At 53.2% G+C, this 140,738-nt stretch overlaps 2 protein-coding genes and 2 pseudogenes across 7 annotated transcripts in view; 1 reads left to right on the top strand and 3 right to left on the bottom strand.

The window, feature by feature from the left end:
• The window catches only part of MDFI (MyoD family inhibitor), a 14,476-nt gene extending 6,176 nt beyond the window's left edge, over nucleotides 1-8,300 (bottom strand). The window contains exons 1-4 of one of the 3 annotated variants that reach the window (XM_065912893.1): nucleotides 8,118-8,300; nucleotides 7,854-7,983; nucleotides 6,698-6,775; nucleotides 646-831 (exon numbers count right to left, since the gene is read on the bottom strand). In XM_065912893.1, coding sequence (XP_065768965.1) covers nucleotides 646-831; nucleotides 6,698-6,775; nucleotides 7,854-7,926 — 337 coding nt within the window. In that variant the 5' untranslated portion in view covers nucleotides 7,927-7,983; nucleotides 8,118-8,300. The remainder of the gene's footprint in view (nucleotides 1-645; nucleotides 832-6,697; nucleotides 6,776-7,853; nucleotides 7,984-8,117) is intronic. The other 2 variants (XM_065912892.1, XM_065912894.1) reach the window with 2 other exon arrangements.
• A 24,035-nt stretch (nucleotides 8,301-32,335) lies between these two features.
• LOC136151168 (large ribosomal subunit protein uL16-like) lies at nucleotides 32,336-34,389 on the bottom strand (annotated as a pseudogene).
• Nucleotides 34,390-43,658: 9,269 nt separating this feature from the next.
• Nucleotides 43,659-94,574, bottom strand: FOXP4 (forkhead box P4). Of its 4 annotated transcripts, none has more exons than XM_065912708.1 (17): nucleotides 94,103-94,574; nucleotides 76,819-77,053; nucleotides 64,653-64,748; nucleotides 58,024-58,146; nucleotides 57,418-57,504; nucleotides 55,743-55,890; nucleotides 55,397-55,607; nucleotides 55,041-55,145; nucleotides 54,222-54,309; nucleotides 53,026-53,109; nucleotides 52,712-52,919; nucleotides 52,546-52,622; nucleotides 51,712-51,813; nucleotides 47,976-48,097; nucleotides 46,509-46,575; nucleotides 45,952-46,121; nucleotides 43,659-45,533 (listed from the first exon to the last, which is right to left on the bottom strand). In XM_065912708.1, the coding sequence occupies exons 2-17, from the start codon at nucleotides 77,035-77,037 to the stop codon at nucleotides 45,386-45,388; spliced, it is 2,055 nt and encodes a 684-aa protein (XP_065768780.1). In that variant the 5' UTR covers nucleotides 77,038-77,053; nucleotides 94,103-94,574; the 3' UTR covers nucleotides 43,659-45,385. The 4 variants fall into 4 exon arrangements, with proteins under 4 accessions (XP_065768780.1, XP_065768779.1, XP_065768782.1 ...); XM_065912707.1 differs by having other exon boundaries at nucleotides 55,397-55,610; nucleotides 94,103-94,573; XM_065912710.1 differs by having other exon boundaries at nucleotides 52,712-52,883; nucleotides 94,103-94,573.
• Nucleotides 94,575-99,307: 4,733 nt separating this feature from the next.
• On the top strand, nucleotides 99,308-100,342 carry LOC136151167 (large ribosomal subunit protein eL21-like; annotated as a pseudogene).
• Nucleotides 100,343-140,738: the final 40,396 nt, after the last annotated feature.

Genomic DNA, 140,738 nt, shown 5'->3' with positions numbered 1-140,738 from the left:
CTGTAAAATGGGCTTGGCAAGAGCTATCCGGCTACCTCACTACAGGCTGATTTGGAGAGCCCGAGAGCTCATACAGGGATAGAAAGTTTAAAAGTACCAATGTGTCCCATAGATTTTGCCGATCTTACTGGCAATTACAAAATGATTTTGGAAGCCCCTTCCCCTGCTTCTGAGGGTGATGGTGGCGAATTCTCCCCCTCCAGGACCTCCTCGGAGACACAGAGCCAAACCCAGGAACACAGCTGAGTTTTGCTCCTTTCTACCCAGAGCAACTGGAAGAGTCTCTCCTGCCATTTTGCTCTTGACACCCTGAAAGCTGGGCTGCCTCTGGCTCCGGTTCCCTGCCCCCAAGCCCCAGCCCTCTTCTGTAGGCTGTACGCGCTCTCATCCTGAACCACACTGCCTGCCTGTCCACACTCATTCTGAACTAATTTTATCTGAATCATTTTGTGGATAGAAATGATGTGGATGTCCTCCTCCTAGACAGCAGGGACAGTGACGATGTCTTACACCTTTCCATCGCCCACACCTCAAGGTCCGGGCCCACTGCTAGGCTCCCATGGGCACCCAAAGCCCATCTGTATTGGATTCCCTAGAGTGACCCCCGCCCACTGCCACCCCAAAGCCCGGACCCCTAGGACTCACGTGTCACAGCTTCTATGGGGACGTCGAGGTCAGTGCTGTCCAGGGCCTGGGGGGCCCCAGGGTCATTGCCTTGGGTCATGGAGGGTGCCGCGGCTTCCTCCAGGGAGCCCTCCTCAAGCGCTGCCTCCGCGGGGTGAGCAGATCCGGTCACTACCTCCAGCCCAGGAAGGAGTGATGGGGTCTGGGCTAGAAAAAAGCAGGCGACTGAGGGACATCTTCCTGGTGCCCTCCGGCTGGCCCAGCCCTGGTCCCCTCCCCGCAGCCCAGAATGCCCTAAGCCCTCATTCTTGGTCTCTGTACCAGCTACCCAGCCCTTACCCTATCTGGTAACGGTGCCAGCCTCTAAAATAAGAAAGTTCTCAAACCACAGCCTGTGAGCGAGCAAGGGTGTGTGCACGTGTGTGTGTGTGTGTGTGTGTGTGTGTGTGTGTGGTCAGGGAGGGGGCCAGAGATGCACGGTACAAAGGAAAGTGGGGGAAGGAGGCAGAGACACAGCGCAGGAGAGAACAGACGGTCAGCGACGGGGAGATAGGAACAGGCATCCAGAGTGACGTGGACAGAGAAAGAATCAGGAGGATGTGAAAGGTAGAAGCGAAGAGAGACAGTGCATCAGAACTCGAGAGACCAGGCACGTAGACGCCCAGTGACAGACAGCCCAGGACAGGCAGCAACTGAGAGCAAGTCAGCGATGGAGAGAAAGATAAAGATGGGGCCAGAGGCAGAGGCGATGGAGAGGGAGCAAGATACAGATGGAGAAATGGTGAGAAACCAGGGCAGAGAGAGAGGACGAGAGCACGAGAAAGAGTTGGAGAAGCCTGGGGTGAGGCGGAGGGGCTCCAGGCAGGAAGAGAGACAGGGAGACGGCCCAAGAGGGCTGGAAGAGGTGGCCGGCAGCCACATGTAATTACAGTAAGTGGCTTGGTCCCTCTGTCCAGGGTGGGCGGAAGGCAGACATGGAGACACCTTCAAACCCACAGTTCCTAAGGCAGCAGGATCAGGGCCGGCTGGGTCCAGGGGAGAAAAGTTCTGGGGGCTGGGAGGTGGCGCAGGGAGGCAGAAAGGTGACCAGGCATGGGAAAGCCTGAGGGTGGACAGGAGAAGGTGAGGCCTGGGGTCACCGGGCCAGGGGCAGAGGAGGGGCAATGACGGGGTGCAGCCTGGGCCTCCCATCAGCCCTCAGGTTGTTCAGTGGGAATGACAGGGGCACCCCAAGAGGGTGCCCCTTCCCCCAAGCCTTGATGGGAGCAGGGGAGATGGAAACGGAAACCGAAGGGCTCAGAGAGAGGAGAGCCACACAGGGAGCCACAGAGAAAGACGACGAGAAAGGCTGATGAAATCCAGACAGTGAGAGGTCAGCGCCCACCCGTCCACACCACGTAGAGATCACGAGACACATCCGCAGGGACAGAGACACAGGCCAGTCTCAGAGACAGCAGTGGAGCCGACCGCAGAGCACAGATGGCCTTAGGGACAGGGTCTTTCTCTGAGTTGTCTCCAAATGAGGGCAGGGGAAGATGGGGCGGGAAGATATAAGAGGGAGCAATTCAGGTTGGGCACGAGGGTCTAGCGGGTGGGAGCATCTGGAGGGGAGGGGACGATCCAGGGGCTCAGAGACCCCTGGATGATCCTTGTTCCAAAGACTCTGGCCCCCCACGGCCAGGGTGTGGAGGCTCCAGGGGCCCCATGGAGGTTGCAGAGAGCAGCAGGCGTGCTGCTCCAACCTGCCCAGGGAAATCACTGGCCCTGCCTGGAGCTGGGAGCTGGGACAGGCAGGAGGGAGCACTGGGGCTCCAGCCACCCCTGAAGGGTGGCAGTCATGTGCTGGGAACCCCTCCTGGTGCCCAGGGAGGCAGGGGGTGCGTTCCTCCAGCCCCATCCATTCCTTAAGCTCCTCTCACTGGCTAATAGGAGGACAAGTGGCTTTTGGAAGATCGCAAGGCTGGGACTAGGGGGAGCAGGGGAGCAGAGACGACCCCCAAGGAGAAGTCAGGCTGCCCGCCTCGAGGTAGAGCCTGATCTACAGTGGTGCAGAGGGGACGCTGGAGGCCAAGACCAAGCTGAGAGGGAGGCTCACAACTTGAGTTCTAATTCCCAGGAAGGGAGGGGGCTGCCCAGCTCCAGCCTCTGGCCCCAGAGGCGTCCTGCCAGAGCCCGGAAGTGGGAGTGCTGACCCTCCCAGGCACTGGAATGACAGAGCCCCAAGCCAGGAGCTGGAACACCCAAGCCCTGGTTTTTACCGGATACCAGCTTGGGCAAGTTACTAGGACTTAGGTCACCTTGAATGAAAAGGGGACAAACATGCTTGTCCCTTGGGGTTTCAAAGAGTAAATGGAGCCCCCAGCAGTACCTGGCACGCAGGGGGCCGCTCCCAGACGCTTCCACCGCCCATCCCCTGCCCGACCTCTCTCCTCTTCCTTCCTTCCTTTCCTCCTTCCTTCCTGTGCTGTTTGGTGTGACAGTGACGACGCACCTCCCAATACGTCAAGCACTGGGTGGACCACAGTGAGAAAGACCAGGTCACTGACCCAGGAGTTCTCTGCTGGGGTGGGGGTGGGTGACAGTCACACACACTGAAGGGCAAGGGTCACAGCAGGGTCACACAAGGGTCATAGCACACACTTGTGTGCAAGTCTAGGAAGCTTCTTGGAGAAGGCAATGCCCATATCAGGTCTTGAATAATCAATCAGTCAGCAAAGAAGAGGGAAAGGACATTTTGAGACCAGCAGCAGACCCCAGCATGAACAGCTGCAGTGTGAACGAGGGAAGATAGAGTAATTGCGTGGCGGGCCTTGTGGTCACATCCCAGGCTTTCTCCTGAGGTCATCAGGGCACACACAGGTGACACTGTTACTCTTGGAGTGGAAGGAGTCGAGCCTGCAGCTCTCTTGGGCCCCCAGGGTTGGAGAGGGAGGAAATTGAGAAAGCAGGATTAGGAGACCGGTCTCCACCCCAGCCCTCCTCCCCGACATGTCGATTGCCACTCTCTGGGCTCCTCACAGTCACCTACAGGGCTGGTGACCTTGAATCTAGTGGGAACAGGAAACTACAGAGAGCCCAGACGAGGTCCCGAGGAGGCCCCTCCTGCAGGAAGCCTGCCATTCTGGGGTGAGCATCAGACCTTGGAAGGAAACCAGGGAGGAAAGTAAATCCAGTCCAGTTATCTTGACCTGGAAACACAGACAGACAGACTTCTTGGAGCCAAAGGGCAGCGGAGGGGACCCAGCAGACACTGGAGGAGAAACACTGAGGGCAGAAGAGGAAACTGTGCAGAGGGCGCAGAGATGGGGAGCAGGCTGAGGAGGAACAAGAAGTGGCAGGGAGACTTTGTCTGCTGGTGACAGATGGCCTGGGGGCTGCGATGCCAAGATGCTGGACCAAGAAACAGCTCTTGCTGCGAGCACACGGAGCAGCAAAGCCAGATAAGAGGTGGGGCCCCTGGGGCCAACCATCAAGAGGCCGAAAGAGCCTAATTATCCTTCTTGGGACCAGGAGATCCCTGCTCGGCCCCAGAGGGGAGAACATCTCTGAGGAGAAACTTCTGGAGGGTGGGGAGGCCAGCAAAGGCCACTGGGTGGACAAACAACTTAAGTTGGGCATGAAGCTGCCCAGGGTGGGGGTGGTGTGAGAATCCCTGGTTGGGGTTCCACCCTCCCTAGAGGTGCCATCTACTCACCCAGTGGTTCATCTGCCCCATCTGATCAAACAGCCACTTTTTTCTAATGTGCACAGGGGGTAATTCCCAGGAAATGGCAACCCACTCCAGTATTCTTGCCTGGAGAATTCCATGGCCAGAGGAGCCTGGCAGGCTGTACTCCATGGGGTTGCAAAGACTCAGACACAACTGAGTGACTATCACTCACTCACTCCAGTGATTAGGACTCTGTACCTCCCACATGCCTCGAGATGCAGCCAAAATAATAATAATAATAGATTAAAAATAAGATAATTGTATACTAGGAGCCAGCCATGCTGTAGGCATCTCTGAGCAGAAGCCCCAGTCCTACACCTCTCTCAAGAGTCTCCATCTCCAAGGGGAAAATGCAGAAAGGCAAGGGCCCCTATGCCTCGACATACTCTCATCCTTGGCACAGAAATGCCCTGAGTCCTGGAAAGACAGCCCAGGAAGAGGGTGGAAAGGTCACGTTTAAATCCATAAGCCCGAGAGGGAAGTGGAAAGACTCGAGCTTCAGCCGGACACTGTGTGCTCCCTTTGCTTGCCATTCCTGGACCAAGAAGGAGTTGGGGGGACCTCTTCCATGTGAGATGGGTTCAGCCCAGGCCTGGAAAGTGCCCACAAGACCCACGTCCTCGAGCTCCCATGCTGCCTCCAGCCAAGCCCGCTCCCCCGGGAACTCTCCCTCTGGAGCTCCAACTGTCCCTGCAGAGACAGCTGGGATCTGATCTGCTCAGAGAACAGTGACTAGAGACCTTCATCCCAGTCCCTCCTTGACCTGGTATTCAAGGTCTCAGTCTACATCTTCAACCTAATCAATGGACAGGATCCTGTGTTCCAGGTCGACTGACCTCTCCGTGGTCTCAGGCCACCACTGGGCCTTCTGCCCAATCCATCCAGGCTTCTATTGTCCCTCTGGATCAGAAGGTGCTACCCTTCCCCTCTCCCCAAATCCAATCACCCTTCCCGACCCAGCCGGAGGTTCACCTCTTCCTCTAGAAAGACTTCCCTGACCCTCGAGCCAACAGTCCCTCCTCGGAGTGGCCACTTCCTGAGGATTCAGCACCCAGAGCTCCCTGCTGTAAACTGTAACTGGGAGTGAAGCGTGGGTCCTCAACCGGACTGCAGCCTTCCCCAGCTCACTCCCCTGGGGCGACGTCAGTGTCATTTTCGCACCCCCAGTGGCACTTAGCAAATGTCTGATGGTGAGGACTGAGTTCTGGAGTCTAGAATGCCCCAGGTTGGGAGGAGGCGAGAGAACCAGAAGGTGAGAATTAGGGTTGGCGCCTGGCACCCAGACAGTAAGAAGGTGGATTTGCTTGATACACACGTGGGACACAGGCCCAGGCCGCCAGGCGAAGGACTGGAGACGGCCTGAGCTGACTGGTTAGGCTGGGTCCGGTTGGCTTTATTTTAGGTCTAAAAGCTCCAATTCCCCAGGAAATTCACTTCAGAACCAAGAGCAGGAATGTGACGCCCCAGTGCTGGACAGAAATTTGATGTGGGTTAGGGAGCCAGGCTCCTGGGGCTCTCAGGGCTGGAGGGGGAGGAGGCCACTGGGGGAGCCAAGGGAGTAGGGGCTTGGCCACCCGCCCCTGACCAGAGCTGCCCTGGGTCCCCTTGCACCCCAGTTTGCATCCTGGGCAGCTGAGGGAAGGGCTGACTTGAGAGCCTGCAGGGCCCCCAGGGGTAGCCTGGCTATTCTGTCAGCGCTCAGCAGGGAGCGTGGGGGATTCTGGTCTCGGATTCAGGCGTCTGTGGGGTTTTGGCTGGGTCTCCTGCGGTTTGGGCTTCCTGGGCAGCAGGCTCAATCTCCCAAGGCGGCAGAGCCAGGCCTTCTCGTGTTATGAAAGCCACATTGTCTGGCCCTGCCCAGGCTGGGGAGGGGGCTTGCTGGGGCTCGGGCCTCAAGTTACAGCCCAGGACTTAGCCCTCCCAGTGGCCCACCCTGGCCCTTGTCCCGGCTCCAGGCTCCAACACATTCAGCCCCTCCTCCCCTCTGCTGGGGCGGGGATGGGTCACACAGGAGAGGGGGTCTTGGAAGGAGGGAGTGGAGGAGGGAACAGAGAAGATGGATAAGCCGGGGTAGAAGGCAGGGGAGACGGGAGAGACATGGAGAAGCAGGAGGCCAAGAGAGGAGCAAGAGATAGAAAGAGCCTTCCCAGACCCCTGCCCTGAGCTCTCCCCCCAGGCTCCAGGAGCCCTGTTCCTGAAGGAGTTTATACCCCAGAAGTCCCTACTCCAGGGCCCCCACATTTAGGGGGGCAGTCTGAGGGCTGGCGGGATGCGGAGCAGACACATTGGTTTCATGTATGTAGGCCCCTGGTCAGCCGTCTGCCACTTTCCCTCCCACCACTTTAGACGCCCCCGCTCCCCCACCTCCACAGCCCTGGGTCTCCAAAGGGCCAGCGTCCACACCAGGTAGCCTTGGGCCTTTCCAAATGGGTAGACCAGTTCCTGTGGGTGGATGTGAAGACTGAGGTCAGAAAGAGGAAGAAACTTGTCCAAGGCCACGCAGGGAGTTCATGTCAGAGGTCCAGGATGAGACCTCCATTATTTGGAGACTCAAAGAGGGGAGAAAGGGCAAATGGGGCTGGGTGAGAGGAAGGCAGATGATCAGACTAACCTAGAACTGGGATTAAAGGCATGACATCCGGGCCTGTCCTCCTGCCCACCACCCTTCCGCCTTCCCCAACAAACCCCAGATGTCCCTGACTTCTCCCCGTCCCTGCTATCCACTGGGAGCCTCAGCGGACATGTGTATGGTGAGAAGGTGGACACAGAGCCACATCACCAAGACTCCCCACGGCCCCTGCCCCCTTTCCAGGCCCCCTTAGGGAGTCACAAACCCTGGGAGGGGGGAGGATCCTGCAGGCATAATCATAGGGAGGTTACAGGTCCTGTGTCTGCGGGAAGGGACAGTTCACTTGAGTGGTGGGCACTTGGTTGGGGTGAGTGCCTGAGAGAGAGAAGGAGAGGGGTGAGGGAGAGAGAAACTCTGCGTGTGTGTGCATGCCTGTGTGTGTCTGTGTGTGCAAGCAGGGTAGGAGTGGCAGGGGCTGGCCAGGCCCGGGTGGGGAGGAGGAAGGCGAGCGAGTCGAGATGGCAAGCAGGGGAGGGGCGATCCTGCAGCCGCTTGCTGTGGACAAAAGTTTTCGGGAAGCGCTAGGCTCCGGCTAGGATGGGGGAAGGGAAGGAGAGAAAGACTCAGACACCCCCCACCTCCGCCTGAGGCCCCCATAAATATTTACACACTGGGCAGAAACGGTTAGGACACAAACCCCAGACGGACAGACAGACACTGCGGTGTGTGTGTGTCTGGTGTTGGGAGTGGGGAAAGTTGGAGCCAACTTGGCGCGGCCGCCGCCTCCGTTCGGGCCCTGCCCCCATCGTCCCAGCCCTCCACTCTCCTTGGACCGGGTCCCCGCTTCCCAGATTTCTCGCCCCCACCTCCACTCAAGCTCCCCCGAACCGTCTCCCCACTTCTCAAAGAGGAGGGGGGAGAATTACCAGCCACCCTCCCCCAGCCGCCTACCCCTCGCTCCCGTCCGGTCTTGTTCTGCATCCCTGGTTCCTACCTGGGCCCGGGGCTGCGCTGGGGGCTCCATGGGGCGCGTCGCAGTGAGGCGGGGGCTGGCCACTCACCTGGGACATCGGCCCGGGACCTGCGAGAAACGGGGCTCAGCGGATGGGGCGGAAGGTCCGCGCGCGCGCGCCGGGAAAAGGGGCCGGGGCAGGGGGCGATCCCCCGGCAGCCGCGCACCCACCCCCCTCCCGGCTCGGTCCGGGACTGACTTACTCTAGGGAGCTGCGCGCCGCTCTCTCGCCTCGCGGGGGTCACCGCGCGGGGCCTGCCATGCACACCGGCCGCGGGCGCCCCAGCCCAGGGGCCACTCGGCTTCTCCGCGCCCCTCCCCTCTCACTCGGTCCTTTCTCGCATTTCGGCGCCAGCGCGCTCCTCTCGCCTCCTCTCCCTGCAGCCCCCTCGCTCCTCCCCGGCTCGCCTCGCCTGTTCCCTCCCCTCCTCTCCCGCCCACCCTCTCCCCGCCCCCTCCTCGCCTTCCCAGGCACCCCCCCCCCCCCCACGTCCCTTCCCCCGCGCCCGGCTAGGCGCTGCCTGGGCCGGACACGTCTGTCCGCGGGGCGCCGCGGCCGGAGCCCCCACAGGAAGCCGGCTCCACGCGTTTCCTCCGCGCTCTCGGAGCTGGGCCCCAGTCTCCCCAAATCTCCGCCCCCCTCCCAGGCCCAGCTCCCCGGGAGGCTTGCAAAGGGGGCCGCGAGTTCCCCTTCGCCTACGCTAAACTCTGCAGAAGTTTTGGAAAAAGCAAGAGAACCAGAGAGAGAGAAAAACCACGGTGATCACAACTACCTCGTGCCAATTGTCTGAATATTTGTGGCCCCCAAATCTCGTTGTCCCAAAAGTGGGAGTGATCGAGTTTCTCAGGCACGCTTCGCTCACTCCCTCGGTCCTCGCCCGCGGTCCTAAGCTGTGGCACAGACCGGGTGCCCACTCCGCCAGAAGCTATCGCTTCGGGAAATCCGGTTGGTGACATTCGAGCCTCTCGCGTCCCAAGAGCAGCCCTCAGCATCACTGATTCCCCCACCCCCACCAGCCGCACGTGGGAATTTGGGTCAGAAACCCGGCTTTGGAGGCAGAGAGGTTTCTGGAGTTCAGCCCTTCATTTGGCTCCACACTGAAATCCGAGGCCTTCCAAATTGCGGGGTGCTTGGGAAAGAGGAGAGAGTGAGCCCCTCGGGGGGTGGGGGGGGAGGGGCAGCCGGGCGACCCGTCTGGAATGGAGCTGGATCCCTCTTCAGGGCTGGGGTAGGAAGGAGCTGCGACCCGACAGTCGTGATGGGGGTGGGGGTGGGGGGTAGTTCGGGGACCCTAGCTTGGCACCGGGTCCCCGAGGAAGGGGGAGGCGTGGAGCCTGCGGCCCACCGGGTGAGGGTTGGGCGGGCCCGGAGACCATCAGGTGGGGCCGCCCGCTGGGTTGATGGCGTCTGGGCCACGCTAGACCGAGGACGCCCGGGAGCCGCGTCTGGGCTCCCCACCACGAGGGCCGGTGAGCAATTAGGGAGGCGGCGGCGGCGGCGCCAGGCCAGTTCTCCCGGTTCCGCCTTCCAAGCCCGGGCTTGAAGCCGGGGCTGGGACGCGGGGCCGAGCTAGGGACCCAGAGCCTCTTCTCGAAGTTCCCCAGCCCCCGCGCAGTAGCTACTTAACGATGCTCAAAGGTCCTCGTGGCGCCGTCGCAGCCAGGACCACTGTGGCCCCCACGTCTCTCGCCGCCAAGAGGCAGCGTCCCCGCGATGAGCCCAGGTGGCTCCGGCCGGAAGTGGGGGTCCCCCGGGTGGGGAGGAAGGGGTCCCACTCCCGGGGCCGGGCTGCCTGCTGCGGAGCCCGGCCTGGAGCCCCGGGAGCCAGCCCGGATCAGGCTGCTGTCTGGAAGTTCTGGGGAGCGGGGCGGATTCCCCTTTCCTGGCAAAGGCTGAGTCACCTGGACGCACCCGCGGGGCTTGGCGACTGCAGCATTCTTACCGGTTTACCTGGGCCCCGGAGCTTGGCCTCATCCGCCTCCAAGACTGGAAGTGGAAGGACAGAAGCGGGGGGTGGACATTGTCTCCAGGACAGCCTCCACTGTCTCTCTCCTCTTCTGCATGTGCGGCCCCTCCCTAACCGCAGACCCCAGCCCTGAAACATTAGCCCCCCCGCCACCCCCACCCTGCTCCTCAGTCTCTATCCCCAGCCCCTAAACTCTGGATCCTCCCAGGCTCCCAGTCTCTGAAATCACCTGCTTGAGATCAGGAATCCTCTGACTCTGGCCCAGCACCAAGTAATGTGTCTGGTTTGTTGGAAATGTAAAAACAGGCTTTAAATTTAATCCCACATACTGATTATACAGGTGTGCTCAGTGTGTGAAAATTCAGCAAGCTGAACATTTATAGTGCAGGCACTTTTTAAAATATATATGAGTATTATACTTGAATAAAAAGTTGGGAAAATGAAAACAAAAACACCAGCTAATTAAAATCGGCCTTCCAGGACAGGACACAGTATGGCGTGATGACAAGGTGGTGGGCCTTGGCATGGGACTCCAGCTCCAGACCTCAATTCCACCATCTACCTGTTTTCCTGGGAAGTCTGTTTACCTCTCTGAGCCTCAGGAGGAATGCATTGGGACCCTCCATGTGGACCTTAATAGTTTCAGTGCTATCCAGGGTCAGGACTAGGATGAGGTAACTGGGAGAGTCTGCTGGGGTGCGAAATTTAGGAAGATGCCAATATAAAAAGCATTGTAATTCAATATTAAAAAGCAAATCAGCAAATTACAGCCCTGCCAGCTAGCTGCCTATTTTTATAAATAGTTTTATTGGAACCAGTGCTGAGATTAAAGTGGAACGAGTGAGATGGGATCATGAAAGTTCAGGTTTAGGTCCTGTCTTCATTTAAAATGTTGGCATTTTGTTCATTATAGATTTTTTGCATTAATTTCAATTTTTAGATATATTGTCAGAAAATATTGTTTTATGTTAATTACCGAGGGTTTTTTTTTTTTTTTTTTTTGCTGCTGCTCCCTTAATGTTTCACACCTGAGCCTCACTCACTCTAGGCCTTGCACACCTCACCCTTGTCCTTGGCCTATTATTTTCTCCTCCCGAAGGACCTGACTGGGGCCCCAGAGTAAATGAGTAGAGGCTGAAGATGGTTCCACCACCTCCAGCCGCAACTTCACAACACCAATGGGCTCTTCAGACAAGCCCAGGCCTAGCTTTCCTGGGGCTCCAGTTCAGAGTCAAATGCAAAGTGCTCACAATGGCCTTCAGGCTCCCAGAGCTGGGCTCCACCTGCCTTCACTTTCGTCTCCCCCTCACTCGTTTCTTTCCAGCCTTGCTGCTTCCTGAGGTTGTTTTCTCAGCTTGTGTCCTGTGCTTGCCTCAGGGCCTTTGCACTTGCTCCCCCTTCTGCCCAGAGTGTGCTTCCTCTAGCTATTCACCTGGCCCCCTTCCTCGTCTCCTCTACTTAGGTCATCTTTGCAGAGAGGCCATCCCAGACCCCTTGCTCTCTGTCCCCTCCCACCACTTTATTATCCTTTATAAACCTTTCACCTATTTTCCTATTGATGCACTTGCTTGTTGACTAGTAGAATGAAAGCTCCAGGGGAGAGGGAACTTTGCTTTGTCTCCTAGGGTACTCCCTAGAACTGGGTCTGACACAGGCAGCTCCATGTGTATTTCCAGTTTCGCAGATGGGAAAACAAGGGGCCAGAGAGAGGGGAAGGGGCTAATGCAAGTCACACAGTGAGTTGGTGGTGAATGCTTACCAAGTGCCAGTTTTCCTGACTCCCAACTCAGTGCTCTTTCCTGCCTCCCGGGGCTCTTCCTCACCCCCTTACCCCCACAGCCCTCCAGACAGTGAATGGTGACAGTCACGCTGCACAGCTCTCCTGTCGGCTCCTTTCCACACAATCTGATCACAGAGCCTGGCCTGGCTCCAGCCCCCGGCGTCCACCCCTCCCCAGCGTCCCGCAGGCATGTACGGCTCTTCCCGGCTTCCTGTCGCTGGCACGGGACCAGTCGGTGGCTGGGCTGGGTTCCGCAGCTGGACCACAGCTGTGGTCTCCGTGCCCTGGAGAGTGGGGGGTGAGCCACTGTGGCGCAACCTCCCTGCAGAGGGCTTGCGTCCAAGGGGGAGTGCTGGTGTGTCATGGGGGGAGGGCTGGATAGGAACTGAGTGCCCTGACGGGTCGCTGTCCTTGATGAGCACCGTGGAGGATGGGGCTCTCACCTCCCGCTCCTTCCTGGAGGACATGGCATGTGAAAGTGGGAGGGGAGCTCTGGGTCCCAGGCCTGCTTCTGTTCCTCTCTTTATTCTTGGTGATCAGGAGACAGTGGTTCAGTACACACGAGTTGGATATATTCTGTATGCCAGCCCCTTGCTGGACGGTTCTAGATTTGTTGCTTCCTTTAATACCCACACAGTCTAGATAGCTATTATCCCTATTTTACAGATGAGGAAACCAAGGCACAGTGAGGTGAAATGACTTGCCCCTGGCCACACAACTAGTATGGAGTGGAACTGGGACTTGTACCACATTTCTTTTTTTATTTTTTAGCCATGCCACGTGGTATGCAGGATCTTAGTTGCCCAACCAGGGATTGAACTGCCCCCTGCATTGGAAGTGTGGAGTCTTAACTACTGGACCACCAGGGAAGTTCCTTGAACCACATTTCTGAAGCCCAGTGCAGTGATCGTTCTGATCCCTGACAGGGCCTTTACCACAGAGGGAGAACTGTGATTTTCTTTGAAGGTGTCCCCCACCTCCAAGCTGGCTACCAGAGATGGAGGCGTGGTCCTGCTCCTCTCCTCTGAAGCATTGGTAATTGATAGCCTCGAAAGAGTGGGGCTTGGTTTGGTGTCATGGAGACCCAATCTGCATCTTGGCTCAGCCCCTTCTACCTAGTTCTGTGATTTGGGACAAGTCATTTGAATTATTTGAGCTTCCAGTTCTGTTGTGTGAACCCAAGAGTACTGTTGCCATCCCACAACTGGGGAGAAATTAAATGACCACCTGGTACAACATCACAGCCTTCAGTAAATGGTAGGTCCTGTGCCCGGCACTGCGCTCCTGGACATTCATCCCCAAAACGAGGGGAGCCTCACAGGGCACGTACGTGTCCATTGTTCTGAGTTTTGTTTCATGAGTCTTGTTTCTGAGTCTTGTTTCAAATCCTTATATGGTGCTTACTATGCGACAGGCACAGATCACAGCACTTTGCATGAATTAACCAGTTTAATAGTCATGACATTAAATATCAATTTATATTAAATACCAGTATTTTGCTCATATCACAGGTGAAGAGACAGAAGCACAGGAGGTTAAGTAACTTGCTTGAGCCCCACAGCCTCCCCTTCAGCTCCATCTTTCCTGGGGGAGTGGGAGGGGCCTCAAGTCATCACCGATCCTCTTGTTGTTCAGTGGCCAAGTCATGTCTGACTCTTTGTGACACCATGGACTCCAGCATGCCAGGCTTTCCTGTCCACTATCTCCTGGTGTTTGCTCAGATTCATGTGCACTGAGCTGGTGATGCTATCTAACCATTTCATCCTCTGCCACTCCCTTCTCCTTTTGCTTTCAATCTTTTCCAGCCTCAAGATCTTTTCTAATTGAGTCAGCTCTTTGCATCAGGTGGCCACTGGAGCTTCAACTTCAACATTAGTCCTTCCAGTGAATATTCAGGGTTGATTTCCTTTAGGATTGACTCTCCTTGCAGTCCAAGAGTCTTCTCTAGCACCAGGAGGACTTAGGTTATCACTGATCCTCTACTCCTGGATAAATCTTCTTCATCCCCCAGTAAGTTAAGTAACTCTGAGCTGCATTCAGTTCAATTCAGTCGCTCATTCATGTCCAGCTCTTCGTGACCCCATGGACTGCAGCATGCCAAGCCTCCCTGTTCATCACCAACTCCTGGAGTAAGCTGCTGTTAATCATGTATAAACATCTTCATGCACAGGCCTCCAAACTACTTTTTGCTTAGTAATTCAAGTTTATAACAATTATAAGTAAATCTGTTAAAATTTTCTGGACAGTGCCAGCATTTGGATTAAAATAAAAAAGACTATTTTTTAGAGCAGATTTAGGTTTGCAGCAAAATTGAGTGGAAGTATAGTGAGTTCCTGTATATCTGACTAGGCTGTATATTGTCCCCCTATTTATTTAACTTCTATGCAGTGTACATCGTGTGAAATGCCTGGCTGGATGAATCACAAGATGGAATCAAGATTGCTGAGAGAAATATCAACAACCTCAGATATGCAAATGGTACCACTCTAATGGAAGAAAGTGAAGAGGAACTAAAGAACCTCTTGATGAGGGTAAGGAGAAGAGTGAAAAAACTGGCTTAAAAGTTAACATTCAAAAAACTAAGATCATGGCATCTGGTCCCACCACTTCATGGCAAATAGAAGGGAGAAGAGTGGAAGCAGTGACAAATTTTATTTTCTTGGGCTCTAAAATCACTGTGGACAATGACTGCAGCCATGATGTTAAAAGATGCTTGCTCCTTGGAAGGAAAGCTGTGACAAACCTAGACAGTGTGTTAAAAAGCAGAGATATCAAAAGGTCCATAGAGTCAAAGCAATGGTTTTTCCAGTAGTCATGTATGAATGTGAAAATTGGACCATAAAAAGGCTGATTGCCGAAGAACTGATGCTTTCAAATTGTGGTCCTTGAGAGTCCCTTGGATAGCAAGGAGTTCAAACCAGTCAATCCTAAAGGAAATCAACCCTGAATGTTCACTGGAAGTACTGATGCTGAACTTGAATCTCCAATACTTTGGCCACCCGATGTGAAGAGCCGACTCACTGCAAAAGACCCTGATGCTGGGAAAGATTGAAGGCAACAGGAGAAGGGGGCGGGCAGCAGAGGATGAGATAGCTAGACAGCATCACCGACTCAATGGACACGAGTTTGAGCAAACTCCAGGAGACAGCGAAGGACAGGGAAGCCTGGAGTGCTGCAGTCCATGGGGTCACAGAGTCAGACATGGCTGAGCAACAACATATATCCTCTGTCCCCACCACACGCACAGTCTCCCCCACTGTCCACAACCCACCCCAGATGCTACATTTTTTATCAGCCAATGAATCTACATCGTCACATCATTGTCACTCAGAGCTCGTAGTTAACACCAGGGTTCATCCTTGGCAGTGTACACTGTGTAAGTTTTAACAAACATAACGATATGTATCTACCACTGTAATATCATACGGAGTATTTTCACTTCCCTTAAAATCCTCTGAGCTCCACTTATTCATGCTTCCCTCCCCTAACCCCTGACAACCACTCATCATTTAACTGTCTCCATAATTTTACCTTTTCCAGAATGTCGTGTAGTTGGAATCATACATTATGTAGCCTTTCGGATTGGCTTCTTTCATTTAATAATATATACTTAATGTTCCTCCAGGTCTTTTCTTGGCTTGATAGCCCATTTCTTTTTATCACTGAATAATATTCCATTGTCTGAATATAGCACAGTCTCTTTATCCATTTTTTTTTAAACTGAAGGGCATCTTGTTTCCTTAGAAGTTTTGGAAATTATGAATAAAGCTGCTCTAAACATCTGTGTGCAGGTTTCTTTGTGGACATAAGTTTCCAACTCGTTTGGGTAAATTCCTAGCAGCATGATTACTGGGTCATTTGGTAAGTGTTTAATTTTCTAAGAAACCTCCAAACTCTCTTTCACGGTGGCTGTACCACTTTGCATTTCTATTGGCAGTGAGTTCCTGCGCTCTACATCTTTAGCAGTATGTGGAGATGTCAGTGTTTTGCAGTCTCGTTATTCTGATAGGTATGTAGTGGGACCCCATTGTTGCTTTAAATTGCATTTCCCTAATGACATATGAAGTTGAGCATCTTTTCATATGATTGTTTGTGTATATATGTCATCTTCAGTGTCTGTTCAGATCTTTTGTTCATTTTTAAATGAGGTGGTACATTTTTTTAATTGTTGAATTCTTTAGAGTTCTTTGTGTATTTTGGGTGAGTCCTTTATCAGATATGTGTCTTGCAAATATTTTCTCCCAGTTGATGGCTTGTCTATTCTTTCTCTTGAAAGTATTTTTCACAGAGCAGAAGTTTTAAATTTTAAGTCCAGTTTATCAATTATTTCTTTCACCTATTGTGTCTTTTGTATTATATCTAAAGAGTCATGGCCAGTCTTGAGGTCATCTAATTTTCCCTTAAATAATCTTTTGGGAGTTAATAGTTTTGTGTTTACATTTAGGCCTGTGATCCATTCTGAGTTAGTTGTTGTGAGGACTGCAAGGTCTGTGTCTAGATTCTTTTTATTTTATCTTTTGTATGTGGATGTCCAATTGTTCCAACACCGTTTGTAGAAAAGAGTGTCTTTGCTCTGTTGTGTTGCTCTTTTGTCAAAGATCAGTTGTCTGTATTTATATGAGTATATTTCTGCGATTTCAACTTTGTTCCAATAATCTATTTGTCTATTCTTTTGCCAATACCACACTGTTTTGATTACTGTAGCATTATAGTGAGTCTTAATATTGGATAATGCCAGTTCTCCAACTTTGTTTTTCTTCAATAATGTGTTTGTTACTCAGAGTCTTTTGCCCCTCCCTACACAAACCATTTTCTAATGACTTTATGAAGATACAATTCACAAACCATACAATTTACCCATTTAAATTGTACAATTTAATGTGTTTGGGTATATTACATTTTTCATTATTTTAAATTGTGGTAAGACGTTTATAATACACTTTTTCCCACTTTAAAAATTTTCAGTGTACTATTCAGTGGCATGAATTACATTCAAAATGTTGTGTAACCATCACCACCATCTAATTCCAAATCTTTTTCATTATTCCAAGTAGCATTTTGGAATTACTAAGCAGTAACTCCTTAGTTTGTTCAGGTGTCCCTGACAAAGTACCAAAAACCAGATGGCTTAGGACAATAGCAATTTATTATATGATAAATTGTATATTGTTTTCAAGATTCACCCATGTTGCAAAATGTATCAGAACTTAATTTCTTTTTATGGTTGAATAATGTTCCGTTACATGGATATGTCACATATTTTACCCATTCATGTTTTGTTGGAAACTTGAGTTGTTTCCATCTTTTGGCTGCTATGAATTATGCTGCAGTGAACATTGGTGTTCAAGCCTTGCTTCTTTTAAAGTGTTTGGACAGCACGCCAATATCAAGTTTTTAAAATTGCCCATCAAGCAAGTTTTTAAAATTGCCTCATATGTGTCATTTACTTGTAAATTATATGCCTGGGCTATTTTGTTAATACATAATGTACATAATAAATATGCTTCAAAGTGAAAAAGTGAGACAAAGAGTAAATATGAATAAATCCAATATAAATAGAAGTAAAAATAAGTAAGTTTTTCTTCCTGAATTCTATCTTGGAGACAGGGAGGTCCCACTCTACCTGAAGGAATATACATGATGGACAGATGGCCTTGCCTTCACTTTCTGATTATTTTTAGGATCCCATATTTCTTTGGCAATCTGATGAAAGTTATGAGCAGTCTACCAAAAACTTCCTTCAAATACTCATAGCATTTCCAATGCAAGTTTGGGAGATTCATGGACTGAGGCTGCAGAAGTGCCCACTCCAAGTGCCACTCTGCTGCTGCCACTCGAGAAGTCACCTGCGGAAGCAGAAAATGCTGCTTCTCCCTTCCTTGTGCCTCCCCACCTCTCACCGGTTCCTCCCATTCACAGAACCTAACTGGAGCTTGGGAAATGTAGTTACAGGCTTCTAGCACCTGCAGAAGGAAGGGCATGAAGCTGGGAGCCGATGGGCAGAGCACCAACCAGTCACAGTAGCCACGCAAACCCCATTGGAAATAGATCCACGTGGACTACTGCATTTTCTGTCTCCCCTCTCCTGGGACACCCTCCTTGAAGACAAGTGCTATTTGTCCACCACACTTTCTCCAGCACCTGGAATCACATAACTGAGTCAGTGCTCAATAAAGTTGTTCTCCTGGACTAATAGAGACACTGAGTGTTCTCTGCTTTCAACATACAAAGGAACCAAGGTCCAGAAAGTCATGACTTGCCAAAGGGCCCCAGCAGCCATGACAAGCCTGTCTGGCAAGTCTCGGGAAGGTTTTGGAAGAGGACGGGGCTGACTTGGCAGCTGCCCGCGCCCCACTCCCCGCCACGCCTCTTGGGCTGGCTGCCTGCAGCAAGCTGTGAGCCGAGATGTGGATGTAGCTCTTTCATGTCTGCATGTGCTCTAGGAGCTGAAGCCAAGAAGGGCTGACTCAGCCGTGACCTCCTCAGGGCTGAGAACTTCCTCCTGCCCCAGGAAACAGGGCATCCTGGTGCCTCTGCCCAAAGGGCCAGGCTGGAGGTTGGAGAGTCTAGTCAATGGAGGCAGGGGCTAGAAGAGGCAGGCGGGGACCCTGCACCGGCCCCTCGCTCCTCTGCCCCCCAGGGTGCAGCGCTTCATCACACAGACCCTGATACACTGACATATTTTACTAATGTGCTAAAAATGGTGACCATATTTCCCAAACCAAAATCGTGGTACACATGATTAGACGCATGTGAATTTCCTTATGAGGACCAAGGGAGGCAGTATCGAAATAGGGTCTATCTCAGGGTCTTGGCAGGGTCTATTCTTGGTCTTGGCACTTGTGACAAAAATTTTGGGACTGAGTGATTCCTTTGTTCCAGGGGGCTGTCCTGGGCATTGTATGATGTTTCCCAGCATCCCTGACCTCTACCCACTAGATGCCAGGATCCCCAAGTTGTGACAACTGAAAATGTCTCCAGATATTGCCAAGTGTCCCTGGGTCAAGGTAGGGGGGAAGCACTCCAGTTAATAGCACTGGTATATCCCTGTAACTCAGGATGTACCTCTACACTAAATATGCCTAGTGGGCAGGAGATGGGGCCCAGTCTGGTGGAAATAGAGTCCTGCCCCTCAAGGAGAGACGAGCAATCCTAGCTCTAGTCTGAGGGAAGAGACAGATCGTGACCTTGGGGAATTTCTGGAATAAAGGAGAAGATTGGACAGCCCCTGGATAAACTGGAAAACATGGTGGCAAGAGCATTGAACTTTGGGGACTTTCCTGGTGGTGCAGTGGTTAAGACTTCACCTTCCAACGCAGGAGGCATGGATTTGGCCCCTAGTTGGGGAGTTAAGGGATTTTTTTTATGCCTCACAGCCAAAAAACCAAAGCATGAATAGGAAGCGATATTATAACAAATTCAGTAAAGACTTTTAAAATGGTTCACATCAAAAATCTTTAAAAAACAAAAAAGAGCATTGAAATGTGGAGCCAGAATACAGAATTAAAATCCTGGCTTCACCATTTATACAACAAGTTACCTCTTTGTGTCTTACTTACCTTATCTGTCAGATGGAGATAATGTTGGTACTACATATCTTGTAGAGTTCTATTAAGTTAATTATGATGACAGATTTTATTTTTTGAAAGTTTTAGATTTCTGGAAAAGTTGAGAAGCTAGTGTACAGTTCCCAGTTTTCTCTGTTATTAACATTTATTATAAGTAATGACCCAATACTGATACTTAGTTTTAGTTATTATTAACTAAACCCCACGGCTTATTCAGACTTCCTTAGCTTTTCCCTAAGGTCTTTTTTCTGTTCCAGGATCCCATTTAGGACTCCTCATCACATTTACTTGTCATGGCTCCTTAGGCTCCTCTTGGCTGTGACAGCTTTTCAGACTTTTCTGTCTTTGATGACCTTGAGAGTTTTGAGGAGTATTAGTCAGATACTGGCTTCCCAGGTGTTGCTAGTGGTAGAAAACCCACCTAGCAACGCAGGAGACATAAGAGATGCGGGATTGATCCCTGAGTCAGGAGGATCCCCTGGAGGAGGGCATGGCAGCCCACTCCAATAATTCTTGCTTGGAGAATCCCATGGACAGAGGAGCCTGGTGGGCTACAACCTGTAAGTTCGCAAAGAGTTGGACACCCCTGAAACGACTTAGCACGCATGCACAGTCAAGTACTAGTCCTGCAAGGTGTCCCTTTGTTGGAATTTTTATATAATTTTTTAAAAATTTATTTATTTATTTATTTTTGGCTGTGCACCGGGTTTTCTCTAGTTGTGAAGAGCGGGGGCTACTCTCTAGCTGTGTTCTGTGGGTTTCCCATTGTGATGGCTTCTCTTGCTGTTGAGCACCAGCTGTAGGGTGTGCAGGTTTCAGCTCGGTGGCTCCCGGGCTCCAGAGCACAGGCTCAAGAGTTGCAGTGCACAGGCTTAGTTGCTCTGAGGCATGTGGAATCTTCCTGGATCAGGGATCAGATCCATGTCCCCTGCATTGGCAGGCGGATTCTCTGTCACTGGACCACCAGGGAAGTCCCCCTTTATTGAAATTTGTCTTATTTTTTCTCATAATTGGACTGGGATTATAGATTCGGGGAGGGGAGAAGTCACAGGGGTAAAGCAGGCTTTTCACTATATTGTCTCAATAGTATATCCTATCAGCGTGACTTCCAACTGTGGATGTTGACCTTGATCACCTGGTTGAGATGGTATTTGTCAGGTTTCTCTGCTGTGAACCGATCCCCCCACCTCTCTTGGCTATGCTCTTGGGAAGAAAGTGGTTGTGCACAGACCAGTGCTTCATGAGTGGGGGAACCTCATAATGAATTTGTGAAGATTGAATAAATGCAGAAATGTAGTGTTGGCCGGAAAGTTCATTTGGGTTTTTTGGCATAATCTTATGGAAAAACTCTAATGAACCTTTTGACCAAGCCAATATATTATCCTTAGAGCAGTGCCTGGCATGTGGTAACTCTTCCGAATGATTTGCTATTATGATGACAATGGAGAGATCCTCTGAAGAAGAGATTGGACATTCCCTACACAGAAAACATAACCAGACAGCTTGTAAGACAGTATGCTGTGTTAGGCAGAATAAAGACATCCCCCACTCTACCAAAGATGTTGCAGGGATTTATGAATATGTTGCCTTATGTGGCAGAAAGGACTTTGCAGATGTGATAAAGGGTGTGGACCTTGAAATGAGGAGATTACCCTAGAATTATCCAGGGGTGCCAATCGCCAGGCTCCTCTGTCTGCCAGGCAAGAATACTGGCATGGGTAGCCATTCCCTTCTCCAGGGGATCTTCCTGGCCCAGGGATCAAACCCAGGTCTCCAGCATTGCAGGCAGATTCTTTACTGTCGGAGTCACCAGAGAAACCCTAATGTAATCACACAGATTCTTAAAACTGGAGACGCTTTCCTGGCTGAAGCTATGGAGAGAAGGCACACAATGTCAGTGACTTTCGACACCCATGGCAAAAGGTCAGAGAGATGGCAGCTCTAGCACTTGACACACATAAGCCAGTTTTGAAGCCGGAGGAAGGGCCTCCGGGCCCCAGGAAGACACACATCTCTGCCAATGGCTGGAGTTTAGCCCCACGAGACCTGTGTTGGATCTCTTATCTACAGAACCATGAGGTGATACATCTGCAGTGTTAAAAGCCTCTGGCGTTGGTTAAGGCAGCAGTGGGAAACTAATACGTGTGCTGACAAGCATGGAGCTGGAAGTGGAAATGCAGTCCTGAAGCAGAAATTGCTACGTATTAACTGCAGATGAATCAGCTGGCCAACCCTCTTGCCCTGCAAACTCAATTCTTCCCAACAATAACAACAATCAAAAAAAGATTGGTGCTGATGCTGTCATTCTTGGGGGACAACTTTGCCCCAGGCACTCAGCTGAGGCTTTCAGAACACTGTGTAGTTTAATCTTCACACCACACCACACTCTCTCCGATTTTACAAAACAGATAGAGGGGAGGATCTTCTGCCCTTCTTCCCTCCTGGGTCAGCTCCCTGCTGGTAATTAACTCTGCAAGTTGGAAGTTGCTCTTCAGAATGCCAAAGTTCCTTTAAATCCAAGGAGCCAGAAACTTGCCTGGTAGTCCAAAGGCTGACTCCACGCTGTCAATTTTGGGGACCTGGTTTCCATCCCTGGTCAGGGAACTAGATCCCACATGCCGCAACTAACACCCAGCACAGCCTAATAAATATATATAAACAAAACAGAGGGTCAGTTTGAGGAGGTTTTGGCTATCTTACAGGCCTTAGTTCAAGGCATCCTAAAAAATAGTCCTTGTAGATTTATCAGAACTTGTCAGAGCATTTGGAATACCCTGCAAATATTCATTCATTCATTCATTAATCATCTATTAAGTACCAACTATTGATCCCTGTTCTCAAGAAGCTCCAGCCCTATCAGGGAAGAGTAGGGCTTGGACAGGCATAACTATAACCTGTTGGAGCAGGACTGTGAGCTTCAGGAAGCATGTCATGAGTGATTAACTGGGGACGAGGCACCAGGATGTGGGAATCCAGGAAGACTGCAAGGAGGTGGCACATTTAAGTTGGGTCTTGAACGAGTGAACTTCATGTTTCCATTCCCTTTGTCGTTAAACGAACATGGACGGAGCGCCCATTGGGCGCCAGCCCCGTGTTCCTGAAACCAAGGGGACTCTAGGAACTCCATATAGAGGAGGTGGCAGAGCTGTAGATGCTGAATTCCCTCACTGCGCCGTGAGCGCCCCCTAGAGGCAGGAAGAGGAGGGAGTGTGTGGAGGCCAAAGGCTGGTTCCTGGGAGGCCTTTTCCAGGAGAGTGGGTCTAGACAGAGCAAAGTCAGCGAAGGAGACCAGGCAAAGAGGTCAGAGAGTTAGCAGGAGAAGAAAGGGGGCAAAATCAAGCCCATCCCTGACATTTGCAAGGCCTGAGAAATGCAATGGCTCCCAGCTCCTAGCCCGCCCCTCCCCTTTTCTTTTCACATTTTCAGCTTGTCCTGCAGAGTAAGAGTCTCCTTTTTAAAAAAAATACTTATTTTTGTTTATCTCTTTGCCCCTGCTGGGCCTTAGTTGCAGCTTGCAGGATCTTCCATCTGAAGACGGGCTCTCCTAGCTGGGGTGTGCTGGATGCTCGGTTGCCGCATGTGGGATCTAGTCCCCTGACCAGGGATGGAACCAGGGCCCCTGCACCGGGAGTGCAGAGTCTTAGCCACTGGACCACCAGGTCTCCTATTAATGGAATGCATGCACATTCCAACGATACACCCCAGCTCTGTCCGTGCCCCCCACCTTCAAACAACTGCCTCCTGATTGCCCCTCAGACCTAGGGCAAACACACCAGTCATGCTTCACCCTTAAGAGGACAAACCAAGGGTGGAAGCCCTTGTAGGCTCTGGAAAGGGGCCTAGGACTGCTTGGGCAAAGATGCTCAAATATTGGGTACTTGGAGTGTGGCCTAGAAAACAGGTCACATGCTGGGGTGGGGGGCATGTTCTTTGGCCTTGTGAACTCCTGATTCTGTCTTGGACTCTGATTGCTGGGTATGAAGGTCATTTTGGGGATAATTATGGAAGCAGGAGGAGAAGTGGGCAACAGAGGATGAGTTGGTTGAATGGCATCATCTACTCAATCGGCACAAGGTTGAGCAAACTCTGGGAGATGGTGAAGGATGGGTAAGCCTGGTGTGCTACAGTCCATGGGGTCGCAAAGAGTCCGACACGACTTAGCGACTGAACAGCAGTGGAAACCTAAGAGCAGGTTTCATCCGATGTCACCTTCTCCAGGGAGACTGAGGGAAACAGGATTAAGCAGAGGCCACTGCCCAAGAAAGTGCTTGGTGAGAGCAGAGTCTTCACAGCGCAGGGTGTACAGAGATTCGGGGTGAGCCTGAGGTGAGGGATGGGAGGCAGAGAGCACAGAGCCTTCTTTCAAGAAATTTGGCAGAGAAAGGAAATAAAGCCCAAGGAAGGGAGTGTGAGGGGGAGGGAGGCGAGAGGGAATGTTTGTGTTTGTGTTTAGAAGGCAGCAGACAGGAGTATGTTCTGGTCTGAGGGAAAGGAGTCTGTGGAAAGAGAGAGAGGCTGAGAAATCAGGGGGGAAAAAAGGAATGACGAGAAAACATGTCCAGAAAGGATCTTTTAAATCCATCAACCAGGGATATGATGGCTTTAAAAGAAAAAAAAAAAAAAGAAAAAGGATTCCTCTTTCTATAAGTCAAGAAGGTGGGAGGAGATTGAGGGATTGCAGGAGCCCTAGTTGGGTGGTCTGGATTGTCCCTGAAATAATCCATATTTATTGAACACTCATTCACTATGTGTCAGGCACAGTTTAGACAATAAGCACATACAATCTTACCTGTGTCTCACAACAGCCCGTAGGGTCACTACTATTATTATCCCTTCCATCTGAAAGAAATGAAAATGGAGGCACCAGGAACGTCCCTGGGGTACAGTGGTTAAGACTTCGCCTTCCAGTACAGGGGGTGCAGGTTCAGTCTCTGGTTGGGGAACTAAGATGCCACACGCCTCACGCCAAAAAACGTCAAACAGAAGCAAGATTGCAACAAATGCAATGAAGACTTTAAAAATGGTCCATATTGCACACACCAAAAAAAAAAAAAAAAAAATTAAAAAGGAAAAAAGGAAATGGAGGCACCAGAAGGAATAGTAACTGGCATGTCTAGTAAGTGACCTGTCTCTTAGACTAGGCAAAGGGGCCTCTGACCAGGTATCCACTGTTTAGAAGCCTTGGCGTGTCACAGCCACATGCGAAAAGAAATTTACTCACAGGATGAGACTTCAGCTTCTAGCCATAATGAAGTGACAGGGGCTAGGTTTACTCTCCTGCCTTAAAAAAACCAGGACTCCAGACAAAACAGCTGAAACCATGATTTTCAGACTGTGGACAAAGGCAATCTGGGACCGATCGCTGGGAAGGTGAGCCCTGTAATTACCCCAGCTCCCCACCCCAGGCTGTTTCCAGACTTCAGTGTCGGGAGGAGGGAATCCAAACAGAGCTTGAATGTCTTGCTGATTGAGAAGACAGATTTAGAAAGGTGCTAGAAATTCACAGGCCAGAGTCCCAGCGAGGGGAAGCTGAACACACATCCAAGATCCGCAGAGGTGTCTCCTTGAATCTGGCTGAGCGCTGATTTGCATGTACAAGAAAGAAAAGGTTGGGGAAAGAGACACTGAAGGCAGAGCAATGCCTGGAGCTCACATGGGGCGGGAATTAGTTTGTGTTCCCATCAGGCAGAGTAGAAAGACTTCATAATACACGGGGTATTGAGTACAGTCCTCAGAAGGTTAAGGCCTTAGCAGAGGTCTACATTAATCTTGGACTAACAGCTACTCTGTATGTGTCCTAAAAATCTTAAAAGCAAGCCTCAGAAGTATACATCTTACTCCAAGTATGTTAGCTATGTGCCAGAACAAAGTCCAACACTACTTAAAGGAATGCAACAAACTCCTCCACCAAACAATGGAAAATGCACAATGTCTAGCTTCTAATCAAACTACAGACCGATGTCCCTCCTGAACACAGTGGCAAAAATTTTAAGCAAAGTTGTAGCAAATCAAATTCAACAATATATAAAAGGGATAATATATTATGATCAAGTGGGATTTATCTCAGAAATGCAAAGTTGGTTTAATGTTTGGAAACCAATTAATTGAATTCACCATATTAACATACAAAAAAAAGGAAACCATAGGATCATTTTAATAGATGTAGAAAAAGTCTTTGACAAAATCCAACATCCATTCCTGATTAAAAAAAATTTTTCATAAAATTAGGAATAGAAGGAAAGTTCCTCTGTCTGATGAAGAATGTCTAGGAACAGGGAATTCCTTGGTGGTCTAATGTTTAGGACTCACTGCTTTCACTGCCCTGGGCCTGTGTTCAATCCCTTGTTGGAGAATTAAGATCCTGTAAGCCTGAGCAGTATGGCCAAAAAAAATCTAGGAACAAAGAAACAACAACAAAAGGGCATGCAAAGTAGAAAAATATGACCCACAATCAGGAGAAAAATCAGTTAATAGAAAGACTCAGAAATGAAGAGATGAAATAATTAGCAGAGGAAGACACTGAAGAGATAATATAAATGTGCCTCACTCATATGCCTCATATATTCAAGAAGGTAGAGAAACAGACAAACACGAACAAGAGAGAAACAGAGATTATTAAAAAATCCAACTGTCATGTCCAAAAATGAGAAACCAGTTCAGTTCAGTTCAGTCACTCAGTTGTGTTTGACTCTTTGAGACCCCATGGACTGTAGCACGCCAGGCTTCCCTGTCCATTACCAGCTCCCAGAGCTTGCTCAAATTCACATCCATCGAGTCGATGAGGTCATCCGACGTGGGATAGTGATGGGACCAGATGCCATGATCTTAGTTTTCTGAATGTTGAGTTTTAAGCCAACTTTTTCACTCTCCTCTTTCACTTTCATCAAGAGGCTCTTTAGTTCTTCAGTTTCTGCCGTAATGGTGGTGTCATCTGTGTATCTGAGGTTATTGATATTTCTCCTGGCAATCTTGATTCCAGCTTGTGCTTCATCATTTTAAATGAAAAATATAATATCTTAAATTAAAAATACACTGAATGTGACTAAGAACAGTTTAGACATTGTAGAAGAAGTTACCAGTGAATATGCAGATGTACCAGTGTAAAAAAATCCAAACTGAAGCTCAGACAAAAAATAAGAGATGAAAAAACATAAATAGACCATCAGCGACATTTGAATACTGTGACGTCATCTAACATGTGAGAAATTGAAGACTCAGATTGGGACAGGGAAATAAAAATATATATATTTGGAGAAATAATTAAACTTTCTTTTCAAATTTGATGAAAACTAGAAACAACAGACAAGTAAATAAATAAATATTTTTTTAAAAAACATTATAAAATGACACAAAATTCAGTGATTTTTATATTTTTTGTCATCATAGAAAAAGCATAGCTCAGCATACACACACAGACATGTTTTTGGCTTTAAGGAAGATATATTTTGTCAGCCAAGGAAGCTGGAACTTATTTTACATAATGGATTGTTAGCTTTATTTGCAGCTTTTAACTATCAGGATATGGAAATGGGAGGGGGTCTCCTTTGCACTCTTGCCCCGGCTGCAAGCATGAAGGGCAGGGCTGTGTCTGGTACATGATAGACCCCAGACCTCACCAAAGTGGTCTGGCCCCAGAACTCAAGTGCTCCCCACTGCCCCACACTGCTTGCTTGCAGAGAATGGGGAGGGTATTGGGGAAGAGTAAAGCCTAACTACATAGAACGTGGAACTCTACTCCTTACTCCATAATCACCTATGTGGGAGAAGAATCTGAAAAAAGAGTGGATATTTGTATATGTATAGCTGGGTCACTCTGCTGTAGAGCAGAAATCAACACAACATTGTAAAGCAACTAAGTTCCAGTAAAAACTAATTTAAAAAATAAACAAAATACTTTATTAAAAAAAAAATAAAGTGACTCCTACCATATTTCAATAGGGAAAAAAGAATAAAGCACAGAGAAGTTTCTGGAAGAGGCCAGTTAAGATGAAAAGGAATGTCTGTGGGAGTGTAATTTAATGTTAAGGAGGAAAGCTTGAGGGGTGAAGGAGGTAAGAGTGATGAGGGTGCTGGGGGCTTTTCTTTTGGGGGGGGGTGGACAACAGACTCACTAGTAGTCGGGTTATCAGGTGAGAAACTGTAGCCTGAGCTGGGAGGCCCTTGGGCTCTGATCTCTCCGTTGAGAAGACTCTCTTTACTTCAGCCAACGCCCTATTACCCTCAGGAATGGAAAGCCAGCCCACTTGGCAATTGTAAAAATAAATGCAGGGGGAAACAAAGCCACATACTACGTTCTGTCGAGATATTGTGCCTGCCAGATACCTCTAATGCCGGGCCAGAGATAGCTAGCCTGATAGAAACGTTATTAGACACAGGCTAGCACTAAGCTGACATCTTTCTCTTTGATGGTATCAAAAGGATTAAAAAGGACTCAAAATGCAATTACTTTTTGCCATCAAGTCATCTCTGGGACACTGGTGATACAGCCCCCATTGTCTGCGAAGCATTGCTCTGGGCCAGACTCCAGACAGTGCTAATCCGAGTGGTCAAACCGAAGTTCCCCCACCTGCCACTGACCTACTGTTACATGCTGGTAGCCTGTCTCCAAAGACAGCCCCTGACAATCTCCCCATCCCTGTGCCACATCCCTCCTCCTACCAGGAGACGCAGGCCATCTCCCCTCCCTGTGGGTCTGGGCTGGCCTTGGGAACTCGCCTTGACCAGTAGCATGCACCAGAAGGGAAGGTGTGCCTAAGTGTTAACTGATCGTGTCTGCCTGGACTCCTTGGAGCTCTGGACTGCCAGGCGAGACATCCACCCAGCTGGAGAAGGAGGTCCAGCCGCCCCAGCGAAACTGCCAGCTAAATGCAGCCAAGTGAGTGAGCCCACCACCACCATGAGGCGCACAGGTCCCCCCAGCTGAGCCCCCAGCATCGTGAGAGAGAGCAAATAGCTGCTGTTTTAAGTCACCACGTTTTGGAGCAGTTTTTACACAGCAACAGGCGCCTGATTGTATGCCAAGCACCACCAACAGCCTTACACGTGTTATGTTTAATCCTCACAACATTCCTGGGAGAATGGTACCTTTCACTCCATTTAACAGATGGGAAAACGCAGGCTCAGAAAGGTGACATCACCAAGCCCATGGTTTCATAGCTATTAATAGAAAAGTGCTGGAGTGTAGACTGGACCTTGTGTGTCTGACTCCAAGATGGGTGAGGCAAGAGGATGATGGGGAGACCAGGAGGGATCCTGTATTCCCATGCCAGAGGGGAGAGAGAGATGCTGTCCAATTTGCCCCGGTCCAGGACCCTCCTGGTACCCCAGCCAGAGTGCTGTGTGCTCACGAGGGCAGTGCAAGATGGAACAGGAGGCCAGGTTCTGCAATGAGGGCTAATGCTGGGAGAAAGGGGCTTCACGGCCACCAACTTTTAACAAAAAAAATTTTTTTTTATTAATTTGGCTGAGCCAGGTCTTATATATATATAATCGTATGTATGTATGTATGTATGTATTTTGGCTGTGCTGGGTCTTTGCTGCTGCCCAGGCTTTTTCTAGTTGTGGACAGCGGGGGCTACTCTTCGTTGCAGCACGCAGGCTCCTCGTAGTGGTGGCTTCTCTTGTCGTGGAACGTGGATTCTAGGGCCCGTGGGCTCAGTAGTTATGCTTCCCGGGCTCTTAGAGCACAGGCTCAATAGTTATGGTGCTCGGGCTTAGCCGCTCCGAGGCATGTGGGATCTTCCCAGATCAGGGATCAGACCCATGTCCCCTGCATGGGCAGGCAGATTCTTTTACCACTGAGCCACAAGGGAAGCCCTGCATCAGGTGTTAGTTGTGGCATACCAACTCCTAGTTGTGGCATGTGGGATTTATTTCCTTGACCAGGGATGGAACCGGGCCTCCTGAATTGAGAGTTTGGGGTCTTAGCCATTGGACCACCAGAGAAGTCCTGAGCCACCAGCTGTTTGACCCAGACAGATTCCCAGCCCCCTACACTGCCTGGGCTGCCACTAGACTTCACATGATTCCAACTGGATCTTATCTCTGAAAAAGATCACCTGGCTTGTCCAGCTCGCTAACCTGGGGACCGATGTAGCCAGCCTCCTGACACCCAGGGCCTGCTCTGTGATGGATACGGGGCTGCCCACGGTGGGCATTTCCCTGGCACAGGACTCCCTCCTGCCTGCCTGCCAGCCTCCTGCTGAATAGTCTTCCCGAGCCACAAGCTGAAATGAAATTTCCCTCCCCTCTTGATTCTCGATGTCTAGATGGATGAGAGGGTACATTGACAAGACTAGTATCTCCTCAAGCCTGTAGAACCCGCATCGGGATTCAGAGCTGGGTAGCCAAGAGTCCCTCCAGGCATCAGTTTGTGTGAATTTCCTAACAGACAGGCATTCACTGGCACCCTGGGAAGAGGACATTTCTATGCAGTAGCCTGGGACAGAGGGAGAGGTGAGAGGGATGACGTGAAATCACCAGAGGGCACCGCGGAGTGTCACTCTCAACTTCCGGTCCACCCTTCTCTGGAGAAGTCACGGAGCTGAAAGCCAGACGCCTGAGACCTTGCTGACAACAGGGGTCTGGGTGAAAGCTGATTTCCACCTAACATGGATGTGCGTGCATGCCAAGTCTCTTCTGTCGTGTCTGACTCTGTGCGACCCTATGGACTGCAGCTCGCCAGGCTCCTCTGTCCATGGGATTCTCTAGGCTAGAACACTGGAGTGGGTTGCTGTGACCTTCTCTAAGGGATCTTCCCCATCACGGGATTGAACCTGTGTCTCTTACTTCTACCTGCACTGGCAGGTGGGTTATCTACCACTACAGCCAGCTGGGAATCCCAACGTGGATGTACTGGGTGGTATTTGGAAGCCCCTTTGGGGCTGCTTTTGCTCCTGGAAAACACGGAAATGTGCCCTTTTTCTGCTGCAGCATCCCAGGGGCCATTCTGTAACTTGGCAGCAGCAGTAGCATCATGCTGGTCCCTGGATGGCAAGCCACGGTATGATCTGGAGCTCTGAGCATCAGTGGGGTCTCAGAGGGAGAAGCCCCTGGTGGGTCCCAGGTGGTCACCTCCCCTTCTGGGAGACGCTGCCGTTCTCCTGGCTTGGCCAGGCCTCGGCATTCCAGTAGGAACCACTTCTACCTCTGCCTGGGCGCTTGTCTTCCCTCTTCCTGTTGCCTCTCCTCCCTCTTTAAATCCTCTCCCCACCAGAGCTGCTCAGTTTTCAAACTGTCACTGATTCTGCAGATTCGAAGGCAGCCCCTGGGCTTGCGGGAGGATGGACAGAGAATCCAGAGATTGACAGTGTAGCCTGGGAGCTGTCACTCACCACCTGAGCCCTAGGGAACATCCCCTTTCTTTTTCGGGCTTCAGTTTTCTAACCTGTAAAACGATCAGGTTGAAATGAAAGTTTCCTCCCAGCTTGAACCTACGATGATTCAGTCCACAAGCATGTGGTCTGCTGTCTGACATGTACTGGGCTGGGTGCTGGTTTTTGTAAAGCTCGCCTTCTGGGAGACAGGCAGGTGAATAAGCATGAAATTAGACCAGAGAGGATTACGTGCTGCGCCATGGTAGAAAAGATGGAGCTCTATCAGCCTTGTAAAGAAAGCAGCAGTGACCTGGTTCTCTGGCCCCCACTGCCACCCCCTCAGCCCACCCCCAACTCCCCAGGCACAGGCACTGTCAATTCTTTTAGATGATTCCTTTGAGTTTTACCATTGCACATTTCTGTAGAAGAGACTTGCATCACTAGTTTTTGACTTTTCAGTATTAGATGCCAGTTAAGTTCTTATTTAATTTTTTTTTAAGTTTTTTTTTTTTTTTTTACAGTGTGGATCTTTCAGTTTTTATTGAATTTGTTGCAATCTTGCTTCTGTTTTATGTTTTAGCTTTTTGGCTGGGAGGCATGAGAGATCTTAGCTCCCTGAACAAGGATCGAACCCGCACCCCTTGCATTGGAAGGTGAAGTCCTAACCACTGGACTGCAGGGAAGTCCCTAAGTTCTCACTTTATAAGATGTAGATTAAATTTTCTTTTATCCACCCTCCCCATTAGAACCTTCGCCTAGAACCCCTGCCTGTCTCCCCCATTCTCCCAATATGGTTATATCATCCTCTTGGTTGGATGGAAACTCAATGTCTTCACTTTTTTAAATTAAATTTAATTTTTTTGGCCACACCTCACAGCCTGTGGGATCTTAACTCCCCAGTCGGGAGAATTGAACCTGGGCCCCCTGCAGCGGAAGCTCAGAGTCTTAACCACTGGGCCACCAGGGAAGTCCCATCAACGTCCTCATCTTTATGACTAATTGTTATTTATAGCTAAGCCACGTAGTATATTATTAATATCATTTCAACATTTGTTCTCTATGGAGTGAGCTTCTCTTTTTAAAATTTGCTTTGTTTTCCTTATCCATGTTAGTGATTCAGTCCCCAAATCTTGCCCGTTAGTATAGATCTCATCTCAATAAGTCCAAGTTTTAGGCATTCTGTGCATTTCATCTTCTTGAAGAAATTGCTCCCAGAGCCCTTTCACTTCTGCAGGAGGACCTACTGGCTCTCTATTGCAGGCACTGATCCTAATCTCTCTCTTCTGTTGGTTTTCTGATGTCTTTGTCTTGTGTTTGCAGAGGGAACACACTCTCCATCCTCACTGTGAGACACGGTCAATGGAAGTTGTAATTTGGGGAGAATTTTCATGTCTTGGCAGGTTTGTGTTTTACGCTTAATAGTTAAGCAGGGTATGGAATTTTAGGTTGGAAAAAATCTTCCCTTAGAACTTTGAAGGCAAAACTCCCTCATGTTCTATGACAGTTCTCTTAAACAACCAATGCTGTTTTGAGTCCTGATCCTTTCACGTGATTCAGTTTTCTTTCTAGAAGTTTGCAATATCTTCTGTTTGTCAGCAGTGTTCTCAAATTCCATGATGTTGTGCTTTGGTCAGGGGACATTTTTATATGCTCTTTGGCCTATTCAGTTTGGAAACTCATGTCCATCAATTCTGGGAAATGCTCTTGAAGTAATTTTTTTTTTTTTTTTTTTTTTTTGATTGGAAAGTAGGATTTATTGGTGGGTGTAAGCAGGGGAGAGTGCCATGACTCTCATGAACACAAAGGCCACCATTTGTTCTGAGGGCCACGATTGGGGATATATTTGACCCCACACCCATCTGGGATGAACTGCTTTTCTGCCAGTGTGTTTTCAAATTCATCTGCTTTAAACTTAGTAAATCCCCGATTCTTGGAGATATGGATTTTCAGGTGTCCAGGAAACTTTCCCTTGGCTCTGCAGAGGACCTCAGTCACAGGCTTCCTGTTCTGCAGCTTGGTGAGGATGGACATCGTGACTTGGCCAGTGTGAACCCTGGACACCGTGCCCTGGGGCTCTCCAAAGGCATCTTGCATGCCTGTCTGGAGTCTATCACTCTAGCACAGGACATCTTGTTGATGCAGGTGACATAGAAGGGGTGGAGCTGCACTCGGATGTGAAAACAATCTTTGCCACAGCTTTTCACCATGTACTTGTTGGCACAAATATGGGCAGCCTCCCAGGCTTTAGAGGAGAACTGCTGATAAGCATCTGATACCATGTGGCCACAGAGTAGGAACTCATCCACTTTTGCCTTCTTCTGCCCCAGGTCAGTGATACTAATCTTAGCATCAGGGACACTTTGGCAGAAGCAGAAGGGAGATTTTGGGTATGATTTGTTCTTACAATATCTGTAACACCAGGCAGGGTGGATTGTCTGTGGCCTGCTGAAGGGAAAGAACTCTTGAAATAATTTTTAAGGGATTTTTCTCTTCTCTGTTTTTTGTTTTTTTCCCTGTTTTCTTTCTTTGATTTTCTTTCTTTCTTTGCTGCAGTTTGGAGGATTCTACAGTTGGAGGATATCTTTAACTTCCAGTCTTCCTGTTTAATTTTCATTCCTGTTATATTTTAAATCTCTGAGACCTTATTTTGTTCCCTGAATGTTCATTTTTATAGCATCTTATTCTGATCTCACAGTTGCAATATCATATTTCTCTGAGAATAAATAATTTTTAAAAAAGTTTCCTTCTGTCTGCACAACAGTATCCTCCAAATTGTTTTCATCTGTTTGTTTTGATCTCTGTTTTTCATATTAGATGCTTTCCTCATGTGTCTGTGAATCTTTGGGTTCCTGCTGAAGAATGGAACTCTAAAAGCTTTGCGACTGTGGGCGGGCCTTTGCTGCCTCTGCCCTTGAGAAACCCTTGAGGACTTCCTTGGTGGTACAGTGGTTAAGCACCACCTGCAAATGCAAGGGACATGGGTTTAACCCTGGTCTGGGAGGATGCCACATGCTGTGGGGCAACAAAGTCCATGTGCCACAGCTACTAAAGCCCATGGGCCTAGAGCCTGGGCTCCACAACAAGAGAGGCCCGTGCACTACAACGAAGAGTAGCCCCTGCTCGCTGCAGCTGGAGAAGAGTCCTCGAGTAGCAACGAAGACCCAGGGCAACCAGAACTAAATAGATAAATAAATACATTTTAAAAAACACTAAAAAAATGTCCCTCTTGATGTCAGACTCTCTCACGAACTCCCCCTGTCGTGACCCTGCCTCTCCTACATCTGCGTTCCCCAGCCTAAAGACTCCGTCTTACTCACTCTAGAATATGCATCTACCATCACCTGCGATGATACCAGGAGGGAAAGGGACTGGCCTGCACAGAGTAAGGGAGGGGTTTGGAGGACTAACTGCTCCTTAAGTTGACTTTTAGCTTATTTGCTTTTTTAAACAGACTTTATTTTTTAAAGATTTTTTTGATGGGGACCATTTTCAAAGTCTTCATTGAATTTGTTACACTATTGCTTCTGTTTTATGGTTTTTGGCCTTTGGGCCAGGAAGCATGTGGAATCTTAGTTCCCAGACCAGGGACTGAACCCACACTCCCTGCACTGGAAGGCCAAGTCTTAAACCACTGGACCGCCAGGGAAGTCCATTGACTTCATTTCTTTTTAGAGAAGTTTTAGGTTCACAGAAAAGTTGAGCGGAAAGTCTAGCGAGTTCCCGTACACTCCCTGCTCTCCTGCCCACACATGCACAGCCTCCCTTACCATCAACATTCTCACCCCAAGGGACATTTGTTAGAGTGGATGAACCTACATGAACACACCATTGTCTCCAAAGTCCATAGTTTACATGAGTGTTCACCTTGGGTGTTGAACATTCCATGGGTTTGGACAAATGTGTAAAGGCACGTACTCGCTATGTAGTTTCACATTATTTTCACTGCCCTAAAAATCCTGTGCTCCATCTATTCATCCTTCCTTCCTCCCAACCCCTGACAACCACTTCCGTTTTACTTTTGAAAATTCACCCTTATCCCTGCTTCTAGAAGTAATCCATACCAATCTAGCCCAGACTGAGTTGGGGAGTGGGGTTGCTTCTCAGTTGCCCTCATCTCTGGCTGAGGACTCAGCTTTCTCTGCCCATCCTCTCTCCAGCTTCCAAAACTTGTTGCTGTTGTCTCCTCCCTTGTTCTACTGGTTTCTGTGAATCTACACCTAAAGAACAAGTCCCTCTGTGTAGTTTAGCAGGGCTTCAGAAGGAAAATGCATGAGCTCAACTTGCCACCTCTAATTAGAGGTGCTCCAGTTGAAATCTCTGTGGTCACCTCAAGTTCAACTTGACCCAGACCACTCCCCCATCCTCTTCTGCAAAATAAAGTTCTGATTCTCTGTAGGTCCTGGTTTCTGGCAGTGTCTCCGGCTGCTCTGTTACCTACGCTTTAACACCACAGGGTCCTCTCTGCCCCTTTGTCCCCTTTGCCTCCTGTTTGTGGGCACTCTCCCCTTCTCTCTTCCTCTGCGGTCCCTCCCGATTCCCCTCCTCTGTTTGAAGCAGCCACCGAGATCCGGCCTCTCATACCCAGGCCTGAATGAACAGCCTGTTAGTGATCTTCAAGTATTTTCCCTTCACATCTAATCTACGAAATGTCTTCAAACAAATAAACTTGCCATAGTCTTGTCACTCATGGCCCCCAAATATTTTGTCTAGAGCAAAAAGTCCCAGTTTCCGAGTAGGCAGGCGAGTTTCCACAATATGACTACTATATCTGCCTCTCCTAGCCTGCTTCTCCTGCTAAGACCACTGGGCCTGGTTACAGCCACTCTGAACACACCGGTCCCTTCCCGACCCTGATCCCTCTGCATGCACACCTCCCAAGACTCATTGTAAATGCTGCCTCTGAGACTGAGCTCCCTGAGTTACCCCAGAAATTGCCCACACCCTCTTCTAGGTTTCCAACCTTGAATCAAAAAGTCATATTGCCATTTTTGGCTGACATCTGTCCTTCTTTGGGGTTGTTTGAGGGGAGGGACTGTGTCTTCTCCATCCTGTACATTCAGGGCTTAGTTCTGTATCTCGAATGCATTAAGTTCTCAATAAATGTTGAATGTGTGAGTGATTGACTTTATAGTTACATTTCATTATTTGTCTGTGTCTATTCTTTTCTATGCTGCTGCCTTCACTGTCACCATATTAATAACACTTTGATAGGAAGATTGTTTAAATAATTAAACTCCTTGAAATTGTCATTAGAAGGACCTTCTTTGTACCAAAGAGTGCTCACAGCAAAACAGAAAAGAGCATGTTCTTTTGCACGCTGCCTTAACTTGATTTATTATTTCACTCCTTTACGTATCTGTCTTTCTTCCCTAACTGTTCTGTCTGCCCCGCAAGGGCAGGGTCTGTGCTTAGCTAATCCTTCCAGCATTCCTCATGGCACTCGACACCAGCCTGGGTAGAGAGCAGGGCTTCCGTAAAGATTTGTAGATGGACTCACGTGTGCTCCAAGGTGCGGGGAGGATGAGAGGGCTGGTCTGGGGTGACTGACTTTCTGGTGTGGAAGCAAAACCAGATAGCCAAGCTGAGCTTGGGTCAGGCCTGGGGGTAGGGTGATGGTGAGGACCAGCATGAACTGTGGGAGAAGGTGTCTGAGAACAGCCCATCATGGCCAAGTGTTCTTTGGGAAGCAGGGAGAAGAGCAGAATGAGGAAGAGGGGAGATGGAGGAGAGGAATGTGTGTGGACAGAGGGGTGGGTGGGTGAGGGTGGCCAGCACAGAGGGGCAGGGGCGAAGGGGGTGGGCAGGCCTTTAGGGTCAAGGCCTCAGGGCGATGTCTTGGCTCCAGGCACTGACCAGCCCCCTGCCCCACCTCCACTTCCCTACATCTCTTTCACCTCCACGTCGGGTGTCAGAGCCAACTTCACCTTCACCTTCACTAGGCTGGGTCTCCCCTCCTTTGGATCAGCATCACCAGGTCCAGGCCAGGGCCTCTGCTCCCTCCCTCCCCCGGGCCATTTTCAAGTCCCATGACTGTGTCCAGACTCCCCCTCCCGGAGCGGACCCCAGCCCTCTTCCTGAGCAGCTGAGCCCGAGCCCTGGGGGAGATAACAAGGACGGGGTATGAGAGGCGCCTAGTCTGATGGACAAGGGCGGGTCCTCATGGGAGTGTCACGCTGAACCTCTGCTGCCCTCTCCTACCCCCACTTAAATATGCATCAAAACCCACAACATCAATACAGTCAAGAAAACAGATAATAAAACCTTTTCTTGACATGCCAAGTCTATCCCTTCCCCGCTGGGGTCCTCACTTCCCTCTCCCTCTGCTGCTAAACTCGGTGAGAGTGTGCACCCCTGCCTCCCTTTCCGCTCCATACATGGCCTCCTTAACACAACTCCCTTCTCTCAGAGTAGATGCTCTCCTAGGGCGCCAGGGGCTTCCTGTTGCCCAGGTCGTGGTGGCGATGGTAGTGGTTGAGCAGGGGGGTTCTTCCAGGCTTTGCCCTCGCTGAGCACCTCAGCCCCGCCCTGCAGAGCCCCTGCCTGGGCCTCAGGCTGCCCTCTCACCTGGCTCGCCTCCCTGATTGCCTCCTCCATCTCTGCCTTCCTTCCCAGCCACGTTTCTTGGCCCACCACCGATGTGGGCCCAGATGGGTCAGTACTTCAGCAAGTTTCATCTCTCCAGCCCCTCTGCGCGGGTCCAGCTTGTTTGTCCTGCCCCTCCCTGCAGGCCCAGCTGAATGACAGACCTCTTCCTTGGCCCTATCTTGAGCCCAGAGGGGCTGAAGGAGTGAGAGTTCTTCCTTTGGCCCAGGACCCAAACCTTGGAATCGTTCTTTTGTTTTTAAATGAAATAATCCAGTCACACAAAAGTATCGGGAATGACGGGATGAACCCGTGTTCCTACCAGACGGCTCAAGAATAAATATTATCGATATACACGAAGCCCCTTGAGTACCCTTTCTCATGGCATCTTCCCTTTCCCAGAGAGGCAACCGCCATCCTGAATTTGTTATTTATCATTCCTACAAATTCTTTAAATGTTCATGACATGTATATGTGGCTTACACATGCATGACTTCAAAGCACCGTGTAACCAGCAGGGCTCTGTGTATCTTTCTTCCATTTTCCCACTTAAATGTACCCTGCTTATGACAAGTTGCGCTGTGGACTCCTTTTCTCCACAGTCTAATATTCCACTGTGAAAATGTGCCACACTTGACCTCCTCCCTCTCCCATAAATAGACATTTCACATACACCAGCTGAGGTCATTTTGGACCTTTCTTCTCTCATGCAGCTACCTGGTCCCAGCTTCTATTCTGTTCAAAAAGCTTCCTGATATCATTTCCCAAGGCAACCTCCCTTTTTAGGACTCCATTACCTGTCACCTGGACAGCCCCAGTAGCCACCTAACCAGCCCCCACAGTCCCAGCTTAGCCCACTCACCCCACAGCTACTTTTTCCCCACAGCTGATATCGGTTGTGTCGCCTCTGCCCTCAACCCTCTCCTGGGTGCTGCCCCCCGCCCCTAGCCAGGACCCCCAGCTGGCCTTGGACTCTCCACAGCCTGACTCCCTCATTTCCCATATCAGCCCCCACTACTGCAGCCGGAGCTCTAAACGTTCTAACCTGCCTTCTCTCAGCTGTTGCCCCACTTGCCAAGCTCTCCTGCTGAGTCTTAGCTTCCCCTCGTGGCTCCTCCAGTACCAAATCTTCTCGGAGAATCCTGCTCTGAACACCTCTGGAGGCCACAGCCCAGGGTGTTGGAACCAGATTTAGCCCCGGAGAAGGCAATGGCAACCCACTCCAGTACTCTTGCCTGGGAAATCCCATGGACAGAGGAGCCTGGTAGGCTACAGTCCACGGGGTCACGAAGAGTCAGACACAACTGAGCGACTTCACTTTCACTTCACTTTCATGCACTGGAGAAGGAAATGGCAACCCACTCCAGTATTCTCGCCTGGAGAATCCCAGGGACGGGAGCCTGGTGGGCTGATGTCTATGGGGTCGCAGAGTCGGACACGACTGACATGACTTAGCAGTAGCAGCAAGCTCACTTGAGGCTACAGTCCATGGGGTCACAGAGAGTCGGACACGACTTGGTGACTGAACGACAATCACGATAAAGCTCACCTGAAGAATCAGACTGTCTCCCTCTGATGCCAACTCAGTGACACAGGCCACAACTCTGAATCTCATCAGCAGTACCAGCAGCATTGCTGCCGATGGGGTATCAGCCCGTGTGGGCCCCGTGTGCAGGCTTCATGAGTCCATTTAATTCTCCCCTCCATCTGAGGAGTCAGGGATTCTTTTTTCTCTTTCAAGATTTGGAGTGGAGGGGGGGGAATGTGGACCATTTTTTAAAGTCTTCATTGAATTTGTTAGAATATTGCTTCTGTTTTTGGTTTTTTGGCCATGAGGCATGTGGGATTTTAGCTTCCTGACTAGGGATCGAAACTATACCCCTGGATTAGAAGGTGAAGTCTTAACCACTGGACCACCAGGAAGTCCCGGAGTCAGGAATTCTCATCATCACTTTATAGAGAAGGAGACTGCTCCGAAAGTCACTTGCCTGAGGCCCAGCCTGTGCCAGAGGATGTAAATTGTCGTTGGACAATGACAGTGGTGAGTCAGGCTTGTCAGCCCACGGCCTTCCCCGCACCTGCCTCCCCACACAGCTCCTTGTTTCTGCCCTGTGAATCTTCCTGAAGCTCCATCTAGGCGCCTCTACAAGTCTAGAATGTCTTTTTCTCTCCCTGTTCCCTACCAGTCAGCTTCCCCTTCCCAGCTGTGGCCTCTCTTCCAGGAAGTCCTCCAGGAGCACAGGGGGCCCCGAGCCCCATGGTAATTGGCAGCCAAGATTACATTTAATTAACAGCTATTATGTGCCGTGGACCTAGTGAGCACCTAATATGCATGACAGGTTTTTATATGTGTGTCATTATTAATCTTTTCAACAAACCAGTGATGATCACCCCATCCCAATTTACAGATGAGGAAACCAAAGCCCAGAGAGATCAAGAAGCTTTCCCAAGGCCACAGAGCTAGCAAGAGGCAGAGGCAGGATCTGAAGCCCTGCAGGGCTTGAGTTTTCTCCCCTGCAGTCCTTGGCACTGATACCCATCAGTTTCCCGGCCAGAGAGCTGAGAGCTGAGTCCGGGGCTTCTCTGCTGTCCACCCACCCGTGACCGCGCTTGGCCTGCTCTTGACCCCAGGGAGCGGCTGATGGAGACAGTCTGAGTTCCAGTCTGAGAGCAGGAGGGGCCCTGACCCTTAGCGAGGATAAAAGGCTTCTATACAGGACCAAGAACTCCAGCATGCCCACCCCACCCTGTACCACTCCTGTTAATTCAACCCATCTTTCAAAAGTGGCCAATGCCCCCTCCCCAGCTCCTCTTAGGTAGGACAGAGGGCCTTTCAGCCTTGGCTGCCACCATAGCCACTTTCTTGGGAGGGGTTGTTTTTTTAAACTTTTGAACCTGAGGTGGAGACAGACTGCAGGTGTGCAGGCAACCTGGGCCTGTGTGACGGGATGTCACGGTCACTACCATGTGGTTTGTGTCCCTGCCCGGCGTGGCCACAGGATAATTGCAGGCTTTCAAGATGGAAGGGACCTCTTGGTGTAAATGTAGCTGATTAGTATCACGTGTGTGTGCCCATGTGTCTGTGCACACGCTCAGGTTCGTGCCTGTGTGTGTGTGTGTGGTCCTTGTGAGTCCTCCCTACCCCTCTCCCCTGCCCAGGGGCCTCTCTGCCCTCACCGCTCAGACTCTATTCCAGCAGAAGGCCCCCCACTACCTCCTCCTCCCTGTGTGATTATTTTTACAGGGCGTTTCAGCCTTCTTTCTCTGACTCCCTCTGTCCCTCAGGTGGTATTTCAAGCCTCAACTTACCTGGTTCTGCCTAGAGAACTCTGAAGCCAGGGCCTGATTCCTAGCTCTGAGGCACTCTGTGCCTCAGTTTCCCCTTTTGGAGTCTCCAAGAAGAGGGGAGGAAGCCACAGCGTACAGTGTCACAAGAAAGCTGAGACTGAGCCAGCAAGTTGCTCTCTTCTCTTCCCCCAGACTGCAACCAGATTCCTCATTCTTTTAATGCTTCGTCTGTTAGTCTCTGATTTCCTGAGTCTCAGTTTCCTCATCTGTGAAATGGGGATAATAATAGTATCTAACTCAGAGTTAGGTGGCATTAGCTAATCAAAGGACGTGAGTTCAAGCAACCTCTGGGAGATGGTGGAGGATAGGGTAGCCTGCGTCCATGGGGTCTCAAAGAATCAGACACGATTTAGCGACTGAACAACCACCAACAACAGAGTTGCAAAGATGAGACAAAATATAAGGCTTCTCTAATACGATGTGCTATGTGATAAGAGCTCATTAAATGTTAGTAATTACTGTTACCATTAAAAATCTTTACTGAGCCCTTTACGGTGCCCAGTGTACCAGGCTCCAGAGGTGTCTTCTCTCCGGATCGCTCTCATCTCTCTTACTTCTTCGTTTCTGTGCAAGGTGCTTCATAGGTCAAAGTTGCATGGGTCTGGAAGCCCCCAAACAGCAGGAGGAATCCTTTTCTGCCCTGGGCTAGAGGCTGCTCTCTGGGACGTGGGGTCAGAGGGCTGTAGTTGTCACAGGAAGTTGAGCACTCCCTCCCACACTCCACCTCCCGTCCTTCCCAGGAGGGCAAGTTTGCCCAAAGAGGAGGTGCAGCTCAGCTTTGTCTAAAGCGCCCTCTGCTGGTCACTGGCAAAGGCCGTGGCCGAGGGTGGCTAGCAGGGGAAGAGGAGGCTCCTGAGTGTGAGGGGAAGGGAACGTCTGCCCGGTGCAGAGTCCACAGAGTCACAGGTGTGTGTGCTCAGTCGTGTCCAACTCTGCGATCCCACAGACTGCCGCCCACCAGGCTCCTCTGCTCATGGAACTTTCCAGGCAAGAATACTGGAGCGAGTTGCCATTTCCTACTCCAGGGGATCTCCCCAACCCAGGGACCAAACCAGTGTCTCCTGCATCTCCTGCATTGGCAGGCGGGTTCTCTACCCCTGCACCACCTGGGAAGCCACCATTACCTTCTCACCCTCAGAATGTCTGGCTTGGAGTATCCCCTCCCCTTTTTTTGTTGTTAGCCTGAGAACAGCTTCCAAAGACAGCTTTGCTCTAACCCAGTAAACGCAGAAATATTCAGACCTGGGCAAGCAACCAGCCAAAGCTAATAACCTGCTCCTGGTAACAGCAGAAAAGCTAGACAACATGCAGAACTCCCTGACAGCAAAACAAGACTGGGGGCGAGGTGGGGGAGGTGGTTCTTATTTAGGACATAACGAAATCCCATGGACAGAGGAGCCAGCGCAGTGGTCTACAGTCCATGGGGTGGCAAAAGTCGGACACAACAGCATCTGAACAGCAAATGATGGGGGGTGGGGGTGGGGCTGCCCCACGTGGGACCTGTCAGAACAGTGAGGACCTTAATGTTGAGTCTGTAACTCAGAAGATGGAGGTCCACAGCAGCCTCCTGTTTCTTACATTTTAAGACCTTCTCTGCCAACACCTGGGACAGGTCTCACCTCATGTCCAAATTTACTGATCAGACTTTTGCCATATCCCTGGGGGAAGGAATAAAAAAGACACTAGTTTGAAGCAGGAGAAACTGAAGTTGGACCACTTGGAAGGGCTGTCCTGATACTGAGGCTAGGTGTCATCTTGTCCCTTTAGTCTCCCATGTGGGAAGAATACTCCTAGGGCCAATCAGGGAACAAACCTTCTCCTGTGGGTGGAGTAGGGAGCTGGCAGGTGGCAGCTAACACCTCTGGATTCCCTAGAAGGCTGGTGGGTTCCACAGGAAAGCAGGGGGAAAGGGAAGCAGCTGCAGTGAAACTGAGGGTAACTGCTTTGCAGCATTGTCAAGAATGCCCGAGAATGCCTGTTGTCCACACAAATTACATGCAGCTAGTCCTGCTGTTGAGAACCCCGGCGGCCTCCACGGAGGGTGACGGGGCAGTGATTCAAGCAGTGCTCCTTCTTCGTAGTGCCCGGTGGGCAGGTCTCCCCTGGCCTGATCCCTTCTGAGATGCCCTCTCTAGGCAGGAACAGGGGATTCACACCAGGCTCTGCACCAGTGTCCAGAGGATTAGGGCAGGGGGAGCAGGTGGGGTAGACGGGGCTTGACAGAAGATGGGGGACCACAGATGATGGTTGAAAGGAGTAGGAAAGGCCTGAGACAGGAAGTCAGCAGACTCAACCTCCAGATCCTGCCGGCTCCTTCCCCCACTACTTCCCTCCAGCTTGGCTTTTGGAAAGTTCCAGCATTTTGATGCTTTGTGGGATTACTGATGCTGGGTCTGCTTTCTCAACACCTTCCCTCTTCTCTCCACACTTCCAAGTGCACATACTCCTTCCCGGGCCCCGCTGTGGAGACGTGCCCACGGTGCTGGAAGGGAGCTGGGAGACAGCCCGGTGGTGGGCGCTGGGGTCTGAGAGGGTGGGGGACTCCCCTATCGGGGTTGCGTAGTGGGTTGGGGGTCAGGATTTGGTGTGGGCTAGTGCAGTGGTGCCCCCTACCCTGCTCTGCCCTTAAGAGCCTGAACCTCTTCCTTCCCTCCCCCAACTGTCTGGGGTCCCCTTTGCATGGGCTGCAATAACCCCTTTTCTGACCCGAGTCCACCACTGTTTACACTGCATAGCGGCAGACAAGCATCTCAATGCCACTCCTTCCCCCCACACACCTATCCAGGTAGCCTCCACCCATGGGTGATGGGCCCAGAGGGCTTCCTGGGCATGTGCTTCTGCAGCAAGAACCCTCTGGATCCCAAGAGGAAATCTACTCCCCAATGAAAACGTCCAGGCAGGAAAACTTGGATTGCAAACCCATGAAGGAACTGGGCCCAGGAGTTGTGACTTTGGGAGAAAATAGGAGAACGACGGAGACCTGGTTTGAGAGAAACTTCCCCGGGTGACGAGTGGAAAAGGAAGCCAGGTGGGGTGGAGAGGAGCCGGAACAAAGCTGTGAACGAATGTGGAGGTGCAGGTGCTGGTGCTAGGGCTCGGTCCACTTCTGCACTTGCAGCAAGAGCCCCTACAGGAGCCCCCGCTGCCCAAAGCGTCCTCCCCTCCCTTGCTGACACACGCAGGGCCCGGTGAAGAGAGGACGTTTAATATTTCTGTGCTGGTCAAACAGAACACAGGTGGGGAGTACATAGGGGAGGGGGCGGAGGGCCCCCTGCCTCTTGGGAGGGGTGGCTTGTGAAGGGGTGTATGTGGGGGTTTCTTGGGAAATAGTCCAAGGAGTCTTCTCAGCAAAGGGGCCTGGCCTGGGGTGTAAGTATCAAACACACCCAGTCCTTGGCCTTAAGTTGGGGTCCCCCATAGGGGGTCTGTGGAGAGAGAGTCTCACTTTTTTTTCCAGCTCCTTCGCTGGAATCCACACTCCCAGTGTGATCGGGAACTTGGTCCTGGAGAAGGGGGTCTGGAGAGCCCCCAGGAAGCAGCCCATGGTTGGGAGGAGGGCTCCCCATGCCCCCGGCCCAAGGGGACGAGAACCCGGGGGGTGGGGGAAGCTGAGGGCAGTAGTCTCCTCCCCTCTGCCCGTGTTCCTTCCCCCAGGCCAGGCTGGAGCAGAGGGGAGGTGCGCAGGGCCCCCAGCTTCTACTGAGTCCCAGGGTCCTCGGGGTGGGGGTGGAGAGAGGGGGTCTTGGCCACCAACAGACACTGTAAACTTTGGTTTAAAACAATAACTTAAGTCAGGGAGGGCTTCCAGCCTGGGGCTGGGGTGGGCAAGAGGAGCAGGGGATGTGGGAGGCGACAAAGGAAAAAGCCAACGAAAAGTTTTGGTTTTTGCTTCCGGCATAAGAAAGGTCTTTGGTCATCCGTGTAACTGAGGGGTGCGGGGTGGGGGGCGGGTGAGGGAAGACTGCAAAGGGGGACCTGAAGGCTGGGGTGGGAGTGACCAGTTGGGTCACAGCAGCCACCGTATTCATCCCACCCGCCCCCGCCCGCCCGGTTTCAGCCGGGCCTTTCCCCGGGACAGAGGCAGATGCTTTCCTGCAGCCCTGGCACCACCCGGCCCGACTCCAGCTTCAAGGGTGGTTCGGCTCCACCTCCACGAGTCCACCGGGCACAGGCCTCTTCCTGTGCTTCCTGGCATGGGGGGCAGCGGCCAGCAAACAGGGATGCAGGCCTGGTTCAGCCTGGAGCCGGCCGCCCTGCTTCCACGGGCCTGCCCCCAATCCAGGTTCTCCCACCACTAGCTGTGGCTTCTGAACAGGCAGAGCTGAGGGGGCTGGTTTCTCCTGGGGCTGCGCTGAGATTTAGCTGCCCTGACCCAGGCCAGAGCAGGGGAAGGAGTCGGGCTGGAGTTATTTCTTCACAGTACGGACAAGATGGTGGAAGGGAGCACAGATGGAGGAAGTGGGGGCCTCTGGCCAGACCATGCGGCCAGAGCCAGGGGTGTGGTGCCCTGGGTTTGAGAGGGTGGCTTAGCCCCGCCTGCGGGTCTCCAAGGCGCTGAGGGGCCCTGTAGGGGCCAGCTGGTGGGGGAGGAGGGCCCTGCTGCTGCTGGTGGTTGGGGGTGGGGGGCGTGGAATTCAGATGTTGGGGGGGGTCTGAGGAGGGGTCTGGGCCCTCCGTGTCCTCTGCCGGTCCCAGACCAGGGATTCTGTGTCCCCTCGGGGTGGGGGGAGGACCGTCCCTGCCCCCGAGTGTCGTAGGTCAGTCAGGTCACCTTGGGAGTTGCTGGCCCAGCCCCCCCATCTGAGTCCTGGAAGTGCCTTGAGGTTGGGCGGGGCGTGGAGTGGGGGTAAGTGGGGCCTAGGTTCCCAGAGGGAGGGGTCTCACCCCTGCCCCGCCTGCCCCTGGAGGCCCTTAGGACAGTTCTTCTCCCGGCAGCTCCTCCTCCAGGTCCCTGTCTTCCGGAGGCCCCGCGGCGCTGGGGTTGGAGGGCCCCAGGGGGGGTCCGGGCCGCCTGTCTTCCTCGGCCTCAGCCGGCTCCTCTTTCACCTGTACCTGGTGGCTGTGACAGAAGGGGTGATGCGGACACTCGGGGGGCCTTCCCCTGCCCACTCCCACCCCAAAACGCATCCAGAATCTGGGGGAACGGGGGGTGTCTCCCCAGGAGCCCCTAATTTCTGAGGGAACTGAGGGCTCGCATCAGTCTGGTCTCCCCCGGGCCTGTCTTCAAAGGAAAGGAGGTGTTGGGATAGGCAGAGACGGTCCTTGGTTGGGAAGGAGAGAGGAAGGGAGGTGAGAGAGGATGGAGGAGGGAAGGAAATAAAAAAAGAGGATGGGGGTGGGGAGCCATGAGGAGAGGGGGGGCCATGGGTCCCGGGAAGAGAACTGGACCGGAGGCGACAAGATGGGGATCCCAGCTGCAGGGGGACAAGATCCCGCCTTCCCAGGGTTTGGGGCTGGGGTCCGCGCCACAGCCTCACCTGTACTGGGGTGGGGAGAGGCGAGGCGGGCTGCTGCTGCCGTTGCTGGGCAGCGGCTCCACGGGTGCACCCGCGTCGTCGTGGCCGAGGGGCAGGAGGCTGCTAGCGGAGCCAGGGTTCAGCATGCCGGGGCTGTTGAGGAGGGGGAAGCTGCTCTCGGCCAGGGCAGCCTGGAGGGCACAGAGCGGAGGCCCGTCAGCGGGCTCCACCTGGGTGGGTGATGCCCCTTCCCCAGCCCTCGGGAGCCTCCTGTGGCGCGTGTCTGCACCCTGGCAGATCTCCAGCACTCCTGCCTCTGATTCTGACCTGCCTCCCAGCTTTGCTGAGAACCTGGGCGTGACTTATTTCTTCCAGGGCAACAGAGGACGCCCCCCTCCCCGGCCCCCCCCCACACAGACAAGCCAGGGTGGGGGACACCATTACCTATCTGTGCCAACCTCCCTGCCCCGTGCCCCGTGTCTCTGCCGGAGACAGTGGAGGAGGCTCTCTTCTGAGGCCGGCGAGCGGGTGGGAAGGTGAGGGGGCGGGAGGGCGCTGGTCGGGGACCAGTCCACTACCTGGTAGCTGGCGTTAAGTGCTCCGTAACTGAGGCCCGAGATCATGTTCTTCACCAAGGTGGGGCTCCTGGAGGAGAGAGAAGGCAAGTCTGCTTCATGCATCGGCTTACTCCTCACTCAGGCCTTGACCCTAACTGAGGGCCTGTTCTGTGCCAGGGGAGGGCCCGTTCACTGTCCTGGAGGTCATAGTCGGCCGTGCCCATCTTGTTCAGCCCTCCTGCTGACCTGAAGCAGCAGGAACCAAGAGCCCCCTTCACAGGAGAGCTGCCCGGGCTCCTAGGGACCCTGGAATACGCCCAGTCTCAGAGCTGATGAGTGAGACAGAGATTCTTCCCTGTGTTTTTCTCCCAGTAGTTTTTCTCTTCAGTTTAGACTTGTCTGACAAGGTCTGAGTGATAGCCTCCACAGTCCCCTTTCTGTAAAACCCACTTTCCTGCCATCCTGAATTTTGGGACATCTAGTATGCCATGTGCTCAGCCTGTCCCCACACGCTCTACACCACAGGCTTTTCTATACAAAAAGTACTCCAGGAGTTGGGTCAGAAAAGCAATGGCTCAAGGCCATCCTTCTACAGTGACTACCCTCTAGTTTAGAGAGTGTCTCAGAAAGGTTAAGAAACTGGCCCAAGGTCACACAGCTGGGGAGAAGTAGAGGTATAATTAGAGCCCAGGTCTTCTGATTCCAGGGTGAAAACAGGACATGAAGATTTTAAGTGTTGGGACTGGCATATGAGGGCACTCAGAAGGGGTGTGGTTCCTTTTTGGGTCCCAATCCTGCCCCAGCCCCCACTGCTGCCTGAAGGTAAAGAGGCTCTTGTCTGGGGAGAAGGAATCTTTGAGGGGTATAGGCATCCACAGATATACATCTAACTTGCTTCACACCCTTCTCTGCCTCCTCACAGGCCTCTGGCCCAAGAAGCACAGGCAGGCCCACGTGAGATGTCTGGGGTGGAAGGTGGCGGTGCTGGGAGGGAAGCTGAAAGAGGAGGCTCTGACCCTCTCCCAGGTTCCTCAGTCTCCACTCAAAGCGTTACATGGGAGAGGTCAGAGACCCAGCTCTGCCAGGGATCTGCTGGGTGACCGCCTTCCAGCCCCTTGCCCTCTCTGGGCCTCCTCTCCCTGTAAAAAATGAAGTGGGGCCCAGGGATCTCACAGGTTTGGCTCATCCTGTGACAAGATGGGGGAGAGCAGCCCTGGGGATGGTAGCCCCTTCATCAATGGCCACGCTGGCTACCACCTGCTCACGCCCTGGCTCCGGCTGGGGGCTCCGTCCTGATGCCGGGTTCCTCTCAGCTCCTCCCTTGGTCAGAAGAAGACTGAAATGTCCTCTCCCCGAATCACCTGTCACTTCTAGACTCTGGGCCCTCCTGGGCCCCTGTGGCCTTATTTCTGTCCGCCCACCCCCCACGGTGAGAAGGCTCTGGTGCACGGAGGCGCCCTGGGGAGGTACGGGGGGTGGCCCACACACCCCGTCATCTTTGGCGGTCTTCGTTTCTGGTACTCCCGCTCGTCCACAGTCCACACGGCGCCCTTGACGTTCTCCACGCGCACGAAGCACTTGTGCAGGCTGAGGTTGTGTCGCACCGCATTCTGGGGGAACGGGCACAGGAAGCAGATGCTCAGAGGGGACCCCTCCTCCACGTGGGGGAGCACAGACAGGAGGGTTCTCAGGTCCCACCTGGTCCCACCTTCCCCGGGCCCAGTGACAAGTGGCAAGGGGTGGGCAGGAGGAGATGACGCAGCCAGAGCGGAGGGAAGGCCCCTCTCTGCCCTTGGAGCCGGGGGTCCCCGGTACCCCTCGCCGCCGCCGGCCCGCTGTATTATCTGCTCCCCGCCACATTTTAGAAAACTCTGTCTACCAGGTGACTGACACCTCATTAGCAATAACCCATTTTCCCACCATCATCAGACAGACACACGCAGCCGCTGGGGCTTCTGAAGAACACGAGATCCCATTCAGGCCCTGGCCCCTCAGTGAGCCTGGGACGTCGTAGCTCAGGCACACACAGAGTCTCCATTAAGCCTCAAAAGTCTTGGGAATAACTCAGGAAGCCTCGCTGCAACTTCCTCTGTCCCGTTGGAGCATAGGAGCCTAGTTTCTGGGCTGTGGCTTAGACTGTTATTGTTTAGCCGCTCAGTCGTGTGACCCCATGGACAGCGGCCTGCCAGGCTCCTCTGTTCATGGGATTTTCCAGGCAAGAATATTGGAGTGGATTGCCATTTCCTTCTCCAGGGGATCTTCCCCACCCAGAGATCGAACAGGTCTTCTCCTGCATTGGCAGGTGGATTCTTTACCGCTGGGGCACCAGGGAAGCCCTTTGGCTCAGAACACAGAGCACGAGGTATACAGTAGGGGCCTACTGCATGTTTGTTAACATAAGGAAGCTGGGAGAAAAGAGAGTGTGAGTTTAGTGGCTGTATAGCAGGAAGAGGAGGCAAAAGAAGAAAAGTCACCTTGGCGGTCCCACCTCCTCCCAGCAGGATAACTTCAGGAATTGAGGTCATCTGGTTTGTAGGACACTTGGGTGGGGGCAGGGTGCTTGGCCCAAATCACCCCTTGGGATCCTGGGCTAGGGCCCTAATCCATCCCCCACCGCTCGCCACATCCCTCACTCCTGTCCCCCCATTCTCCTCTTTCAGCTTCACACCCCCAGCCATTCCTGCCCCTGTTACCTGTCCCCCCCAGCCTCCCCCCACCTCATCTCCATCCTTGTCTCCTCTTTACATTTCTAAACGGGGAAGAAAGCAGGCTGGGCGGGCAGCCTGTGCCCCTGGAGATCCCCTCTCCCTCTCTCCCTTCCAACTCTTGCCACTTGCAACTGGCCCGATTTCATTACCAATTTTAATTTGCCTCTAATTAAATCCTGTGTATTTTTCCGACTCGCTTGCTAATCCACGAGGGAGGCGGGCGGCTGGAGTGGAATCTCTTGGAGCGATAATTACAAAGGGCCTAATCACGCCGGGGCTCCTGCCTCGGAATAAATTTGCCCGCATTACGGGGCTCCGATCCTCCGCTTTGCAAATGAGAATGACCCCAATTTCCGAGGATGGCCTCACCGGGGCTTTTTTCCCTCATTTCGAAGCCTGATTCGTGATGAGAGACTAATTCGTTACGCTGAAACATTAACGGCAATTTAAGGGGTCTGGCGGGGGCTGCGTAAACAAAAGGACCGGCCCACAACACGGGCCCTGGGAGGGGACGGACACAGGGGGAGGGCCGGCAAGGACCGTCAGCTTGGCAGATGGCCGCTCTGTCCCCGGATGAACGGCAGCTGGCCTGGCCCACACTGGCTCCCGACCCTTCTGCCCTGGTCTGAAGCGGACAGCATCCCGGGCTGCGGGGCCTGAGGAAGGAAAGGAGGAGGGAGGAGAGGAAGCTGAAGTAGTTGAGGAGAAGAGGAGGGACCTCAAGGAGCAGATGAATGGGTGGAAAGGAAACAGATGAGTCGGGTGTGTACGCAGGGTGTATTTCCCAAGTGACGTGAGTGGAAGCTTGGCGGCAAAGACCCTGGAAGTCAGTGGACCGAAAGCTGAGATGGTTTCTGTTCTGCCACCGGGAGGGCACAGGTGGCGCCCTACACGTGGCAGAAGCAGCCGCACAGCACAGCTCGATGGGACGGTCACTCACTGAGTGGGCTTCTTGCTGGGACCTAAATGAGGCAAGGGGAGGTGGGGGTGAAGACCTCCACCGAGGGACACACACTGCTGAGCCGATCAAGGCTGGCCCACCAGTCAAAGGAGGTTGGTATGAAGGCCCAGGGGCTTGGGCTGTGGGAGGGGTGGCTTCCTAATGGTCATCGAGGGGTTTAAGGAAGTCACCTAAACCAGCTCCTCCTGACCTCAAGAGGGATTGTAGAGGTGATATAGTTAAGAGACGACAGGAAAGGAGGGTAGGTGGGTGAGAGGAACTCAGCCCCCAAGGAGGAGGCTGTCTGTAGCAGTGAGGCTCCACACTGATTCCCCTAAAGGTAGAGGATTAATATAGTAAAGCAAATGTTACATAACAACTGTAATGATCCCGACATTTGTATAGGACTCTGTCCTTTATGAAACCTGGTATCCAAACCGGCTTGCAGGTTGGAGACTGAACCAGGTGGCCCCCAGAAGGCCCTGCTGGCTCAGACAGAGGGCAGGACTGTGGTTGGCAGGAAATGACATCACTCACAGCCAATCAGAGCAGCTGTCCCAGCCTTGCAGCATCTTTGGCAAGCATTGGGAATTGGGCATGGGGATACAGAAGGTCACGAAGCAGTCTCTCCTGCTGAACTTAGCGCTCTCAAGAAAGAGAAGGCTGGGCTCTGTACAGACCCCACCTGTCCTGATCACAGGTGGGGAGGGGTCCCCTGTGACACTTGTGGAAACCTGGTGGGCCAGGGGAGGGAGGCTGCTAACTGCAGCTTCTGCTCTGGCCAGCAGAGGGACTCAAGAGCCAGGGATCCGATTCAGGTCCTGCGACACCAGGCCCTGGTATCCATCCTTTCCCACAGGGAGCCGACACTTCTTTCCCCTCAGCCGCTCCCACCCTGCTGCAGAAAATTGAATACTTTCACCCATCAGACAGACAGACACACAGACAGACAGACAGACAGACGCACACCCCCCATGCTGGCTCTAGAAAAATAAACAGCTTAGTGTCCCAGCTTACATCTCTGTGCCCCATTTTTCTAGGATCTGTCCCTTGCCTGTTTCTGGTCCAGCAGGAAAACTCTACAGTTGAAGGTGTTAAAATGACTAACTGGATGAAGACAACTATCTTCCTGCCACTGATGGTGGAGCTGGGGAGAGTATGAGTGTCTATATTTGTACCCCATAGTACAGTCCAGGATTTTGGTCTACACACATGTCCAGGCCTGCAATCACCCATCCCCACAACACCCATTCTAGGCTTCAGAGTGTGCATTTTGACAAGGAATCTGGACCTTCAAGGTCTCCTGTGAATGGGACCCAGGCCTCCCCACCAGGTTCGGGGACTACTGACTCCTGGAGGCCCTAATTGAGGGGGCTGGGGTCTTTGGGGCCAAGGGGGGGCCCCCAGAGAAGTGGAGGTAGGGGCTCAGGGGCCCAGCGCCCAGCCTGGGGCCCGCTGAGTTATTTGTACAGAACTGCCTCTCCAAGGGGCCTGTTAGGCAGCTTTGGTTTCAAAGAGATGTGGAGATGTCCAAGGCTGCCCAGGGCCCTGGTGAGGAGGAAGCGGCATGCCTTACCTTCCAGGTGGCCGTGTTTCTTCGGAAATAGGCGAACATCCTGGTGAACCAGTTATAGATCTCATTCAGGGTCAGCTGCCTGTCGGGGGTTTCCAGGATGGCCTGTGGACAGGGAAGAAGTGCAGGGACCCTCAGTCTGGGCCTCCAAGGCTCACAGGCCTGTGTGCTCTCCCTAGCTCTCCTCTAGGGCCCTTAACGCATCTGAGGGCAGAAGAGACCCACGGAGGAAGCACGTGGACAAGACTGGGGGTGCTCTCTGGTGCCTGAGAGGGGCAGGCTGGTTGCAGCCCATCCAGAGGCTAAAGGGAACACAAGTCTCAAGGGCCATGCACTTGTTGGAGGAATGCATGAATTTCCGCTGGAGGGAACATGGCTCAAAGGACTCCTGCCCTCGACTGGAAGAAAGCAGCATTCTTGAAAGTAGTGCAGGTCATTTGGAATTTATCCTGGTTTTGGCAAAGGGCACCCCAAGAATGAGATGGAGTGTGTGTGTGTATGAGAGAGAGAGACAGAGAAAAGAAGACACGCTATGAGTGACCGTAAGTCTATTAGAAAACAGTCTCACGGGAGTAACATGTATGTGGAAAACAGAGAATGGATGACACGGTGGGTATTAGCAGCAAAAAACAGCGAGTGTGCTCTCAGAGACAGGTCCACCTGAGCAGCAGGCTGGGATCAGCCGAGGTCCCATGCGAGAGGCCATTGGTCGAGGAGGAAAGCGCGGGAGCGAGCAGGACAAGACTCCCGTGATGCTCTCTGCTCCCAGGATCCCCTGGGGGCTGGGGCCCTGAGCGAGGTGCGTGGGCAGTGTGCTGCCCCCCACGGCTGGCTCACCTGGCGAATCAGGGAGGCGTAGGTGAAGGGCGGCCGGACGTCGGCATTCTTGTAGAACTCATGGTTCTGGGCCAGCTCTGGGGGGAGACAGGGAGAGCATGAGGAGGTAACCGGAAGCGGGGGTCCGGCTGTGGCGGAAGACGCCCCTCCCTGCGGCGGCCCTTACCTGAGGAGATGGGGGAGCAGAACTTGTCGCTGCTCCTCCGCCGGGCAGGGCCCCCGCTGTGCAGCGAGGCTGAGCCCAGGCCGGGGGGCCTCAGCGGGGTGACGGGGGCGGCGGCCGAGGTGGGGGGGTGCGCGAGGCCGTCTGGGAACGAGTCGGCTGCGGAGACGGTCACCTTGGAGAATGAGGAGGAGCCGGGGACTGGGTTCAGCTGTGAGCAACGGGGCAGGGTGCTGAGCCGGGGGGCGGGGGGTCCCCAGTGAGGGGCAGGGGACGCGCGGTTCTGAGAGCGCCGCAGGGAAGGGAGAGTCACTCACTGGCTGGCTGAAGGGCTTGGGTTCCGAGGGCCGCATGTGCAGATGGGTCATCATGGCCTGCAGCCGCTCGCTCTCCTTGGCGAGCTGTGGAGAGGCGGGCGGTGAGCCGGGGACCTGTGCTAGAGGCAGTCAGGCCCTCTTCCCCTTCCACATCCCAAACCCCCATCCCCAAGACCTCTCATCCCTGCCCCCTGGCATCTCCCTCCATCTCCTGCTCCAGGAAACCCTCCCTGCTTATCCGGACTCTGTGTCGCCGGCCTGGAGCCCAGCACAGCCGCTGCCCGTCGTTGCCCACTTCTCCCCAACGGCACACGCCTTTTCTCCCCCTCAAGGGCAGAGACTGTGGCTGAAGTTGAGCGGCACTTGTGTGTGTGAGAGTGCCCTCACACACTGAATGGGGATACAGGAATGGATGGATGATTCATTCATCCCTATTCATAAATTCAATGGATCTTTCACAAGCATCCTCTCACGCCAAGGTGCTCTGCTGGGTACTGGAAGGCAGTGGGTAAACACTGGTTGGCTGCCTCAGGGACTGTCCCGAGTAGCCTCCGAAGTATTCCAGGCTGTAGAGTGTGGAACCTGGAGCCAGACTGCTCTGGTTCTAATCCCAGCTCTGCTACCCACTGGCTGAGTGACCAGAGGCAAGTTACTGCACCTCTCTGTGCCTCTGTTTTTTATATCTGTAAAGTGGGCATAGCATCTTCCCAGGTGGCGCACTGGTAAAGAATCTGCCTGCCAACACAGCAAACGCAAAGGGGCACAGTTTTGGTCCTTGAGTCGGGAAGATGCCCTGGGGTAGGAAATGGCTACCCACTCCAGTATTCTTGCCTGGAAAATTCCATGGACTGAGGACCCTGGTAGCCTACAGTCAGTCCATGGAGTTACAGAGAGTCGGCCACGACTGCGCACACATGAAGCGGGCATAATAATAGTACCCACCATATAAGGTCATTCAGAGGATTCCTTGAGTCACCTAGGTGTTCAGCATAGCACAAACAGGTGCTCAGTATGTTAGCTATTCCTGTTTATTTTTGTTGTTTTTATTAGTATGTGTCTCTTTGGGACCTCCCAGCAGAGTGGCCCCCAACCCTGGTTTTCCCCCTCAGAATCCAGCTGTGTCCACAGACCTCGAGAGCATAAGATGACCCTTCCAGGAGCCCCCCACGCCCTGCCCCCACAGCCTGGGGTCACACCTGGATCTCCAGCTGCTGCACCACCTGCATCTGCACACGGCACTGGGCCGTGCTCCGGTCGTCCAGGGCGTGCTCCGTGTTGAGGTGTCTTCCGGGGGGAGGAGGGGGCGGACAGGAGAAAGTTGGCCCTGGTCGTCCTGCTGTCACCACCCTCCCCTCCCCTCCTCTAATCCCACCCATGGCCTGGAGAGCAGACAGACCATGACATACAAAGAAGGGAACCAGACAAAAAAAACGGGCAAAAAAAAAACAACAACAAAAAACAGGGCCATGGAGGAAGCCGCCTTCTCGTCAGCCTCCTTTGATGTCTTTGCTAAAATCCCAGCTACAGAGAGATCTAATTGCAAATGAACTAATTAAGTAAACCTCTGACGAAGCGTGAAAACAATTTGTTTGACCCTGATGCTGCAAGGGTCTGGGAGACAGCGGAGTTAATCAGTCAGTGACAGAGCCTGGCACGGCTGTGGCAGCTGGCTGCCTGCTGCCAGCCGCCTGTCCGCCAGGCCTGGAAGCCGTCTCTAGGCCGTCACTCGCCGGGCTGGGCCTGGGGGAAGCTAGGGAGGGCGGTGGAAGAAGATCTCTCCTCCTCCTCACACCCCCACCCTGCTGGGCTTCAGCTGCCTGGGGACTGGGGACAGGGGACAGGGCGGGGAGGCTGCTACACTAGGAACACAGATTGTGGGGGGGGGGCAGGTAGGAGCGATGAGGAAATTGATGGTGCAGAGACGGAACGAGTGCCCCCCTGGGGTGAGGACGCAGGACACTTGGGCAAGTTGGGTGGCAGGCTGGGGGACAAAGGAGAGGGGTGGTGACACCTACTTGATAAACTGGCCCAGGTCTTCACACAGGGTCTCACAGCCTGGCCACTTGCACTCTCCATGTCCATACAGGGGGTGGGAGCCAGGCGTCTCCTCGTGGGAGGAGCTGTGAGGACAGAAGGGAGACGGGGGGGGGGGGGCAGCGACCCTGAACACCCCAGCAGCCTGGGTTCTGCGCAGCCCCAGCTCCCCTACAGATGAGGTTTCAGTCCCTAATACAGGTTCCCCAGAGGCCGAGCACAGTTTTGTGTGCCCCGGGGAGAAGTAAACCCCCCAGCCCCCACTATGCTGGCCCTCAGGGTCAAGGCCAGCCCCCGGGCAGGTGTGCAGTGCCCCCTCCTGGCCCGAGCTCCATACCTGTCTCTCCGAGGTGTGAGCACAGTGGGCTGTCCGTTGGGCAGGGTGTGGTGGGAGAGGGGAGGTGAGACTTTGGGGGGGGCGGCGAACGAGGTAGCGGTGGTGGCCGTGCCGGTGAGGTCCAGCCCCTCCTGCTTGACGCTGTCCTCGGCGGGCTGCCCGGGGGCACCCTCGCCCTTCCACAGCTGGGGCAGGTCCGTGGGGCACACAGCTGCTGCGGGGCGGAGAGGGGAGGCTGGTGGGGTCCCAGGAACACAGGCGGCCCCCTGCTGCAGCTCGCTCCTGGGAGCCCTTGGGAGCAAGTGAGGGCGGTGGGGCTGGGGCTGGGTGGGGGCTGGGCACTCACCTTGTGGGAGGGTCTGCAGGGGCCCCGAGGCTTGGCTGGGCTGCAGGCTGACCAGCCCCTGTCTCTGCAGGTTTAGCAGGTGCTGCTGCTGCAACTGTTGCATCTGCAGGAGCTGCTGCTGGAAGGCCAGCTGCTTGTTCCCCAGGGCCTGGTGGGGGGCCCGCGGGGGCGGGCAGAGAGGGGTCCCCTCAGCCTCCGGTGTGCCATCTGGCCCCCACCCCGCAGCCACCCCCTCCCAGGGCCTGTCGGCCCCTGGAGCTGTCGTGGTGGCGTCCGCCGCTGCAGCCTCCCTGCTCCCAGCCCAGCTTCCATAGGGCTGCATGCTGCCTCGCGGTAAACACGCCTGCACGCACGCACGCAGGCGCGCAAACACACACACACACACACACACACAGCCAGACCCAGACACGCAGCACGACGCCCTCCCTGCTCCCGCCTCCCTCCTTCCGCGGCTTCAGCTCCCGCACCACAGCTGTGCTCGCCTTGGGGGGGCGGGGGGCTCTCATCACAATGATGGATGAGCCTGTCAGACTCGGGGGGCCAATCCCGCTTGGCGGGCACCCTTCCCACATGCCCGGGGTGCCCCCCTTCTGCTCTGAGGAGGGGGCCTTCTCCCCTCCAGCTCCTCTCCTCTCTTGCTTCTTAGATACAGAGAATCCAGGAGTCTGATGGGACTTGAACAGATCAGCATCGACAGGTCACCAGACGGGGGAACAGACACATCGCTGCTGCCCAGGTGCCCGCTGCCTGCCGGCACTTGCTCATTCTGCTCTTACCGGCTCTCTCTCCCCTGCCCTGGCCCTTGATCTCCCTACCCGCCCCCTACCCCCACCTCCCTAGATTCGGTACTTCACACAAGCACTGGCGAGTCAGTCAGTCAGTAAGTCTTTTCTAAAGCCTCAGGAGCCAAGCAAGTCCTGGGTGCTTAGGAGGCAGGGATGGCTTGGCCCATCCCCCTGGAGGTGGGAGATTGAGGAGGGTGGCTTCTCAGTAAACCCACCCTAGAGACAATGCAGAAAATGTAACAAACAACACCTCCGCCAGGGAGGCTGAGGCTGGGAGGGAATGACTGGGTGATAGCAAGGCAGCTTCTGGGAAGAGGCAACTCAGAACATGGCTGTGTATGGGTGGCAGGAGGGGGGCGCGGGGCAGGGTCAGGGGGTGGGGGGGGTGGTACAGGGCCTGGTGTGGAAGCTTAGGAGGCACTGTGGCCCAGGGAGGGAGAGTGATGGGGGCTGTGGGGTCCCCTGGAGAGGCAGCGCAGGATGCTATAGAACGTGACATGAATTGGAACAGAGGTGAAGGGACTTGAAAGATTTTCAGGACCAGGCCTGGAGGGCTGAGGTGCTGGGTCACTGAGATGAGGAGGCAGGAAGAGGGCAGGACCACTAGGCAGCCTGTCCTGAATGAGGACACTCACACATCGACACGCGAGTGCCCAGATAACCCGGGGCTCGGCGCTTCTGCTCTCCTCATCCCACGACACGAGGCGAGGAGGTGAGGACTGAACGGGGTTGAGGGGAGATGGAGGAATGTGCCTCCACCCCCCACCCCCTCCCCAACCTCTCCTGATTTTTCTGCTGTTCCCGCAAATCAATTCTCTCCCGACCACTCCGGCCAGGACGGGGTTGAAGTGGCGAGTGAAGGGCACGTCCCACCTGCCCAAGCCCCTCACCTCTTTGGGTTGCTGCTTCCCGGCCTGCTGTTGGGTGAGGAGTTGTAGGTGGAGCTGCTCTTGCTGCTTCTTGTAATATTCCTGCAGCTGGGGGCGGACAGCAGGGTGAGAGGGGGTTAGCGCTGGCCGGACTGCTGACCCCAAGGCAGCACCAGCCTTCTTGTGACTGGGCTGCTGAGGGACAGATGGCCCAGCAGGGAGGGCTGCTCTGTCCTTCCCCAGTCTGCGTGGAGAGATTCCCTGAGAGCCAGGACCGAGAGGGGCGAGGGGGGCTTCCCCCACATTCTGTGCCCTCCCTCTCCCTTAGTAGGTCAGGAAAAGGTGGGGATGTTCTCTGTCCCTCCCTTGGGGTTTGGAGATACAGGTGGGGCCAGCAGCCTGTGAGGTTATAGGGGGTGAGGGGTCTGCTGTGGGAGAGGCCTGACCTCTGACCTCTCCCCAGCTGTCCTGGAGGAAGGCAGGTCAGTCTGGCCTGAGCAGTCTCTCTGGTTTCCGCCACTGCTGTGGCCCTTGGTGATGTTGGTAGTAAACAGGGTGGGAGTGGGGAGGCCAGAACACCCCGCCCTCCCCTCCCTGCCCTTCCCTCGACCCCGGGAGCAGACTCACCTGTTGGATCATGAGCGCTTGCTGCTGCTGCAGCAAGGCCTGCAGCTGGGGGGGCGACAGGATCTGCTGCATCTGCTGGGGGGTGAGCATCTGGGGCGACATCATGGCCACCGACACGGGCACCTGCGGGATGGGCTGGGTCAGATCACTCACCTCCACCCCGGCCCCACGGAGGCCCCCACCCAGGGCCCCGCCCCCAGCAGGGCAGCGTGGCTGCGGAGTGAGCAGCCCTGGGTTCACATTCTGGCTCTGCCACCTGCTAGCCGTGCATCTCCAGATGAGTGACTCACCTCCTTCATGCTTGGTTTTCTTTCTTCTTAAAATAAAACAAACATTTTTTGGCCATAGAACCTGTGGGATCTTAGTTCCCCAACCAAGGATAGAACACGTGCCCCCTGCAGTGAAACTGCGGAGTCTTGTTCACTGAACCACCAGGGAAGTCCCTGTTCTTGGTTTTCTTGTCTCTGAAATGGAAGTAGCAACAGTGCCTGCCTCTTAAGGTCATCACGGGGGCTAAGGACCTAATACTTAGAACCTTAGAGCCTCCAGATGTGCTGTGCTTAGTCATTTAGTCGTGTCCGACTCTTTGCGACCTCATGGACTGTAACCTGCCAGGCTCCTCTGTCCATGGAGATTCTCCAGGCAAGAATACTGGAGTGGGTTGCCATGCCCCTCCTCCAGGGGATCTTCCCAACCCAGGGATCGAACCCAGGTCTCCCGCATTGCAGGTGAATTCTTTACCACCTGAGCCACCACCAGGGAAGCTCTTATATGCAGTTCTTGGTGTGGGAAGATTAGTACCTCGTGACACTGGCCAGTAGAGCCCATGCTTCGCAGGATTCCCACCACCACCACCGAGTGACGGGGAGGGGCAGGATATAGCCATGGCCAGCTCCTACTCAGTGTGTTCTGACAAGAGACCCACAAGGGAGGCCTGGCCTGGAGGGCAGCCTGCAGCCACAGGAAGGCTTCAAAATGCCCACATGGTGCCAGGATCTGGACTTTGGCCCAGCTCACAGCCATGTCATGTACTCCAGCCCACCTGCCTAGACGGCACATGCAGTGGCCTGGAGCTGATGCCCAGGGAGCACGGTAGTGCCATCCCAGGTGAGTGCATAGGTGGAAGCACCTAACGAGGTCCAAGTGGGGTGGAAATACCAGGCAGGGGCACGGGGAGGCAGGCCACTGCTCCTTGCTCTCACTGAACTTGCCATGTGACCTCTTGGCAAGTCACTGGCCATCTCCAGAATCTACCATAAAACAGGGATCGGACTGTGAGAGATGCCTCCATCCTGCTGGAACATGCAGGGTTCTCAAAACAGGGCAGCTTTCTGTCCCCCGCCCTGGGTGAGGCCTCTCTAGGAAGCCCAGAGAATCCAGCTCTGGGCAGAAGGTTCAGGGAAAAGCAGTACCATTATTCTTTCTCCTAGTTCCCACCTCCCCCGAAATCCCCAAGCTGGGCGTTCATAGCCAGGGTAGTCCAAGCGGCAGCACTGTCTTGTCGCCCTGCTTTAGCAAGAGAGGTGTCCTGACCAGCCCATCGGTCACCCCTCATCAGTCTTCAAGGCCTACGTGGTCAAGACTCTGACCTCCCGCCTCACTCCCTAGCCCCAGCACAGCCCCAGCAGAGCTGGCACACCACAGGCACTCCTGTAAGTTCATGCTTCCCGAGCTGAGTTATCTTCCCCTGCAGATCAACTTTGGGGTGGGGAGGGAGGGGTGCCGGCAGCCCAGTCCAGGAGGAGCGTCCTGCAGAGACTTGTCCTGGTCAGGACAGGACAGGTTATGTCCCCAGGGGACTCCTGGGCCCTTTCACCTTTCCCCAGCCTCATGGGTACGGCATAAGAGGAGGTGGTTCCACTCAGGATCCCTGGCAGGGGCCGGGCCCGGCCTGAAGCCACTGGTGAGGGTATCCCCAGGCAGAGGGGGGACGTGCAGGGCACTGAGGGATGCCAGCAAGTCTCACGGCCCCCACCCCATAGGCAGTGGCCGAGCCGCAGCCCCGGGCTCCCCTCCTCTACCCCAGCCATCTCCATGCAAACATCCCTGGGAGGGGCACCTTGCTTTTTAGCCACAGTCACACGGGGTGAATGAAGGCGCCCCAAGCGCAGGGTCGGAATTCATGCTCAGGTCTGTGCGCTCCACAGTTCCTGCTGTGCCCAGGTCCCGCACTGCCTGCCCCACCCAAGCAGCTCTTGAGAAGGGCTGGGAGAGTGAGCGGAAATGGAACCATCCATGGAGCTGAAGGGGTCAGAGGTTGGAGATTCCAAAGCCCAATGTCCCTCTTTTTAGCTGTCACTGGGTAAGATGGGGAAAAGTCAGACTGCAGGGCTGCTCTGGTCCCCACCCCTGGAGGGGCCTGCTGTGGCGGGCAGGCCACGGCACACACCCACCCTGCCTTGCAGAGCCAGCCTGTATCCTTCGCTGGGTGCCCCCAACAAGGTAGTGATGAGCTCAGAGTCATGGATTTCTGAGTCAGGTGACTCAGGTTCTTGTCCCTGACACCGACTGTCCTTTGAAATCCCTTAGGCTTCCCTTTCTGTATCCGCTAACTGGAAGGCCTGCCGTCCCTGCTTCACAGGACTTCTCAAGAGGAAGTTGTTGGCAACTGATAATGTACCAGGCTAAGCCCTGTATGTGCATCATCTCCCTGAATTTCCACAGCCACCCTGGGAAGACGGCACCATCACGGTCATCATTTTATAAAATCTATAGATTTTATAGAACAGGCCTAGAGGGACAATGGGAAAAGGGGTAAGTGGAAGTTATTTGTGTGTCACGAAACTACACAAACGTAAACACAATTACTTTTGAAAAACCCTCTGGATTTTCCATTTTCCCTCTGTCCCCCCATTCCTCCACGAGTGTGCCCCAGCACTTGGGCCCCAGGGGCATTACATGGTAAGGGTGACTTGAGACCAAAGTTCTGGCCCTCCCATGCTCGTGGCTGTGGGGACTGACCTAGAGCAGATGGCCAGGGCTCCGGCCAGGAACACTGAGCCCAGACACCCTGGAGGTCTTTCCAGGCACCAGGGCTGTGAGTCACTGCAAGTGGCCTGCAGGAAAGGATGCGGCATTTCCTTCCTTGGGGCTTTCCTACTTGGAGGCAGGGGAATGGAAGAGATGACCTTGGAAGGCCTCCCCAGCCTCTGCTGTTCCTGCCAACTGGCCGAGCAGCTGGCCGGAGAGGTGGCTGCAGCAATCTGGACGGATTACCTTGTGTGTACTCATCTCCAAGGTGGCCCAGCAGGGTCAAGAAAGGTCAGTGAAGTGGCTGCTGCCTGCCGATCTCCCAGACGGCCTGAACCCATCCCTCCCCTTCCCGCCCCCTGGGGGTTCTGAGAACTGAGCTGGAGCCCCCTTGGTGTCCCCAGTGACTCCCCTCACCAGGCTGGGATGTGTCAGGATGGGCACCGTCAGCGAGTCAGCTCGGCGAGGCCCATGAGTCACCATCTGGAGGGCGGCCACGGCAGCTAAATGCTTACAAAAGCCCTGGCAGTGTGAGCCCCGGGCAAAATGCCGCCAGCTGCCTCCAGCCCCTCCTTCAGCGACCCTGCTTAGGCTCGGAGTCCTCCAACCACCATGCATATAGTATGCTGGGCTGGGAGGAGCAGAGATGGCACCTGGCATAGAAGCAGCTCCTTTGGAGGCTGAAATGGACACAAGTTGGTGCAAGAACCAAGGACCCAAACTCAACCTCTTTTAAATGGGTGAGTGGGGAGACTAGGCCAAGGTTGCAAAAAACCCTTGAGAATAACCAGAAAGTAGTGCTCAGTCCTGGCTGGCGCTGCAGCAAGAAAGATCATGGTGAGACACCAAGAAGAACTTCAAGGAATGGCAAGGGGGCTGAGAAGATGAGACAGAGGCTGGCTTAACTAAGGGGCTGCCCCAACCACCCTCTGAACAAACTCCTAGCTACCTGTACTGCCTTTTGTGAGTGATTCTCCCTGCCTGGGGCCCAGGCCCAAACCAGACAATCTCCAGGCTGGAGCTGGAGACCTAACCCGGCTTTAGAAACTCTTGTCAAGCTGGCTTTCAGAGAGAGGGGCAGTGAACACAGCTGGGAGGTGAGCAGGCAGGCAATCCTGCCTTGAGTTTGGGACTACTGGGAAAGCGGCTGCCACTGAGCTGCCTGACCCACCTCATTCAAACTCCAGATTGACACAATGCACTCTCCCGGGTCCTCCCACCAGCTGTGAGATCACAGAAAAGCTGTTTCCAGGCCCTGGACCTCACTTGGGGTCAGAAGCACCACTTCCTTGAAACCTGAACCTGAGTGTGGGGAGGAGAGGCAAGGAGAGTGTACAGGGTTGGAGGAGGAGGATCATCGGCTGGGACTCCAGGCTCCTGGAGAAGTTCAGACATGGCCTTAAGAACCCCCATCTCCCAGAGCCCAGAGAACCATCAGGCCAGGCCTCTGTACCAGGGACTGTGGTTCACTACTGTGCTAAGCACGTGAGAACATCACAATGTAGGCAGGAAAGTATGTGTTCTGGAGCTAGTTGTTTGGGTTCAAATCCTGGCTTGGCCCCTTGTTAGCTGTGTGTCTTTGATCATGTTTCTTAACCTCTCTGGGCCTGAGTGGTTTCATCTGCAAAACGGAGCTAATAACAGCATCTATCTCCTAGGATAGTGAAGATAAAATGGGATGATGTTTGCAAACCACCTAGTGTCTGCCCCATGGTAAGCACTATGCAAATGTTGTCAGTTTAGGAAGTACTGAGTAAGTGTTTGTTGAGTGACCTCTCTCATTGTTGGCAGTGGGGGTGGTTTCCTGAGGAGGATACCACAGCGTCCCTTCTTTTCTGAAGTATTTCAGATCCTACCCCTCACACCCAGGCACAAAATCCTTCTTGATGCCTGACCTCGGTCCTTCCAACTACCATACAGCTCCTTCCCCTTACTGGGTCAACAGACCTCTCCGGATTGGGGAACATTCCAACGGTTCCCCAGCTGACTCCTCCCTGATTTTAGAAGGTGGTATTGGCTGGACCAGGGGCTTCCCAGGTGGCACAGTGGTCAAGACTCCACTTGCCAATGCAGGGGCCACTGGAGACCTGGGTTCAGATCTCTGAGTTGGGAAGATCCCCTGGAGGAGGAAATGGCAATCCACTCCAGTATTCTTGCTTGAAAAATCCCTTGGACAGAGGAGCCTGGCGGGCTACAGTCCATGGGGTAGCAAAGAGTCGGACATGACTGAGCATGCAAGCTATTCTAAAAGCAGTAGGCTGGGCCTAGGGTAGAAAACTCAGAACAGAGTCAGCACAGTAGCCTAAGGGCCACTTCAGACCCAAGGAGTATATGGGGGGCTGGGGAGTGAAAGTGTTAGTCACTTAGTTGTGTCCAACTCTTGGCAATCCCATGTATTACAGCCCATGAGGCTCCTCTGTCCATGGGATTCTCCAGGCAAGAATACTGGAGTGGGTAGCCATTCCCTTCTCCAGGGGATCTTCCTGACCCAGGGCTTGAACCCAGGTCTCTTGCATTGCAGGCAGATGTGGGGGTTGCGTTCCCTAATTCAACCAGACCCAGTCTTGACACGACAGGAGACATGAGAACCTTATGCCTCATTCCCATTAGCTCTCCGGATTCTGTCCTCCCCTCCCTCACCCAGGTCACTACCCCTCTGTGCCCGGCTCCTCCCCGAGAGCTGTCTCACTGGATTGGAGGCTTTTAGAAGAGGGCCACTGTCTGGCACCTTTAACTTCTTGACCACACTTACATAAAACACAGATCTGCGTTCAGAGCCCTAGGACAAAACCCAGGCCTGAGTCCTTGTCCAGGCACCCAGTACCCCATCCCGGCCCTGCCATTCTTGTCCCCCTTTCCTTCCCTCAGCCCCCCACCCCCCAAGGCTCCAGCTTTGCTCACCCTTCCTCCCTTAGATAAACTTCCTTTCAAAGCCCTGCTTAATCCTCTCCCCAATTCGGAGCACTTCCCCCCCTGCAAAGAGGGGTGGGGAGAGCGAGGAAGCTTGGCGGCTAGGCCGGGCGATGGGGAGGGGAGCGGGCTGCCCGCGGAGCTGTGACCCACCCCGACTCAGACTGCAATTCTCCCAAGTTCTTTGTGACACAAAAGGTAAACAGAAGGCCTGGCTTACCCCCGCCCCCCACCCCATCTCCCCTCCCCCAGCCAGCCCATCTGGCCGGCACACTGGGGGGAAGGGAGAGGGGGAAAAAAGGGCAGATTGTGCAAAGGAAAACAAAAGAGACAGAGACATCAAGAGACAGGAAACGTGGGGAGACAGAGGGCTGGTGGGTGAGAGATGAGGTAGGGGGAGGACCGGGTGCGGTGGCCTCAGCAAGTGAGAGAGCTGGGGAGAGGGACAGGCTGAGTGACCCAGAAGTGCCGGGGAGAGACCAGAGGCGGTGGGCAGAGAGGTGCAGACGAGAAGGGCTGAGTCAGACTCAGACTCTGAGCGGACTGGGCTTGCAGGGGAAGGCCTGCCGGTCAGGTGCAGATGGGAGGGCGGCGTTTCTCCACCCACCCGGCAGTGACTGTGACTCCCGCTGGGAAGCTGCCCGCTCTCTGGCACTGGGGATGAGCCAGAGCACTTCTCCAGCGGGTCCTCCCCTCCCTCGGTGCCCGGTCCACTCCGACCAGCCCAGTCCAGCCGGTGTCCTCCTCACCTGCACAGCAGAGGCCGACTGCTTGCTGTCGTTGTTCCCTGGGGAGCTGAGGCCCGAGGCCTGCTGCAGCAGGAACTGCCGGGCCACCTGGAGAGCCTGCAAGACAGGGGCGCATCAGTGCTCCAGCGGCTGTAAGGGACATTTGGAGAGAATGAAGGGGAGGAGGTCAGGTTCATGTGGAAGGTCGTGGGAATGAGAGGGTCAGCAGGCTCCACCTGGGCTTGTGGATAAAGGTATGAGTCACTGAGAGAAGCTACCAGGCTTCAGGGATCAGAGCCTGTAGGGACTCAATGGGGGCAGTGGTAAAGAATCCGCCTGAGTAGGAAATGGTAACCCACTCCAGTATTTTTCAGTATTGCCTGGAAAATTCCATGGACAGAAGGGCCTGGAGGGCAGTCCATGGGGTCCCAAAGAGTTGGACATGACTGAGCACATAGCACACATGTGTCAATGGGGGAGCAATCGGAAGGGTGGGTGGTCAAACAATGACCCAGGAGAAAGTATTAACATTAACAACAGAAATTATTTGTCGAGCATCTACTACGTACGTGTCAGGCACTTTACAGGGATGATCTCATTTGATCCTCTCCTGGGAAGGTGTGAGGCAGGGATTATCAGACCCATTTTGCAGATAAGAAAACTGACTCTCCAGTAAGTTAAGTAATATGCCCAAGATCACATAACTCAGAAGCATCGGAGTTAGGATTTGAGGCCAAGAAGCCCGGCTCCCAGGCCATCTGTCTCACTAGATGGTCAGTCTGAGGGCTCATGGGAATAGCATTCACTTGAAGTCATAGCACACAGTTGGGTGAATGAGGGTAGGCTCTCAGGGTCTGAGCACTGCATGGTTTTACGAGTCCACGGGGGTCTGGGCCTGGGACATCATGGCACTTGGGGAATTGAACTAAATCCTGAAGGGAGTGTGAACTGTCAGTGAGGCCAAGGTGGCTCAGACTGGACTCTGAGGTGGTGGGATCATGACCATGATCATGGGATCATGGGAATGGGAAGTGCATCGAGTTTGCAGGAGGAGCATCTCTGGCCAGTCAGTGGGTAGGGGAGGTGGGCAGATGGGCAGTGGGAGGTTGGGTAGGAGAGGTCTGGTAGGAAGGGAAGGCCCAGGAAGTTCTCTGTAAGGTCTACCAAGCCCTCCATCCCTGCCCCTCATGCACACCCCCTCCCACTCCAGGTCAGTAGGGGGTGCAGAGGCAGGGGGTACAGGACTAGTTTTGAATCTACATTTCAGAAGCAAAAAATCTGTCTGTCCCAGGTTCCTCGAAGGCCTCCTCGGGGCCAGAGTGGTCATGTCCAGGTCATGGACAGCAGGCTCTGGCATCAGGCAGACCTGAGTGTGAAGTCCAATTGTGCCAACACCCACCCCCACCGCCATGGTGTGACCGTGGGCAAGTTATCCCCTCTCCTTGCATCTGGACCTCCTGCTCTGCAAACCTGGGCCACCACCCATCTCCAAAACACGCGGGGGAAGGGGGTGTTAAAGGACCAGTGCTTGGCACACAGCTGGCGTTCTCAGGGTCCGCTCCTTTCCCTTCTGAATTCCTCTGCCTTTCTTTATCACCTCCTCCAGCCTCTCCCCAGCACACCTAATAAATGAATCCACCTGTGGCCCCCTCACACATCTGCCCACACAAGCCCTTGTCTAGCCTCACGTGGACTTCCACTCCCATGCCCACCACAAGCTGAGCACCACCAAGGTGGCTCTGGAAGAGGGGGCATGGATGCACCCCCCACCTGCTGCAAACACTCAGGGAGCCCACGGTGTACCAAGGGTAAAGGCACCCCCTTCGCAGCCCTTTCACTGAACAGCTGAGCCTCCCGGAGGCTTAAATCTAGTTCACCTTAGGATAGTATCTAAACACACCCTGGTGTTATCTATGGAAACGTGTCCCTGGGAAGAACTGGGGTCCAGATTAGTGTGGCCCTCACCACCAGTGCTTCAGATCTGAGACCTCTCCCATGCCCTTCTTTCTGCAGACCTCAACCTGGAGAAGCGGCCCAGGGTTGCTTCTCTTTAAGACACACATCAGAAAGTAGAAACCTGACCTGAGACAAGGGCTCCGAGAGGCTGTGGGAGGAGATGTGGGGTGGGGAGAGGAAGGGAGGTGGCTGGGTTGTCATCAGGAAGGGGCTCTGCTTCTGTGTGCCTCATTTTTAGGGACCCCCCCAGGTCTAGTGACACAAGCTAGACCGATGCTCTATGTCCTGCAAAAGTAGAGATGCGGCAGAAAGGTCAGGGGTCAGGAGCTGGCAGCCCAGGCGGCCCAGAGGGGACGCTGGTCAGGGTGGGGGGAGGGTGCACCCCAGATCTCTAGTAGGAACAGAGGAGCCACATGGGAAGGATTTCCAGGGGAAGTTGGCGGGGGGGGGGCGCTGAGCAGTCTCCTGGCGGGGGGAGTGGCCTGGGGGGCTGAATTCACTCCCCATTCTCCTACTTTGTGGGCCCTTGGAGCATGAAATTACAAGACTTACAGGGAAAAAATGACAGGGCCTTACAATCTCATTCCTGTGAGACCTCCCTGTGGCAGGCCTTCATCACCGCACCCCCCCGGCCCCACTCCCACCACTCTGAGCTTCCCTCCCGTCGGACCAGGTGAGACTCTGGGCCTGGCCAGCGTGTCGCCTCCTCTGACCTCCCAGCCTTCCCCACACGCTCCTTCCGGTTTCCGGTGTGCCTGGGACTGTGCTAGGTGCTGGGGAAACAAGAGAAACAGAACATGGCCCTGTCCCTGTGACGAGACAGTGGCGACTGAAGCGGCGGTGGGCGCTGGAGCCCAGAGGTGGTGGCAGCGCTGACTGGAGTCTGGATGGACAGGCTCACCAGGACTGCACCAGGAGGGTGAAGGGAGAAGGGCCAAGGGGTTCCCGCATGGCGACCCCCACCCCACAGATGACAGAAATGGCCAGCGAGTCTGGGGACCTTGAAACCGCTTCCGGGGACAGAAAATCAAGTTGTGTTGGGGGTAAGTAGGCAGAGAGGCTGGGGAGGCTACGGGGGTCTGTTCCTCCAGGCACTTCATTCATTCATCCTTCACTCACTCATTCACTTTCATGGCCACTTGCCTCGTTACCGGCTTGGAGAAGATTGGGGGGTGACAGAGAAGATGGGGAGGCCACAGTGGGCAGCACATGCTCATTTCATGGACTTTGTTTACAGCCCAGCCCCAACACCCGACCCAATGAGGGACTTGGTTCCACCTACAGCTGCCCAGGGGTGGGTGATGAGTGGACAGGGGTTTGGGGTCCAAGCTGCCGACCCCAGATGTCCTGGTCATATATGCTTAGTGCACTCTGATGCTGCTTCATCCTCACCCCCATCCGGACCCCCAGCCAGGGGTGGTGTTCCAAAAGGAGGAAGGACGGGCCAGGAGAGGCCCTTTGGCCCAGGAAGTCCTCCCCCAGGGTGGTCACCCGTGGGATCAGGTAGGTCTGAGACTTCCTAGAGCCCCATCCGACTCACAGTCACCACCCTGGCACTATAGGCATAAGTCTACCCTGCCTGCCTCAGCTAGGGCCTGATACATCACTGTAGACTGCCCACCTCTGAGACACGTGGGAAATGACACCTCCCCCCAAACTTTGACAGATGCAGCCCCACTTTCTCCGCTGATGACGACCAGGTCCTGGCCTCCTTGAAAACAGAGAAATTGTTAAATGGATCTGTGGGTTCCTGCCCCAGCCACCAGCACCCGGCAGACACCCTTGTGAAATGCACTTGAATCTAGGTTGAACAGGGAAGGCAGGCCCAGGCTGACACAGAGTTTAGGAGTCAGCATGCGAACAGTGCCCGGCAGCTTTCAAAGCACTTCTCCATTTAGGTGAAGCTTCCCAACCTCGAGCTAGACAGGGCAGGTATCACTGACTTCAACTGACAGACAAGGAAATTGGGGCCCAAGGTCCCATAGCTAGGAAGTGGAGTTCAGACACCGTCAACTGCCCAGCCCCCCTTGACCCCACGGAGGGACCATCGTGATCTCATGCACACAGTCTGGTGAGGCCTAAAAATGTGCCTTCCCCCAAGTCTTGGGAGCTTGCAGCTGTGTAGGTGTGAAGGGGAGGTACAGCTGGATGAAATGGGGGGAAAGACCAAAAAAAGAATCTCCCCGGGAGGAAAGTAGGCTCAGTTTCCCCTCCCTGCAGGCCAGAGATACCCAGATACAGCTTTTGGTGGAAAGAGGCATTTAGGATCCCATCAGGGTCAGAAATTCCCTGGAAGTCCAATGGTTAAGACTCTGTGTTTCCACTGCAGGGGGCAAGGGTCTGATTCCTGGACTGGGAACTAAGATCTCACAAGCCACATGGCACAGCCAAAAAAAAAAAAAAAAAAAAAATCCCAGCAGGGAGAAAGCATGGAGGGCTCGGGGAGCAATAGGAAATTCGGAACCACTTGGCCTTTTCAAGCTTATTTTCCCTCTGCCTCCTCCCCTCCGACTGAAAACCAAATGCCCAGCTCTGTGGTTGGGGAAGTGAGGTCTAGTTTTCCTCTCAAGGAGGCAGCACTGGTCCTTTCAGTGCCTGAACCCTGGTCAAAGGGATCTGGATCTAAATCCTGGATCCACCATCTACTGAGTGACCTTGGCTAAGTCCTGCTCTGAGCCTCAGTTTCTTCCTCCGTGAAACAGGAATAGCCCTGTAGTCAGCTCAGAGGTGTGCTGTGAAGAATACACGGGACAGTGCACGTGGCACCCAGCAGGTCCTGGACGGACGTTAACTGTGATGGTGATTATTAATCTTTCACCTTCCCAGGCAGCTCCTGATCATTTGCCCACTGCCACCAGGACTGTGAACCAACCCCTCTTCCATCTACACCCACCCCCTCTCCCCCTCAAGCCTAAGAACTCAGTCTCGCTAATGAAGCCGAACTCTCCTCCCCCCACTGCCCATTCAGAAGTCATTAGCAGGATCTCCACAATTAGGAACAAATGGTTTATAACGGATGGCACCCAGGGAGGGCAGCGCGGATGGAGGGGAATGAAGCTAGTGCTTGGAGGGCAACAGAGAGCTGCTGGGAAAAGAAAAACAACTCTTGGGGCAGAAGGATCTCTCATCTATGGGGTGAGACCACACCCTCATTTCTGTCTGGGAGAATTCAGAGAAGGACCAGTGACCTCTGTGCGGAGGTCAGGTGCAGAGTTGTTTACCAGTTTTTTCTCCAAGCTGGAGGACTCCAGGTCTGAGTTGGGGTCCCAGCCTTGCTGTGTGCATGTGCGTGTGCATGTGTCTGTGAGGACGTGGTGCTCATGAAGACAAGCTTGAAGGACTGAACTCTGAGAACAGAGGAGCAGAATCACAGACCACAGACCTGGTGAGCTGGAGGGTTAGAGTTATCTAGTCCGGTGTTTTCCAAAATGCTGGCCTGGTCATGATCTAATGGTGGGTCATAGAGTATCAATTGAGAAGGCCAAAAAAAGGGAAAAAATACACACATGAAAATATCAGAGTTAATACATAAGCATAAGCATTGTTTCACGAAACTGTGCTGCTGCTCCAAACAAAAGGTATTTCTTACGACAGATTCCAGCAAAAATATCTGCAAAACACTCCTGTAGTTCACTTTATCAACAAGGAAATGGAAATTCAGAGACAGGCAGTGAAGTGCCCAGAGCCACACAGTGGCTGAAGCAGAACCTGAATCCCCTGGGCCTGACACGGTCTCTGAACAGGGAAGAGAGGCCAGGAGGTGGGCAGGCAGGATGGAGGACCCCCAGGAATTAAAACTCTGGTTTAATTCCAATGGTGGTGAAGGGCAGCCAAAATAAACAAAACTGAAACTTTTGTTTGCATCTAGCTAATTTTGGCAAAATTGGGATCTCAACTGTCTGGATAGTTTCAACTGACAGCTGGCTAGATTTAGAGGAGGGGGCCCTAGAAGGGTGTTTAGGGGGCCAGCCCACCCCAAACCTGAAAAGCCCTCTCCGGAAGGCCCATCACCTGATCACCTGTCCCCTTGGAATACGTCTTTTGATTCCTTTATCCATAATTCAGGGAGTATTTATGAAGTCCCGCAGGGCACTCACACTGTTCTAGACACTGGGGACACGGTGTGTTTGCTTTAACCGGGCTCACATCCTAATAGAATGAGACAGACGCTACAACACAGTGAAGTGAGCTGTGAGATGGTGGCCATGTCGTGCAGGATGGCGGGATGGTTACTTAGGTAGTACGGCCTCTGAGGACACATTGAGGATGAGGGGCCTACTCTTTCAGGCGAGGGATATACGACTAGAAGGAGCTGGTACAAGAGCCCAGAAGCAGGCATAAGGCTGGAGCGTTATGAACCAAAAAGGCCAGTGTGGCCAGGCTTCTGAGGAAGTCTCAGGAATGAGCGGCAGCCAGATCACAGGGATGCTGGTTTTTTATTGCATTCTATATTCGAGGAAAAATTGCTGGAGAATTTTAAGCAAGAACAGATACAATCTCTGAGAGCAGATACCTAACCCACTGCTAGTAAACAGTAGGTATCTAATAAGTACTTGTTGACTGGTATAGGAAACCTCTGTCTACCCCTTGAAATACAAGTCCTCTGGGACCAGAGTGTGGAGGGAAGGGGGACAGGGAGAAGGGTCAGAAGTCAGGGGTCCCAACCACCAAGGGTGCTGACCTGGGGAGATCCAGGCTCTCCACCAGCCAGGCTTTGTCCTCCAGCAAAGAGACATAAAAATGAAATTACACAGAGAAGGGGGGGCATGGAGGATGGGGGAGAGGAGACCATAAAACCCCCGAAGTGATTCTACACCTTTTTCCCTTGGAAAAAAAAAAAAAAAAGCTTTTTGGGGAAGGCTGTAAATTTTTTTTACACCAACCTCGTAAAAATGACATCGGCACATTCTCAAATTAGAACCATTAAAATGAAAACCAGCAATGCACAGATACAGATGCCCACGTGGGTGGGAGACACACAGCCCAGTTTCAGGACCCCTTCCCTGACAAGTGTGTTGAGAATGCGACCCCTCCAAGGAAGACGATTAACAAAGGACCCCACCAGGGCCCAGAAGGGCAAGGCCCTCCCTAGAGGCTGGCCTTCCCCTCCATTCTTGCCCCAGCGGCATGGGTGCAGCCCCTCGGGGACAAACCTAGCTTCCCTGGAAGGTCCAATAGTGGCATCTGGAAGGAACTGAAGCACTGTGGGCTGGGGGTTGTGGGGTGATGGCGCTTCCCCTCCCAGACATGTCCCAGTAACTGGAGTTCTCTGGAAGCGGGTCTGCTCCCAGGTCTGGGTTCAGGGCCGCTGGTGAACCCAGCCACTGCCCTTAGGCTAGCCACCCCTCAGGGGCTCTAAGAGTGGGGTTTAGAGCAGGGGCTGTGTTGGGCATGCAGTTCCCTCCCCACTGACTCTCACTGGGGCTCCTGCAGGAGAACACCTAGCTGACCCATGGAGAGGGGGTCCTGGGATGTGCCCGCCTGGCTTCAGTCCTTCACCCTTAGAAGAGGAAACATCCACCTTCTTCCCCCTCAGTTCTCCCCACTGTCCCCAAACTCCTTATCAGTAAGGACAAGAACTCTGGCATAAAAGGGAGATGAAAGAGGTGGGGGGGGCGGTGGTGGTGGGAAGAGGGGGTCTCAGAATTCCCCAGCAGAAGGGAAGCCTGGGGGTACAGTGGGCAGGCTCCTTCCTAGTCCCAAGGAAGCAGGGGCCTGCGGACACCCGTCCTCTACCTTTCTCTCCCCTCTTAGGGAAATTTCCTTTCCTGTTGGACTAGGAGGCACAGGCCAAACAGGGGGGCCTTTGGCTTAGGCACCCAGGAGGAGTATGAGAAGGGGAGTTCAGCCCTCTCAGGACCCTGCCCGTTACCTTACTACCTGGCTCCATCTCCCACTTGCCCCCTGTTCCCAGGCAGGAGGGACGGAGGGAGTTTCTAACACTCCCTGCAGCTGTCAGCAAGTCTGGGACCTCCCCCGCGTGAACTTTCTAAGTCTCCCCTCCAAGGAGTGTGGGCCCTGGCTCTCCCTTCGGGGCCCCCCCGGCACCTCCTGGGAAAGGACTCATTCTACAGAAAGAGAAGGGGAGTCTGGAGGGTGTGGGACCAGAGATGAAAGAACAGGATCTGGAGCGGGAGCGAAGACTTGAAGAAATGAGCTTCAGACCTGCAGACGAAACGCAACTGCTGACAGCACGTGTGAGGTGTCTGTGCTAATTCACCTCCGAAGACCCCCCTTTTCCACCCCATCCCCCCGAGGAGCTGGGGCCACAAGAGCCAGATGGGGGAGGGAAAGGAAAATCTCTTCCATTCTTCCTTCCCCCAACTCCCTGACACTGCCCACCCCCGTCTCTATGGAGGGGGCTGAAGTAAAAGCCCATTAATGTGCAGAGCCCCCCAACCATTCTGAATCTCCTCACAGGATGTGAACAGGGTGGGATTTGGCCCCGGTTGCCACAGCAACTGCAGTGGGAGTTCCCAGACGCTAGGCAACCCTCCCGTGACCCTTGCTGACCTGTCACCCCCGCAACCAGAGGACAATAGGAGTGGCGGCTCTGGAGGCCCCGGACGCCTTTCAGTCCAGCCGCTCTGCCCGCTGCCGGGCCCCCCTGCCCGCCGCCTGCCTGGCCCAGTCCTCCTGGCCCCAAGTCCAGCGAGTATTCCAGTCTGGCCCCTGAAACCTCCTCAGGCCCTCCACCTCACTTCCCTAGAGCTGCCACACACTCCCAGCCCTGGCTGCGCCCCCATCAGAAAGCCCAAAGGATATTTATGGAGACCGCAGGGAAAACCCTACACACCGGGAACGTTTTCAAACAGGTGAAGTCAGATTAGGAGAAAGTGCAAGGGCAACCTTCAAAGAAAAAATGCCATCCTAGAGGGGAAATGTGGGCCAAAGGAGCCTCTGGCTTGGTGAAGGAAGGCAGGGGTTGATGCGCAGCTGGCATGCCTGTTGGATTCAAGGCATCTCTAACAGGATCACCAACCCCAGTGGGCCAGCAGGGTGCTGGGTGAAAATGAGCTTCCATGCATGTTTGCTGAGTGAATGCACGCTCCAGGGCCCACGGTTCTCCCCCTGCCTCCTTCTCAGGGGAGATTCTCCAGGACTGGAGACAGCTAGGTAAAAGCCCCAAGGACAGAGTGGAGGCGATGTGGCTCCGTCACTCACCGCAAAGGGGGCTGGGAGGAGGGGGCAGGAAGCTGAGGCCTTGGCTGCGGGACCGAGGCAGGGCAGCCAGACCAGACGGGGACCCTCTCTCCAGTCAGACAGGGCCGGGCAGCCCAGCCCTGCCCCCCCCCCCCCCCCCCCCCCCGGCTGCCTCTGTTTAAACAAGCTCTCGGCCTGCTGTTGCATGGAAACCGGCGCCTGCTCTTGTTCCAGAGTGACGTGGCTGCCCTCTTCAGCACTGTTTGTTTCAGCCTAAAGTCCTGTCACCAGCCTGACTTCTGACTCGCCCTGTTTATCTCTCTCTCTCCTTTGTCAACTCATTACTCCCAAAGGCCAAGACTGCATTTCCAGGGCTTGTTTATCCAGAGCAGAGGGGCAGGGACCAACCGACAGATGGACAGACGGACAAGGGGAAGAGGAGCCACGGGGGCACGAGGAGGAGGGACCAGGGCGCCGTCCGCAGACCCGCTCACAAGCCCTGGAGTGGCCACTTAGAGCCGGCGGCCAGTGCAGCTCTTTGTTGGTTTGTTTTAAGAGCACTTTTAGCCTGAGAGTGGAGAGCTCTCATTCACTCACAGACAGTGGTTTATTTAGCACCTAGTAGGCGCCAGGCCTTGCTGCCTCGGGGATTGTGAAGTGTGGTAGGAGCCGAGCCCTGCACTAGGAAACACTAGGAGCCAGGAGAACTACCATCCCTGGCACCTGGACAAGTCAGGCTGCCTCTGACTGCCCCCTTATCTGTGATGTGGGAATGACAACAACACAAACTTCCCCAAGAAGGTGAGGGGATTAAAGACCCAAAGCATCAAACACTCCTTGTTTGTCCTCCAAGGACTTCCTGATTGGGGTTGAGAGGGAGCAGGCACTTGCGGGGCCCAGCACTTTTCCTCCATTCACTCCCCACAAAGAGTCAGAGACATTTGTTGGGGGGGAGGAGGTAACCAGAAATCATTACCCTGAAGTTCCCCGCCTGCCTGCCCCAAAGCTTCACTCATATATTGGAGACAGAACGATGGCCCACAGACTCTTTCCTTTTAATTGACAATTTTGTCATTTTAATTTTGCAGGGTTCTTTTCATAGTTTAGAGCCAAGAAAACCTTTTTTAAGTCTCAAATATTTTCCTTGGCCCTAGGCACTACGCCCGTAGTGAGCGCAAATGGATAAACCAGCCCTCCCTCCGCCTGCCTCCAAATCTCCACCCCAGTTTATTTGTGAAACAGATATAGGATTTTCCAGGACTTTGGGATATTCACCAAAACAAACAGGGATAACTGGAACGTGGAATATAGATGGTAAAACACGGCCTGAGTGCAACGCAGAACACAGAAACCTGATCAGTACAGACAGTCCCGTCTTTTCCCACCCCACACCTCTCCCCGCTTATCCTGCTCACTGGGGCTCAGTCTTCTCTCTAAATAATTTTTTAAAAGAAACTTTCCCCCTGGCCTTCCTTCCACTTTCACAAATTTTCATAACTCTGTCAGCCTAGAGGTGCGAGAGAAGTCTTCACCCATACAGAATGGGTGGCCTTGGAGATCTCTGGCCTGGGGTGTTTTGTTATTGTGTTGATAAAGAGTAGGGTTCTGCCCTTTGACCTTCTGTCCCCCATAGATGGTACAGACTCTGTGGGTCTCTTCCCCAGGGAACCTGCTTAGGCAAGCTTGGGAGATGCCTGCGAACTCCCAAGGACCATCTCCCTGGAGAAAGGAGACAGGCCCTTTCTACTCAAGTTTCCACTGTTTGCAAGACAAAGGGATTTTTAAAGTCCTCAATTCCGTTCACACCGGAGGGATCAGTCACTGGGGGGAAGGATTTCACACCCACATTGCATCTGATCCTAACAGTCCCTGTGCTTCAGGTGCCGAGGTTCAGCGAAGTCCAGGACTGACCCAGGTGGACTGCTGGGAAGGAGAGGTGGGGACGGAACCTGGGTGTGTTCATTTCCTGCGTCAGTCCTGGCTGGCCAACTCCAGGGTCGGCCTTCTGACAGTGCTGCTTCCAATCTGACCTCTGGCTTCAAGTGTGGTGGGAAAGGGCTCCTTAGGGGCTAAGAAGTGGGAGAAGGAGCCCCAGGGCGAACCTGGGAGGGAGCAAGAGGGTGATGTGGGTATAGACACCTGTGCACACAGGCAGGGAGGGGTACAGGCGGGGAGGTAGGTGCAGCACCCGACATTTCTGCATTCCCGACAGAGCCCCCCAGGGGTAATGCCACCAGCAGTGATTTGAGAAGCAAAGTCAAATAAGAGAAGGAGCATCCTAAGACCAGGCTGGCTGGGCCGGTTCTCCTGAACTTGTCAAGCATGATTTTCCCTTTTTCCCGGGTGGGGCCGGGAACTGGGGCCCCTGCTCTGTCATAACCCAACCAGGCTCCCCACCCTTAGGCCTCTTGATCCTGAGAGAGGCCGGTCTTGGACTCCTGACCTCTGCAGTTTAGGGTGGGAATGATGAAGGGGGAAGAGGGAGGAGGGTACAGACAGAGGTTCCCAGGCCGGGCACTAAAAATGGAGGCCTGCCTATGCCTGCTCCTCATGAACTTCTCCCAGGTGCACTGACCCCTGGTGCCTGTGAGCTGACTCACAGCCTGGATCAGGGGCCCCGAGGCAGAGGCGCAGGTGGGGAACGCATTACAATACAAACAAAGTAAAGATACCAGTGTGTGCAGAGCCCCCTCGGCCAAAGAGCATGGCACCCAGAGCAGGGCCTCCCTGCCCTCAACCCTGTTTGTTAACTTAGCCAGAGTGCAGGAGGAGAGCCCAGGTGCCCGCCTGCCCAAGATGCACCCCCCTCGAGTCTGCTGTCCAGACATCTGTCTGCCCTTGTGGGCATTTCTGAGTCTAAGCCCGGAGATCTCAAGGCCCCCAGCCACACCACCCTTTCTGGAAGAGCTGCTCTCCCCTGGCCTTAGTGATCACTAGAGGGAGGGGGGTGGTCTCTGCTGGCTGGACCTTCTCAAGAAGGTTAAGGGAAGGCAGCTAAGCTGGAAGCAGAGGCTCCCGGGGAGCCAGGATGTAGGAGCAGGGGTCTGGCATCCCTTCCAGGTGGCTGGGGAGGCGTGCTGGCTCCTACCTGTTGCTGCTGGAAGTGCAGGAGCTCCGCGGGGCTCATCTCCCCGTTGCTGTCCGCGCCCACGGCCAAGTCCCTGCCCGCTCCGCCTGCGGCAGGGCCTGCAGCCCCGCCGCCGCTACTGCCGCCGCCGCCGCCATCGGCCTGCCCGGAGAGGCTGCCCACGCCGTTCTGACCAGACGGAGCTGACCTGATTGTCTCCGAGGCGGATTCCACCATCATGTCGCTCTAGCGGGACCTGGAGAGGGAGGAGAGACGTGGGGGAGGGGCTGAGGCGCGAAGGCTGGACGGGCAGGGCTGGCCAGCAAGGGATGCCCCCCAACACCCCCGTCCCCAAACAACACAACCCCACCGAGTCCTGGGGCGGCTTCTCCCTCTCAACTTCCTGAAGGCCGACCCTGGGACCCCTGTTGGGGCACAGACCCTCCTAATGTCACCCTCCCCCCAGGCCCAGGTGGGGGCAGCTCCAGACTGTAGCTGAGGCGCGCCCATTGCCCCATATTTCCTCGAGGAGGCGATGCCCCACCCCCAAACCTGTTCAGACCTCTCCCTCCAAGCTAGTGTGTAAGGCAGAGCCAGGATGGGCAGGGGTCTGCAAGGACTTAAGGGGTATTCACTGGGAGCCACCATATTGCCTCCCCTCAACACCTGTGATGCCCATTGTGTTTATTTCCCCCCAGACCGGGAGCTCCCCAAGGGCAGGGCCTCCTTTCCCAGACGCAACACAAGCAGCTGCCATCTGCCTAGCACCCATTACTGGATGCCAGTCCCTCAGTTGGGCCCGGAGCTGTGCCCCAGGATTGGGGGTAGCCGGCGGTCCAACATCCCTGACCTTCCATTCTAAGGCCCTCAGCCCAGCACCTGGCCCAAAGCTGATTCGCTGTGTTTCCTGTCTCCACAGGCACCCGGACCCCTTCTCACAAGAATTGTGGGAGACCGCTCCTTTCGTCCTGATTTTACAGATGGGAAACCGAGGGTCCAGAGCATCTGGAGATTGACCCAAGGCCGAGCCAAGGCCTGAATCCTGTGTCTTCTTCCCCCATGTCCCCAAACTGCCTCTCAAGTAGTGGCAAAAAAACATGCTCAGAACGACAAGAGGGTATGAATGGGATGGCCAAGGCCAGTGAGGAAGGGGCCTGCGGTTCCTTCTGCATCTCATGGAGGTTGCACTATCTCAGACACCTGTTACACAGGCCGAAGCAGATGGGGGGCTTCAGTGGGCTGAGCTGTTCTCAAAGGCTGGGATCTCCAGCTGTCCCCAAAGCCACAGTCCCTTGAGAGGAACACTGATTTCAGCCAACAAGACACAGTGGTATCCACTACTGATCTCTGACAGGAGTCTTAAAGTCCCTACACTTCAGTTTCTTTGTCTGTAGAAGGAATTTCTCCCAGCCTCAGAATCGCGTGAGGAGTAAATAAAACAGCACACACAAACCACCTGCAGAATTAAGGGCCAACGATGATTGGTCCCTTCTTCACCTGTCCTCTATTTACAAGTAGAGGATGAAGGCCCTGGGCTCAGAGAGGTCGAAGACTTGGCTCAGATCACACAGTCAAGGGGTGGAAGCCAGCCGGTGATCTTTCCTCCCATTCTTGATTCCCTTTGGCCTTTGCAGACCCCACAGACACATGGAGTCCCTGGCCCAATAAGCGGGAACAGGAGGGCCTTAATAGACCAACAGCTGGAAGAGATTGATTGCCTTAGTTTCTTCTCCAAGGAGGCAGCTCCCGAATTCTTTCACTCTGGAAGAACTCTTTCCCGTCACCCTACTGAGTCCCTCGCTGTTTTTGTCCCCACTGTCAGCAGAATGGGAAGGACAGTGAGGGTGTGGGGGGAACTGGGGGGACAGAGCACTGCCGAGGGCCCATGGGGAGGTCACTAGTCCACGTGTGCCACGTCACACTTGCTCTTGTGACGACCTGTGTGGCCTCCTGGGTGACCCTGCACTGCTGGAGTGTCCCTTCTTCTCTGCGTGCTCCCAAGGGCTTTTTACAACCCCCTCCTACCCCCAGCTGCGGCTCCCAATCCTGGGTTCTGAGAGGAGTTGGGCCGGGGGCAAGGGCAAGGTTGGAGGTGACGGTTCGGAAGAGATTGAGCACTCGGTCTTGGGCCTTAATGGCCGTGTCAGCCCGGGGGCCAGTGGCTGCCAAATGATGGATGGGGTGGACAGCATCCTCCACCCACCAGAGCCAGGGTTCCAGCCCCCTGCCCACAACCACCCACTCCAATCCCCTCCAGCAGCCTACAGAGCACCTTCCTGCACTCAGGCCTGGGCCCCCCGCCACCCGAGGGGGAGACAGCAGGGCCGCTCTGCTCTCCCTCGGCCTGACCCTGGCCCTGATTCCAAGTCTAGCTGCCCTGAGATCTGACAACTCTGGGCCCCTGGGGACAAAGACCAGAGCCTCAGGGGTGTCTGTGTGTGTGTACAGGAGAAAAAGAGAATCCAGCAGTTTCTTCCTTGGGGTAAGGGAGAATACCCCCCTTCCCACACTCACACACACCATAAAGTTGATCAGACAGCAAGTTTGGAGAAAAGGAGAAAAAAGGAAGGAGGATGCAAACAGAAGTGTCCTTTTCTTTTTTATTGGGGGGGGGGGGGCGAGATATAGAGCGACACCCAGTGAACAACATAATTGCTGCAATGTGGCATGTAATAATAGCTATTCAAGGGCCGATCATTCATATTAAACAGGGTGAAGCAAGCCTCTCATTTGCATGCTTGAGATTATATGCATTTGAAAAGTCATTTCCGCAGGGTGTATGAATGACATTAATTCCCACGTGGCCCGCTGCTCTGCCCCCTCCCCGGGGCCTTCAACTCCTTCCAGGCTCCTGCCCACCCACCAGCACGCACCCAAACCTGCAGGTGGGTGCTCCAGGAAATCTCCACACCCTCACCTCTGCCCTGAGACACCTGCCCTCCCGAGGGGAAGCACCCGGGCAGCAGGCAGCCTCATGCCTCTCTGCTGGGTGATGTAACAGCACTGGGGTGTTCCCTGCACTGTGGGTGAGCAGGTTCTGGGTGCCTGGGGCCCAGCCAGGTAGGGGTGGGGTGCTGGAGGCAGGCCTTGATATCAGTGCCTGCTTCCCATATGGATGGAGGAGAAAGCCAATGTCCATGGGAACCTGGACTCTGGCTGGAGGAGACAGGAGCCTGAGTGTCAGAGCGTCTGAGATCAGTCACAAGCAGCTGTGACTCTTTTCCCTCCTCCTCTGCGTGGCGAGGTGGTCCTGAAGGTCTCTTCGGACTTGGAAGCTCCAGGAGGAAAACTCCTAAGTCAGTGTGTTCATAAGAAACCACCACGTTCCAGTGGCAGCTGAGAGACACGGAGGGTCTGCTTGAATCACAGCTGGCCCCTTCCCAAAGGGAAATGCAGGCTTCACAATTCCCAGTGGAGACCTGGGCTGCCTGCTGTGGTCCTGAGGGGCCCCTCCAAGAGCCCCCTCCTCCGTTCACTCCCCCCCTGCCAAGCCAGCTCCAGCCCTGGGCACCCCTGTCCTCAGCAAAGCGCTGCTCACTGACCACCTGCAGGAGCCAAGAGGCGCTCTGGGAAGGGGACCATCTGCTTTCACGGGCCAGCTGGGTGACCTTGGGCCAGTCACGGGTTGCTTTTTCTTCCTTCAAATGGACACGTAAGGAGAGGAACAAGAATATCTTTCTAGAACGCACTATAATTGATTGGGCCATGGCCACCCCGCCTTCCCTGAACCCTCCCCTGCCGCAAGCTGGGGGCAGCGCGGAGTCATCCCCTGCGCTCCAGGATTTCTCCGTGGGGTGCTGGTCCTACCCTTGGGCAGCGCCTAGTTTCAGGTCTCTCGGGGCTCCCCTGGGGCGCCAGGGCACCTGACAGCCTCTGGCCAGTTACGGAAGAAAGGAAGGAAGCAGGGTCAAAGCCGCAACCGCCTCTTCCGCTCCGGGGGCGTCTGCGGGGCCGCCGGGGGCTCTCCCACCTCCCCCCCAGGCTCCGGGCCCTTCTAAGCACGCGGGCTCGCAGCACGACCGGCTCGGAACGCCGGGTCCGCCCCCGTCCCCTCCCTGGCCGGAAGTGACGAGTTCCACCCACCTTGGGGCCAAAGGGAGGACCCAAGGGTTAGGGTGCTTTTGGGGGGGGGGGAGGAACAGGGAGCCCCACACGCGGAGAAACCTTTTGTGCCTTTTCCGCGGGCCCATATGGTGTACTGAGCATTAATTACCGTAGCTTTTTAATTAACAATCGCTTAATCTGAGCGATTGCCATGACACCCTATGCCTCGCCGCGAACCCGCGCCGCCCGCCCTGCCAACTCATCAATTAATTTTTATTGACGTTTTCTTCCCCAAACAGGCACAATACCAGGGTTTTCCAATTAACACCTCCGCGATCTCTAATTAGTGCAATTAACAGACTGATGGATGCCCGGAGTTTACCCGCAAGGGAGGGAGGGAGCGAGGGAAGGGGCGGGGCAGCCCCCAGCGCGCTCTCACACACGTGCATGCGCGCAGCCGGAGAAGGGGCGCACCCCCAGCTCTCAGGGGAAGCCCGGCTGGTGGGGGGCATGACCACAGGTAACCTGTACCCAGAGCAGTGGTGGTGATTTTGAGTTGAAAATGCAGACACCGGTTCAGGCCCTTGGGAAACCTAGAATATAGTCACGGGGGCAGTTGAAAGCCTGAGACTGGAAGTTGGGAAGGTGGCTTCTAGCCCCACCTCTGTCACCAATTTGCAGTTTAACTTGGGGCACGTTCTTCCCTTTCCTTCTCTGTAGGATGATGGGAGAAACTGGACTAGATGTAGCTATTTACAATGTATATACCCCTATCAACTTCCAAGAAAGACTGGGAAGCAGACTGCAATAAAAGATAGACAAAGCTACTTAAAATATAATACCACGGGGGTAGTACAAGGGAGAATAAATGGGCCAAGACCTTAAGTCAGAGGATCTCAAACTTCAGTGCATCAGAATCACCTTGGAGGGCTTGTAAAAATACAGATTACTGGGCTCCGGGCCTGGAGCTTCTGATTTTAGGCCTGGAGTGCCCTGAGAATTCATTTCTTAAAAGTTCTAGGTGATGCTGATTCGGCCTGTCCAAGGCAACAGAAGGGCTCCAACGACAAGCACTGGCTTCAGTTATGAGCTTCCTGATGACTAAAACGAGGTGATCTACCTCCAAGACCGTTCATTCATTCAACATGGATTTCATGCCCAGTTAAGGCAAGCACTGAGTGAGGACCTATCTACAGATACTGAAACTTGGTCCTAGCCCCCAACAGGCTTACAAAACTCAAACAAGCCAGCGGAGATGTCCTGTGTGTTTTGAGGGCAACTGGTAATAACAGAAGTACAATTTCACCTTTTTTTTCTGGGTAAATTTGGCATTTGTCTTTTTGAAAGTTTAGCCAGTAGTGTGAAGTTTTGGCCACGAACGCAGTCATTCTTCTCTTTCTTCCAATGCTGCCCAGGAGAATATGTCACCAGCAAAGACCCTTCATTCATTCACTGGTTCAACAAATATTTAAGCACCTACCCACGTGCCAGGCTGTGTGTGTGCAGACCTGACTAGGCCTTGCACTCCGGGAGCTATGTCTCCACGAGGTGAGGAAGACGACAAATAAGGACACATGTAGATAAGCTCAAATAAAATAAATTCTATAAATATGAGTACAGGCAACAAATAAAGGACTCAATTTATATGGAGGGGCAAGGAAGGCTTCTTTTTAAGAACTGGCATCTACACTTAGAAATGAAGAATAAGCAGGTATCGGTCAGGCAAAGTGTACACTGAATGCAGGGGGAACAGCCTCTGCAAAAGCCCTGATTTTACAAGAGCAGTCGCTGGTTTCTGAAGACTTCCTTCAGAGTAAAGAGTCTTTGAAATGGATACATTTCTGGCTTACATAAAAAGACATGGGATGTCCCTGCTCGGTGCAGTGGTTCAGACTTCACCTTCCAAAGCAGGGGGTGAGGGTTCAATCCTTGGTTGGGGAACTAAGATCCCACATGCCTCGTGGCCAAAAAACAAAACATAAAACAGAAGCAATGTTCTAATAAATGCAATAAAAGACTTAAAAATAGTCCACATGGGGGGGGGGGGAGGAAACTTTCAAAGATAGGTTCTCATAAGGTGTAATTTATAGGGGGAAAAAAAAGTCACACATAAGCAGGTACCACATGGAACGGAGCGTGGGGCTGCCTTTTATTTCCTTCCTTCTCTTTCTTTTCCTCCTCTTCTAGCTGTCCTGCTATCAGATCTCACTTGTGTCAAGGGACGTGAAGCAGAGGGCTCTTCAGAACAATGAGCACTGGCATTTCAGGCACCTGAAGGATACTTCCCAATGTGTCATCCCAAGGCCCGGGGATGCCTTTGCCCATCCAGCTCAGGTCCCAAGGCCCACTGGCTTCAGGCCACCAGGTGAGAGGAGGGAGGGCTCCAGAAGGAGCCCTGGGGGCCTCGGTCTTTCCTCCGGCCGCTCATTGGACATCCTACCTGCTGACCCTGCCTCGGTCTCTTATTAGCTGTGTAATTAGAACATGAGCAGTGAGGTCACCATCTGAGCCTTGGTTTCTTTATTTGTCACATGAAGTTAATACAGTAACCCTTCCTTACGGGGCTGCTGCGATATCGCTGCCTGAAGGTGTTCAGAGAAGGCTACTTACTACTGTTATGGGGACCCAGCAAACCCAGATGCCCCCCCCTCATCCCAGCCCTGACACTGGAGCCCCACCCATTCCAGGCTGGTCCATTTTCACTCTCTTCAGCACTCGAGGACAGTGAGACAGAACCCAAGGGTCGGAATGTCTCTGTAGCTCCCAATCGGGTCCCCAGAGCAGGGCAGGGTGACGCGAGCCCCATGACTGCTTGGTGCTCTGATCAGGCCGGGGAGTGTCTCTCCTGAGGCAGAGGGCCCATCAGAGCTCCAGGAAAAAAGCTCAGTCCCTCTCCAGGGCCTTCCCTGGACTGTGGGACGCTCTTGTGTGGGTGAGAGTCTGGCGCCCTGGGCTCCCCGCTAAAAGGAGTCTCCCTGAACGACACACTGGGAATTATCTGGTGTCCAACGTCAGTGATCATCGAGGCCTCTTCTTAGCACAAAACTTCCAAGCCCAAGGAGCTAGCGCACACGCCAGGATAAGGACGTGCCTCTTAAAAGCCTGCAGCAACCTCTGATTTGGAAGGTGAGCTGCCATTCAGGGGTTCTCTGCTCTAGGTTCTCCCCCAAGTTTCAAGTAACTTTATCTTCTAATCTTAAAAGTAAGACATCTTGGTAGAACCATGTGAAGAGGAAATAAATGAATAGTACCTGTAAGTCTACCAGCTGGAGAGCTAGACTTTGGGGCCCCACCCCTTTCAGTCTTGTCCATTTCCACTCTCTTTGGGCATATAAACTTCTTTTCCTTTTCCAGTCGATCTTCCTGACCCAGGGATCGAACTCAGGTCTCCTGCACTGCAGGCAGATTCCTTACTGACGGAGCTACCAGGGAAGCCCTTTATATAAACTTCTAAAACGTGAGCTTGGGTTCATCATCTGTACATGGTTTGAATTTTTGTTTTCCCACTTGCCACTTACTATCATGACCATTTCCACATGACAGCAAATATTTTAATCAGCAGCTTTTAGTGGTCACAGAGGGTACTGGCATTAGGGCACACAAAAGTGAATAAAATACAGCCCTTGCTGGGGGGAAGGGGGTTATAGTTTGGTGGAGAAAGAGAGACACAGGCAAACACAAGCATTAAAAAATATCCATACCTATGATGTGTGCTAAGGAGCTTCAGTCGGGTCCAACTCTTTGCAATCCTACGGACTGTAGCCCACCAGGCTCTACTGTCCATGGGATGCTCCAGGCAAGAACACTGCAGTGGGTTGCCATGCCCTCCTCCAAGGGATCTTCCTGACCGAAGGAGCGAATGCCAAGTTTAGTGCCACCTGGGAAGCCCCCACCTGGGCTCCACCTCGGATCAGTTTAATTGAATTCTCTGGGGAGTCAGATCTAGGCATGGATAATTTTAGAAGTATTCTAAATTTCAAGTACAGCCAGGGTTGAGAACTGACTACATAACACACAGCTTTACCAGTGTTATGGTCAGTAGAAACTGGAGAAGGGGGCTGGCTATGGATGCCTAGAGGGAGTAGGATGCTCTGGGAAGGCTTCCTGTAGAAGGTGAGTTCTGAGCTGAGTCTTCGGTAAGTGAAGCCTGGGCACACAATTTGTGAATATATTTTAGTAACAACTATTCCACTCACAGAGTCCTTGAAAGCTCTTTCCCATATCCTGTCACACACAACCTGGCACTCACTATGACAGATGAAGGACCCACACTTTGAGGAAGTTTAGTGATGTTTCAAGGTTTCTTGGCTGCTAGGAGGTTGAGCCAAACTGAAACCCTACAGCTCTTCTGACTCCCAAACCAGAGCTCTTCCCTGGAATTCTATCTCAAGGTGGTAAAGCCTGGACGGCGGTCACTGGAATTTCCCAGGAATCGGAACCTTTCCTCACCACCACCACCACGCCCCAGCCCCAGCGCACTTTTCACTGACTCCGGCCCCAAAATGCTTCCACCAGGCCCTACCAAGGTGGCCTCCCTCAACACTTCTTCCGAGTACCATGACCAAAAGAAAGAATTAACAATAAGAAAAAAAAAGAAAAAAAAAAGAGAACCAAAGAGCCCACTCCATCTCATTAAGAAAGTAAACATAAGAGCCATCTAAGTGTCTAATTAAGCTTCTAATTAGTCCCTGCTTGTTACTAATGCAAATTAGATTACTCCGCTTAACTACAGCATGTCCACAACACCCTTGTTAATTGCGGCCTTTTGAAATTAAATTACTCCCTAATTAGCATATCAAAGCCATTGATTCGGAGCTGGGAAAGATGAGGGCAAGAGGAGCCGAATGCCAAGTTTGGTTAATCAGAGGTGGCTAATTAAACAGTGCTGCCTTTCGTGGGGGGCCTGCTGGTTAAGGGGTGGGGTACTCACCCAGGGCCTGAGAGGCCATCTGGAGCATGGATCTGGTAGTGCCCCTGGCACCAGAGGGCTCCCATGGGCACAGGAAGGGCTCCTGCCCACCTGAGACAGACCAGTGGTCTGGCCTTCTCTGGCCCCAGCCCCTCTGTCTCCCCTGATGATATCTAGGGGTGGCATTTACAGGAATCTTGGGTACCAACTCAGAGGCATCCAAAAAACACATCCATATTCAAATGTGCAAGATACAGCATCCTTCCACATCTTTCTCCCTGTTCCAACCTTCCAGAAAGGTTACTGCTGTCCAGTGCTTCTCTAGTCCCCACCTGTGGTTCCATTCTTGGAAGAAAGTCTCCTCTCCCCCAACAAAAAGTACATTAAGTTTCTGTTGGGGATGGCAGGTAAGAGGGTGATGACTTTCATAGAGGGGTTCACCTGCGAACAGATGGGCTAACTTCAGCTTAGAACAGACCCCTCAAGACATAAGACCCTAAAATTCCCTCCGTGGTAGAAAGAAGGGGGGAAAAATTAATCTACCACCATCAGTTCTTAAGCAGCTATGCAAGAATTAGATGTGGGTGAGGGTGTCCTTAAAGGTCTTCTCTGAGCTTGTTAACAGACCTTGCAAAGCCTCTCAGACACCCGCCCTGCCTAGAGCTTCCTAGAATACTGAAGTGAAAGTGAAGTCGTTCCATCGTGTCGGACTCTTTGTGACCCCATGGACTGTAGCCTCCGTCCAAGGGATTTTCCAGGCAAGAATACTGGAGTGGGTTGCCATTTCAGCAAAATCTCCATGACAAAGTTGCTAACTCAACTCCAGCCTATCTTTACCCCACAGAAATGCAGGCTCCATGTTTGATAGTTTGGGTTTTTCAACAGAGCCAAGCAGGGATATTGATGTGAAATTTACCACTGCAATAAACTTTGTGAGAGCCAACAAAGCTGTGAAGTTAGTCCATCTGTGACCTCAGTCCTGGGGCGAGCATTCTAGAGGGGCAAGTTCCAGTCAGCTGTGTGACCCTGGACAAGTTAATCACCTCTCTGGGCCAGGGGACCTCACTTGTTAAACAAGAACAAAGAGAGGAGGTATGTGAAATGGCAAATCACAGTTCCTCAGTCAGGGTCTGGTGACCACCTCATTCCACTCTGTACCTGCCATAATCCCTTCCCAGACTTGGGATGTCTTCTAGAACCTTCCTCCTCCATCTTCCCTGCAGAAGGCAGAGTCTGACCTTCTAGGTGTCTGGCAGGAGGTACACACCTGTGCCCTCTGCTGTACATTTAGCAGATCAGCCCCGGTGGGGGCAAGAGATCTTAAATGCCTCATCTAAAAATTAGGACAACTTTTACAAGAATAAAGTCTTGGTGACTGACGGTTCCCAGCCTGGTCCACCAATGTCTCCTCCTCCAACTAGGATGTGTATCTGTGTGTACACGATTCTGTCCCCAGATCTTCCTACCCTGGTCCTCCTCTCCGAGTTTCTCACCAGCAGACCTCGAAGCACACAGAATCAAGGTCATGGCCAAATTTCCAAAGGGTTTGGTTTTGCTGATGAATGCAGGGATCAAACCCGGCCAGGGGAGAGGAAGCCTGCCCCACCGCCCCCAGCACTCAGAAGGGTGAATCTCAGGTAGTGTCCAGTCCATGGGTAACCATCCAAGCTAAAGTGGGCTAAAGGGCCCACAGCAGTGGTTTTATTTTAGAAAATAAATTTCAAAGCAGGAAGAGAAACGGGGAAGGGGTGAGGCTGTCCTGGTGTGAGGGGGAGGGCAGAACGGCAGCACACAAGGGCCAAGCTGCAGCCCGCCTCGCTGAGCTCTCTCTCCCAAGGAGATTCAATTAATTGATAACAAGAGGCATCAAATTAATTTCTGGAGGATGTGAGATTCTGATGAAGGGAAATCTTCGTAGATGGGGATCGGGAAGGAGGGGGCGCGCAGCGGCCCCTCTAATCAGGCTCCGCTGCCTAATTGGGGGGGAGGAGACTTGCCGGGGCCGCTGCCCCGCGCTCCACAGCGCCCCTGTAGGGCAGGACCCGCGGAGGCGGTGGAACAAAGGGGGCCGGTCTCCTGTCTCACTCAACTCCCAATCCCCCCAACCCACAGCTGCGGGAAAGCGGGGAGCAGGAGAGGGGAGTGTGGGTGCTCCCTCCCCAGCGGTACAGTCAGGAAAACCGGGGCTCAGAGAGGGAAGCATCATTGTCCATGGCCAAGGTCGCAGAGGGAATGAGCAAGCGGGTAACGGTGCGCTCACCCGAGCCCCTCACCAGCGAGCCTCAGACCCGCGCAATCCAGACCGGCCCCAAGCTCAAGGAGGTCAGCACAAGGCGTGGGAGACCCTCCCTGTAGCTGAAATACTTGAGACAACCCGGCCCCTCTGCCAGAGTTCCCTGGACCTCTCAAAATCCCCCAGCATCTTTTCGGAGAGGGCCGAAGACACTCGGCGCGCACGTCCCGGCGCTCAGGTCTCAGAGATGGAGGAGCTGCCGGCACCTCGCACTGAGGCGCTCGCGGAGGCTCAGGGAAACACTGGCCGGGAGAGCAATCCAGAACGAGTGCGCTCAGCCGGAGTGCGAGGACCCGGAGCTCGGCCTCTCCTGGGAGCCCCGGAAGCTTCCGAAGGGAAAGATTCCCCCAAGTGGACCGACTACGCACCCTCAGCATCCGACCTTCGCAAGCACCTTAGACTCTGACCCGACCCGAGCTGGAGATGTGGAAGCCTGGAGGAGCACTGCGCCCAAGCACCAGCGGCAGCCGCCCCTCCCTTGGTTTCCTGTAAATCCCGAGTCCCCATCCCTCCCCAAATGCTCCCCAGCAGCGCGCCCTTTTCTTTCGGGGTGCCATACACTCTGCCCAAAGAACCCACTGAAGGAGAGAGAGGAGGAAGTATATGGTACCCTCTTTTGGAACAACTTCCTTCGGCCTGGGTCTCCTGGAAGCCTGGGCTCCAGAGCTGGGAAACCGAATCTGATGGAGTCTGCCGGCTGGCCGCCGGATTGAAGAAACTACAGAAGCCCCTTCACCAGCCCACTGGGCCGGGTTTCCCTCCACACATCTCAGCCATCCTGCAGGCTCAGCCGCTAGGACCTGACATCCTGTCCAGGCTGGGGAGCCTGCCCCCTACCACCAGATCCTGTGGGAAAGAGCCTCCCTGGGGTACTTGCTCCATTTCTGATTTTCCAAGTTGCAAGCGAGCCACCTCTTCTAAAACCTCTTTGGTGAGAGACTCCGACAGCTCAGCGTTGGAAGGCCACCGCACACAGTGATGGCTCCACAAGGTTTGTGGAATCCAGGACTCCAATCCCCGACCCACCCTTCTCTCCAGTCACCATCATCTGTCTCTCCTTCCCGGCCTGAGAAAATTCTGGGTAACTTCCACCCGATGACCCTGCCTATCGTGAACAAACATGGAGGGTCACTAGTCTACACACCCTACTCTGTAACCGTCTGAGAAAGACCCACCAGCTCACCTCCATTCCTTTCCATCTGCACTTGTGACCCAGGTCAGGTGTCGTCAGAAACTCCCAGTGGGAGAGAAAAGACCTTTCCCCATGCCCTGCACTACCGATGACCCCGCCCAGCTTCTGTCCCAGCTTGGGAGGCTCCAGTTGGGCAGAGGCTGGGACCTGGGGAGGTAGGCAGAGCTGCTGGGCCGGGGGAACAGGCTGCAGGGGACAAGGATCAAAGGAAGGAAGACCACCAGCCTGGCCGAGGCCAGAATGGCTCACTCCTTGAGGCACTAGAAGCTTTGACTCTACAGCCCAGCACACTGGGGCCTTGTCCAAATGAGTATCTTTTGTGCCGGGAGCTCTTGGTTTCTAGCTCAGGCAGGCATGGTTTGAGTCCAGGCTCTTCCCAGGGCCCACCAGAACGAACGCTACTTCACAAGCCAACTGCATCTGCAAGCCTCGGGGTGGGGGTGTTGGAATAGAGGGTTCCTGCTGTGCCCCCCAACAGGGCACCTGTGGGTGAAGGTAGGCATTTTCATGGAGAATCCAGGAAAGCGACACTGAAAAACACAGTGACTTCACCCTCAAGGGAAGGAGCTTTTTGCTTCTCCAAGGTGATCCATCCAGAGGTGGGTCCCAGAATGATTTGAGACTGCCAGCCAAATCTGTCTTCCGTAAGACTGTGTGAGCCAGCGTTCCAAACCATAGGAGTCTCCCTTTTTTGGAGAAAGATGGTGCCATTTTTCCTCCTCTGTGTTCTAGGGTATTACCCCTCCCACTTTTGTGTCCACGAGCACCTTAGGATGCTGGGGGGAGGTGGGCCTTCCAGGGTCTTGTGCAGCTGAGATCCCAAGTCCTGAGCCCAGATCCTCCCTTAAAAGGAAGACAGGAAGGGGAAATCCAGCCTTCTCGTTGGAGGGCTGAGGAGGACCCAGCCTTGAGCCCGTGAAAGAAGGAAGGGGAGTGGCAGGCCCTCCCATCCCCTCCTTTCTCCCTTCCCCACAGCAGAGGCTCAAGCCCTACCGGTGGGAGTTCTAGGAGCCCCACCACTAACTATGTGACCTCAGACAAGCTGTTTCTTCTCTCTAGGCTTTATTTTCCTAACCCTTAGAATGGAGATTAATTCCCAGTCCAGCATGTGGCCTGGCAGTGCTGGGAACCTAATAAATGCTACCCCTTGGTCAGTACTATGGTGCGCCAGGCACTGTTCTAGGCACTTTACACCTGCTCTTCCATCCCACTGGCAAACAGGCTCTCAACTGCTATCACTGACCTACTTTATGCACAAGAAAACTGTGGTTTGAAGAACTTAATTAAGTTCTCCAGAGTCCCATCATCACTGGCAGGTTCCAAAGCTTTCTCCCCCGTGACCCATGTTCTGCCCTGGGGAGGCCCGAGTTCCTTGCCCTGAACTCCAGAGTCCTGGCACCAAGTCATAGGAAGCCACTTCAGCCACTGGAGCCTCAGCATAGAGTCAAAAACAGTGCCCATCCTGCCCTGGTCTGGGAAGCTGGGAGCTTTGGAAGGGAAACTGTGCTAGAGCCCCTTGGATGGAAGTATTAGCTTGCATTGCTGCTGCTGCTAAGTCACTTCAGTCCTGTCCGACTCTGTGTGACCCCACAGATGGCAGCCGACCAGGCTCCTCTGTCCCTGGGATTCTCCAGGCAAGAATACACAGTTTGGATTATTTAAAAAGTTAAGGACACTGTGCCTGCTTGGGCGGCGCTGGACGGGTTTGCATTTCAGCTGGAGAGACAGGAAAGCCACCAGAGCAGTGGGGCAGCAAAGGATTAGGACGTCGGGAAGAAGGGTGCAGCCACGCCAGGCGTGGCAGATCAGGGAAGGCTTCCTGGGGAGATGACCCTTCCCCTCCTTGCACCTCACACCTCTCTTCTGACAAAGACACCCTTGCACCACCCTCCTCTCTCTAATGTCTTGTCTGCCTTTCCTACCCTGAAAATGTGCAGACCCCAGCCCTCACAGCTTGGGCACTCCAATGCCCACCCTGGGAGTTGCCCAGACAGTGTAGGGGTTCAGCAAACCCTTGGGGGATTAATGGATTAAAGGACCCTCCCACCACTCCTCCAACTTTCCAGCCCCTAAGGAAGAGGTGTGTTTAGAGTAGGGGCCCAGCAGGATATGCACATTCCTGGCAAGAAGGGACCTACCTGCCAGCAGCCAGAAAGGAAGTTTCTGGCCAAAGGCAGAGGAAAGGGAGTGGGCTAGGGGTGTCCAGGTGTGAGAAGGGACAGGGACAGGTCCTTTTGTAAGTTGGGCCCAAACTGCCCCCCCCCACCCCACCCCTGCATTCCCCCACCCCTGCATTCCCCCACACTGGTGTCGTTTTTCTCTCCCCCAGGCTCAGGGGTTTACCAACTCCGTAACTCCTGCAAAACCTGCCCAGGACCAGGAGAGGGAGAGAAAACCCCACCCAGCAATCAAGCACTTCGTGCCAGAAGAAAAGGCTCCCATGGCCCCCCAGCTTAGTGCCGAGGTTAGGATGGGGGAGGGGTACGGTAGTGAGGGGGGATCCAGGAGAGATTCAGATCTTACAGGGGGTCCCAAGTTGAGGGCAGGGGTGGGGGAGCAAAGCCACTTCCACCTGATGCCACTTTGCCCCACTGATGACAGAGGGAGTGACACCAGATGGGGAGCCCACGAGACAGTCATGCTTCGGAGAGGCTCAGATCTAAGGGTGCCCGAGCGGGCAAGCTGTCCAGGTGCCCACAGCACAGTCCCAGGGGCCTCCCTCCTGCCTGCCAGGTGACAGAGAGCCCAGAACCCAGGCAAAACAAAGTTTCTCAAGTTAAAACCAAAACAAAACAAGCCTGCAGATTTCCCCTCCCCGCAGCAGTTTTCTGCCAGGTTGGGCAGGGTTGGCTGAGGCAGGGGCTGTCTGAGGTGGGTGGCTTTCCTTAAAGCAGCTGGGGCCTGGCAAGCTTACTGGGCCTTCACCCCTTCCCCCCCAGCCCCGCCCCACCCACTGGCTTACTAGGAAGGTCATCAGCTTGAAATGCCCAGTGCCAATAGCGTTCAGTCCCGGTTCCCGCAAACAGTGAATTTCTGGGTTCAAATTCTTGGTGTCGAGGTCTTCTTTACCCGTTGTGTTCCACAATGGGACTGGTCAGACTCTCCCTTGGCTACAGGCTGTACAGATGATCCCACAGCTCCTTCCTTCTGGGTGGGAGAAGGGGGCACCCAGGCGAGCCTCCAGCTCCAACCCTAGCTGCCTCTCAAACTGTGCTCCTGAACCCCTCAATCCCAAACCCAACACAGTTCACTCTGGACAGTCCAGGCACGTGCTTTAATGCAGGATGAAGATGCTCAAGTTCAAGTGAAAACCCGCATTGGCCAAAATGCTCCTGGGCTTTTCTCAGAACCACTGGGATGAAAGCTTCAGACTTGGGTTTTCTCCTGGGGCACCTCACCTCCACCCCCTGCTCTGGTCTGCGAGGTCAATCAGCAGGGAGACCCGACCCAGGGATGCAAGACATGCGGGTGATCTCCAGATGGCTTAAACCCAGGCACGGAGGGAGCAAGGAAATCAGCGGGGCGGGGGTTGGCAAGAGAAGCCGGCAATGCACAGGGCCGAGCCCGGTGTTCTATATGGGCTCAGGGTCTCGGCGTTCCCATATCCTCTTCTCCCAACCAGGAGAGTCCGGGTGGGACGCCCAAGTGTTCACGAGGTCGCCCCAGTTGGAGAGAAGGAATCCGCAGCCGTTAGGGCCTCTGACTCAGAATCCGCCTCCCGCGAAAGCACACGCTCCTTTGCCGAGGAGGCCAGGACCCCAGGCAGCTCAGGGCACCCCTCTTTCTAGCGCCTCGGGATCTAGCCGGGCTTAGCTCAAGTTAGTTAGGCGTTGATGGGGAGCGCAAGGCTGGAGCGCTGCCGGGGTGACCGCCGCTCGGGTAGAAGTGGCTGGGGGTGGGGGGCTGTCCAGGAAGATGCCACAGTCCTGGGTCTGAGGAGGGGGGTCCTACTTGGTTATCCCGGGACACTCTTCCCAGGCGACCTCCGAGTCCTGCTGCCGCCTTCTCTCCACCCCCCCCCCCCCCCGTATGGTGAGGCGGCGCTCTCTCCAAATGGAGAGAATACAGATACCCACAGGGTCACCCCCACCCTCCAGCACCGGCGCACAAAATCACAAGAGGCCGTTTCTAGACGCTCTCAAGTCCCCAAGAAGTTTTCCTCTCGTATCTGCCAGCCGACCCAGGGATGGAGGAAAGGCTCCGGAACCTCCGAGATGCGACCCCGGCAAACCGAGTCCCCTCTGCACCCAAAGCGACACGGAGAGTTGGACTGCGGTCTCCCCCGTCCCCATCTGTCTGCCTCCGGCGCGTCTTGGGGAGTCCTGGACAGACTGGGGTTGGCGGAGCCCGCTTCAGCACTTCCCTCCCCGGCTCAGCAAAGTCTAGGCCGGGAAGTACTCTTTGTCTTACTCGGGGAGTGTGTGTGTGGGGGCGGTGGTCGCTCCCCCAAGACACCCCATTCCCCGCGGCTAGGCCGGGAGGGGACCGGTCCTAGATTCTTGGGGGATGGCGGGTCTTAAGTGGTTTTTCCAGCCCCCCACCCCCACCCCGGCCGACCTCCGCTGCTCACCCCCCGCCGCCGCGCCGTAGCCCCCACCTGTTCCCCAGGCAGCTCCGGGCCGCGGGGGCCTGAGCCGGGGGCGGGGTGTCGCGGCCCCGCGGGGTCAGGGCGCCGCAGCCGGCCCCGGCTGGAACAAAGTGCGCCGGCCTGGGCCCGGCTCCTCCCGGCGCCCGGCGCGTCTCCGGCGGGCAGTTTGCAAACACAAAGTGAGCCAGTGAGCGGGCGAGAGAGTGCGCGAGCGAGGGAGTTGGGCTGGTCGCCGGCCCAGCCCCCACCCGCGTCCCCGGGCTCGGCCGGCCACCTTACCTGTCCAGCCCGGCCGCTCCGTGCGGGCTCCGGCCCGTCAGCCCGCGCGGGGCATGGGGCTCGCTCGGGTCGCCGCCCGGGCCCGCCGCCGCCGCCGCCCGCTGGGGCTGCCCCTCCGCGCCGCCCGGCGCCGCGCAGCTCCCGGGCGCCCTCCCTCCGCGCCGCGCCGGCCGGCCGCCCGCCGCGCGCCCTAGCCTCGCCGGGGCATCGCACTTTGGGGGCGGCTCGGCTCGCTCCGGCTCTGCTGCTCCTTCTCGATCCTCCCGCGACGCTTGTTCGCTCGCTGCGCCGCCGGGGCTCCGGGACCCCGGCGTCCCCGCCCCCGGCCCAGCCCTGGTTCCGGCCCGGGCTCCTCCCCGCCGCGCCGCCGCCGCCGCCTGCGCCGCGCCCTCTTCGCGGGCTGGGGGGGTGGGGGGCGCTCCGTCCCGGCCGCCGGCCGCACGCTCCGGTCCGTAGGGGCGGCCGGCTCCAGACTCCGAGGGGCTGCGACTGAGCCCGGGTAGCGAGTGGCTGCGAGCGGGCGGCACGCGGGCGGGGCGGGAGGGGGCGGGGGAGGCGGGGAAGGAGGGAGCGCGCCGAGAGCCAGGGAGGAGGGAGCCGGCGCGCGGCGGAGGGAGGGCAGACCAACTTCTAGCGCTACCATAATTCGCCTAAAGCAGGTGCAGCGACTTTCACCCGGCCCGGCAGCCTGCGGCGAGCGAAAGGAGACCACGTGGACCAAACTTTACAGGACGAAAAAATGGGGAAGACGTAGGGCTGTGGACCTGTAAAAAGGAGGTGGGGGTGGGGGGAAGTGGAGGGAGCCCAGGGATTCACCCTGGCTTTGCGAATCCCAAGGCGCGCTTCGCAAACCCCAGCCTTTCTCTGGAGTCTGGAGGGATGGCCAAGCCCTTGCTCCCACACGGTTCATTGGTTCCCGGCGGGCTGTGCCCCGCGCTGGGAGTGGCCGGGGGGCCCCAGAGTCCGGAGCCGGCCGGTGGCCTTCCTCCCCTCCCTTCTGAGCCCCGCTGCGTAGGGCTGGGGGGCGTGTGCTTTTGAAGCGGGGTGGGGTGGTGGTGGTGGGGAGACTCCTCCGGGCTTTGTGAAACGGTCACCCCGGGCGTGCGCCGCCTCCCTCTCCGGAAGGGGAATTTCCCATAAAGTGCTCTACGAACCAGTGAAAAGGGGGCCCAAAACCGGATCCGCGCGGGCAGAGTGGAGTGCAAAGTAGAAGCAATTATCCGGACAAATTAGATTGTAAACAAAACTCAACGTCTTTTGCCTGAGGGCGGGGAAGTGCGCGGGGAGGAACCCGAGGGATTGTGGCTGGAGCCAAGGTGTGTCTTTGGGTTGGGAGGGGGAAGTCCGGATGAGGAAAGGCCCCAGATCCGAGGGGCAAGGCTGTGCTGGTAGCAGGCGCCCCAAGCAGAGACTCGTGGAAATCTGAATAAGTTCTCTCTCCGCCTTCTAACCCCCAAACATCTCCAGTCTGGCTCTGTGTGTTGCAGTGACGAGAGGTGAGGGACACCTCAGAGCTTGTCACGGACTGGCCCGTGACCAAGGGAGGGCCCAGCTGTGAGAGAAGGCTAGGAAGGCCGTGGCCCTAGAAGGCTCTTCTGGCCCAAATCCCCCGAGGCAGGTGGAGACGGGCAGACACGGGATGCTCCGGTGGATTGGGAGCTGCGGGTGCCTCAGGGATGCCGGGGCTGTGGCCTGGGGAGAGAGGATTTCTTGGAAGAGAAGCCTTTCCAAGGGGACTTGGAAGAAAAAGAGAGGAGACTTCTTGCGTGCTCCTCGCTTTACGCTATCCCTTTTCTGTGGGTGCAGATAAGCAGGTGGAGCTGTCATGTGTGTGCTGCCTGTCCAGGTCCAGATCCTATGCATCTGCCCTGCATGGGGCAGGTGTGACAGGCATATTCAGGTTCTGCTGGAGCTTTTCGGATAGCTAGCTGTGGAATCGCTGGGAGGAGAACATTGAGTGCCTTGTATGTGGATACCACAGGTCCTTTCCAGTGTAGCAGTAACAGAAGCATTAAGAAGCATTTCCCAGCTGATGCTGGGAAAGATTGAGGGCAGGAGGAGAAGGGGACAACAGAGGATGAGATGGTTGGATGGCGTCACCGACTCGATGGACATGGGTTTGGGTGGACTCTGAGAGTCGGTGATGGACAGGGAGGCCTGGTGTGCTGCGGTTCATGGGGGTCACAAAGAGTTGGACACGACTGAGCGACTGAACTGAACATTTGGGTTATACCACATGCCAGGCATAGGACTCATTTCATCTTTGCCATAACCCTATTAGTAGATGGTCCTGTGACCTCCATTTTACGAAAAAAGTAAGTCCACCTGTCAATGCTTACCTGGCTGGTAAGGGATGAAGCAGGATTGCAACCAGAGCTACTTCGGTGAGGCCTCTGAAGCAGTGCTGCCTGCTTGTGGGTTACCTGAGGAGTACCGTTTAGGAGAAAGGAAGTCTTTGGTAGTGTGATTCTATTTATTTTCTGTGGAGGGCCAGCTCTGGTAGGAGTCAGGGCATGTGGATAGGCCTGAGCCTGACCTGGAGTTGACAGGTCCTATGTAAGCCCAGCTGGATGATGACCATGCCCCTCGGGCCTCCTTCCCATCTGTCCTGCAGAGATTTCAGGTGCGGTGAGAACTAAGGACTTTCAATACAGAAGAAGGAATGACGTGACTTCCAGTGGGTTTCTCCAGCTGTTTTCTGTCTGGCTCTCTGGCCCACTACATCCTTTTCCATCACCTTCCTGCAGCAGCCCCTCTGCACCTCATACGTGGATTCACTTGCCCAAAGGGATTTCCCTAAGAAATGCTTTGATTTTCAGTTTACCATTATCTCCAGGTCAGTTCAATTCCCAGCACCCTGTGAGTCACAGTGGGGGGCCCAAGGGAGGCACTTTAATTAGGAAACAAGGTCTTACTGAAGACATATACAGAACACACACCCCCAAATTAAAGCAGCCAGTCCAAAGCCTTACTTTCTGATGCAGGAGCTCCAGAAAAAGGTTCCAAAGAGTAGCCCTTGACTTCTAAGCAGGAGCAACTGTGAATAGGCAGGAGGGTCCTCTTACCATCTGTCTTTGTTTCTTCAAAGGGTCCCAGGGTCAGGGCCTATGATGTGACAAGAACCAGGGCCCATGGCCTGGCCCTACTAGGGAGCCCATGATTAAGAGCACAGATGCTGGAGTGAGGCAGCCTAGGGTTGAACTTCAGCATCTGTCACTTACCAGCTGTGTGATCCGGGCAAGTTACAGGATAGAGCCACAGTTTCCCCATCCGTGACCTTGGGAGAATGCCTCCTGGGGTTGGGAGGGTAGCATGAAAAAGCCTGGGCAGAGCATCTAGCTCTGTGCCTATTCATCACATATTTTCCATAAACACTCACTTTCTGTTTTGTGAGCCCCAGTTTCCTCACCTAAAAACGAGAATACTGACTTCACAAAATTGCAGATCATACATACATCTGCAGTTGATGCTTGTAAATGCCTGCTGTGTGCCAGGCACTTGATTCACATGCCGTTCAGCTGCATCACCCCAGGCAAAATGGCTCTCCTCATTTTATAGTGAGGCACTCAAGCTCGGGGGCTCCCAGGTGGCAAAGTGATAAAAAAAAAAAAATCACCCTGCCAATGCAGGAGATGCAAGAGACACAGGTTCGATCCCTGGGTTGGAAAGATCCCCTGGAGGAGGAAATGGCAACCACTCCAGTATTCCTGCTAGGAAAATCCCATGGACAGAGGAGCCTGGTGAGCTACAGTCCACAGGGTTGCAAAGAGTCGCACATGACTGAACACACACATTACACTACTACTCAAGCTCAGAGAAGTCAGGCAACTTGCCCCATGTCACATACCTATAAGGTGGTATAGCAAGGATCCACTCTCAGGTCTTCATGCCCTGAAGAGATGCCCTTTCCCAGGTTCAGCTACCTCCCTGTTCTGGTGATGAAGTGGACTCAGTTCAGTTGCTCAGTCGTGTCTGACTCTTTGTGACCCCATGGACTGCAGCATGCCAGGCCTCCCTGTCCATCGCCAACTCCCAGAGTTTACTCAAACTCATGTGCATTGAGTGATACTATCCAGCCATCTCATCCTCTGTCATCCCCTTCTCCTCCTGACTTCAATCTTTCCCAGTATCAGGGTCTTCTCAAATGAGTCGGTTCTTTGCATCAGGTGGCCAAAGTATTGAAGTTTCAGCTTCAGCATCAGTCCTTCCAATGAATCTTCAGGACTGATTTCCTTTAGGATGGACTGGTTGGATCTCCTTGCAGTCCAAGGGACTCTCAAGAGTCTTCTCCAACGCCACAGTTCAAAAGCATCAGTTCTTCAGCACTCAGCTTTCTTTATAGCCCAACTCTCACATCCATACATGACTATTGGAAAAACCATAGCTTTGACTAGACAGACCTTTGTTGGCAAAGTAATGTCTCTGCTTTTTAATATGCTGTCTAGGTTGGTCATAACTTTTCTTCCAAGGAGCAAGCATCTTTTAATTTCATGGCTGCAGTCACCATCTGCGGTGATTTTGGAGCCCAAGAAAATAAAGTCTGTCACTGTTTCCACTGTTTCCGCATCTATTTGCCATGAAGTGATGGGACCCGATAAAGTGGGTTAGTGGGTATGTTCTTAGTACCAGGCCTGGCATTGGGGGTGGGTGCCCTCTATTCCCACAGTCCCAACACATCTAGACTCAGATATTTTATGTTTCCATTCATCTGATTGCTTGAATCTTACTTCTTTTCCCCCTTCAAAACCTTTTTTTTTTTTAGGGAATTCCCTGGTAGTCCAGTGGTTAAGACTCGGCACTTTCACTGCTGTGGGCCTGGGGTTCAATCCCTGGTTGGGGAACAAAGATCCACACAGCATAACAACAACAACCCAAACTGTTTTTTGGTTAATTAAGGAACAAAACATTACCAACTTTACGTAGTGGCTCAACACCTAAGTATATACCAACAGAAATGCATAATGCGTTCAGCAAAAGACAGATACTAAAATGATTGAATGGTAGAATAGCACCATTCACAATAGCCATTAACAGTGGAATGGGTGAACAAATGCTGATATTCTCATGCATGGACTAGTATTTGGTAATGAGAATGAACAAGCCATAGGCACACCCAGCAATGAGGAGAAGTCTCACAAACAATGTTGAGCATAAAAATAAGTCACGCCTTTGGCTGGAACTCCAATCTTCCAGTAATTCACCAAAATGTCCAACACAAAGGGAAGGAGGAGGGGCACCCACCCCTTTCTCTCTAGGCCTTTCAGAAAACATGGAGTCAGTCCCTTGACCACATATATGGGAATCTACAAAAAAGGTGGTATTGTAGATATCAAGGGAATGGACACTCTTCACACAGGAATGCCCCCCAAATGGTACCATGACAAAACTGGAAGAGTCTACCATGTTACCCAGCATACTTTTTGGCATCATTGTAAACAACTTAAGGGCAAGAATCTTGTCAAGAGAATTAATGTGCGTATAGAGCATGTTGGGGCTTCCAAGGTGGTGCTTGTGGTAAAGAACCCACCTGCCATACAGGAGTCCTAAGAGATATGGGTTCGATCCCTGGGGTAAAAAGATCCCATGGAGGCGGGCATGGCAACCCACTCCAGTATTCTTGCCTGGAGAATCCCATGGACAGAGGATCCCGGCAGGTTTCAGTCCATGGAGTCACAAAGAGTCAGACTCAACGGAAGTGACTTAGCACACACGCACGCCTAGAACATATTAAGCACTCTAAGAGCTAAGATAGCTTCCTGAAATTTGTGAAGGAAAATGATCAGAACAAAGAAGGAAGGACTTCCCTGGTGGTCCAGTGGTTAAGAATCCACCTGCCAATGCAGGGGGAATGGGTTCAATCCGTGGCCCAGGAAGATGCCACATGCCATAGAGCAAGTAAGCCTGGGTGCCGTGACTCTGAAACCCTTGAGCCTCGGGCCCACACACCAACACAAGAGAAGCCTCCGCAATGAGAGGTCCGCGTGCCACAACTAGAGGGTAGCGCCCACTCATGGCAACTAGAGAAACTCCTCACACAGCAACAAAGACCCAGTGCAGCAAAAAATAATTCAATAAACGCTCCCTTCCCAACCAAAAAGAAAAAAGAAGGAAGCTAAAGAGAAAGATACTTAGATTCAACTGAAGCGCCAGCCTGCTCCACCCAGAGAAGCACACTTCATGAAAACCGATGGAAAGAAGCCTGAACTGTTGGAGCCCATCCCCTGTGAGTTCATGACATGATGGGTGTAAAGAATCTAAAAGACCTGGAGTGCAAAAAAAAAAGGGGGGGGCCAGTCACAGAGAGAAATTCTACTTCTCTGAAATTCAAAAATCGATGGAACAAAATTGACAAGATAGAACTCAGGAGAGTGGCAGCTTTAGGAGGGGGGATAACTTGGGGTTCCTGGGGGATTGTGAATACTCTGTTTTTTGAATTTGGGATTTGGTTACAGGGGTGTGCTCACTTTATGACAATTGAGCTGGTGTATACTTACGGTTTGTGCATCTTTATACTTAAAAAAAAAGCCTACTAATTGTTACTGATAAAATTGAGATTCTTCCATATCCCTTCTTCCTTTTCTCCATCCTTCCTTTGCCAGAGGTAGCCGGTTTCCGGAAGCTAGGAAGCTAGTAGTTTTCCCAAGTAAGTTTTATACTCTTAGTCATTTAGTGTGGCTTTGGTGTCTTAAAATGTTAAATAAAATGTATCTTTCTGCTCCTTGCTTTTCTATTTGTTGGTGTTGTTCTTTACTAAATTTCATGTTGCCGAGGTTAATTCAGGTTTGCTACATGCATCTCTGGGTCATTAATTGAAAAGACTGATGAAGATCGTTCTGTCACATCTGTGCGCTCCAATTTCTTTACCCAGCCTCCCTGTGACAGTTGGGTGGTTTGGCTGTTGTGGCCACACTGCAGTGGGCTTCCTTTGAGCAGTGTTCCCCGCCGCCACCCCCACCCAACGCCCACCCCCTCCAGGGCCTTCTGCTTCTCTCCTTGTTTGCCTCCTGCTCAGTCAAGTTGACCTTCTTTCTCTCTGTGGTTCCTCCACTCACTCTGGAATCTTCTCCCCTCCCCATCTCCCAGCTGTCCCTCCCCACCCTGCTTCCCAATCTTTCTGACTCAGAAAGACCCAGGGTCTGTGCTGGGTGGAGGTGGGGGAGGGATGGAAGGGGGTAGCCTCTTTCTTTGCCACAAAGGCCCCTGTTCCCCAAGATAAATGACGATTTAAACAAAGAAATATTTCATTAAGGGTTGATATCTTAATGAACTGTGCCAGGAACCTCCAAGGCACTCTCCAGACTCTCCCCCTTATTAAGGGGGGCTCCTACCCTGGGGTGGGGGAGGCTTATCAGTTTACCATATTGCCCTGAGTAGAGGACCATGCAGTGTGGGAAGCTGTCCCAGGGGACTGTGAAGGAGGGGAAGGTACCCAGGCCTGGGGGTGGAGCCAGGTTGCCCCTCCTGGGGACAGACTGGCCTGGTGCTGGGCCCTGGGAGATGTTTGCAGGGCTCACTTTTAGGCTCTCAGAGACTCAGGCCTGTCCATGGGGTGGTGGGAAGGGGACTCTGCTCTGCTTGGTGGAAAATCATTCATTAAGGAACGAGACATGAACAATAACCTGACAAGCAGTGGACAATTTTTCTTCGGGTGAAATGAGAACCGCCCCCCACCCCAATCCCATGGAGGGATTTTCAGAGAGAGAGAGAGAGAGAGGGAGGGAGAGAGGTAGGCAGGGATGGGCAGACCCAGCGCACTTCCTCATCTCCTCTGTCCACGCACCACACTCAGCCATTCCCCAAGGCAGGGGTGGTGGGGAATGCCCCAGAGGCAAAGAAAGGCCAAGGGGGAGTGCAGAGATGAGAATCCCTTCTCTTTTCCTGCAGTTCATCCTTCAAGAATTACCCCACTTCTTCCTTCCTCAGAAAGATGCTTCTGATTGGGACTTCTCTGATGGTCTAGTGGCTAAGACTCCTTGCTTCCAATGCAGGGGGCCCCGGAGTTCAATCCTTGGTCAGGAAGCTAGATCCCACATGCCACAACTAAGAGTTCGCATGCCAAAACTAAAGATCGCAGATCCTGTGTGCTGCAGCTAAGACCCAGGACAACCAAATAATTAAAATGTTAAAAAAGAAGGAAAGAAAACCCCATAGATTTAAATCCCCATTCTGTTCTTTCTAGCCTGAAATCCTGAAGCAGCAGGGCTTCATCTCAGTTTCTTCAACTGCAGAAGAGGGAGAAAGATGAGCTGGCAGAGATGGTGAGTGAGTCTAACACCTGTTGGTTTCTCTGCGGAGGCATCCTATAGATCGAAGCCACAATATTTCTCTCTTGATCACCCCAGCCCACTTCCATCTCTTTCCCTCTCTTCCTTAGCTGCTTGTGTTGATGTTACAATGTGTTGTTGGATAATTTTTTATTTCATAAGCTGTAAGTAACTTCTAATACATTGTTTTCTTCCTTCACTGTTTAACCAAGCATGCCTCATCTCTCTAACTAGATAATAAACTGAGGTCAGAGCCCACGATTTTAGTCATTTTGGGATTTCCTCTTACGCCCAGCCTAGTGTGTTTTGCACAGTAAACGCTTGCTGATTTGGTTTGATTATTATTTGATAGTTTTTTTTTTTTTAAATAGTCTGACACCTTAGGGCAAGTTGGTGCACTGCAGGTAATAGCAAAGGAGCCATAGAACCTATGCAGTTCCTATGTCTTCAGTGATTGGAGGGTAAGAGCTGGGGGTCGAGGTGAGGACTTGGATTGAAAATGGGACAGGACAGGACTTCCCTGGTGGTCCAGTGGCTAAGGCCTGCCAATGCAGGGGACAGGGGTTCGATCCCTGGTCTGGGAGGGTCCCATGTGCCGAGGGGTAACAGCCTGTGCAGCACAACTAATGAACTTGGAGTTCTGGAGTTTGTGCTCTGAAACGAGAGGAGCCCACACACTGCAACTAGAGCATAGCCCCTACTCTCTGCCACTGGGGAAAGCCCACACACAGCAACGAAGACCCAGCGCAGCCAAAAATAAAACAAGTAAAATTTGAAAATGGGACAAGACGGCATCCTCACTCCCTCGGGGCTGTCCCTGCCTCCGTGTGCTCTTTCCATCACTGCTCACTGCCCCCTTTCTGCGTGTCCACTGTTGGAGATGCCTTCAGAACCCTGTACTCGGAAAGGGAAACATTCTTTCCCCGAGGAATCTGGAGGGCCTGGGGTTTGGGGTCTTGGTCACTGGCACTGGAGGGTGAGGTGGGATGTGAAGGAGGAAAGTCAAAACCAAGATGGCCTCACGCTGGAAATAGCCATCACCTATTGAGTATCTATTTATCAGGCACTTTTCATGTGTATTGTTGATCCTCACAGTAATCCTAGTGTTGAATTTTATTTCATTTGTTTGTAAAGAGAAAGCAGTTCCCCAAATGGCAGAGGCAATCAATTAGGGCGGGTAAAGGGGAAAGAAGTGACAGTCATTTTATTTATGTATTTACTTGCCCTCCCTGGGTCCTAGTTGCGGCACTCAGGATCTTCCATCTTCATTGCAACATGCCCGATTTTTAGTTGCGGCGTGCAAACTCTTAATGGCGTCATGTGGGATCTAATTCCCTGACCAGGAATTGAACCCAGCCCCCCTGCATTGGGAGTGCAGAGTCTTAGCCGCTGGAGCGCCCTGCATTGGGAGAGTGGAATCTTAGCTTCTGGATTGCCGGGGAAGTCCGAAGAGTGTCTGTAAGTCACTGATTGTGTGTGGCATCTGGCAGGGCCCATGGAGAGGGGCTCACATACTTTCCTGGGCTTCCTCACACTGGTTTGAGTCCACTCCATGCCAGGCAGGACTCCAGGGCCTACCTCCTTCCCAGTTCTCGTGCATCCCCTCTGGTCTTCTCTCTTCCAGATTCTTCTGCTCTTGACCCCTGGCCCTCCAGCCCTCAAGACCGCTTTCATGGTTGCTGGGCAGCAGGAATTCCCCGGAGCCAGGCATTCAAAGGCTGGAGTGAGGCTGAATCTTCATTAGAGAAGAACCAACTGTGCCCCAGTCACTGTGTTAGCGTTCTTTATGTGTGACATTCTTTCACCTCCTGTCCACCCTCTGAGATGACATGGCAGATGCTGTGGGTGCTGTGTCTGTGTACCCTCATCACTTATACCCCTAAGGCTTCCAGTCATCTACCCGCCTATCTTTGCCTGAGGGCTTCCTCTGGGCTTTGGACTGTTCTTTGCCAGTATGTGGGAGACCAGAAGTGCTGGGGATTTAACACCATCCAAGAGAACCCTGCACCCATGAATGGAAGGGCATTGGTGTGTAAATACGCTCCTCCTTCACCCCTGTGCTGGGGTCACTGAGGTGTGAGATCTACATGCACTCCCAGGGTTTCCCAGCAGGACGGAACCCACCTGAGGAGCTGGCTTGAAGACCAATCTGATTGCTCTCCTTCCTCTCCTTATCTTACTCCCCCACTTCTCTACTGGTGTTTCTACTACCTAAATCACTCATGTATACTGGAATAGTGGTCTCAGGATACCTGCTTCTGGGGGAACCCAGCCTAAGTCAGGTGGGTACTGCCATCCTCATTTTACAAATGAGAAGACTCAGAGCTTTGAGAGGTTGACACTCACAACCAGTTCCACAGTTATGTAAGCGAAGTGCCTGCATTCATACCCTGGCTTGTTAGACACCAGAATGTCCACTTCATTGTTCTACTGGATACCTTCTTTTTAAAAATTTTTTTAGTTAAAAAAATGTTGGAGTATAATTGCTTTATCATGTTGTGTTAGTTTCTGCTGCACAACAGTGAATCAGCTATTTGTATACATGGATCGCCTCCCTCTTGAGCCTCCCTCCTACCCCGCCCCATCCCACCCTCTAGGTCATCACTGAGCTCTCTGTGCTATATAGCAACTTCCCACTAGCGATCTGTTTTACATATGGTAACCTATATATGTCAGAGCGACTCTCTCAATTCAGCCTGCCCTCCCCTTTATTGCTCTACTGTATGCCTTCTTGAGGACCCTGTCGCTCTGCCCCCAAAGCCTGGGGAGCAGGGTGGGTCGGCTGTGCAGTGGCTGGAAACAGGGAGTGTTTCCAGGTCACCCAGCCCTCCTTGCCTCCCTGCGGGCCCCTGGCCAGGAATCAGAGCCAGTTCCTGGATCATGGACAGAAAGAGAAGCGAACACCCACAAGACTGCCTACAGGATGAATGGAAAAAAGTGAATGCCACTTGAAGTGCTAGAAAAGAAGAGAGAGCCAGAGGTATGAAGAGTGATGGACTTGGGATGAGGAATCTTTCCAAGTCTTTGCATTATATGGGGGCCTGTGATCAGACTTCACTACATGCAGCAGCCCCTGTAAAGAGGAGGAACCGGGGTAAGAGGTGGGAAGAGATGTCTTGATAGTGGAGTTTGCTCAGCCTCAGGCTCTGGAATGTCTCTTTCTGGGAGCCTCAGGCACAGGGAGAAGTTGGCCAGTGTCTTCTGTGAGCGTGAAGGTGGGCACTTTGTGGGGGTGACCTGCGCCCTGCAAAGACAAAATTTCAAGGACAGAACATCATGCAATTTTTTACCTGGTTGGGTTTCATGACACCTTCATCTTAGTTTACATTCTAGAAGCAGACTCTGACACAAGGGTTCAAGTTCAAGTTGGGAATGGAAAAGTGGGGGATTGGGGAGACAGGAGGCCCACATCAGAAGTGTTAGCATGTACTGTGAGTGAGGGGGCATGGTCCTGCTGAGGAATCCCAGAAGACATTAGAGACATGCTCCTAATTGTCCATATGATAAGGCAAGAAAGTTGGGGCATTTATCCACCAACTCCCTCTTTGCCACTATTGGAGGACTGCTTCCAGATACGATAATTCTCCAGCACTTCAGGCTTGTCCTGAGCTTGAGCCAAGGGTGTCTCCATGGCCAGAAAGAGGGGGGAAAAAAAACCCTCAGGCAAAGGGCAGGGGTTGGCAGTAAGCAACCTTCTTCTTTTGGAGGTAAGGGCGAGAGACATGGGCAGAATGCCAGCCCTGGCCACACTCTGCCCTCCTCCTGGACGTCTCCTCTTCATGTGCTTTTGTGGGTTTGCGTCATCTCCTTCTTGAATGCTTGGGGTTCTCAAGGCTTCTGACCCATGGCTTTCCTCAAGCCACATGTCCCCTTGGACAATCCCGTGTACTCGGGTTTAACTACCCTCTGATTTGGTCCAAATAATCTTGGACTCCTCTCCACCCCCACCCGATGTCTGTGAGCCTCCAGTGATGGCATTCCCAACATGTCCCAGACCCAAATTATCATCTGTATCCAAAGACATGCCCTACCTCTGCATTTTCTCCTCCGTGGTGGCATTAGAACCCACCTAGTCTCTTTAGAAACTATTATTAGAAACTACCCCTTGATTCTTCCTGGCTCTTCATTTTCACATCCAGTCACCAAGTCTTGTGGGTGTGGCTTCCAAAATATTTCTGAGAGTCATTCCCTCCGCTCCATCCCCACTCCTACTGCCACCGGCTGGGCCCTCATCGTCTTCTACTTGGGGTGTTCCAGTAGCCTCATGACTCCCATTTCCAACCTCATCCCCCCCCCCCATGTACCTCCTCCTGGCTCCTCTTCCACACTGGTCAAAGAGTTCAGTCTACAATGCCAACCTGAACTTTCGATGTCTTATTCAAGACCCATTTCTGAAGAGCCAACCAATTTCAAGCATGTTGGTCTGCTGCACGAGGCACAGGGTACCTTTCTTGAACCTCCAATTCCTCCCCTGGCTACTCCCAGCTCTGCTACTTTGGTCTTGCATGCATGCTGTGCCCTTTCCTCTCAGGCTGTGCCCTCTGCTTGGAATACCTTTTTTTTAAAAAAAAAAAAAACTTGCTTTCATAGCTGACTCTAAGACCCAGCTTAGATGACACCTCCTCTCAGAAGTTTTCCTTGAATGCTCCAAGCTGGATTAGATACTCTTCTTTTGTGCTCTTATATTGGTGCAAGCATCAGAAAATTCACTGCAAATGGGCTTAAGTAACAATGAGAATAGATTGACTTGTGTGACTGCATCAAAGGGTAGGACTTGCTGCAGGTGATGTGTGATCCAGGGGCTTAAGAAATGACCCTGTGGTAGTCTCCGTATTGCTAACTCTGCCTTACCCTGGGTGGGCTTCATTCTCAGAGTCCTTGGAGTGAGTCCCATAGCTTCAGACTCACATCCTGCCCAGTTCAGTGCAATGAACTGTTCAAGCAAATGCTGGCTTGTTGAGACCTGTCTAAGAAGTTACTTGTTCCTCTCCAAATCAATCAAAATATCCGAGGGCTTAGAGCGTTCTACTTCAGCAGTTGGCAAACTATGGCCAGTTTGTTTCTGTAATGGCAGAGTTCAGCAATAGAGAAAGAAATGAGCAAACTTTTTCTATAAAAGGATAGTAAATATTTTAGGTTTGGTGGGCTGAAGCAAAAATCAAGGATATTATGTAGCAACCAATGTAATAAGACAGAAAACAAATTTCCACAAAATGTTTATGGATGGAATTACAATTACAATAATAATTGAGTACAATTTTTGGTAATAAATTGTCTGCTAGTGAGGAAAAAGGGATTTTTTTTGGTTGGGGGGTGGAATAACATTTTGCTTAGTTGGGTTTCAAAGTTAATGCTCCTTACCATCAGATCGATGGCAAACGTTCATCTATAAAAATTACTCTTAGTTCACAGACTGGGGTCTGTGAACAAACCCCCCACAAACTCAGGCAGGGGTCTTCCCTGGTGGTCCAGTGGTTAAGACCCTGCGATTCCATTGCAAGGGGCTTGGGTTTGATCCCTGGTCGGGGAACTAAGATCATGCATGCCTCATGGTGCAGCCAAAAAATTAAAACAAACAACAACAACAAAATTAACAGGCAGGATTTGGTCCCGGAGGCCAAAGTTTGCAGACCCCTCCCCTGAATTAAATCAAACTATTATCAAGCTAAAGGAAGAAACCCTGGGAAGCTGGAGAAGGAGACAGCAAACCACCCTGATGGTGGAGATAATATCAGTGCCACAGGGCCTCAGGTGTGAGGCTACCTTTTTGACTTTCCATTCACAAAGTTAGGCTGTAGGACATTTTATCAGACATTTCTTTTAAGACTAGTTCAAGTCCACTAGGCCCCAGGAACCTGATGCCATCCCTAAAACACAGGCAGGGCAAAGGTAGCTGTACCCTTTCAATAGAAGGGAAATGATGCTCAGAGAAAAGTGACTCATCTGAGGTTTCCCAGCAAGGCCTCTCTGAGATACCTTTGAGGATTCTAAGACGTGAGCCTTGGGACGGACGCTTTGCTGAGTGAGTAACTGAACAGTTATGGTATGCCCTAGTTAGAGGGCAGAAGCTGGGCCAACAGGAGTACAGGCTAGTCTAGACATGTCCTGGGAGGCTAGGTCTCTGGCAGACTCTGTGACATCCATGGGTCAGTCTCCGGGGATGGGCATGGTCAACACATTTTCTCAGGAGCCCAGCTGTTTCAAGAGTCTCTGGGCTTAGATCTGTCTCCCAAGGAGGACAGGTGATACTAGCCCGATAGTCCTGAGCTAGAGGGAAATTAGGCTGCAGGCAAGAATGCCCGGGACATAGACAAGAAATCTCACCCCTCATCTTGTTGCTTCTAGCCTCTGGGCCTGGCCTCATCTCAGTCCCTGAAGAGCGCTCTGGTGACTGTGGGCCAGGGTATGGTTTAAACCTTGATTTTGGGATGACCCCAAGGTGGGGGCAGGCTGTGGGCAGCCCTCCTCCAGGGCTGACTTGGCCTCAGGCAGGGCTATCCACGGCCAGGGGAGGGCCTGCGGGAGGGCAGAGGCAGTCAGAAGTGAAGGATGGTTGCTGGGGTCCTTTCCAGGATTTATGCATAATGAAAAATGGATACCGATTGTGTGGGTGCCAGCAGCAACACATACACACTCACTGGTCTCACGCACGTATTTACACACTCCCGTAGGAAGATGGCCACACCCATGCCCATCTTCACTACCAGGATGTCACACTCACATCCTCACATACTCCTATGGTGTCCCACACTTACATACACAACCCCATGCTTATACCCTGTATTCACACACACCAGTATTAGTTTCCTAGCTCTGCCATCACAGAGTTCCACACACCGGATGACTGCAAACAACAGAATTTGGTTATTGTCTCACGGTTTTGGAGGCTAGACATTCAAAACCACAGTTCTGGCTGAGATCTGTAGGGGTGGATCCTTCTCTAATTCTTGCTAGCTTCTGTCAGCCTCAGGCATCCCTTGGCTTGTGGCTGCCTCTCCAATGTCTGCCTCCATTGGCTCACATATGTGGGTTTCTGTGTTTCCACACAGACACCTCTGTTTCAGGACACGCATCATTGCACGAGGGGCCACTCTACTCCGGTGTAACCTCGTCTGAACGGATTATATCTGCAGTGACCCTGTTTCCATGTGTAAGGTCATATTCTGAGGTGCTGGGAGTTAGGACTTCAATATATCTTTTTGGAGGGGACACATTTGATCCATAACAACACCTTACGGCCATAAAAATCTCACATGTACATATTATATCCCCACAGTGGCACACAGATGCATACGCTCAAAGTCACGCAGACACATGTTCACACGTTCTCATAGTCACAGAATGACACATAGCCACATACGCCACCAGGATCACACACACACACTCTGCTTCAGCCTCCTGGCGTTGCACACCCCTCACAGTCGCTCCTTCACACTCCTGCATGCCCGGCCTCCCTCTGACACATCCCTCAGCCCACCCCGGGGCCACACTCAGAGGCCACCCCGCGGGGGTCATGCTCCGAGACCCACACTTGGCTTGTACCTCTCACATCCTCTCCCACCCACACAGTCTCTCTGGTTCTGACTCCTCCTCCATCCAGCACACTCGATCCCCAAAGCAACCCTCAGGGTCGGAGAGGCAGCAGCCAGCTGGGGTGGGGTTGGGGGGTCCCCCTGCCCCGCTACAGCCGGGGCACCAGGTGGAGAGCCCCCCGTCGGCTGGGACCTTCTCCATCTCGGCCTCCCACTCTTCCCTCTCTGGGGCAGACGGACAGACACACGGACACACGCACGCACGCTCCCACGCTCAGCGCCGTGCCCCTCCGGCAGCCCCACGGCAGCAGCCTGTTCCTCATTATGGGCCAATGCGCCTGTTTACTCACCCAGCTGGAGATGGTTAGAGAGTGATAAATAATGAAAGAGAAAACAGGCTTTTCCCCTCTGCGGCTTCTATTTATGTAACATGTGTCACAGCTCACTCACAGACTTTGTTTCGGAGCTGGTTGCAGGAAATAGTTTATTTTTTCCGGACGGTGGCTTGGGGGGCCTGGGGGGGGGGTGGCTTGGGGTTTGGGTTTCTGGTCTCACGCCCATGGGAGTTTCGGGATCTGGTTCCCAGAGCCGTCCTCCCCTGGTGCCTCCCCTCCCCGCCTCCCCCCTGCCCCACGACAGCTCGGAGGCCGACGTCATGGCTCAAAGCTGCCTCAGATCTGGGTTTTCTGACACCACTGATTTGCAAGGAGTTAGAGTGGTTGAGGGGCCCCTCCCCACTGCCTGTGAAACCCCTCAAACAGATGGGTTTGTTTTAAGAGCCACACAGCTTGAGGCTAGGACTCCCTGAAAGGAGTAGGTATGATGGGGGGCTTCCCAGGTAGCCTGCACCTGTTAGGGAGGAGGGCACACAAGAATCCTTTCTATACAATATCAATAATAGGGACTTCCTTGGTGGTCCAGTGGTTGAGAATCTGCCTTGCAATGCAGGGGATGCGGGTTCGATCCCTGGTTGGGGAAATAAGATCCCACCTGCCTTGGAGCAACTAAGCGTGAGTGCAACAACTACTGAACCCAAGCACCACAGCCAGAGGGTCCATGCCCGGCCGCAGAAGATCCCACGCACTGCAACTAAGACTCGGCTCAGCCAAATAGATAACATTTTAAAACACAGGTGATAGATCGTGCCCTGTGTCCACTTAGCCCTTTCGCGTCCACGGTCTCTCTGAGGCTTCTTCACTTTCAGTGGCTCCTTCCCAGGTGAGAAAGATTGAGGAACAGGACCCCAGAGGGACTGAGTGGCCTTGGTCTGCTCAGCAGGTTGTGAAGAGCCCAGCCTTGAAACTCACCCCACCCGCCATCTCCCCTCTCCCAGGGCACCTCCCTCGGAAGAGTTCTCCTCCACTTAAGACACACCAAGGCATGTGGGAGTGTTTCCCAGGGTGTGGGGGCTTGGAGTGTGGTGGATGTGAGTTGTCAGAGGTCTGAGAGTGGGCTGCCTCCCCATCCTTCCCCCAGGATCAAGGCGGGCATCCTTTGAGGGATGCTCCAGGGAGAGAAGAAGCGACAGGAAGTGGTCCTGCTTCCTGACCCCCCAGTGGAGGGAGGGCCTCGGGAAATTTAAAGGCAACCTGCCCCCTTGCATCCTGTCTCTTTTGCCAAGGCAGGGAGCCCATGCCTTCTTTGACATGGAACCTCATTGAGGGGGTGGTCCCAGGCCACTTGTTGGAGAAACCCCAGAAGGTACTGACCTCTGAGGAATGCAGATTCTCCTTGGAAGATAGGCTGAGAAGCCCTAACTCCGGCAGACTCGGTGTGTGCGTGCGAGTGTGTGTGTGTGCGCAGATGACAACGGATCAGTCTTGCCCAGTGGCCTCAGGGATCTTTTCAGAGACCGCTCCACAGGGATCTCCTGGCTGTGGGGAGAACAGGCCACATTTCAAGACAAGGACTTTTGAACGGGGGTCTGACAAGCATAAGAACACGCAGTGAAGACTCAGTGAAAAGGAGAAAAAGCGTGATGGAGGTGGTTCTCAAATTTACTGGGTGTCAGGATCCCGAGATTTAATTCAACGCTGATGCCCAGGCTTACCCCTGGGTGTTAGTTCAGAAGGTGGAGAGCATCCAGGAATCGACATGGCTGACACGGTCCTGGGAATTCTGAGATGGGTGGTTTCCCAGAGGCTTGGAGACAGCAGCACCCTCAGTGGGTCCAGGAGGCACCCCCAGCCCCCTCCCCCAATGAGAAGGAAGCTTTACAGTTGGGAGAAAATCTGACTTTCCCCAAAGAATGGCAATGAATCAGTCAGAAGAATAATGAAATTGATTTGGTTGGAAAGAAGGGAGAGAGAGGGGAAGGGAGGAAGGAAATTGGAATGGAAGGAAGGAAAATGGGCTTGGTACACTCAGGCACCAGGCTCAGTTATATGACGTTTGGATCCGTCTGCTCTGACTTTGGGACATCCATACCCACTTCAGGAACCTGAAACGCTGTCAACATTTTATTCTTACTATCAGCTAATTCTTATCCAGGTGCCCCTACCTCACCCTGAGTCCAAACTTTTTGTATCAGCTGAGCGACTACCACACCTTTGAACACATACTACAAGCCAGGCACTGTTCTAGGTGCTTTATAGGATTCCCTGGTGGTCCAGTGGCTTAAGAGCTCCTGGCCTCAGAGATCTCTGACTGCAGACAAGTGCCTGGGACAGGAGGATGAGCACCCGGGGTCTCTGGTTTTTCATCCTGGGAGCACTCATGGCTCTGAGAGGGTCCCAGGAGAGAGGCGCCACGTGAAAGGGGCTCCAGGAGCACCCCCTGCCTAGGTTTCCAGGAGCCCCCTGCATCCTTGTCCCTTGGCAGGATGGATGTGTCACAACCTGGAGATCAACAGTGTGGGGGAGGGGCAGGGCTGACCAGAGGCCCCACCCTGGATGTTTGTTTAGGCTGCGGTTGAGTTCAGTTCAGCCTCTCAGTCATGTCCGACTCTGCAACCCCAGGCACTGCAGCATGCCAGGCTTCCCTGTCCATCACCAACTCCCGGGGCTTACTTAAACTCACGTCTATCGAGCTGGTGATGCCGTCCAACCATCTCATCCTCTGTCGTCCCCTTCTCCCGCTGCAAGTTTAGCTTAGTTCCTCCAGGGATGGTGGGTCCTGCCCACAAACATTCACCTATCCACACACATACGCTCAGGTGCCGCCCCTGTGTTCAGGGCCCCCTTTCATGAAGGAACCTCTGGTTTCTCATGTCTCCTGTGGAAGGTGACACATGTAATAAAAATCATCCTAAACATTAACATGCTCTACACACCTTGTCTCTAAGCTTCACATCGGTCTTGCAAGAAAGTTTTTATCATAATCACCTGCTATCCTTAGAGATGAGAATAATGGGGCTCAGAAAAGCCAAGTAATTGTCCTGAGGCCACACAGCCCATAGGTGATAGGGCTGGACTGGGATCCAGATGCTTCATCCCTGCCATCAGGCTGCCATTCCCGTTTCTCCCCCCAAGTCCAGCGCCCAGCGCAGCATCCAGGATATGTTCAGGAAGTCCACCGATCCACGTGCGTATATGGGTCTTATTTCACACACACTCACACAGTCTCCAGTCGCCCCTTTCTCCAAACCCACCCTGAGCTGTGATCACGAGGCAAACTCAGAGAATCGCAGGCCCCTCTGCTTTCTCTGCAGCCAGAACTAGCACCATCCTGAACTCCCTGAGGGCCCCAGCCTCAGTTTCCCTCTGTCTCTCTGGTCCACACACCTGAGCAAGGCTTTGAGGAGATGGACAGCCCCTAGTCAGCCTCCTGCCCCAGGTCTGACCCTCACTCTGGAAGCCGCTGCCCGCCTCCGTCCCCCCCTCTTTCCATGAAACATCAGGCCTGGCACTGCCCGCCTCCTGCAGCCCCCTCTCCTGGCGGCCCCCTGGGAGCCTGGGCTTTGCTTGAGGGCAGCGAGTGAAGCCGGCTGTAACAGAGAAACCTCGGGCTCCTCTTTAGAAGTCCCTGGAGGAGGCAGATCTGAGGAAAGGCTGCCGAGAAGGCGCCTGCAGCAATGTCAGCTTGAGAACAACCTGGCTGACAGGATGCTGAGCGGGGATTAAGGTCGGGATCAGGGAAGCCAGGGAGATGAACGCAAGTTCCCTGTTTCCCTTGTTGCTGCCACCGCAGCCTCTTCCCAGGCTGCTGGGTTTGTCTTCTTGTTTGTTCTCTGGGAAAGTGGGCGGAGAGGGATGTGGGCAGGGGTGAGGCAGGGAAGTGGGGGGAAGGACAGGGGAGAGGTGGAGATGGGCAGGCCGGAGATGGAAAGCGATGGGTTCTCCTCTGGTCCTCAGGACTCGGTGAAGGATGGGGCAGAGGCACGGGGGTCCTCATTTAGGACCCTTCCCCCACTGACTGTCCCCAGTTGGCCATGAGGCAACGATCACCTACCCTGTTAACCCTTCCCATGTGCAGAGCCTCTCCCGGTGGCAGGACTCATGAGGACAGAACTGTTCTTGCTCTGAGAGAGACTCCCAGCCTACGTGGCGGGTGCAGTACACCTCCCAGAAAGGGGACACGCTGGTTTCCACCTGCCCACAAACGCAAGGTCGCTGCAGAAGGGCCTTCACTCCGACCTGTCTCCTCATTGAGGTGTCACAAGAGCCCAGCCAAGTGGGCAGCTGAGCATCCGTAGCAGCTGATGGAGCCCCGGATGCATCATCCCTGGCAGGTGGCTAAAAACCGTGGCCTCTGGTCTCACGCTGTTTGGGTTTGAATTCTGGCTCTGCTGCTGACTTGCCGTGTGACTATCAACTAAACTCCCCACGCCTCCGTGGGGAGAAAATGGCAGAACCCCCTCCTAAGGCTGTTAAGATGAAAGGAGTGAGCACAAGAGCAGTCCCTGGGGTAGGGCGGGACACAGGCGATGGGTGCGCTGAGGGCGGTTGCATTTATTGTGAAGCAGAGGGAAGGAATAGGAGTGGGAATCCACAGTGAATCACCCGAAAGCTTCTGGGAGAAAGGGAGTGTGGAGTCTGACTTTGGAAGCAGAGGTTTGACAGGGTCGGAACGAAAGAGTGAACTGGGGGGTGAGAGAGAGCCCCTGTTTGCCTGGAGAGTGGAGGGCCTGAGAGGGGCGGAGATTTAAGGATGTGTCTGGGGAGAGGAAGGAAGTATTCATTTTCTGGGAACTTCAGTCTTTCTGAGGCCATCCTTTCTCCAAGGTTCTAGCTCTAAGTAGGGCTAACATGACTACTCTCCTAGTCTTGCCAAGGATGAGCCTAGGGTGCAAAGGCCATGAAAAGATGCTGTTGATCATTGTGACCTTCCGAGACTGGGGCTTGTTCCAGAAACCCAAGCCATTCAGAGAAGCTTCCAGTGGCACCAGCATTCTCTGGACCTGATGAGGGAAAAGACAAGCAGATAAACATGCTGAGACTACAAACCTGGAGGCAGATGGTCCCTGGGCTTGGGTTCCAGCTCTGCCACTGACCAGCTGTTTGGAGCAGGTCAGTCGGCTTCTCCGGGCGTTCATTGCCTGGTCTGTGACATCGGGTAAAGATTCACACAGAAAGAGAGGAGGGCTCGTTCTTGGCTTCCTCGGGGACAGCCACTACAGTGCCTGCTCACTCTGGCCCACACTGAGGCCCCTCTTGGGAGCCTCATCAGCCCCTTGCCCTATCTCTGGGCACCCTGACTGCAGGCTGGGAGTAGAGAAGGGTCTAGGTGGGAGTGAGAGCCCAGGATGTGTTCCAGGGATTGAGGAAAGGATCCGCTGCACGTGAGTGCTGGGGGGAAGCACTGGGCCAGGGGGCCCGGTCTCTGTGGGGGCGGGTGGGGCACCCTGAGCTGGGGACTGTATCTCTAGGGGACTGGTTTCTGGAGAAGCTAATTTCAAAAGCTTCTTTTAAAGAAACCTGTCAATACAATTGATGTATATTTATTGTTGAAAATTTGGAAAATACAGAAAAGTGTAGAAAAGGAGCTGAAGCTGAAGCTCTAGTACTTTGGCCACTTGATGCGAAGAGTCGACTCATTGGAAAAGATCCTGATGCTGCGAAAGACTGAAGGGAAAAGGAGAAGGGGACGGCAGAGGATGAGATGGTTGGATGGCATCACTGACTCAACAGACTTGAATGTGAGCAAACTCCGGGGGACGGTGAAAGACAGGAGAGCCTGGCGTGCTACAGTCCATGAGGTCTCAAAGAGTTGACATGACTTAGGGACTAAACAACAACAACAACAACAACAACACACTTGATGTATCTGTAACTCAAAAAATGCAGACACAGCATCATGAATAATGAATACATTACAGTTTCATAAAACTAGTTTCTTCATTAAATAAAATATCAAGAACCTTTCCTCCAGATCATTAAAGATTCTCTTCCAGCATCATTTAAAATTGCTGCACAGGGGGACTTCCTGACGGCCCACCGGTTAAGACTTCTCCTTCCAGGGCAAGGATGTGGGTTTAATCTTCAGTCAGGTAGCTAAGCTCCCACATGTGCTATTGGTCATGTCCGACTCAGTCGCTCTGTCATATATGACTCTGCAACACCATGGACTGTAGGCCGCCAGGCTCCTCTGCCCATGGAATTCTCCAAGCAAGAAAACTGGAGTGGGTTGCCATTCTCTTCTCCGGGGGATCTTTCGGACTCAGGGATCGAACCCAGGACTCCCACATTGCAGTGAGATTCTTTACCCTCTGAGCCACCCATGCCTCTGGCCAAAAAGACAAAACATAAAGCAGAAGCAGTGTTGTAACAAATTCAATAAAGACTTTAAAAATAGTCCACATTAAAAAAAAAAAAACCTTAAAAAAATAAAAAATAAAATGACTGCACAATACCCCATCTTCCGAGTGTGTTGTAAGGCATATACTTTTATCAGTCCTCAATTGTTGGGCACCCAGAATGTTCCTAGATTTTTGCTGTTATAAGCAGTGCTGTGACAAACATCACGGTAGAGAAATCTTGGAAGGGGCGGCTAACTTTGCGGTTGTTTATTTGTCTGTCTACCCCAGCCCGGAGTGTGAGATTTTCCAGGGCCGGCCCTGCATCTGAAGCATGAGCTTGGTTCCTGGTTCTCTGTAGACCTCCAGTAATTGTTGAATTGCATTTTCTGAGGCTTGCGCTCCAGACTGAGGAACTAGGATGATGGGCTGATCAAGCGGAAGCCCGCTTTCCCTGTTAGGACACTCAGGGTCCCCAGTTCCCTCTGTTGGGTCTGCCAACTTCTAGGGGGAAAAAAAAACATTTCCAAGCCCAGAGCTACCACCATCCCAGAGGCTCGCTGAACTGCTCCCCTTTATCTCTTATCTTTTCCTGGGCAAACCTTCCGTGACCTCCCCCTGCCAGGACCCTCCCCCCTGTACCACCATCCCCACTTCTGACTCATTTGAGTCCTTTTGTTATGTCTTCAGGCTGAAGGCCTAGCCGACAGAGCCCTTTCACCTGCTCATCACTGTTGTGGCAGCTCGCAGGGCTCCCCCTGAAGTGGCCCCTTCTCCGCCCCCCGTTTCTGACAGCACAGCCCCTGGGCCCTGGGAAGAGCCCACAGGGCACCCTCGGCCCTGCCCCCTGCTCTGCCCGCCGCCTGCCTCCCATGGTACCAAGGAGCTCGGTCTCTTCCTGCCCTGGGGGCTCTGGGTGGATGCTGTCATTCTTCCTTAGACAGATTTGTAGAATCAGGGATTTTTGGAGCTGAGACCCAGCTCCTCATTTTTCAATGGGTCTTTAACACGGTTGAGAGGTAAGGGACAAAAATGAGAGGTAAAACTTACTAATTTAATCTCCCCCTCAAGCATCCATGCCCACAACCTCCCGCAGGGTTCTCTTCTGTCTTCTCTTCTCCCCCCTCTCCTTTTCCTCTCTCTTCCCCCTTTTCCTCTTCTCTCTTTCAGCTCCGACACACTCTCCCACCCTCCTGTCCTCATTTCCCCTCCTCTCCCCTTCTTTTTTAAGTTTTTTTTTTTTTTCTTTTAACTTTCAAGGTCATTCCGGACTCCTGACGCCGCCAGTCCCTTGGTGAGACGTGAGCGCCATTGGCGTCCGTGGCCTCTGTTTCCGTGGCAACCCAGTAACCATTAATTTTCAATTAAAGGAGACAAAAAGCTGGATGACAGCTCCAGGTCTGCTGAAGATGTCAAGAATCTGTATTAATATACAGCAAGAGAGCATAATTGTGTGTCCATCTTCCAGAGCAGCGAAAAATGGAGGGATAATTACCAGCTCGAAAGCCACTCTGTAATTTAGTTCTTACTGTCACCACAGCCCTACACATTAGCATAAATTAAAAGCAGAGTTTATTGTTATCAAAGTGCATTGATATCGCCAGACCTGCTTTCTTCCTTTTAACTGTTTGTCGTGGGTGAGTGACTCTCCAACTCTCTCGGGGTCTCCCTGGGGTGGCGAGAAGTTACAGCGAGGGGTGATGCCGAGGTACGGATGCCGGATCGGGAAGGTCTTGGTCATTTCTGCCATCCTCTCTTGGAGCAGATGGGGACCAGGGTCAGGGCGTGGCCCCTCTGAAGGGGTCTGGGGATGCAGCTGATGGGGAGCTTGGATATTAATTCACCTTCCAAGTGCCAATGCTTTGTTTTGCCTGAGGCCCCTCCAGCTCTCTCTGGAGGGGGGCTGCTGCCCATTTAGGGGTCGTTTTCAGTGACTAGCACAGCAGAGGGCAGGTGGGGTGCTAAGTCGCTTCAGTCCTGTCTGACTCTTTGCAACCCCGTGGACTGTAGCCTGCCAGGCTCCTCCATCCATGGGATTTCCCAGGTAAGAACACTGGAGTGGGTTGCCATTCTCTTCTCCAGGAGATCTTCCCCATCCAGGGATCGAACCCATATCTCTTACATCTCCTGCATTGGCAGGCAGGTTCTTTACCGCTGTGCCACCTGGGAAGCCCAATGAGTGCTCAAAGCCAGCCTGGAAAACAGTGAATGCCAAGCGGTTTCCTCTCCTGGGGTGGATGTCAGTGGGGGCCCTTCTTGCTTCCCCAGTTCAGGGTGTGAATTTCCCATCTTGGTGTGGAGATGCTTCTGGCTCTGGCCCGGTTCCCACTGGCCACTCAGGGTCCCAGGTAACCGGTGTGGCCTCCCTGGATGTCCCCCTGCTTGCTGCTCTACTATGCCTCACCACACCCTCCCCTCCCCTGGGTCCTGCCACCCTGCAGCCTCACCTCCGAGTAGTCACAGCGCCTGGAAGTGTCTCGCTGCCATGGTGCCAGTGACAACCACAGAAATCATGAATTTCCATGAATGGGGGATGCGGGGTTTTCTTGTATTCTATCCAGAGAGAGCTGTCCTTCAGAGGGGAATTTAGTGTAATTACCCTTAAGGGAGCGATCCTTACACAGTCAGTCACAACACTGACCTCCTGGCTGAGATCTGACAGCAAAATTACAGGCTGTGTACTCAACAGAAGGGGCATCCTTCTTTTTGGGGGGCGGGGGGGGGGGCGGGAAGGAAGGAGGAGGAGGGGAAGGAGATGCAGAGGCTTTGAAAAGAAAAGTGCTGGCTTCCAGCTGCCAGGCAGGGTTCTCCGAGGCATCCGTGGGGCAGGGAGACTTGCCCAGAGGTCCCCATGAACTTCCGCTGGTTCTCAGGAGGGGTCGAAGTCGGTAGTCCAGCCTCTTCAACCCTTGAACTGTGATCTGTGATCTTGACTAAAGTTAATCTTATTGTAGGTTAGGGTTTGGAGGATATTAGAAACTACTTGATAAACCACCCACACGTGTTTCCCCAAACACATCTATCTGTCCCTTGGTCTCTCTTCCAGGGCTTGAATTTCCTCCTGCTTTTGCTTAATACATCTTATACCCTGTTAAGGGCTTTCAAGGTGGCTCTGAGGAAATGGCAACCCACTCCAGTACCCTTGCCTGGAAAATTCCATGGACAGAGGAGCCTTGTAAGCTACAGTCCATGGGGTCACAAAGAGTCCGACACGACTGAGCAACTTCACTTCATTTCACTTCTGTAGTAAAGAATCTGCCTGCCAATGCAGGAGATGCAGGTTCAATCCCCGGGTCGGGAAGATCTCCTGGAGGAGGAAATGGCAACCCACTCCAGTATTCTTGCCTGAGAAATTCTGTGGGCAGAGAAGGCTCAAGGGCAGTCCGTGGGGTCACAAAGATTTGGACACAACTGAGTGATTGAGCACACACACACATACATGCCCTGTTAAACCTCCCCTGGTTTATTTACCTGGCAGGACTCACTTGCTAATCTGTGACCATTTCAAATTTAGCATGAACTTATCAGTCACACATGCTGGCCTGTCACGTGGCAGAAGCCTAAGGACACGCAGACCAAGACAGTTTTCACAAGGTGATGGAGAAAGTCCGCGGTGTGGACAGATCGCTGTGGACTGTAAAGCCGGGGAAGGAATGGAAGTAGATCCCCAAATCTCCCAGCAGGGAGGGGCCCCCAAACCGGTAGGTCCAAACACCTCCCAAAGCAGGGGATCCCTCTCCCCAAAAATCAGCTGCTTCCTTTCCTAGGACTCCTACCAGCAGGACCTCACCAGCTCGAAAGAGGTGCATTTCCCACTAAACAGCACTGACTCCTTAAAAATTCCTCCTGAGTGGAAATTGTTTCTTACCTTCCCTTTGGAGTCCAGGGACTAATCTAAACTTTCTCCCATGGGATAGCCTTTTAGCTCCACAGAGACCATGCTCAGCTGTCTAACATCCTCTCCTTCAGTTCTGGGGCCCAGTGGGCCCATCACCACCTAGCTCACCCTCCCGTGGAAGAGCCGAAAAAGAACCTGAAAGGACGAGGGAGGTGTTTCAACATTAATCCAGTGTTTACTGAGCACCTGCTTTGCTCCCAACACAAATACTCACCACCCATCCCATCCAGTGAGGCGAGGATGTACTTATTTCCATGTCACTGTAGAAGAAAAAAAGATCCGCGGAGCTGTAAGTCACTTGCCCCAGATGACCCAGTGGCTGAGGGGCAGAGTGAGATTGGAACCCAGACTCCCATCCCCGTGAGGCTTGCTTTGAGCACCCATCTACCTTTCCCTCCAGGCCCAGCAAGCACCCTGTGTTCTGTCATTGCTCTGCCTGTCTCCTCCCCTCCAAGACACTTTGCTCCAGGGACGCAATGCCTTCTCTCCTCTCTCCTCAGCAGGGAGAAGGATTTCCAGGGGGAACCCAGCTCGAGTCCTGCTTCCTCCCTGAAAGGTCCCCTGCCCTCAGTAACTGCCTTAATGACAATATCAGCAATTACTTACGACTATAAGACTAGCTCCAGAGCTTGTCATGTGCTTAAAGTAGGGCATTTCACTCAGTTCTCTGGGCATTTTCCCTGGCTGAGGATTCTGCCTGGACCCCTGTCCCCTCTGAGATCTGTGTCTCCTTCAAGGCCACCTTCTCAGTAATCCCAGTCCTAACCAGCTTTCCCCACTTCCTAGTAGCCCTGTTTTCCCCCACAGTTCCTATCACTTTCTAACATCATATAGAATTTTCTCATTATTAGGCTTATTGTCTGTTTTCCTCCACTTTAGCCTCCAGAAGGGCAGGGACTTGTTTATTTTGTTTACTATTGCATACCTACTTAGAGCCATGCCTAGTATAAAGCAGATGCCTAATGCGTATTTGTCAAATGGAGGAATACTTAAAACCCAGGAGTGTTAATTTCACAACAGAGAGGAACTCGGGCCCTAGTTATGGGTTAGGTGGTTTGGCCAAGGTCACAGCTGGCGATACCCAGACTCAACTCCTCATTCATTTGGAGCTACTGAGTATGGGGCTTTAAGTGGGGCCTGCTCTGAGCTTTCGAGGGGCAGGGTAGCTAGCTGGTTTGCTGGGGGATTTCTGCCTGCACACCCCCCAACAGGCCTCTCTGGGTCTCCCTCCCCTCCTTCCTCTTCCTGCAGCTCCTTTCAGCTGCCCTGCCCTCCTCCCAGCCGGGGAGGGGCCTGCAGGTGCAGTCTGACTGGCTTCCCTTCCCCCCAGGACTGGTCCCTGCCTGGCCTGGAGTCCACACCCAGGGGCCCTGGGCACCCCCGGGAGGCCCCCACCCTGGTCTCTGAGTGGCTCCTCTCCCTGGATGTGAATCCGGGCCCCAGAGTGGCCACACAGAACATACATCTTAAACAAACACTTCTCCTTGCTGTTTATCTCCCTGGCCTTTAAACAAACTCTTTCAAAGGTTTCTGCTGATAGGAGAGATTTACTGAAAACCATTCCTTGCTTAAAAGCTCTGGGTTTATGTTGCCGGGGTGGGGGCAGCGGGGCTTGGAGCCTGGGGTTTCTCTAGCTCCGGACCACATGTTTATCCTCCAGGCCTTGATAGAGGAGCAACACAGACTAATCTTTATGGAAAGGAAAATAGGAAAAGCAGGAAAGGGGAGGGGTGCAGACTGGGGGAGAAGTTTGGCTCTTGTCTTTGACTCCAGGAGGCCAGTGGCATGTCTGGTGCGTCTGTGCCCACCAAGCTGCTGCCCGAGGGAGTGGGCCTGCCAGGGTGGGGCTCCCTTGAACTTTGGACGGAAGGCCTTAGGGCAGGTGAGCCTCTTCTAAGGCCCCCACCCCTGGACAGAGGCCAGAGTGGGCCGCTCCTACTTGGCGGCGGGGGGGGGCAGGGCAGGGACGTGGGGCAGCAGTCACGTGACAATATTTACTCTTGCATTCGACCAACATTTTGTAAGCACCTAGCTGTGTGCAAGAACCTGGACTACAGAGTTGAATAATTGTTAACTCTGACTTCAGCATTTCTGGCAGCCTGGCGCTGTTTGAAATCACTCACATGAGTTAGCTCATGTATTACAGCAGCCCTAGAGGTAGATTCTGGTTTCCCTGGTGGCTCAGATGATAAAGCGTCTGCCTACAATGTGGGAGACCCGGGTTCAATCCCTGGGTCGGGAAGATCCCCTGGAGCAGGAAATGGCAACCCACTCCAGTATTCTTGCCTGGAAAATTCCATGGATGGAGGAGCCTGGTAGGCCACAGTCCATGAGATTTCGAAGAGTCGGACACGACTGAGCAGCTTCACTGGAGAGGTAAATTCTATAATCACCCTAGTTTTGCAGACAGGGAAACCAAGGCACAGAGAGATTGAGACCTACCCCAGAGGTTTTGGTTTAATTGGGAGGCAGTCTGGGCATTATATTCTAAAGTGTATCCTGAGGGGACTGCCATGGCGATCCAATGGTTAAGACTCTAGACTTCCAATGCAGGGAGTACGGGTTCGATCCCTGGTCGGGGAACTAATGTCCCTCCCTCAGTTACAGAGCAACTAAGCGTGAGGGCTCCGGAGCCCATGAACCACAGCTAGAGAGCTTGTGTGCCACAAGGAAAGATCCCAGGTGCTGCAGGGAAGACCTGATGCAGCCAAGTAAATAAATAAAATTTTAAAAAAAGAAAGAGGAATGAATCTTTACCACTTGTGGGCATGGGCCGGGTGGGTTGCATACATTTTCTCATTACTCTACCTCCCAAAGCTTTGAGATACATCGTATGACCACCTCTGTTGAGAAAACAGAGGCACTGGGATCTTAGTAACTTGCCTAAGGCCAAATTCAAATTGTGGATTTAAATCCACAATTAAATGGCCTAGTATTTACTCCTAACCCTTGAAGAGTGCTTTATACCTTTTAAGCTGTCTCCACATTTATTTTGTCCACTGAGGAGGAAAGACTGAGTGGCTTGTTATAAGTTACACACCTGGTTTTTCAGCCTGTGAAAGACCCATGGGAGGTCATCTTGTTTTTGTTTTGAAACCTACTTGGGCTTTTGTAGATAGAAGCTGCTCCTAAGAGGAGAATGGGGCCAGGGAAGTGGGCCAGGGCAGAGGCCCTGGGCAAGGGCGGATGTCACTCCAAAGACTCTGCTGACTTACGTGTGTGCTTTGTTTGTGAAGTGAAGGGGCCGTCTTGGCAGGTGGGGAAGGGAAGGAAGGCAGGTAGGAATTTCCACTCCTTCCTGGCCCGGAAGCCAATGCCCCTCCTCTGTGTTTACACTTGACAGGCCACACCCCTCAGGATGGCACAGACTGACACTCCTTCCCTCAACCCCTCTGCTCTGAGCCAAATACCTTTCCCAGCACCCAGAAAGCAATTTTCAGCACCTGGGACCTGGGCTGGGCCTGGCTTCCAAGAAAGAAGGGGGAGATATGATGAGGAGGTTGGGCATGGGAATAGGAAAGGTGGGGAGGTAGGGGGTAGCCCAGGCTAGGACAAAATTATGTGATTGCCTTGCACTTGTCACCTTTCTGTTTGTATTATTTTTTTTTATATCATGACACCAAGTTTCTAAAACTTTTCATCCCCTCCTAGCAACTCTTGCTCTAAAATATTTCATTCACACAAAGGTAAACATAACTGATGAAATGTGAAAGTCACTCAGTTGTGTCCGACTCTTTGTGACCCCATGGACTGCAGGCCGCCAGGCTCCTCTATTAGTGGAATTCTCCAGGCAAGGATACTGGAGTGGGTAGCCATTCCCTTCTCCAGGGGATCTTCCACAACCAGGAACCTATTTCTCCTGCATTACAGGTAGGTTCTTTACCATCTGAGCCACCACAGAGAGCAGCTTCTAAAGCCACCCTTTCAAGAGAGAAGTGCGTTATGGCAATGGCCTCTTTGTCCATTCATTCTTTGATGTATTCAACAATTTCCTTGGGCATTCCTGGGGACCCTCCATCCCATCTGAAAGCCTTATCTGGCCAGCTCTGAACTGTTTGATGGGCTACTGTCCAAGCTTTGGCTTTGCCAAAATGACACCCTTACCCTATTATACAACATCTAGGTATATTGGCAGCAATACAAACTCTCTTTTTCACAATTCAGAGAAAGAAAAGGTAATTCATTCTCCTGAAAAAAAAAAAGTTTGGGAGACTTTGCTTTAAGTAAAAAAGGGTGGTGATTTTATCCCAGTGCTCACTGCAGCATTGGTCACAGTAGCCAAGACATGGAAGCAACCCAAATGTCCACTGACAGATGAATGGATAAAGAAGATGTGAAAGATACATATAATGGAATATTACTCAGCCACAAAAAGGAATGAAATAATGCCACTTACAGCAACATGGATGGACCGAGAGATTATCATACTAAGTGAGGGAAGCTAGAGAAAGACAAATATCGTATAGTATCACTTATATATGGAAACTTAAAAAAAAAAGACACAAATGAAGTTTTTTTACAAAATAGAAATAGACCCACAGACAGAGAAAACACCAAACTTATAGACACCAAAAGGGAAAGGGAAGAGAGTGATAAATTAGGAGTTTGGGATTAGCATAGACACACTACTATATATAAAACAGATAACCAACAAAGTTACCTGTGTAGCACAGGAAATTATACTCAATACTTTATAATAATCTCTAAGGGAAAAGAATCTGATGCCAGTGAAGTCCCCAATCAATTTATTCTTGTCTGGCCATCCAGCTGAGCTCCTTAGGGCAGTTGAGCAGCAGCCCATTCAGAATAACAGAGCTTGGATGGAATTTCCAAACGGGGCCACTGTCAATCAAAGTTCTGGATTCATTTCCCTCTGTTCTCCTCCGTAGAGAAAGAGCTGACTTGTGAGCTCTTAGGAGAAGACTCTGAGCTCAGAGCTGGAAGGATCTCAAACAATCCTCTAGTTGGATTTACAGAGGCTGCTGCTGCTGCTGCTAAGTCGCTTCAGTCGTGTCCGACTCTGTGCGACCCCAGAGACGGCAGCTAGAGGGGCTTAAAAGTAGTACAATCTTTTAATAAACTTAATTTACACTGTAACCCTGAATATGAAGCAACTAAGAGTTGTACCTCTCTTCTAAGTTGGAGAGGCTGGACCCTGCATACTCTGCTCTCCCAATTACCCCTTGAATGGTCCGGAGCTCCCCGTGGAACTCCAAAGCTTGCAGTGCACATATATAATCCACAGAGCTCATTCAGTGATTCAGCTTACAGACTCATTCAGCTCATTCAGTGATTCAGCTTCAGATTACAGCTTACAGGTGAAGAGCGTGATGGAGAGGATAAGTGGAGTGAAGTCGCTCAGTCGTGTCCGACTCTTTGCGACCCCGTGGACTGTAGCCCACCAGGCTCCTCTGTCCATGGGATTCTCCAGGCAAGAATGCTGGAGTGGGTTGCCATTTTCTTTTTCAGGGAATGGGATCGAACCCAGATCTCCCGCATTGCAGGCAGAGCAGGCAGATGCTTTAACCTCTGAGCCACCAGGGAAGAGGATGGGGGCCCCTAATTAGAGTCCTCCACCCTCTACAGTCTGCTTTGGGTTCGCTTTCCTTCCCTAAATGCACGATGTGTTTTCCTGTCCACCTTGACCTCTGAAATCCTATCCACCTCAGGCTCAGCCCAAACGCCGCCTCTTCATGGTTCCCAATTCTCTCATGCGATTCTGGCCCCACGCCAGCTCCCATCGGTGTTCCCAGAGCTGGCTGATTTTGCACCTCTCTTGGGATGAACTTCCCTTGTATTTCTGCTCACAACGTGGCTCTTTTCTCCCTCACCAGACTGTTGGGTTCTCTGAAGTCAGGGGCACTTTTTCACTTCAAGCATCTAGCCTGTGAGAGGTGTGCAGTCACGGTGAAGCTGTTGACATGTTTTCTGGGGTGAAGGTGAGATGCTTCGCCTGTGGTTGTGGGAGGGCTTGCCTACTGGACCCTAGTGCTCACTAACTCAGCTGAGGGAGGGCCTTGAATTTGATCAGCTGGGTACTTGGAGAACTGAATGAGGATGGGGGAGGGACACAGTCTTTAGGGCTTGGGGAAGGGTCCTTACTGCTCTAACTGGCTCCTCCTCCACCACCACCCCTGAAAACGTGGAGCAGAAAAGAGGGTAAGGGAAGAGAAGTCAGGGCCCCTACACTTCTCACCACCACTGGTTTCCCTCTCCTCTGGCATTTTAAGAGCTCAGACTCAAACCTTTCAAGAGCTTTTGAAACAATGAGATTTGTAAGTGCCCTGAGCCCAGTCTAATTGCTTAAAAGCCACTTCAGACTCCAACTGACCCAGGGTAAAGCCTGGGGAGTGGGCAGCGGGGAGGGGAGACCCAAGACACTCTGTCACCCTGCTCCCCAGGCCTTTCTTGGTGACCAAGATCTGCACCATGAGTGATGCCAAAAGGAATGAATATTCGATTGTCTCCAGTTAGCAGAGTCACTGAAACTTCCCTGTCTTTTCCCCAGCCTTTACCTCCAGGGAACCCCTCACACCTAAACCTGTTCTCACACACCGTCTCATGCAAAGCCCAGCATCTCCAGGAGTGGTCGGGGCAGTTGTGTTCACAACCAGTTTTCGGATTTCAGACTAGCCCAAGGTAAGGAGGTCCAGAAGGGTCAGATGGCAAGTCTGGAGGTATCTGACTCAAAGATGATGATGTTCTGTTCCTCTGGGATCTTCTGCTGTAGAGGCACGGGGTTGGGGGGGGGGGTTGCGGTTTGCAGTCTCTAAGTCAGTTTCACCTCTCCATGCCTTTCTGATTACTCATCCTTCAAGTTCTGGTTACTCTTCCTTTTTAATATTTATTTATTTGGCTGTTCTGGGTCTTAGTTGTGGCATGCAGGATGTTTAGTTGCAGCATGCTAACTCTTAGTTGTGGCATGTGGCATCTAGTTCCCTGACCAGGGATCAAACCTGGGTACACTGCATGGAGAACGTGGAGTCTTCTTAGCCACAGGACCACTGGATTTCTATATAGAATTCTTTTCTCTGGCCCAGGACCGTACAAGGACCCATATTACATAGGGTCAAATGTGCTCTACAGCCTTTGAGCCCCCCTATAATTTGGCTGCACCTCCCCTTAGCTCCATCCCACTCCTGCGCCTTTTCACATGCTCTTGCCCTCCCCTCCCCATCATCCAGTGCAGACATCTATTTAAATGCCCCGCATCAGGCTCAGCAGTGGGGACAGTGAGATGACTAATTCATCCTGCTTTCAGAATGACACATTTTAGGTGAAATGTAGAAATATAAACAAATTATTTTCTCTGCCACGAATTTGTTGAGCACCACTATGAGCCAGATGTTGCCTTAGGCTCTAGGGACATTGAGGTAAATAGAATGGATAAAGTTACCACCTTCGTGGAGCTTATAAGGTGGAATAAGAAATGGGCAGCAACGCCTAAGCAGAGAGAGGTGTAATCTGCCAGATAGAGCAAGGGAAGGGAAACAAAGCCGGGGGAGGAGAAGGATCTTGGAGGTGGGGCCATCTGAAGGGAGACCTGAGTGGAGGGAGGGAACAGCTTATGCAAAGGTCCTGAGGCAGAGCTGCCTGTGTGTTCAAGGAGGAGCAAGAGGCCAGAAACCCTGATGCTGGGAAAGATTGAGGTCAGGAGGAGAAGCAGGCAACAGAGGATGAGATGGTTGGATGCCATCACCGACTCAATGGACATGAGTTTGAGCAATCTCTGGGAGACAGTGAAGGACAGGGGAGCCTGGCGTGCTGCAGTCTATGGGGTTGCAAAGAGTTAGACATGACTGAGTGACTGAACAACAAGAGGCCAGTGTAACCGGAGAAGAACAACTAAGGGAAAGAGAGGAGGAGATGAGTCAGAGGAAACAGGGGCCAGATCATGATGGGGGCTGTAGACTCAACAAGGGCTTTGGGTTCTAGAATGAGATGGGGCCATTGGGGATATTGAGTGGGGATATTGAGAAATATGAACAAATATATGTTTTGAAAGGCTCACTTTGGCTGTTGATGGAGAACAGCCTGGAGTGGAGGCAATAGGAGAAGGAGGGAAACTAATTAGAAGGCTACTGTAATAGTCTAGCAAGAGCTGGTGATGGTTGGATATTGGGAAGTAGTCAGATTAGAGATCATTACGATACATTCGATACAGTAGATCTTGATAGAGATCAATATGATACATTACGATACATAACCGAGTAGACACTCAGTTATGAGAACACAAGTCCAGGACCCCTGAGGGACCAGGAGGCGGTGGGCTGGACTGTTGACAAGAGAGGATTGCTAGAGGTTTGATCACTGAGCTGAATCCTAAATGAGGAGGAATTGGTCCAGACAGGAGATGGGAGATTGGCCAGAGGGGACAGCAAGAGTTGAGGTGTGAGCCTCATGTACTGTGGAGAGCTGGGAGCAGGTAGCAGATCAGAGCATCATTTAGCAGCAGGGAGTGGTGTAGTCTGGGGCTGGAGAGGGTGGGGGGTGGGGGGTGGACACTGAGGTGGGGCCCTGTAGAAGAGTTTAGGGTTCCTTTAGTAGGCAGCAGAAAGCCACAGAGGATGTCAAGCCTGACTGCTTCCCCATCCAGTCTATGTTGGACAAAGGTCACTCTGGATGGGGAGAAGGGGGAAGGGCAGGACTAGGGGTTGGGAGGCCAGTTAGGAGGCTGACTTGGTGACAGATGGAAGTAGCCTGGACCACAGGAACCCTGATGGAAAGTTGTCAGGACGCTCAGTTGATGACTGATTGGAGAAAAGGGCTTAGAAAACAAAGGAAGAGTGACCCCCTGTTCAGCTCCAGGGCCCTTAGACAGGAATGAGGCCCCCAGTTTAGGACCCTACTCACAGGGCAAGGAGTCTGCAGAGCCCACCAGGACCACCCTCCTTCCAGATCATTCTTCAGATACCCAGGACACCGAAACTCTCACGGGCAGGGTCTGTGTGGGCCACCTCCCCAGGTCCACCCTCCAGGGTGAAGCCTGTCTGGGTTGCAGGCTGAGTGTGGGGGATTACATGGAGCTGGGATGGCCACGCGGTGCTCTTAAAGCCCCTCCCAGACAAGGTGAAGCTGGGGATGGGAAAGGAGGGGAGGCTGGCGGTGGGAGGGGGGTGTGGGTAGGAGAGCTCAGAGGTCCAGCCTCCCTGCACTGCCCCATGCAGAACACCAGGAAGCCTGAGAACTCTCCATTTGAACCTGGCTTTCCAGATCTTTAGAAGGTGTATGTGTCAGCCTGGGAGAACAGAACATATTTTATTTAACAGTTTGTTAACTTGATTTATAACTTTTAAATATTTAGACATATGGAATGTGGGCCTCCATTTGTACTTTTGCCGGGTCCAGGAGGGGTGAGTGGAAAACTCCCCAGAGCCGGGATTGTATCTTATTTGCCTTGCTCACCCTCTCTCCTCCACCCCCCATCCCAGGGCCCCTGGGCCTTGGTAATTTCCAGCCAACTGGACAGATTGTTAGATCCTGGCCTGATAGTGAGAAATGTGGACTTGCTCTGGCCCCAGGGGGAAGGTTCGTCAGGCAACTGACCGCAGAGGCCTTTGGATGGTGCGGCCTGGGCAGGGGGTGGGGAGGACATGGACTGGGGCCTAGATGGTGAGGAGCTAGGACCCCAGGCACAGACAACCCCATTCACAGCCCACCTCTGTCTGCTCTTTAAGACTGTGTGGTTCTTGTAGGACAGGATAATGAAAATAATCCCTAATTACCCCTACCTAGCAGAGCACTGGGGGGGAAGAGGTGGTGAGCGTTGGCATGTAGTTACTGCTGCTATTATCACATGAAATGGTCCCTTTGAGGGAACTTTTAAGACAAGTTAAAGGGCAGCTCCTGGCAAATGAAAGGAGCTGAAGTTGGTTTTGGTGACAGATCTTTCTCTTCCACTTTATTTTTTTTAAACTATATATACACATTGTATATATATTATATATATCTGCCTGCAATTCAAGAGACCCCTGTTCGATTTCTGGATCAGGAAGATCCCCTGGAGAAGGGATAGGCTACCCACTCCAGTACTCTTGGGTTTCCCTTGGGGTTCAGCTGGTAAAGAATGCACCTGCAATGTAGGAGACCTGTGTTCGATCCCTGGGTTGGGAAGATCCCCTGGAGATGGGAAAGGCTACCTACTCTGGTATTCTGGCCTGGAGAATTCTATGGGCAAAGAGTCGGACAGAACTGAGTGACTTTCATTTTAATATATATATAAACTTAAGTAAATGTATTTCATTTTATCTTAGTTTTTAGTATTTATTTGACTGTTCTGGGCCCTACTTATGGCACGTAAGAACTTCAATCTTTTTGCAGCATGTGGGATCTTTAGTCGCAGCATGCAAACTCTTAGTTGGGGCATGTGAGCTCCAGTTCCCTGATCAGGGATCGAAACTGGGCCGCCTCCATTGGGAATGCGGGGTCTTAGCCACTGGACCACCAGGGCAGCCCCTCTTCCCACTTTCCAAGTTCCCCATGAGGAGTCACTCAGTGATCAGGCTGTTCCTCCCCCTGACCCCTTCTAATCCCCCACCCCCAAACACCACCAAAGCTATCTGCTATTTCTTCACGCTTCACCTTCTCCATCCTTCCATTCCCTGGAAGCCTGGCCAAGCAATTCACTTGCACAGGACTTGTGCGATCTTAGCCCAGGATCCTAACCACTAGGCCACCAGAGAACTCCCCACTCGCAAATTCTTGAGGGCTCCGTTCACAGAAAGATGTCAGTGGGTGAGAATGAGCCCAGCACTGTGCTCACTGCCTTAAATGGACCGTCTCATTCAAACCTTTTAAATAATCCTATGAACTTGGTTCCAGATGCGGAGGTCCCTGTTTTATACAGGAGGAGACTGAGGCAGAGAGAGGTTAAAAAAACTGGGCTGGGATTTCTCAGCAGATAAGCTACAAAGCCAGAAGCAGGACCCAAGAATGAGTGGCTGAAGTCCACTGTCTTTCCCAGGAGGACTCCAGCCGTATTAGGAGCGCCTGTGACACTCCTGTGGAATAGAGTTTAGACCTGCTGGAGACAAGGCCCTATTCCGACGAGACACTTTGATGGGAGGATAGCAGGCACTTTAGTTGGCTGATGGCGGGCTGAAGATCTGGTTTGTCTGGGAGAGGAAGTTCTTTTGTTTTCCTTCAGATTATAGCTGAGGACCTTCCAGGCAAAAAACAAGCAAACAAAACAACGCTCTCTTTTTGAAGGAGGAGGGCTGTGGGTGAGTCTGGAAAGGAAGGTACTTTGTGTTTTGGAAATTCTGAAGAAGAGGCTTTTGGGGGACAGTACAGGTTCCCGTTGGAGGCGATTCTATAAGGATAAGGAGCTGCTCCTTCCCCACCACAACCCTGGTAACATGGGCTCCTTGGAACGCTGCCCAACATGGGGAGCAAAGGCCCATGAAATGACACGTGGCCATCATTTGCTTGTTGAGTGGAGACAGACATTTGATTCTGGCCCCTGCTCTTGAGAGCTTACAGTCTCAAAGGATGATGGATACACACCCTGGGGGAGCTTCTCATGGAAAGAGCACCTGCTGAGGCCTGCCTTCTGGCCCTGATGTGAGCCCACTGTGTGACCTTGGGGAAGTCACTTGCCTTCTCTGATCTTGTTTCTCATCCATAAAGTGAGGAAGTTAGCATTGATCACTGGATGAAAGCCTGCTTTTCCTTTTAACAATGAGACCTGGAATTCTAATGCCATTCAACACAAGACTCTTCTGCAAACAGCTGAGCTGCTCTGCTTCTGAGAGGTAGGGAACCCACCCTCTATATTCTTCCTCTTCTTTTTAGATAATTTTCCAGGGCAGCTCTAAGTGTCTCTGATGTTAAGGCCAGAACCACATGGAGAAAGCGCAGAATGACATGGAGGAAGCCAGGTGGTCTTGAAAACTAGAAGGATTGTGAAGGGAGGAGGTGTGGGAAGGGCATAGCAGGCCAGAGACAGGATGTGAGAAACGGTGTAGAGACGGGGAAGGGCACGGTTGACACCTGTGCACAGCCAGCCTGGCCCGGAGAGGAGGAGAAAAACAGCAAGAAAGAGGTTCCCAGGTGGCGTCCGTGTGACCATCACAGGGGCATCAAAGGGTAAAGATGATTTCCACCACAACTGGGAACACGTTTCCAGGCTTCTTCCTACAGAGGGGCAGGGTATGCCCTGCTGCGAAGTCGGCGGGGGGTGGGGGTGGGGGTGGGAGTGGGGGGGTGGGGGGGGGTGGGGTGTGTAGCAAGAACCAGAATCTAGGAAATAGTAATAATAATGGTGTATGCTTCAGAGTGTTGTCTGGAGGGTGGAATGAGTTAGCATATGGAAAGCCCCGGAAATGCAGCTGGCACATGACGAAAGTTGCATAAGCTTTCAGTGAAGTCAGACCAGAGAGGACCCTGAGGTTGCCAAAGTTGTGCATCCTTTCTAGCCACTGGACTAGCATTGGTCAGTCAGTCAGTTTAGTCACTCAGTCGTGTCCAGCACTTTGCCACCCCATGGACTGCAGCACGCCAGGCTTCCCTGTCCATCACCAACTCCTGGAGTTTACTCAAACTCATGTCCACTGAGTTGAAGATGCCATCCAACCAGCTCATCTTCTGTCATCTCCTTCTCTTCCCACCTTCAATCTTTCCCAGCATCAGGGTCTTTTCCAATGAGTCGGTTATTTGCATCAGGTGGCCAAAGTACTGCAGCTTCAGCTTCAGCATCAGTCCTTCCAGTGAATATTCAGGACTGATTTCCTTTAGGATTAGTGATGGCTTTGGATTTCTCCAGCTTCTATGCTCGCCCATGTTGGTGATTCTGTGATGTGTGTGTATGCATGTGTGTGTGCACGCATGCATGCGCATGCGTGGGCAGGGGATGTAAATGCAGGTGTCTTTCCGGGCCACTCCCTGACACACGCACACACATTCCCTCCCTCATTTCTCTGTTGCTGGTTTGCTCCCAGGCATGCCACCCTCCAGAGCCCCTGACTTCCTTCCTACCCCCTGCTCCAAGCCCACACCTCACCCCCAGCCTCCTCCCTCGCCTCTCCCAGAGCCCATGGCCCTCCCACTCACCATAAATCTGTAACTCTGGAGCGTGTGTTGGGGTGGTAGAGGGGGTGCTGTGGTGGAAAGTCAGCAAACCAAACCAACCCCAGCTAATGAAAACGGCGATAAATCTCCGTCCATCAGGTTTGTTGTGAGCACAAACATTGCCAAACAAGGGCCCAGATGGCCTGCAGGCCCTCCTACCCATGGTCTGTAGAGCTTTAAATGGAAATGGCTGCTTTATACATCTATTTACTACTTGGAAATGGGGGTGGGGAAATGACAGTATCCAGGGGTGCTGGGACACGAAACAGGATGGGGTCAGGTGGGAACCCTTTATGCACCACCCCTAAGCAGGCTTCCTCTGGCCAGTCCTTAACCTCCCCTGCCCTGCTCCTGGAGAGAACCCGGGGTGAGCCCTGTCTGACATAGGCCAACTGGGGGAGGAGGGGGAAGGAAGAGGCTGCCTCCACAGCCTGGACTCAATCTGTTCCAATCCCCAGACACACATCCTGGGGCAGCCAGACCCAGCTTCTCTCTGTTTCCAACGTTCTTCATCCCTTGCCCAGAACTTTCCTTCCTTTCCATCTGGTCAGTTTGAAGCCTACACTATCTTTCGAGCTCAGGCCAAGCCCCACCTCCTCCAGGAAGTTTCCCCGCCCCCAGTCCTCCTGGACCTGTCCTGGCTCATTTCTACAGCCTGGCCCACTGGGAGCCCAACCCAGTCATTACTGGAATGGACAGGTCTGGGTGCACAGCTGGGCTTTACGGCTGAGTAGAGGGGCCTGGAGCAGGTTAAGATGTCAGCCTCAGTTTCTTACTCTGTAAAATAGGTATAATCACGGCACAGTCAGGCTTCCCAGGTGGCTTGGTGGGTAACTAATCCGTCTGCAATGCAGTAGACACGGAAGACGTGGGTTCAATCCCTGGGTTGGGAAGATCGTCTGGAGGAGGGCATGGCAACCCGCTCCAGTATTCTTGCCTGGAGAATCCCATGGATAGAGGAGCCTGGTGGGCTGCAGTCTGTAGGGCTGCAAAGAGTTGGACACGACTGAAGTGACTGAGCACACACGTGTGCGTGCATGGCACAGCTGTGAGGAGTAAGTGGAAGGAGCACAGTGTGTGCTTATAGAGTGAGGGGCACATCCCAGAGCTCCGTATCGCCTTTTATCACTGGTGCCACCCACCCTGGGCAGCCTTTCCCTGCGCCGTTTTTTCACAGACGCGCATGTATACATGTGCATGTATGCGTGTATGTGTTTGTCCTAGTTTGGGTCTCCTGAAAACAGACTCTGAGACAAAAGCTTGAGTGCAAGTGGTTTGTTTGGAAGGTGGTCCCTGGAAGCTGGAGTGGAGGGGGCTGGAGGAGAGGTGAGACAGGCTGGGGCGGGAGAAGAGCCGATGAAGGGTGGGGTGGTCAAAGAGCAGTAAGGCTGTGAGCAGTGAGGACACGGCACAGAACCGTTCCTCGGAGGGTGTGGCAGCCGGGGTATTTATCCATCCACTCCTGCCCCTCATTAGTTGAAAGTTGTCCCTGACGCTTCCTAACTGCCCTGTGGATCGAGTAAACCTCCCACGGGGCCTCCAAGGGGGAAACTGCAGGTGAGAAGCAGAGAGCTTACTTGGGGTGGGCAATTCCAGGCTCTCTGTCCCCTTGCTATCATCACTGCAGATGAACTAAGAGGCAGGCCTAGCAGATAGCGAGTGAGGCACCAACGGCATCCTCTGCTGAATTCTTCACTCTTCTAACCCTATAGCCCCCAGCACAGATTTCTGCACAGAGTAGGCACATCATAGGCTTACAAGAGATGTAAGAACCGTAGGTTCAATCCCTGAGTTGGGAAGATCCCCTGGAGGATGGGCATGGCAACCCACTCCAGTATTCTTGCCTGGAGAATCCCAAGGACAGAGGAGCATGAGGGCTATGGTCCATGGGGTCGCAGAGTCAGACACGACTGAAACGACTTAGTATGCAGGTACACCATAATTATTTAAGGACCAAAAAGGATGTTTGGGCTAAGGGATGGGAAAACCTGGACTCTCCCTACTGTTCGATTTATTATTGTTGTTGTTGTTTATGTATTTATTTTGTGGTCTTGTTCCCCATAATTCTTTTTTTTTTTAAAACTAATTTATTTTTTTAAACCATTCAGTTTTTCACTCAGTGTGCAATGCTGAGCAAGACACATGGCCTCTCTGGGCCCCATCTACTCCTTCTGTAATATCAGGACACTGTCACCTTCTCTACCTATCCTACAGTCCTGCTGGGATGACATGGAATGGTCTTTGGAGGCTGCTCAGAACAGGGAAGGTATGACTTATGATGCTTATGATGATGCTGATGTCAGGGATGGAGTTGGGGAGAGGTTCCCCAAGTCAAGTCAGAGGCACCCAGTGGCATGTAATTCAAACACGCTCTATGGTCAAAACACACAGGCGTGTTCCCCTACCCCTAATGGGGTGCCTCCTGCCTCTTCCTATCCCATGACAACTCCAGACGTAAAGGACCAAGAAAGAAAAGGCCAGAAGACTTTTAATTCCTGATCCTTTGTGGGAAAAACCCCAAAAGGAGCCAAGGGGGTCCAAAGGGATGCTCTGTTTCCTTATTTCTAGGTCACCAGGTGGGTTTACCAATGGTTGGTGAATGTAGAATCCATTTAGGATAGAAATACTTCACTTGAGAGTCTTGAAATCCCTAAGATGCCCAGGGATAAACTTTAGGAGTTAATAAATCACTTGAAAATAGTTGTAAAATTAAGTGTGTGAATATACATGTGCATATGAACTGCTCTGTGTTGGTGATCTGGAACTTCCAGTAAATTCTCAAAGGAGTCCATGACCCAACAAAAGTAGACTTGCTCTATCCCCAATTCCCCATGTCAAAGGTGGAGGATGCTGAGGCCAAGAGAGGGGATATGAGCCGCCGGGTGACACATATGGAGCCAGATGAAGCTTAAGGTCCCTAACCCTGTGGGGCTGTGTGGATGGGTTTTAGGCCTGCACAACCAGAAACGTGGGTGTGCTCCCCCAGGAGGCTGTGCAACAGCCCACAGCTCAGCAGTCTCTCCTTGCATCCCAAAGGCAGGATGTCATCACTGCTCCCTGAGCAGGAGGGTGGGTGCCCAGATCTATTTCCATGGAAACCAAAAATGGAAAGAAAAGGAACTCCCTATTACCAAGAAGCCTGGGCACGCTGGCGGGCCTCAGCTTCCAGTTCCACCTCCTATGAATGAGCGTGACCTTGGACAAATCACTTAACTTCTTTGGGGTCAAATTGTCCATCTGCAAAGTGGGGACACACACTTGCCTGATGGGGACATTATGAGGATGTGATGAGTCAGTGTCAATGAAAATACCAGTAACGGTGAGCGGCACTTAGCAAGTGCTCAATAAACATTAGCTATTTTGTTCCTGCTCTTTGATAGTTGGCAACTTTGCAGTTTCTTTGTTCACTACAAAGTCTCTGACTCTGTCTCCCTTGCATCTTCTCCACGCAGTTGTAAATTCTGCAGCTTAATCAACTGTCTTGTTTACAGTTGTATCTCCCCAAGCCTGGCACACAGCATGCAACAGGTATTTGTTAAATGAATGAATGGAAGTACCAAAGCACATTTTTAGGGATGGGAAGGGGCTCTGACACCGTGAGAACACTCATCAGTCTGGATCAGCCCCAAGATCAGCCCCAGAGCTGTGCCAAGAGTCGTATTAAGGATTAAGAGCGTTGGCTTCCGGTCCCAGTTCTGCCACTTAACTGCTGAGCCACCTCAGCCAAGTTGCCAGACCTCTCTGGGCCTCTGTGCTTCCTCCAAAGCGTGGGAGCCCTGAGATTCCCCGGCTTCCCCCTTCGAGGCTGGCCTCCGACCAGCTGAGGAGTGTGGGAATGTGGGATCTGGGGATAATTCAGCCACTTCATTAATGACAATGAAAGAGAAGTGGGAGAGGATGTTAGGGCGGGGGTGGGGGGGTGGGTAGCGGAGTAGCAATCTTAGAAGAAAAATCAACAAGAGTCTGAGCAGCTGCGGGTGGGGGTAGGTTTGGGGACAACCACTCTGGTCCAAAGCGCCAGGGGTTGCGCGCCCCGGGAGCGTGTCTCCTTCACGGCGTGTGCCCCCAGGTCTCGGCCCGCCCCTCCCTTCCTTGTGCGCCTCGCCAGTTCCCGCCGCCACTGACTTTCTGACTTCTTAACTTGTCAGCAAATCCCAGAGTTAAAAATGCACACGCACGCCGGCCAGCCGCCAGCAGGGCCGTCTGGCCGCGGCTCCAGATGTGGGGCCACCGCGCAGGCCGCCCGCCCCGCCGCGCAGACTAAACAATCAGCCTTGGCCGTGAGCGCAGCGCAATTCCAGATGCCGCGTCCCTCGCGCCGCGCGCTAATTGGGCCGCGGGCGCGAGGCTCTGTCAGCGCCGGCCAGGCCCTGCCGGGGGCGGCCTTGGCCCCGGGCCGGGCCGCTTAACAACTTACGGCGGCGGCGGGGTGGGGGGTAGAGGGGGGAGGAAGGAGGGAGAAAGACAGGGACTCAGAGACAGACAGACCGACACACCAAGAGAGGCAGACAGCAAGGGACAGAGGCATTCTCAAAAAGTGACAGAGCTAAACAATGAGAGAGCTAGGTTCAGATTTAGGAAACAGAAGAAAGGCAGAGACACACGCAGGGCTGGAGAGACAGAGAAACAGAGGCAGGGCAGACCAACTCCAGTGAAATCAAGAGAGGCAGAAACACGCGGAAGGCCCAGAGGGACCTACACGTTTGCCGCGAGTCTACGCACGGGTGTCCACCCTCCTGTTTTAATGAACCTCCTTCTCACATTCTCACTTTTTATAATTCTTCCTAGACCCCGGCGAAGCTGGGGACTGGGCCCGCCGTCTGGCCACCTAGCCCTGGCGGTGAGGAGCCTGGGGGACTGCGCGGAGGAAGAGTCCTCGCCCCAAAGGAACCTGAGCCGTCGAGGGGTCACCCCCAGTCCCGGCTGGGAGATTTAGACGTTGCGGACGGGAGCAGGAGGGGGCTCAGCGGGAGTTTGCCTGGAGGCTGGGGGATGCCCGGAATGACTCCAGCAGCGTCCCTCCTGTAACCAGGCAGGCACTTCGGCGGTGGTGGCGGCATCCTCCTTCCCCTGGCGCCCTGGGGCCTCGGGGCGGGGATTGAGGGGGCAGAGACGGGGGATGGCAGGTTAAGCCGAGGCCCAGGGCAGGGAAGCCCACTGGGGACCACCCGGGGGAGCCCCCCCAGCCTCTTGTTCCGCCCCCGCCGGGAGGCCCGGGCGCCCCGGGGGTGAGCGCGGAGGGCAGTGCGGCGGCCCGGCGGCTCTTGGCGGCCCCTCTCTGACAATCTTTCCTTTGTTTGTTTTCTTAAATCTGGGAGGCCCGAATTCCTGCCGGATTCCGTAGGTTTCTCTCAGGAAGGAGGCGCCCCCACCCCCACCTCCTCTCACGTCGGGCCCGGCTGCTGGGGGAAAGGCAGGTTCTTCCCGGAGGCCCGCGGCGCGCAGTCCCGCGGCCCCGGGCACAGCGAGCGGGCGCCGGGCGCGGCGGAGAGTCCCGGGCGCCCTGCCCGCGCGCGCCACCACGCAGCCCCGCCGCAGGGCCACCGGCGGCCTCCGCCGAGAACATTAAAAAAAAAAAAATCAAACCAGGAGAGTTTAAAAAGATACAAAGAGCAGCTCTCCCCTCAGCACCCCAGCCCCATTCCACACCCCTCTACCTCTCACACTCCCCTCTTTTTTTTTTCTTATTTTGGTCTCCAAACTTGAGCCTCATTAATTTCCAAAAAAAATTTCCCCCAATAAAAGGCAAACATGGAAAGAAAAACAAACTATTAGAAAATAGAGGAGGGAGGAAATGTTATTTAAAAGGTTAGCAGACCGCATCATTTTCCAATGATATTATATACTCCCAGTAGTATCCAAAATATATATGGGCCCAGGGCCAAGAATGTAAAAAAAAAAAAAAAAAAGAAAAAGAAAAAAGAAAAAATTAGAAAAAACCCTCTCTTAGACACAACATCTGGAGCTGGGAGCGAACAAACCCCCCATTTATCACACTTAATCCTCCAATGAAGCAATCGACAGTTGACTTCTGTTTTGCTAATTTAGCTGCTTTCAAGCGCCCGGCCCCGTCCAGACCGGGAATTAAGTGTCACTTGTGGAGGGCCTGCCCCACCCCCGCCGGTCTTTGCTCCCGCCCGCGCCCGCCGGCCCTCGGATAGGGAAGAAAGACCATTAAAGAAGAAAGAAACTTTTTATGAATTCCCTTTATGACCGCCCACTCGGGTCAGTGAAAACCTCCACTCTGACCTTCTTCTGCTCCCTGGGCCCAGCACCCTGACACCCACTTCCTTGGTGATACACCCCCACCAACCAGCTAGCCGCCTCCCCCTTCAGACTGGCATATCAGTGCCAGCAGCTGGCACCAGCGCCAGCAGGCTCCAGGCGGTCACCCCCGTTTGCTCACCGGTTGCTCCTCGGGTTGGCTAGGTGCTGCCAGCCTCCTTCCTGGCATCTCGATCCTCAGGCCGGGACAGCACAGCAGAGGGAGGCCCCTGGTGCTTGGGTGGCAGGGGCCTCTAGGGGAGGCTGGAGGCTCTGAGGTGGAGGCCCAGGGCCAGCAGCATTTGGAGACTATAGGATTTGGGGAGAGAAGCGGGAGGGAGTATGAATCAGGGAGAGTGTATCATTTGAGGATTAGTCAATAAATCCCTGGGACCCTGGCCCAGTGGGGCTGGTGCCAGGGAGCCTGGCTGGCCGGGAGTGCAGACTTCCCTCCTCAGGAACCTTTTTTACCGACCGCCCACCCCAAAGGCCTCAATGGGTCTCTCCTCATCCCTCTGTGTCCATCTCTTAGTTTCTAAGCCTCCTCTCCTAGACTTTGGAGCCCAGGGCATAGCCATTTGCTCTTCCCTTCCCCTGTTGCTGGGGACAGCTGTGCAAGGGAGCAGTGAAGGTTACAGGCTTAGGGGACTGTCCTCAGGGGCCTGCAAACAGCAGAGGCTGGAGCATGTGCCCCAGTGCAGCCTGCCCACTGTTCTTCACTCAGCCCACCCTGGCCCCCAGCTCCTGTGTCCTGGAAGAGCCCCCAGGAACAGCCTGCAAGCCTGAAAGAGGCCCCCAGAACCCTGAATTCCAGTCTTCCGAAGGCTCTCAAGGTGGCCTGGCAGGGCCTTGGACTTCCTGGGGAGACACCCTTAGTTCTGGCCCTTTTCTGGATGTAATCCCACCTCCTGACCCTGCCCTCCAGGGCCCACAAAAG

Source organism: Muntiacus reevesi, chromosome 20 (assembly GCF_963930625.1).
Source record: "Muntiacus reevesi chromosome 20, mMunRee1.1, whole genome shotgun sequence".
NCBI lineage: Eukaryota > Metazoa > Chordata > Mammalia > Artiodactyla > Cervidae > Muntiacus > Muntiacus reevesi.
Note: the sequence above shows the minus strand (reverse complement) of the source record. Positions and strands in the feature narration are given on the sequence as shown.

Excerpts from the sequence above, each read along its gene's own strand:
- FOXP4 (XM_065912707.1), bottom strand. The coding sequence starts at position 77,037 with ATGATGGTGGAATCCGCCTCGGAGACAATCAGGTCAGCTCCGTCTGGT. Across the intron at positions 64,749-76,818 it reads TGCACTTCCAGCAGCAACAG|GCTCTCCAGGTGGCCCGGCA; the intron begins GTAGGAGCCAGC and ends CCTGTCTTGCAG. Across the intron at positions 45,534-45,951 it reads CTCTCCCCACCCCAGTACAG|CCACCAGGTACAGGTGAAAG; the intron begins GTGAGGCTGTGG and ends CTTCTGTCACAG.